The sequence below is a fragment of the Giraffa tippelskirchi genome, chromosome 3, assembly GCF_054371585.1.
Source record: "Giraffa tippelskirchi isolate mGirTip1 chromosome 3, T2T-mGirTip1v1.2.pri, whole genome shotgun sequence".
Taxonomy (NCBI): domain Eukaryota; kingdom Metazoa; phylum Chordata; class Mammalia; order Artiodactyla; family Giraffidae; genus Giraffa; species Giraffa tippelskirchi.
Window position 1 is genome coordinate 78325699 of NC_137277.1, and position 144179 is coordinate 78469877.

The 144179-nt window shown below is 36.8% G+C and overlaps 1 pseudogene; it reads right to left on the reverse strand.

The window, feature by feature from the left end:
- Window positions 1-19256: 19256 nt before the first annotated feature.
- LOC145540443 (heterogeneous nuclear ribonucleoprotein A3 pseudogene) lies at window positions 19257-115526 on the reverse strand (annotated as a pseudogene).
- Between the last annotated feature and the right edge of the window lie 28653 nt (window positions 115527-144179).

Genomic DNA, 144179 nt, shown 5'->3' on the forward strand with positions numbered 1-144179 from the left:
TATCTGACCTCTTCCCACTTCCCTATCCCCACTGGTAACCATGAATTTGTTCACCATATCTGTAAATTTGTTTATTTTTTGTTACATCTACTTGTTCATTTTTTAGATTCTACATATTAGTGATAACATACAGTATTTAAATTTATCTAACTTTTTTCACTAAGCATAATACCCTTCAGGTCCATCAATATTGGTACAAACGGCAAAATTTCATTCTTTTCTATGACTAATATGTACATGTGTGTTAGTCGCTTGGTCACATCTGACTCTTTGTGAGCCCATGGAGTGTATCCGGCCAGGCTCCTCTGTCCATGGAGTTTTCCAGGCAAGAATACTGGAGTGGGTAACTATTTCATTCTCCAGGGAATCTTTGTTACCCAAGGGTTGAACTGAAGTCTCCTGCATTGCAGGCAGATTCTTTACCATGTGAGCCACCAGGGAAGCCCTATATATGTGCCACTAAATATATGTATATGTATACATATATATAGTAGCAATAATTTACTCTTATAACAACTTTAAGTTTGGATTATTGATACTCTAATCTAGAAAAAGCAATACTAGACAAGCCTGAATCCAATCTGGTCTTTTACTGCTGTTTTTCAGTCATCCAGTCATGTCTGACTCTTTGTGACCCCATGGAATGCAGCATACCAGGCCTCCCTGTCCCTATCTCCCAGGATTTTGCCCCAAGTTTGCCATCCAGCCATCTCATCCTCTGATGTCCTCTTCTTCTGCCCTCAATCTTTCCCAGCATCAGGGACTTTTCCAATGAGTCGGCTTTTATTAGATTAATACAACTTAAATCTAAAGATATTCACTTCCTAAGGATATTCACTTCCTAAGGAACTGTGAGTAAAGATAAGATAAATGTGTTCAGGATGGGGAACACATGTAAACCCATGGCTGATTCATGTCAATGTATGGCAAAAACCACTACAATATTGTAAAGTAATTACCCCAACTAAAATAAATAAATTTATTAAAAACAAATAAATGTGATCTCATGGCTATGTTTATGTATATATGTAGAACTGTTGTGAGAAACATAATTTTTCTGACCATAATTTGCGGGTAAGAGAGAAAGAGTGAGTAAGCTCACAGTTATACTGTACTTGCATATGCCAGGCCCTGTTTTAAGCATTTTATATATAGCTATAATTATTTTGTCCTATAACAATCTTACGCCATTATAATCAAAAGGAAATTTTTCACTGATGTAGTAAGTCCCTCAAGGTCACACAGCTAGTAAGTGGACTGAACCCAAGAGAGCCTGGCACTGGAGTTTGAGTTTTGAACTAGTACTTGATCCTGTCTCTTACTAAACTTGAACAAAGAATGCCCAAATGCATTTTTTTTGCTCTGGATTGCTACTATCTATTATGAGTAATCATTAGTATTTCAAATCATGATTTTACTTCTGAAGCTAAGAGAATACTCTGACATATCCTCCATACAAATGGTAAGGAGTAGTGTAGACCACCTTGAGACCTTCTAATAAGCTGAATCACTTAGGCAGTTTTTGCATATACCAAATGACAAAGATAATTTCAAATATTTTTTAAATTAACATGAATTAGTTTTAGGGGGGAACTTGTTTGTTTAACTTATTACTTTGACATTAGGTAGACATAGCCATGTGAGTGATTGTTAAATCTAAACATGCCAATTTTAGCATTGTGTACAAAGAAGTGTGCTGTTTGGAAAAAATGCCTGGACATTTCCCCTCATAGTTATTATTCTTGATATAAGGCCATTAAAAAATCTAAAAAAGAAAAACTAAAAAAGGAAAAGAAATAATAATAAGAAACTTTGGGAGAGAATTCTCTTTCAAAGAAAGATGGCTAAATTAATCTAAAAATGTTGAGTACATTTGGCCAACTGTTTAATGAAATGGGGAGATGTAGGCTCTTCAGGAAAGGATTTCTTACAGTGGCACTGTGGAATTGGCCTGGCAGAAACAGAGAGACAATCCCTCTAGTCAATTCTTATTGAGTTTTGTAAAAATCACTCCATTATAAATACATTCTTTCTCTGATTTGGGGCTCTGCTGTGCATCTCCACCTTCTCTATTTTCAGCTTTGCTCATATTAAAAGATTCTATACTAAGGTAATGGAGAAGGAAATGGCAACCCACTCCAGTATTCTTGCCTGGAGAATCCCAGGGACAGAGGAGCCTAGCGGGCTGCCAGTTGCACAGAGTCGGACACGACTGAAGCAACTTAGCAGCAGCAGCACACTAAGGTATCTTTGGTGAGAACTTTTTGGAGAATATTTTAGTGGCACCATGAGATGCAGTAAAACAACCCAAGCCTAAGACTCCAGTGTGATATAATGAATATGACATGGAGTCTCTGAAATGATAATTTATACTCATAAGGCTATGAAATACCAATGATTCAAAAAAAAATCATGGAATAGTTATGGAAGATTTAGAATAGGGCATTTAAAATCATATTTTTAGGGGCAATGAAGTGAAAAATCAATATAGAAAGAACTAGCATTTTCATTTTTCACTAGAGTACTCAGGGCACATTGCCACAGAAATGAATCTACACGATTATTCACCACTCATAATATCCAGAGTTGTAAGCAGTTTCTCAGACATTTAAGAAAATTTCAGTTCCACAACAAAATTTTAGCCAATACAAAAGGCTGTGTGTCTTTTCACCAATAAGCGGACTAATTAGTTAAAAGCTAACAAACGTTTTGAATAAATAACCTACTGTTAATAGAAATCCCCATGTGCCAGAGATAAAGAACCTCAAGTCAGAGTGAGCAGGAACTGAAGCAAAATGCTAGGTGATATAAAAACAAAACAAAGCATAGGCTGTGGTGGAAGGATTGGGCAAAGGGGGAAATGAGGGTGAATTATTGGTCTTATGCCTGAGTGGAAAAAGAGTCCTGCTTGAAGTCTCTTTGGAATCAGAGAGTTAGAGCTGAAATACTAGGACAAAGCCAGGATTATGAAATGACTGCCTTGTCTGAAAACAATGCTCAGAAGCACTGTTTGCCTTGACAGAGGCTAGTAACTGAGTAGCTGCCCTTCTAGTGAGCATGGGCTCAGTGACTTGCAGAAACCGGAAGCTTACGCATGGACACTCTATTGTCTGGCACAAGCCTCATCACATTGTAAGTGAGCAATTATTTACTGAATGAATGAATGAACTATTTCTTCATGCAGGTAACACAGGTAGATACCTAATAAAACTGTATCTCCAATTTTCTTGAGCACCTACCATGGTCCAGGCATGTTTACATATGGGGATACAAAAAAGGAAGAACAAAATAAATACAATTCTTGTTCTCATGAAACTCACATTTTAGTTGTCAGAAAATCAACCACAAATAAACATACAAGGATAAATATAAACTATGTCATGTAATGGCAGGTGTTATGAAGAAAAATTAAGTGGAGGAAATGAAGAGCAAAGGAGCTGTTATTCTATATAGTATTATTAGTGATGGTTTCATTCATGAGGTAACATTTGAGCAGCCCTAAAAAAATTAGAGAGTGACCAAGCAGAAGTGTGGGAGAGGGCACCCCAGGCAGAGAGAACAGTGAAGGCAAATGCTCAGAGGCAAGGGTATATGAGATTGATTCAAGGAATAGCAAGCAGAGAGGTGAGAAATGAAAACAGGACAGGAGATTTGGCCTGAGAGGTTGTGGGAAGGGCTTACAAAGTGTTTTGTGAGCTCTGTTAAGGAGTTTGGTTTCAGTCACATGAGCTGGTTTAGAAGGATCAAGAGCAGATGTATGGCAAATACACTATAAGGAAGACACAGAAGAGTTGGAAGACCAATAAGAAAGGCTATGCAATATGGATATTGATGTAAATATCATAAATAAATCATTAGTTAGTTAGTTGGTTCAGTTGCTTAGTCCTGTCTGACTCTTTGAGACCACATAGCACACCAGGCTTCCCTGTCCATCACCAACTCCCGGAGCTCACTCAAACGCATGTCCACTGAGTCACTGATGTCATCCAAATGTCTCTTCCTCTGTAGTCCTCCTCTCGTGCCTTCAGTCTTTCCCAGCATCAGGGTCTTTTCTAAGGAGTCAGTTCTTCGCATCAGGTGGCCAAAGTATTGGAGTTTCAGCTTCAGTATCAGTCCTTCCAATGACTGATTTCCTTTAGGATGGACTGGTTGGATCTCCTTGCAGTCCAAGGGACTCTCAAGAGTCTTCTCCAAAACCACAGTTCAAAAATATCATTTCTTCAGAGCTCAGCTTTCTTTATAGTCCAACTCTCATATCCATTCATGACTACTGGAAAAACCATAGCTTTTACTAGACGACTTTTGTTGGCAAAGTAATGTCTCTGTTTTTTAATATACTGCCTAGGTTGGTTGTGGCTTTTCTTCCAAGGAACAAAATTCTTTTAATTTCATGGCTGTAGTCACCATCTTCAGTGATTTTGGAGCCCCCCAAAATAAAATCAGTCATGGTTTCCATCGTGTCCCCATCTATTTGCCATGAAGTGATGAGACCAGATGCCATGATCTTCATGTACTGAATGTTGAGTTTTAAGGAAGCTTTTTCATTCTCCTCTTTCACTTTCATCAAGAGGTTCTTCGTTTTCTGCCATAAGGGTGGTGTCATCTGCATATCTGAGGTTATTGATATTTCTCCCGGCAATCTTGATTCCAGCTTGTGCTTCATTCAGCCTGGCGTTTCTCATGATGTACTCTGCATTGAAGTTAAATAAGCAGGGTAACAATACACAGTGTTGATGTACTCCTTTTCCAATTTGGAACCAGTCTGTTGTTCCATGTCCAGTTCTAACTGTTGCTTCCTGACCTTCATACATATTTTTTAGGAGGCAGGTAAGGTGTCTGGTATTCCCATCTCTTTAAGAACATTCTACAGTTTCTTTTGATCCACACAGTCAAAGGCTTTGGCATAGTCAATATAGCAGAGATAGATGTTTTTCTGGACCTCTCTTGCTTTTTTCATGGTCCAACAGATGTTGGCAATTTGATCTTAGTTCCTTTGCCTTTTCTAAATCCAGCTTGAACATCTGGAAGTTCACAGTTCACATACTGTTGAAGCCTGGCCTGGAGAATTTTGAGCATTACTTTGCTAGCATGTGAGATGAGTGCAGATATACGATAGTTTCAGCAATCTTTGGTATTGCCTTTCTTTGGGATTGGAATGAAAACGACCTTTTCCAGTCCTGTGGCCACTGCTGAGTTTTCCAAATTTGCTGGCATACTGAGTGTAGCACATTCACAGCATCATATTTTAGGATTTTAAATAGCTCAAATGGAATTCCATCACCTCTGCTAGCTTTGTTCATACTGCTGCTTCCTAAGACCCACTTGACTTTGGACTCCAGGAGGTCTGCCTCTAGATGAGTGATTACACTATCATGGTTATCTGGGTCATTGAGATCCTTTTTGTATAGTTCTTCCATGTATTCTTGCCATGACTTCTTAATATGTTGTGCTTCTGTTAGGTCCATATTATTTCTGTCCTTTATTGTACCCATCTTTGCATGAAATTTTCCCTTGATACCTCTAATTTTCTTGAAGAGATCTCTAGTCTTTCCTATTCTATTGTTTTCTTCTATCTCTTTGCATTAATCACTAAAGAAGGCTTTGTTATCTCTCCTTGCCATTCTTTGGAACTCTGCATTCAAATGAGTATATCTTTCTTTTTCTCTTTTGCCTTTCGCTTTTCTTTTCTCAGATATTTGTAAGGCCTCCTCACACAACCATTTTGCCTTTTTGCATTTCTTTTTCTTGGGGATAGTCTTGATCACTGCCTCCTGTACAACGTCATGAGCCTCTGCCCATACTTCTTCGGGCACTCTCTATCAAATCTAATCCCTTGAATCTATTTGTCACTTCCACTGTACAATGGCGTACACTATATACACAGTGCACTTCATGGCAAATAGATGGGGAAACAGTGGAAACAGTGTCAGACTTTATTTTTTTGGGCTCCAAAATCACTGCAGATGGTTACTGCAGCCATGAAATTAAAAGAGGCTTACTACTTGGAAGGAAGGTTATGATCAACCTAGACAGCATATTAAAAAGCAGAGACATTGCTTTGCCAACAAAAGTCCATCTAGTCAAGGCTATGGTTTTTCTGGTAGTCATGTATGGATGTGAGAGTTGGACTATAAAGAAAGCTGAGTGCTGAAGAATTGGTGCTTTTGAACTGTGGTGTTGGAGAAGACTCTTGAGAGTCCCTTGGACTGCAAGGAGATCCAACCAGTCCATCCTAAAGGAAATCAGTCCTGGGTGTTCATTGGAAGGTCTGATGTTGAAGCTGAAACTCCAACACTTTGGCCACCTGGTGCGAAGAGCTGATTCACTTGAAAAGACCCTGATGCTGGGTAAGATTGAGGGCAGGAGGAGAAGGGGACAACAGAGGATGAGGGGGTTGGATGGCATCATGGGCTCAATGGACATGAGTTTGGGTGGGCTCCAGGAGGTGGTTATGGACAGGGAGGCCTGGCGTGCTGCAGCTCATGGGGTCGCAAAGAGTGGGACACAACTGAGCGACTGAACTGAACTGAATTGAAATGAACTGTACAATCGTTAAGTGATTTGATTTAGGTCATACCTGAATGGCCTAGTGGTTTTCCCTACTTTCTTCAATTTAATTTTGAATTTTGCCATAAGGTGTTCATGATCTGAGCCACAGTCAACTCCTGGTCTACTTTTGCTGACTGTAGAGAGCTTCTCCATCTTCAGCTGCAAAAAATATAACCAACCTGATTTTATATTGACCATCTGGTGATATTCATGTGTAGAGTCATCTCTTGTGTGGTTGGAAGAGGGTGTTTGCTATGACGAATGTGTTCTCTTGGCAAAACTCTTGTTAACCTTTGCCCTGCTTCATTCTGTACTCCAAGACCAAACTTGCCTGTTACTCCAGGTATCTCTTGACTTCCTAGTTTTGCATTCCAGTCCCCTATGATGAAAAGGATATCTCTTTTTGGTGTTAGTTCTAGAAGGTCTTGTAGGGCTTTATAGAACTGTTCAACTTCAGCTTCTTTGGCATTAGTGGTTGGGGCATAGACTTGGATTACTATGATTATTGCTCTGTTATTTTTTCTAATGTTAATCTGTCTATGAAAAGGCAATAAATCATTACCATATAAAATTTACCAGTATTAAAAAATAAGGCATGATGACTAAAGAGTTTATATTAGAAGTAGAAAGACAATTTAACATTAGAAAAAATAATACAGCAAAATATCATATTAACAGACTAAAGGGTTAAAGAGAACATCTCAATAGTTTCAATGAAGAAATTGGTAAAAGGTACTATATGTTAAATATAAACTCTTTACAAGCTAAGGATAGAAGAGATCTTAAGGTGATAAAGGACTACTACCAACCTCCCCTACAAATACTTAGTGACAAACATTTAGAAACATTTTGGTTGAAGTTAAGAGAAGAATATATGCTATCAGCCTATTTTCACTGTTTTACTGAAGAATCTGACTGATGCATTAAAAGTAGAAAAATTTTTTGTAAATAGAATAATGACAGGGAGGGAGGAAGCAAAGTGATTTTCATTTGTAAGTGATGGAATATACATCAAGTCCAAGAAAATATGCAGACAAATGTTGGAACTAAAAAGAGTATAAAAGGATCCTCAAATATAAAAAAATCAGCACATAAAAATAAATCTGTACATCAGCCATAATTAACAATGAAATCTTAGAGAAAACTGATACCACTCAAAAATTACAAGTACACAGAAATAAACTTCACAAAAGATGTATAAGTATATGAAAGAAACATAAAATGTTATTGAAGAAAATAATAAGGTAAACATTTGCTATGGTTGTGGTTGAAAATATTAAAACTAGACATATGTCAAATTTTCCCTTTGTTAGTCCCTAATTGTAATGAAATTAAAATAAAATTCTTAATAGCATGTTGCATAGAACCAGGCAAACTGAATTTGTTATCTATAAGAAGGGTTCACGTCAGAACAAAGAAGGGAATCTTATCCTGGCATAGCTTAGGATAGTTCTAATAATTGAAGCAAAATAGTTTAGATCTAATGCCAGGTGTTAACTTGGAATTCTGGAGAAATAACTCCAGAAATAATGAAGAGATGGAGCCAAAGCAAAAACAATGTCCAGCTGTGGATGTGCAAACACCCTCTTTCAACAACACGAGAGATGACTCGACACACGGACATCACCCTTATGATCATACAGTGGAAATGACAAATAGATTCAAGGGATTAGATCTGACAGACAGAATGCCTGAAGAACTATGGGACGGAGGTTCATGACATTGTACAGGAGGCAGTGATCAAGACTATCCCCAAGGAAAAGAAATGAAAAAGGCAAAAGGTTGTCTGAGGAGGCCTTACAAATAGCTGTGAAAGGAAGAGAAGTGAAAGGCAAAGGAGGAAAGGAAAGATATATCCATCTGAATGCAGAGTTCCAAAGAATAGCAGGGAGAGATAAGAAAGCCTTCCTCAGGGATCAATACAAAGAAATAGAGGAAAACAATAGAATGGGAAAGACTAGAGATCTCTTGAAAAAAGATTAGAGATACCAGGGTCTGCTTGCAATGCGGGAGACCTGGGTTCGATCCCTGGGTTGGGAAGATCCCCTGGTGGAGGGCACAGCAACCCACTCTAGTATTCTTGCCTGGAAAATCCCCGTGGACAGAGAAGCCTGGCAGGCTACAGTCCATGAGGTCACAAAGAGTCAGACACGACTGAGAACCTAAGCATAGCACACAGTACAGTATTTATTTCAAAAGCCAATTCATAAGCTGATTCATTTCTGGTAAATTAGCTATAGGAGATTTAAAAAAATGCAAAGAGTAATTTTCTGGAATTCATAATGACTTAAATAGAGACCCATTCATTAAAGCTTTCTTTTTTTTTTTTTTTTATTTTATTTATTTTTTTTTTTTTATAAATTTATTTATTTTACTTGGGGGCTAATTACTTTACAATATTGTAATAGTTTTTGCCATACATTGACAAGAATCAGCCATGGGTTTACATGTGTTCCCCTTCCCGAACCCCCCACCCACCTCCCTCCCCCTCCCATCCCTCTGGATCATCCCACTGCCCCGGCCCCGAGCCCTTGTCACATGCATCGAACATGGAATGGTGCTCTGTTTCACATATGACAATACACATGTCTCAATGCCATTCTCCCAGAACGGCCCACCCTCACCTTCTCCCTCAGAGTCCATAAAATTGTTCCATGCATCTGTGTCTCTCATTCTGTCCCGCATATAGGGTTATCGTTACCATCTTTCAGATTCCATATATATGCATTAGTATACTGTATTGTTGTTTTTCTTTCTGGCTTACTTCACTCTGTATAATGGGCTCCAGTTTCATCCATCTCAGTAGAACCGGTTCAAATGTATTTTTTTTAATGGCTGAGTAATATTCCATTGTGTATATGTACCACAGCTTCCTTATCCATTCATCTGCTGATGGACATCTAGGTTGCTTCCATGTCCTGGCTATTGTAAACAGTGCTGCGATGAACATTGGGGTACACGCGTCTCTTTCAATTCTGGTTTCCTCGGTGTATATGCCCAGCAGTGGGATTGCTGGGTCATATGGCAGTTCTATTCCCAGTTTTTTAAGGAATCTCCACACTGTTCTCCATAGTGGCTGTACTAGTTTGTATTCCCACCAACAGTGTAAGAGGGTTCCCTTTTCTCCACACCCTCTCCAGCATTTATTGCTTGTAGACTTTTGGATAGCAGCCATTCTGACTGGTGTGAAATGATACCTCATTGTGGTTTTGATTTGCATTTCTCTAATAATGAGTGATGTTGAGCATCTTTTCATGTGTTTGTTAGCCATCTGTATGTCTTCTTTGGAGAAATGTCTGTTTAGTTCTTTGGCCCATTTTTTGATTGGGTCATTTATTTTTCGGGAATTCAGCTGCAGAAGTTGCTTGTATATTTTTGAGATTAATTGTTTGTCTGTTGCTTCATTTGCTATTATTTTCTCCCATTCTGAAGGCTGTCTTTTCACCTTGTTTATAGTTTCCTTTGTTGTGCAAAAGCTTTTAATTTTAATTAGGTCCCATTTGTTTATTTTTGCTTTTATTTCCAATATTCTGGGAGGTGGGTCATGGAGGATCCTGCTGTGATTTATGTCGGAGAGTGTTTTGCCTATGTTTTCCTCTAGGAGTTTTATTGTTTCTGGTCTTACGTTTAGATCTTTAATCCATTTTGAGTTTATTTTTGTGTACGGTGTTAGGAAGTGTTCTAGTTTCATTCTTTTACAAGTGGTTGACCAGTTTTCCCAGCACCACTTGTTAAAGAGATTGTCTTTTCTCCATTGTATATTCTGGCCTCCTTTGTCGAAGATAAGGTGTCCATATGTGCGTGGGTTTATCTCTGGGCTTTCTATTTTGTTCCATTGATCTATATTTCTATCTTTGTGCCAGTACCATACTGTCTTGATGACTGTGGCTTTGTAGTAGAGTCTGAAGTCAGGCAGGTTGATTCCTCCAGTTCCATTCTTCTTCCTCAAGATTGCTTTGGCTATTCGAGGTTTCTTATATTTCCATACAAATTGTGAGATGATTTGTTCTAGTTCTGTGAAAAATACCATTGGTAGCTTGATAGGGATTGCATTGAATCTGTAGATTGCTTTGGGTAGAATACTCATTTTCACTATATTAATTCTTCCAATCCATGAACACGGTATATTTCTCCATCTGTTTGTGTCCTCTTTGATTTCTTTCATCATTAAAGCTTTCTAAACAAATTATGTGATATTGAAAGCTGTTAATCAAATAGCTTTTTTTTTTTTTTTTGGCCTGTGCAGTATGCAGTATCTTAGTTTCCCAACTAGGGATCAAACCTGTGTCCCCTGCAGTGAAAGTATGGAGTCTTAACCCTTGGACCACCAAGGAAGTCCCCAAATAGCTTTAACACTAGGACTTATATAAGGGAGGCACTTCTTGCAGGGAGCAGGCAGTGGTCCCAACACACATTAATATGCAGACTAAGCACAAGAGAAGGCATTAAAAATGAAGATCACCATAGGTCACCTGAGAGATCTCAGGCCTAGGTTCTAGAGGTGAACCTGGGGCTCTCTGTTGTTAACAAGACCCATGTCACTCTTTTGCAAGAGCCCTTTGACCACACTTTGGGAAAGGTAGGGCAGAAGAATCAGGGGATCTCCTTTCTGGCAAGTATCAGTGCCATCTTTCTCTTTCTCTTTTCTGTTCCCCAAACACAAAGATGTAGGTAGCTGAAATGGACACTGGGTGGGCAAAGAGAAATATCAACTACCTTTATACTTTTGATCTTAATATTCTTTAATGTACTTGGTTATTTATTTGAGGTTCTCTGCTATAGTATGCATAGTGATTTGATCCAAAAGACTTAATCTATCCTCTGGTCTTGAATTCCAAAACTGTAATTTTGGAATGTGGCCTAAGTCACAGTGGTGCAGTGAAGCTGAAATGAAAACATAAGTAAAATGATATGTAATGCAAATGTGAAATCATATCTTCATTACCAGATTTTATTTATTAAAGAGAGCTAAAATATTCTAAAGGTAAATGTCTATACTTTTTTGAATACGTGTGGTTTTATTTCAAAAGGGTACCATATAACTACAAGCTCTAAATAAGAATTTGAATTTGAATTCTCTACCTGAACAATGTATGCATAAATCTTTGATTTCTTAATAAACCAGATATAACCAGAAAGATCCACTTTTCCAGCCAAGAGTACAAATATGATAGCTTTCCTGTTTTTCTTAGTTAATTACTTGACTTCTCCTCTATCTTCAGCAGTGGCCCCAGAACTGGAAAAGGTCAGTTTTCATTCCAATCCCAAAGAAAGGCAATGCCAATGAATGATCAAACTAGCATACAGTTGCACTCATCTCACATGCTAGCAAAGTAATGCTCAAAATTCTCCAAATTAGGCTTCAACAGTACATGAACCAAGAACTTCCAGATGTTCAAGGTGGATTTGGAAAAGGCGGAGGCCCAGAGATCAAATTGTCAACATCTGTTGGATCATAGAAAAAGCAAGAGAATTCCAGAAATACATCTACTTCTACTTTACTGACTACGCCAAAGCCCTTGACTGTGTGGATCACAACAAACTGTGGAAAATTCTTAAAGTGAAGGGAATACCAGACCACCTTATCTGCCTCCTGAGAAATCTGTATGAAGGTCAAGAAACAACAGTTAGAACCAGATATGGAACAATGGACTGGTTCCAAATTGGGAAAGGAGTACGTCAAGGCTGGGTGTTGTCACCTTGCTTATTTAACTTCTATGCGGAGTACATCATGAGAAATGCTGGGCTGGATGAAGCACAAGCTGGAATCAAGATTTCCAGGAGAAATATCAATAACCTCAAATATGCAGATGACATCACCCTTATGGCAGGAAGCAAAGAGGAACTAAAGAGCCTCTTGATGAAAGTGAAAGAAGAGAGTGAAAAAGCTGGCTTAAAACTCAACATTCAAAAAACTAGATCATGGCATCTTGTCCCATCATTTCATGGCAAATAGATGAGGAAATGATGGAAACCGTGACGGACTTTATTTTCTTGGGTTCCAAAATCACTGCAGATGGTGATTGCAGCCACAAAATTAAAAGAAGTTTGCTCCTTGGAAGAAAGCTATGACAAACCTAGACGGTATATTGAAAAGCAGAGACATTACTTTGCCGACAAAGGTCTGTCTAGACACAGCTATGGTTTTTCCAGTAGTCGTGTATGAATGTGAGAGTTAGACCATAAAGAAAGCTGAGCACAGAAAAATTGATGCTTTTGAACTGTGTTGTTGGAGAAGACTCTTGAGAGTCCCTTGGACTGCAAGGAGATCCAACCAGTCCATCCTAAAGGAAATCAGTCCTGAATATTCATTGGAAGGACTGATGCTGAAGCTGAAACTCCAATACTTTGGCCACCTGATGGGAAGAAGTGACTCCTTGGAAAAGACCCTGATGCTGGGAAAGATTAAAGGCAGGAGGAGAAAGGGAAGACAGAGGATAAGATGGTTGGATGGCATCACTGACTCTATGGATATGAGTTTGAGCAAGCTCCGGGAGTTGGTGATGGACAGGGAAGCCTGGCATGCTGCAGTCCATGGGTCACAAAGAGTAGGACACAACTAAGCGACTGAAATGAACTCTCTATCTTAGCCATGGAAGGCAGAAGACCAGAAGCTCCCTCTAGGATATCATTGGGTCACTTGTCCAAGATTCCTGGGGTTCACTTAGTAAAATGCACAGTTGCTGGAGCTGTTTTCAAGCATGGTGAGCAGTGGGACATTCTGATCAGTTCCTTATAGGTCTCTGATTTATGAATGCCTTTGCCTCTGTTTTCAGTACCGTGTGCTGCTATTGTAATCGGCTCCTTTGCACCCAGCAAGGATTACTCTTTTCCATTCAGTCATGCTATCTGATTTGTACCCAGGTTATAGATTTGCCAATCACATTTGTGTGCAGAACACTTGCTGAGCACCTAATGATGAGGCAGTCCTTCTCTTAAGATTCTCTGTTATAAGCATGGCAAGATTCTTTGCAGTCATTTGCAGTGTTTTCTACCAATGACCCCAGTCAGAAACTCTCTAATCCTGAGAACAGAGCATAAACTAGATTGAAATCCTTGTCTTTCTAGTAGCTTTCTCTATTGCTAGGAAACTTTTCTTCTTTCTCCCTGTGATGTTCTCAATTTCAAGGGGGTTATGAGGAGCAGCAGCCTTCATCAAAGCAAAAAATAGATGCTTTATATTCTTTCCCAGGAGTAGTATGTATAAACTGGCATTTGTAAAATAACAGGGGCTGGTCCAAAGACTCTGAAAACAAAGAATAAATGCTCCAAAGTGACTTGTGTTTTCTGAATCCCACCTAAGCAAGGGTCAATGACTATCACAGAAATTTTAGTGTTTAAATCTTTTAAGTGGGATATGCATTCATTATTTCTTATATGTCCACTTTATGTTCCAGTTACCTTACATTCAACCAGCACACTCACGTATGGATACCCACTTAGCCTCTGCAAATATTTTCCTTCACATGTCTCCTCAAAATTGACTCAAACTTGCCTTTTTTTCTTTTTGTTTAAAAATGAAAGGTTTAGCCTACCAGGCACAAACATAACCTTTTCTAGTTGATTCATATATCAAGAGATGTTTACATTGCCACAAATTATGTACAGTTATATACTTTAAGTTTTATTATTAAAAATAATCTAGAGATAGAAGAAGAGCATTGAGCAAAATGTAAATACTTTGTTTATAGGTTTAAAGTAATTTTCTTTTAACAACAAATATTTGCCAGCCTGTAAACTATTCACATGTCCCTCTGAAAATGATATGCACCTAATAATGGTGATCATTGGAAGCATAATACCAATATTAAAGGTCATTTCCATTTAAGCTTTCTTCTAGACTATGATTATTTCAGGTATGAAACTGTGAATATGAGTTTCTTTGAAGTGAAAATATCAGTTAACTGGGAAACATGGACAGTGAAGCTATTTTGTATCTAAATGATGAGGCAGAGGCATGACCTCATTGGATTTCCATTTTCTCTTATGCATAAAGGGGATATAATGACTCTTGCTCATTTTGTGAGCAAGATATGAGAAAAATACATATTTATGATACATCATCGAATAGCTGAACTTCTAAAAATTGTGTGCAAATTGATTTTTTTCAGGTTGAATTAGAAACGCAATAGGAAAAATTTTTAGGAAATTTATAGTACATTCTTTTATGGATGGTATTGTTACTTTTTAACACCTCATATCTTTAGGTTAAAGTTTAATCCATTATTTTTCTCATAGTAATTTATATTTAACAATATAACAGTCCTCTGAAAATAATTTGAAAGAAAGCTATAACAGTTTGAGATTATACTCTTTAATTATAGGAAGGTGAACATTCTAATTAAATCCTTATAAATAATATTTGTAAATTATGTAAAAAATTTTGGTTAATTGGCCAACACAATAATAGCCCCTTTTCCCCCTCAAGTACATAGGTAAACAAATTTTAGGGCTTTTTTTTTTTTTTTTAATTCGGAAGGGCTATGCAGCATGTGGGATCTTAGTTCCCTGACCAGGAATTGAACTTGGGCCCTTGGCAGTGAAAGCGCTGAGTCCTAACCACTGGACTACTAGGGAATTCTCAACAAATTTCAGGTTTAAAAAGGATAAGTTTGGAAGTTTTTGAGCATTTGGAATACTGATAAAGTGTTAATAAAAGTGATAGGGGACAATTTGAAAAAAGTGTAGTGTATAGATTAGAATTCCAACTTGAAGGCAATGACAAAACATTCTAAGCAAGAAATTTGATAAAATATTAATAAGCAATAAAAATAACAATGCTTTACTATATGTAGGTTAGCAAATACAGTACTATCAAATTATATGTTTAATGGAAGGTTAGTTTGAAGGAAAATGGTACACATTCTCATCAGAGCACTGTAGAAATTTATTGCTTATAAATATATTTAATTGCAGTATACTTGCTGATTTAAGTCTTTTTTAGTCATATTCATTTCATAATCACTAAATCCACCTGCGAATCTGGAGGAAGACAAAGGAAGAAATATATGTACAACACTGGGTATATATTTATACTTAAATTATACTTAACTGAGCCTTAGTTTATGATTTTTTTCCATTTATGATGTTTACGTAGTTCACAATTGGTTCACTGAAGTTATATGACTGAATTTTTATCTACAGCTGGATAAATACACCATCTTGGCTTATTAGAATTACAAATCAAACAGTAAAGAACAATGGTGATTTATTATTAGAGCCAAGAGAAAAAGTTACTTAGTAACAAATGCATAAACTATCTGTTCCAGCATTCACCAGTCATGTGAGGCACGTTTTGTTCCATCTTTTATGCTAAGTCTTCTCAAAAACGAATGAGATAAGAAAAACACATTGAAAAACTTTTTATATCTATAGTCTTCTTAAAAATTTTCATTAAGTTTTTTGCAGTGTGAAAAAATCTTTATCCTTTTTAAAAATTTCAATGTGCCACCATTTTAACTGTATCCTTAAATATTCTACATCTCTATTTTTAATGACTTGTGGTATATTCCCTGTGAAAAAGATACCATTAGTTCAATTGCCTTTTTCCTCTATGTGGTTTAGAGTAGAAAGACTGTTTTGTCTTTTATAAACATACAAAATGACATTGTTTAGCTTTCTAGGTCTCTTAAGTGGTAATTTGGGGAGAAAATAGTTCTCCTACCATAGCTGTTGTACAAAACGAAAAAGGTGAAACAACTGCTTCTGTCCCAAAGGCACAGCTGTCCACACTCAAAGTGAATGTCATTCCAAGAATCAATTGTGTGTTGAGAAAGAAGCCACTCAAGGCACTAGACTGTATTTTCAAAAAGTAGAACAAAAGAATCTCTAGTTTATAGGTTATTTTATAGGAGGAAAAAAGTGTAGAGTCATTCTTTCCTCATTTTTTTTAGATGGCTGAAATCTCACTAATATATTGGCACATTGCTTTACTTTTGCTTCCAATTTTTTTTCCAGTGGAATACTGTTTCAACTTATACAAGGCAGCAGTCTTCATATGACCAAAATAATATTTACCCCCAAACATTAACATTTTAGCTCAAATGTCTAAAGTGGAAACAGCTAAGAATTTTATTGGCCATAACAAATGATACAAATTGAAAAAAAATTTTTTAACCATCCATCAAAATAAACATTTTTCCGATTTGGTAATATTATATAACATAATAATCAGAGTAACATTTTAATTTCCCCTTTTTGTTTAATTCAGGCAATGATTTTTATTTCTCCCTAATTTATTGATGGGGGGTTGTTCACATTGTGAGGCATGTTTCTTTTCAAAGAGTTGGACTATCATTCTAGGTCTCATCAGCCATGGGAGCTCAGCAAACATGTAAACAGTTTGGGACCAGCAGTACTTAGATTCTAGGCTGTTGGTTCATGTTAAAGTCAATCCATCTGCTGCCCATGGCTCCAGAGGCAGAACTAAGCTTCCTAAGAGTCTGGAAAGAGCCATGCACATATCAGACTCAAGCCAGATGGGTGGTGTCGTTTTTTTACAGAATGAAAGCAAGCAAAAATTGAGGCAGACATCAGGTCACATAAACTGGGTATATGGGGGAGAGATTACTAGGCAAAGTTTCATATTTTAGTTGGCATGCTGGGGGCCAGGACCTTACTCTAGGCATTCCAAATCCTATAATCTGAATGGCCATATTCATTGCAAAGCTCACCAGCGTTCTTAAACCACTACAGGACTTTGAAAGGACCTAGTGGATTGAAGGACTTTGTGGTAGTGTTAATGTAATAGATTGACACAGAGTAGGGACTGATATTATTTAAAATATTTTAACTACTTCAGATTTAGAAAAGGCAGAGGAACCAGAGGTCATATTGCCAACATCTGTCGGATCATCAAATAAGCAAGAGAATACCAGAAAAAATCAACTTCTACTTTATTGATGACACCAAAGCCTTTGACTGTGTAGATCACAACAAACTGGGGAAAATTCTTCAGGAGATGGGAATACCAGACCACCTTACTTGCCCCCTGAGAAATCTGTATGCAGGTCAAGAGCAGCATTTAGAACCGTATATGGAACAACGAGCTGATTCCAAATTGGGAAAGGAGTACGTCAAGGCTGTATATTGTCACCCTGCTTATTTAACTTCTATGCAGTGTACATCATGCAAAATGCCAGGCTGGATGAAGCATAAGCTGGAATCAAGATTTCCAAGAGAAATATCAATAACCTCAGAGATGCAGATGACACCACCCTTATGGCAGAAAGCGAGGAAGAACTCAGGAGGCTTTTGATGAAAGTGAAAGAGGAGAGTGAAAAAGCTTGCTTAAAACTCAGCATTCAGATAACTAACATCATGGCATCTGGTCCCACCACTTCATGGCAAATAGATGGGGAAACAATGGAAATAGTGAGAGACTTTATTTTTTGGGGGGCTCCAAAATCACTGCAGATGGTGACTGCAGCCATGAAATTAAAAGATGCTTGCTCCTTGGAAGAAAAGCTTTGAGCAACCTAGACAGCATACTAAAAAGCAGAGACATTACTTTGTTGACAAAGGTCCATCTAGTCAAATCTATGATTTTTCCAGTAGTCATGTATGAATGTGAGTTGGACTATAAAGAAAACTGAACGCCGAAGAACTGATGCTTTTGAACTGTGGTATTGAATAAGACTCTTGAGAGTCCCTTGGACTGCAAGGAGATCAAACCAGTCAATCCTAAAGGCAATCAGTCCTGAATATTCATTGGAAGGACTGATGCTAAAGCTGAAGCTCTAATACTTTGGCCACCTGATGGGAAGAACTGACTCCTTGGAAAAGACCCTGATGATAGGAAAGATTAAAGGCAGGAGGAGAAGGGGATGACAGAGGATAGGATGGTTGGATGTCATCACCAACTTGATGAATATGAGTTTGAGCAAGCTCCAGGAGTTGGTGATGGACAGGGAAGCCTGGTGTGCTGCAGTCCATGGGGTCGCAAAGAGTCAGACACGACTGAGCAACTAAACTGAAGTACTTCATCTTTTTTTTTAATTTTGAGATTTTTCATTTGAAGGTAAATCTTAATGCTATTAAATTCACAAATATGCTAATTTAAATACTCAATTCTGTTATCTTAAACACACATTGCAAACATAAAAGTATCTCTTCTCTCCATATGTCAGAGCCATTCATTTCATGGTTTGGAAATGGATTAGGTTTTGGAGATGGAATAGATTCCCCTTAAACTGCAGGTCAGCAGGTGTTTCTTTACAGTTAACTTTAGCGAAATTCATACAAAATAGTAATTAACAATGATCTTCTTTACTTGTTAACTCACAAGGAAACACCTTCAAAACTGCATTTGTTAAAGTTTCTGTAATAAAATGTAGAAAAAGTGAACTACACAAATATTGAAAAGTTAAAAATTCCTTAATTTTTTATTCTTGGTACCACTACCACAATTTACAGGGCAATATACCTGATGTAATGAAAAGAAAAAGAATAAGACAAAGCTACAACAGATAAAAGACCTCAGGAATGTACATCTAATTGACACTACATTGCGTTAATCAATAGCTGCACTTTTTGCAAACTGTGGCTGACGGTCCTGAACAAGAATGGTTTCCTGTTTAAGCTGCAGTAACTTTTCTGACTATGGATCATCATTCCTTCTGTGGCAGATATTTACAGTTCGTCTAATGCATTTGGGACAACTGTCTTAAAGTAACCTGCAGCTTTCCTGACAACTCCTCGGTCTCTCTCCTGCTAAGAACTGTAGCCCTTTTCTTCTGAGTTTTTAGAACCTTCTGCTACCATATCCACCACTTCCACCACCAGAACCATAACCACCACCATACGGACTGCTTGAGCTTCTTCCACCAAAACTACCCCCTTTCATGGGTCCATAATTTGATTGCTGTTGTCCACTATAATTTCCAAAATCATTATAGTTTCCACCACCACCATAGTTACCTCCAAAATTTCCTCCTTCATTGTAACCATCATATCCTTCACCACCACGACCATATCCACCACCTTGGTTCCATATCCTGGTCCACCACCACCGTAACCTCCTCTACTACTATAACCAGGACCACCACCATAGTTGTCACCATCACCTCCCAATACATTATATCCACCATCACCTCCTCCATAACTCCCTCTGCTGCCACCACCTCCACCACCATAGCCTCCTCTTCCACCAAAGTTTCCACCACGGCCAAAGTTACCTCCACCACCTCTAAAGTTTCCTCCACGACCCATAAAGTCACCAGATCCACCTCCACGACCTCTTTGTGATCCAGCAGATTTCATCTGTTTATAAAGGGCCTTTTTCACTTCACAGTTATGCCTATTAATAGTGTAGTACGTCTGAGCAACAATTTTATCAACTGTATCATGATCATCATAAGTCACAAAAGCAAATCCTCTTTTTCCCACTCTGCCTGTCTTCCATAACTTCTATGGTTTCAATCTTGCCATACTTTTCAAAGTAGTCTCTCAGATTATATTCTTCTGTACCTTCTTTAATACCACCAACAAAAATTTTCTTCACTGTTAGATGGGCACCAGGCTTTACACAATCTTCTCTAGAAACAGCTCTCTTTGGTTCCACTACACGCCCATCAAACTTGTGTGGTCGAGCACACATTGCTGTATCCACTTCTTCAACACAAGAGTAAGTCACAAAACCAAAGCCCCTGGAACGTTTTGTTTGGGGGTCTCTCATCACCACACAATCTGTAGGTGTGCCCCATTTCTCAAAATGTTTTCTTAAGCTATCATCTGTAGTTTCAAAGCTCAGACCACCAATAAACAGCTTTCTCAACTGCTCTGGTTCCTTGGAATCATGACCCTCCGTTTTGACACCAGACTCACCTCTTCTAACTCAAGTTCAATGTGAAGTACTTCAGAATTATTCCTATTAGTAGGAAAAAAAAAAAAGCTGAAATCTTAGCTGGCATCCTGGCCCCCAGCATGCCAACTAAAAAAAGCTCATCCGCTAACTTGAATAAAAGGATCTTGTCTTCTTTAAGTAGACTCTGTCGTTTTCAAATCAGTAAACATTCTGAAGATCCCAAGTTTTCCTCAGAGATCCCTCTTGATAGTTCAGTTCAGTCGCTCAGTCGTGTCCGACTCTCTGCGACTCCATGAATTGCAGCACGCCAGGCCTCCCTGTCCATCACCAACTCCTGGAGTCTACCCAAATCCATGTTCATCCAGTCGGTGATGCCATCTTGATAAGCCTTCTTTATTTTCTTTACTTAGCAGTGCAGAAAGATGCAAGACCCAAGATTACTGAACCTAATATCCAGAACCCAAATTTAAGGGGATTAGTGACAACTGACATGACCTAGGGGCTCAGTGGTATAGAATCTGCCTACAATGCAGGAGACAAGGGTTCAATCCCTGGGTGGGGAGGATCCTGAAGAAAGAGATAGCAACTCACTCCAGTATTGTTGCTTGGGAAATCTAACGGACAGAGGATCCTGACAGGCTACAGTCCACTGGGTCACAAAAGAGTTGGACACAACTTACTGACTAAATGACAACAAGAAAGAACTATATTTAATCTTGCAATAAACTATAATGGAAAATAAAAAGAAAAAATTGCTCTTATACTAGGAATTGCTCTTACATGAACACATAGAGATGCTTTAATTATTAACTTATTTAATCTGTCTGACAACAAAATAGGTGTAATCATTGTATACATGAGGAAACTGGGCATATTGGTTGAGTAACTTGTCCAGAGTCATCGAGTTACTACCTATGTCGATTTGATCCCTGGGTTGGGAAGATCCCCTGTAGGAGGCAATGGCAACCCACCCCAGTATTTTTGCCTGGAGAATCCCATGGACAGAACTACAGTCCGTGGGGTCGCAAAGAGTCAGGGACAACTGAAGTGACTTAACACGCATGCACAAAAGACAGTATTCCGTCATATTTTTAGCCAGCCACCACTACTCTTTACAAACAATATCAGTTCTGTCAGCACACCAGCCACCTCATTAAAACTTTGGAAGGAGATTAAAATGATTTTTTTTTTTACAGCTGAATCTGGCTCTAATGTGCTGTTATTTAGCACTTTGTAACGTTTTACAGATTCATGGCTTGGAAGACTGGCTGGTCCAGACTCTCAGTGTTTTACTAAATCATCTCAACAGCCTCTCAGTGAGTTTCCTGCTTCCTTCTTCTTATCCTTTGTTTCCTCCACATGATACACTAAATGACTGTTAACTTTGAGTGCATTTTAATTATTTTTTTCTTAATCTACGAATCCTAATTGATTCACTATTTTCACAGGCTATTCAGCACTCATGTAAGTTCCTGTATAATTCCTTGTACTTTCTTATTAGCAGGGAGTCAAGATGGCGCTGAATGCATTGGGTTAGAATTCCACTTCATCCAATTGCTTGATACGTGATTAAAGACAGATTTCTTCTTCAGCAGCATGATGATAGTAATACATCCTTTGAGGTTTGATGAGGATTCCTTGAGATTAAATGGGGTAGTCTGTCAAACTCCCAGCATGCAGTCAATTACTGAGTTACTGAGTAGGCCTTGAACATTTGATGGTTCTTTAACTTTCTTAGTTTTGAGCCATTTCTTCTGAAAATTCTAAATTTCCTTATGGTAAAAATGAACAATATTGGTAGGCGTATTATTCTTTTTTTCATGCACATGTTTTAAATATTAATGTCAAATTTATGGATAGTTTCTTTTATGGTTTTTTACTTTATATCTTTCAAAGTTCTTCTATACTCCAAGATTGCCAATATATTTTTTGAATGCTTTTGTAGCTTTATTTTAGATATATTGTGTTTTAATGACATATAGTTGATTTACAATGTTGTGTTAGTTTCTGATATTCAGCAAAGTGATTCAGTTATACGCATGAATTCTTTTTCATTTTCTTTTCCATTATGGTTTATTATAGGATATTGAATATAGTCCTTTGTGCAATATGATAGGAACTTATTGTTTATCCATTCTCTATATACAATATAATAACTTGCATCTAGTACTCCCAAACTCCCAATCAACTGTTGGCAACAGGTCTGTACTCAATAGACATTTATATTTTCAATCTACCTCAAATATATGTTGCTTTTTGTCTTGGCACCAAGTTAGGAATCTAATCATTTTTTTTTAATCTCCATTTGTTCAGCCCTGTTCTCAGTAGTTTGGAATGTCCCTTAACCATGTATTCTGTTCTCCTCCATTTCTATATGTATATTAAGGTATCAGTGTCATACAATTCTAATTGTTATATTTTTATAACATATTTTAAAATTTGATAGTGTAAATTCCTTCTTTTGATAAAAGTCTTTTTGGCAATTTTTGTATCTTTTCTGAGAACTAAACTGTCAAGTTTCATTTAAAAATGTTTTTAGGCTTTGAATTATTGCATTTATCTTGTAACCTATTTAGTGAAGAATAACTGCTTTTAGTAAATTTTATTTCCATTTAGAATCGGATATGTTCCTATAACTAATTATACCTTATTTTATATCTTATGGTAATATTTTTATTATGGATATTGCACATTTGTATTGGTTTTATTCCTAGATCAGTTCAGTTCAGTCACTCAGTCGTGTCTGACTCTTTGTGACCCCATGAACCATAGCACGCCAGGCCTCCCTGTCCATCACCAACTCCTGGAGTTTACCCAAATTCATCTTCACTGAGGTGGTGGTGCCATCCAATCATCTCATCCTCTGTCATCCCCTTCTCCTCCTGCCTTCAATCTTTCCCAACATCAGGGTCTTATCAAATGAGTCAGCTCTTCGCATCAGATGGCCAAAATATTGGAATTTCAGCTTCAACATCAGTCCTTCCAACGAACACCCAGGACTGATTTCCTTTAGGATGGACTGGTTGGATCTCCTTGCAGTCCAAGGGACTCTCAAGAGTCTTCTTCAACACCACAGTTCAAAAGCATCAATTCTTCGGCACTCAGCTTGCTTTATAGTCCAACTCTCGCATCCATATATGACTACTGGAAAAACCATAGGCTTGACTAGACAGACCTTTGTTGACAAAGTAATGTCTCTGCTTTTTAGTATGCTGTCTAGGTTGGTCATAACCTTCCTTCCAAGGAGTAAGTGTCTTTTAATTTCATGGCTTCAGTCACCATCTGCAGTGATTTTGGAGCCAAGAAAAATAAAGTCAGCCACTGTTTCCCCATCTATTTCCCATGAAGTGATGGGACCAGATGCCATGATCTTAGTTTTCTGAATGTTGAGCTTTAAGCCAACTTTTTCACTCTCCTCTTTCACTTTCATCAAGAGGCTCTTTAGTTCTTCGCTTTCTGCCATAAGGGTGGTGTCACCTGCATTTCTGAGGTTAGTGATATTTCTCCTGGCAATCTTGATTCCAGCCTGTGCTTCCTTCAGCCCAGCGTTTCTCATGATGTACTCTGCATGTAAGTTGGTTAAATAAGCAGGGTGACAATATACAGCCTTGAGGTACTCCTTTTCCTATTTGGAACCAGTCTGTTGTTCCATGTTCAGTTCTAACTGTTGCTTCCTGATCTGCATACAGGTTTCTCAAGAGGCAGGTCAGGTGGTCTGGTATCCCTGTCTCTTTCAGAATTTTCCACAGTTTATTATGATCCACACAGTCAAAGGCTTTGGCATAGTCAATAAAACAGAACTAGATGTTTTTCTGGAACTCTCTTGCTTTTTCAATGATCCAGTGGATGTTGGCAATTTGATTTCTGGTTCCTCTGCCTTTTCTAAAACCAGCTTAAACATCTGGAAATTCACGGTTCACGTATTAGGAATTTTCTGTCATTTTCAATTATGACTCACCCTTTTTTCTTTACACTTTCTAAACTTTCTATTGCTGTTGTTTTGATAGGTATGCCTCATCAAGTGAGAAAAATTTCTTCTTGTATTACATACTTGCCATATAAAAAATATAATAAATAGTCATTTTTAATAAATGGACTTTTTGCATTTATTAAAATTATTTTGTGTTTTTTCTGTTTAGTCCTTTAAAAAGTAAATTGCATTAAAACATTGTATAGTGTTTTATAGTGTTTGTTTGTTTATAGTGTTTGTTGTATAGTGTTTACCTTGCATTTCTGGTATCAAACAACTTTTAATATACTGCTATATTTAATCTATTAACTTTTTAAAGAAGTTTTGCAGCTATACTTAAAAGTAAATTTGGCCTATGGTTTTACTTTTTATGCCATGCTTGTCTAGTTTAGGTATCAAAGTTTAAAATTATCTTAGAAGGACACAGAAAGATTTCTCTATTTTTTCCCCAATGTTTTGGAAGTTTATCTCTAAAATTATCTGAGATTTCTAAAATCTATAAAAAACTATTCCTTGTATATCTTAAATTCTATTTTAACTAGGTATCTTGTATTTGTTAAATCTGGCAGCCATAGCTTAGAAGAAATCTGGCAACCATAACTTTATTTGCTAAATCTGGCAACCATAATAAACACTTCATAAATATGAGTGGCTCTATGATTTTACTGCTTTGAAATCAGAGTATTTTGCCTTCTGAGATTTCTTTTGACAGCTAAACTCTGGTAAATTTTAATGACTCTTCTCTTGGGTACAAAGTTCTTTATATATTCATTATTTATAAAGCTAATTTTGAGAATTGTCTGTGCTATTGAATTCTAAATAGCTATAATTATTTTCAGTTTACTTGATCTGTCCATTTATAAGCAAGATATTAAAATCTTTATGTGCATTTATTAATTTCTCTTATATTTCTTTCCATTTTGTTCTATATATTTTTTCTGTTAAGGTAAAGTTTAGAGCATATATTATTTTTATATTGTTCCTTTCACCACTATATAGAATCACTTTTTCCTTTTCATACTTTGTCTTAATTTTTATTATGTCTACTACTAACATTTTTACATCTGCTTTCTCTTTGTTTGTTAGCAATTTTTTCCATTATTTTTCTTTTCAATTATTTTTATATCATATTGCTTTAGATAAATCTTTTATAAATATGATGTATTTAGAAATATATTTTATTTTTACCAAATTTGAAAAATCTCTGACTCTCATTAAATAGCAGCACATATCTCATTTATATTATTCTTAACTGGTGTGTCTGGACTTTTCTTGCCATAATTTTTAAAAAGTTTCTATTTTTCAAAACTTCTTTATATATATATATGTTTTTTCCTACTATCCATTACATCAACATTTTCCTTCTAATATGAAAGTTTTTCATTAGCATAAACTTTTAGTTTCATACTCTTTTCCCCTTTAGAATTTTTCAGAGTTGTTCTATTGTCTTGTAATACCAAAGAGAAGTCTATTATCTTACTTGCATTCTTTTGTAGTTAAAATTTTTACTTTTGCCTCTTTACGTTTTAAAACTTTTCAAATTATCTTTTCTCTTTTGCATTTCCAGGTGGTTGTCCTTTTTATTTATCCTGCTTAGACTGAATGGTCTATTTTAAACAGAAAATGTCTATATTTCTTCAGTTTTGAACATCCCTTACTCCATTTTATTTTTGACTGTTTCATCCCATCAGTCCTTTCAGAAATTCACATTGGTTGAATGTTGGATGTTCTGGGTCTCTCCTCTGTGAATCCTCTCCCCACTCCGCCCCCCAGCCCATTCCCACCTAGCTGTATTGCAGGAGAAGCCATTGCTATGACAGCTCTCTAATTCACTTTTCAGGTGTACTCATTCTATCATTCTACCCATCAGTCTTTTTTTTTTTCAGTACCAATGACCGTATATCTTTTATTTTCAGAATTTATAATTTAGCCCGTTATGAGATAGCTTTTTATATCCCCCATAAAATATTTTTATTCCTTTAAATTATTTGTTGTTTCCTTTCATAATGATTTTCCTTCAAATGTTTTGTGATTTTTTTCATAGTATTCTTATCTGTATATTTGAGAAGACCTGTCCATGAAGGCTAATTTTGATTACCATTGCCTGCATTTAGAGATGTGTGTGTGTGTGTGTCCAGATTTATTGCTTTAGCTGTGGATTAATACTTTTCCTCTTATAGCCTAGCATAAGACAGGTAAGTGGAAGGCATCGCCACGACAAGCGTCTTTTCAGCTTCCTAACTGCCTCGGCTTCCTCTCTTGTGCTGGCTATCCATGTTCCTGAGTTTGAAGCAGCACCCCCTCTGGTTTGATTTTTCCTGACATCACTTGATTGATGTAGGCTAACCTTGATTCACCTTCTGGGACTTGGATGTGTTAACACCAGAAGAAAATCAGGGATTTTTTTCCTAACAAAAGGACCCAGGAGAATGCCTATTGGCTAAACAACCTATAAAGTGTTCCGTACAGAACTAATTTTGTTTATCCGAAAAATAAACTAATGTTTATTGCTAATATCACTAATGTTTGATATTTATTTTACTTTATTTTCCTAAATGCAAATAGTAATTTTTTAAGCTGGTAAAATGCACTTGGTTTAAAATTCAAGAGTTGCAAAAGTGTGTGCAGTGAAAAGCGTGTCCTTCCTAATTTATTCCTAATCACCTGGCCACCGAGTTCTCCCCAGATTAACTTCCTTACTAGTCTTTCAATGTCTCATTTCTGATCAGGTTAGATAAGAAAAATATTGGATATTTGTCATTCAATTACACAACTACAACTTTTCAACTCATTAGTTATGCAGGGTTTTTTTTTTCCTGTTTTAGGTACGTGAATTGCTAAATCACATGAGATATTTAGTATCTGCGGGACCAATACCTATGGACTCTGAACTACTGATTCCACAATGTTAATAAGGTGTACTTTCTTTGTTGATTATCAAACCAGTGGTATATTCCCTTACTATTATTTCTTCATGTGCACCAAAGAAATGGGTTAGTATTTCATAGACTAGCACAGAAGCACCCTTCTTTATCCAAAGTCCAATCTGGGCTCTCCCAGTTGTAAGGACAGGAGAAGGGTAACTGTTGCGATCCCACCAAACTCTCTGTCACCTCCCCTAGACTCTTTCCTGGCTGAGGTGGCCTCTTTGTACTTCTAGCTCTCTTGGGAGTCTAATTCCCAAGACGTTATCTGGCCAAGGATCTTCTCTGATTTAGATCTGCTCTTAAGACCGAAGGGCAACTAGGTTTGCCTCCAAAGAGGTTCCTTGTTCCCTTTGCAAAACCCTTTGAAAAAGTTTTCAAGTCTTTTTTAAAGATTGTGATCTACAATGAGAAGTATATTTCCTATCTTTCTCACATATACACATTTGAAACAACTTTTATCCCTATGCTCTGTGATACAATGTCCTATTTTTCCTTATTTTTCATTTAAAAAGTGCTATGATCCACACAAAAGGATATCATGATTCATTAATGTAAGGCTTCCTGAAATTCAAAAACTATAGTATAATGACAATCGGTACATTGTCAAAGGTGTTTGTTCAATAGCCATAAAAAGTAATGTCTACTGTTTCTTTCATTTGTTTTAATTCATACCTATACTTTTCTGAAATAATGTGATTGCAGTTGACAATCTGGTCACTGCTGGCGCACCAGCAGTTATATTAGTTACTAATTCTAAACCAAGTCCAGTCTTTACTTCTGCTGGCAAGAGCAGAAAGTTCCACCAAATCTCTCCCTCCTTCCTTTTATCTGCAGTCCAGTGATATTTTTTCATCATTTTCTTTACACTTGGATTTTGTTGTTTTTACTCACATTCATGTTCTCTCAAGACTACATAGGTTTTGCTTTTGCCCCAAATTGGGATCTCTTTTACATATCTGTAGATATTTCCCTCACCCCCTGACCCCACAACCATCTATGCTTAATAGAGCTGGATTGCAATATTATATTTTGCCTGTTGTTGCTGTTCAATTGCTCAGTCATGTCTGACTCTTGTGACCCCATGAACTGCAGCACTCCAGGCTTCTCTGTCCTTCCCTGTCTCCTGGAGTTTGCTTAAACTCATGTCCACTGAGTCAGTGACACCATCCAACCATCTCATCCTCTCTCCCCCGCTTCTCTTCCTGCCTTCAATCTTTCCCAGCATCAGAGTCTTTTCCAATGAATCAGCTCTTCACATTAGGTGACTAAAGTATTGGAGCTTTAGCATCAGTCTTTCCAATGAATATTCAGGGTTGATTTCCTTCAGGATGAACTGGTTTGATCTCCTTGCAGTCCAAGGGACTCTCAAGAGTCTTCTCCAATACAACACCACAGTTCAAAGGCATCAATTCTTTGATGCTCAGCATTCTTTATGGTCTAACTCTCACATCCATATATGACTGCAGACCTTTGTCGGCAAAGTGATGTCTCTGCTTTTTAATACATTGTCTAGGCTTGTCATAGCTTTTCTTCCAAGGAGCAAGTATCTTAATTTCATGACTTCAGTCACTGTCTGCAGTGATTTTAGAGCCCAAGAAAATAAATTTTGCCAGAATTTAACACATGATGAAACCATTCAGAAAGTTCCTTAAGTTATAGACTGATTTATTCTGTGAAATATTTTCTTTATAATTTTTGTAATTAAAAAATTTTTAAGTTCACCTATAGAACTGCAGCATGCATCTGTTTAAAAAATATTTAATTTTCAAGTCCAAACTTTTAAAATCAGGGCTTTCCAAAGTTATTAGCAATTGTAGTATATCTCTGTCCAGTGGAACAGATGTTGCCTGTATCTACAAATATTTCAAAAACAGATTGAAGGCATGCACTATGCAACTCCTTTTGGCACGATTCAGGTACATTTTGCCAGAAAATGTTTGAACAGATTTTAAATCTTTCTCCTCATTATCTTTGAGAAATATACAAACTCACACACATTTTTGCAAGGTGTCTGTTATGAGTTACATGCTGTGAAGAGTACCTCTTAACCAATATGTCTCTTAGCATCAAAATTTCTGACTGTATAATCATTGGAAAAATGAGAAAAATGTCATGTATATTGTAATTATTAATAACAGTATCACACAAGTGTATCTTAATAAAAAATGTTTACCCTAGTAGATGTATAAAATTAAACTCCTTGAGAAAAATTAAAAACATCTATATTCTAACACATTTCAAATAACCAATACTTTTTTCAAGAATCATAGCTGTGAACAATTCTTACTTTTCATGTCTTATCATCTAATTATATTTTGGAGTCCAGTTAAATTGTATCTCTTGACCTTCTCAATGCCTTCATCTTTATATCTCTCTTCAGATTGTTTATTCCACCTGGAATGCTTTTTTTTTCTTTTCTCATATCTCCATTTAGCATGTGTGGAGTTTGGGGAAGTTTCATGAAGGAAATGGCAACCCACTCCAGTATTATTGTGTGGGAAATTCCATGGACACAGGGCAGCCTGGTGGGCCACATTCCATGGGGTCACAAAGAGTTGGACACAACTGAGCGACTGACACTTTCATTGAAAAACAGGAACAAGGTCCATCTGAGGGCCTCAAAGGAGATCTGACTGGGAAGATGGACTGGAGCCAGACAACTGTAGAGATGTGTATACAAACTCCTAATTTTAGGAGTTTGCAATTAGCACTGGAGATTGGATAACAACAGAGGATTTTAATCAGGGAGATGAATGACAGGATTAGAACTACATTTTGTATAATCTAATCCAGATGTATTCAAAAAATGAAAAATATGTTTATAAGAGCAAAGCTTGAAGCATAGTGGCCAGTCAGGAGTTTATTACAATAGTTCAGGCATGAAGTGTTAAAATGAGGGTTGGTGAATTCCATCATGTTTCAGATTTGTGTCAATTATGGTCATTGCATCTAATTTAAAGCATTTCACTGTATATTTTCCATATGCTCACTCTCATGATGAAGGGATTTCTCTGTCCCACCAATCCTCCCCATTCCCAACCTTCCTCCACAATGCCTATTATGTAATCTACCTCTCCCACATCTCTACCATCTATTAGACAGTTGACCCCACTCCCTGACCCTCACTGAAAACTGGCTTCTCTATCTGGGTGCTCCCATTTTCTCATGCCAAGCTAGGGAGGTGGGTGTAGGCTCAAAATACTCACACCTCAATGCCACATCCAGACATCTTATGATTCTTCATCTCACTCCTCCTTGGAGGTTCATGACACTTTTCCAGCATACATTATGTTGTCATAAGCTCCCAGGTCACTAACTTTCATTCATTACACATTTGGCATCTGATGCATTGTTCTTTCTTACCCTATTCTTGTTGTTATCTGGGGGTAACTGCAGTGATAATTGGGTCTTTCAGAGGACAGCCTCACTTCTTGTTAGCCTATTTTCCCCCTACACCGATGATCACATTCACACCATTTCAGAGCACCACTTCCATACCCCAACTCAGACTTGATCAGGAAGTGCACCATTTCTGAAATATTCACAACTTGCTCTTGTATCACAAACTCTTATCCTTCTGGTTCTTCTCACCACTATTTCACAGCCTCATCAGAATCTACAATTTCTTGTTCCCTTTATTTTTATCCATGGTTCCCTCCTTTCCTCACTTTATTTGCTGTCCGTGCTCCATTTGTACCCATTTGTAACCAGATATGATAAGGGGTCCCCAGAAAGAGAGAACTAGGCATGGCTTTTTTGATATAAGAGAAGTCATTATTGCCCTAAGCCACTTTGTGATCTAAGTTTGGCCACAATACTTGCCCTTGAACAGATCTTAGAAGTTAACAATCTTAAGGGAACAAAAGAATGCAAAAACAAGTGATTGTTGTCAGGCAAGAGAAGTAACAACAGTAAAGATAACTATATTGGTTGTAAAGATTCCAGTTCTGTTTCACTGATAAAGATTAGCCTGAAATGCTCAATCACCAGATCAACTGGAACCTAAAGGATGCTGCTGCTGACCTTTACTGACTCTGATGACTTCAATCAACTAAAGCTTGGACTCTGTTGTCTGCTCAAGCCCCTTCATGAATATACACATACCCTTAGCTTAAAAATCCCCCAGTTTTGCTGTTCTGGGAAGCAGCGCTTACTCGCGCTGCAAATAATAAATCCGTTCTTCTCTGCTCCTTTGGCTTAGTTGTGTCTTTTGGCTTGACACCCACGAAGAATCAGTTTTCAGCAACACTTTCTTGCCATTTCTCTCAACTCTTGCCACTTTCCCTTCGCCTGTATCCACAGGCAAGACCAGAGTGTTACCCTATTTCATTGCCCACTTTCTCCATTCTCCCTCCTGGGCTACTAAGTACTGCTAGAGGAAATTTACACAAATAACAAGATGGATGGCCTGACAAATTGAAAGTTTCAGGAAGAACTGGGTCTTGAAATCTACCTGATATATTCTCTGAGTTTCTCTAATCATACTTTTTTTTAATTTCCACAGTACATTTTTTCAACATTTCCTTCTCCTCAAACCTTTGATCTCTCTGTCTCACTCTTCACTCAAAGCAGACAATTTAGAGAGAAAATAGACAATGTCAGCGGGAACATTCCTCAAACTCCTTCCCCCAAATTTGCAAATCTCCCAGCACCTGCCACATTCTCTTGCCTCCCTTCTCTCTAGTCACAATGGAGTAGAGGTTCCACGGCACTGTGTCTAGCATACATCAAGTGATCAACAAATATTTATTGAATTAATGAATTAATAACTGTCTAAAAGTATCATGCTAAAAAATGGAAGCCATATGTTGTACTTGGCAACTGATAATCTCTGCCAAAACAGCTTCATTAGAGTTGAGCAAGTTAGAAATGAAAGGGAAGTAAGGAAACAGAAGGCTAGATTTCTCTTTTGAGAAACTTAGTTATTAAACAGCTTAATTCATAAGAGCAATGATAAATAAATAACACATAGGAATAACCTCTCAAGATTCATGCAGAGCTCATAGAAAGAAAGTTAAGGATATTGACTGGAGAGTGTAAAGGAAGAGATGAACACATGGTGAGATGTACCGTATTTCTAGCTAGGAAAACAACATCATCAGATAGAATTATTTTCTTAATTTATAGTTTCAGTACAATGTAGCACAGATATTTCATTGAATTTTTGTTAATAATTTTTATTATAAAAATAGTTCATCTTTTTTCAGGAAAATCAAGTCTCTCATTCTCTTACTTTCTCTTATGTGTGTATACGTGTGTATAAACATATATTCATGTGTGAATACATACATACACACACATATATAATAATCCTTTCTCTTTTTTTTTAACACATATGGACTCTTTCTTTATGTACACGCAGCAACTATTTTATTTAGCTTAGCAGCACAACTTGGATATGTTTCTATGTCAATACATATGGATCTACCTTATACATTTTTAAACTTCTAAAATGGAAATTTATCACACAAACAAAAGAGTGCAGAAATCATTCCTCCTTCATGTCCCTTTCCAATCATAAGTCCCCAAAGGTAAATACTTGTGACTTTTTTTTTTTTTCTGTTTCTATTATATTCTTTTTTTTTTTTTTTAATTTTTTTATTTTTAATAAATATATTTATTTTAGTTGGGGGCTAATTACTTTACAATATTGTAATAGTTTTTGCCATACATTGACATGAATCAGCCATGGGTTTACATGTGTTCCCCTTCCTGGACCCCCCACCCACCTCCCTCCCCATTCCATCCCTCTGGGTCATCCCATTGCCCCGGCCCTGAGCCCTTGTCTCATGCATCGAACATGGAATGGTGTTCTGTTTCACATACGATAATATACATGTTTCAATGCTATTCTCCCAGAACGTCCCACCCTCACCTTCTCCCTCAGAGTCCATAAAATTGTTCCATGCATCTGTGTCTCTTATTCTGACTCGCATATAGGGTTATCGTTACCATCTTTCAAATTCCATATATATGCATTAGTATGACCCACCTCCCAGAATATTGGAAATAAAAGCAAAAATAAACAAATGGGACCTAATTAAAATTAAAAGCTTTTGCACAACAAAGGAAAATTACTCAGCCATTAAAAAAAATACATTTGAATCGGTTCTACTGAGATGGATGAAACTGGAGCCCATTATACAGAGTGAAGTAAGCCAGAAAGAAAAACAACAATACAGTATACTTGTGACTTTTTCAAAATTGCTTAATGTTACTCATCTTTGAACTTTATACAAATGGAATCAAGCAGTATATTATTATTGTGCCTGCTCTCTTACTCAACATTACATAAAGGGTCATTTCAGTAATTTGACATTTCATTGTTATATTACATTACATGAATGTAATACATTTGTCTGCTTCTCTTTTGATGAATATTTGGGTTGTTCCCAGACAAAGAATATTATGAATAGGGGCAGTGGGAACATTGTTGTACATGTTTGTTTGTGAACATGTGTACGTATTCCTGTCCGATGTATGCCTAGAATAAAGATGACATCACAAGTCAGTGGGGATAGGAATTATGATTTAATAACTGCTACTCATATCATTGTTACCTGTACCATGAAAGCTATCAAGTTAAACTGAGCTTTCGCCTCAGACTATAGGCCCACATAAATTACAGAAGTATGAAAGAGTTAAATGTAAACAATTAAAGTCTCTGTGAGAAAGAAAATTGTGTAGATTTTTAAAAGGGGGGAATGACTTATTGTGCATAAAAGCAACAGAATAAATCTGAAAAATACTTTGGAATTTTAAATTTAAGATAACACCATAAAAATTAAAATACGTTTGTTCTCTATGTCTGTGTCCTATGTATAAAATAGATAATTAATGAGAACCTACTGTATAGCTCAGGGAACTCTACTCAGGGTTCTGTGGTGACCTAAATGGGAAGGGAATCCAAAATAGAGGGGATATATGTATACATATAACTGATTCACTTTCCTGTTAGCGGAAACTAACACAACATTGTAACATTAAAATAAAAATTAATTAAAAATAAAAAATTAAGATACATAACAAAATGAGAAAAATATTAGTATGCATATGAAAAAGGGTTAATACTCCAAAATTAAAAAAATTACAAATAGAAAAGTGGGAAAAAACATCAACAGACATTTTGTTAAAGATAAAATGGCCACAGATAAAATAATATCCATATTTCCAATGATCAAATTCTCACATATTTAAATAAATATACATTTTCCATTAAACATAGCTATTATAAAATGTTTGTTAATGCCACAAACATGTGGGAAAAATAAATGCATGCTACAGCAATAAATGGACTAATATGCTGCCATTAAAATTATTTTTCAAGAAATAATTGGAGATAAAGATAATATTCTTGATATAATAAGGTGAAAACACTAGGATTTAACCTCTATTAAAATCAAATTGTGTTAAGAAAATGAAACAACTCAGACATATACATGCACAAAATGAAATAGTCAAAGGACTATATCAACATGTTAGAGTTAACTAAAATAATTTCTGGAGAAATTTTATTTCATTACACATTTCTGGAACTTTCAAATATTCTGTAGAGAACTAATATAATCTGAAAAAAAGCAATGAAGTGTAGTCAAAAGATCAAGAGGCACATAGTGTTGTGGAAGATTATTTGCAAAGAAGGAAAGATTTACACAGATTTACAGCTTAAAGGAAAGAATCAGTGGAGAAGAACCACTTGAAGATGAAAAGGACTAAAAATTGCTGAAGGAAGGTTTTGGAGGAGACTGATTGAGCTCTAGAGCACTGATGAGGAAATTAGGCCTAGATAAGAAAGTATGAGAGAGAAAAAAATATCCTTAGGAAGCAAGAATGAGAACCAGAACCTGAGGAAATTCACACTCAATGACCTTGATTTTTCCTTCTGTGTTTTCAGACAACCTTGCTGAGGGTGAGGAACTGAATAGTAGATGTACAGAGACTACTAGAGTTCTGTATATTTGCTGAAAACAATGAGAAGAGAAGTTGCTGAGGAAAATCAAAGAATTAACAACTTGTTCTAAAGGCCTATTTGAGGTTAGACATCTTAATTTTGTAATGGTGGCATAATTCTCTACAATTACATGCAGTTCTCCATCAAGAACACCTAGTTTTATACAATAGACTCATGAATATAATGTGAAAGAAGCAGACTCACATATACAGAGAACAAACTAGTGGTTACGACTGGGGAGAGAAGGGGAAGGGCCCAATAGGAATAGCTTATTTTATATGTAACAGTTTGTACCTATTAAGGATATTAAGAGGTATAAGCTAATATTTATAATATAAGTTACAGGGGTATATTTTACAACACAAGGAATATAGTCAGTATTTTTATAATAACTATAAACTATGATTTTTAAAAATTGTGAATCACTATATTGTATACCTGTAACTTACATAATGTATATTAACTACACTTCAATTAAAAAAAAAAGAGTATCTATTTTTAGGAATAGAGGCACTGGAAGTTTGAAATGTTGCCTAGTAGAGAATTTGCAGAGTGGACACAGTAAAGAGACAAAAAGGTTAAGAAATTGATGGTGCAGAGACTGAAGTCTGTGTTGGGCAGGAAAGGAATGAGCCCTGAAATGGAAGGTGGTGGGGGACAGAGCAGGTCACTGGAAGCATATTATTACCGCAGAAGGTGAAAGAACTGAGCATATATTTATTCTCTGCCTTTATTGAACACCCATGCCTTTGAATCTAGTTTTCGGCATTCACCACACTCTGCTTGTGTTTTAGTCAATTGTACTGGTATTTAACTTTTAGTGTTTTCAAGGTTCTTTCTATATATTCATGAGCCTAGTAGACCTCATCCCAGTGAACATTCTTAATTATAGTCAATTGTTCCAAATTGGCTTTCTTGAATTTAAATGCATTTGCCATTTCATTTTTCAAGATGAATTTGATAGAATGTCTTGTAGTGATTGAAGCAAGCTCATTCAGAATATGTGAATAATAAATTTACTGTGCTCTCGAAATAAGTAATAGATCAAAAAAATCTCTCGGGTTTAATATTTTACTGTTAAAGATTAAACAGTTCTTCTAAATAACTTAGCAACCCTTTCAAACTCAAATTGTTTAGCTCTATGTTTAAGGAAACTATTGAAATCATTTCAGTTCCCTTGGGTTCAGTTGTGCAATTTGGATTTAGCTGGTCTGCAGATTGTACTCATCTATGTTAATGTTTCTGTAATGAGAGTGATCCAACTGTGTCATAACCTTTTGGGTCTTAACCTCCTTCATTTACATAACCTTCTACTTCTCCTTTACACTTGCCTTGCCATTTTAGGATGAATGCATCAGTCTCTTTCTTCTTTCTCCCATGACCTGATTTTTGTTGCCAAAAAAATTCAATTAGTTTTTCTTACATATGAAAAAAACATGTTCACAATAGATTTCTCAATATTTGAAAGATGCTGAGTGTTATAACAAAGAGAAGTGAGAATGAAGTTAGAAGAATGTTAACACTATTTACCATGATTTTAAGAGAAAAACTGAGTAACTTACATTTACTCTCAAAAATGTTACATTTGAAAATAATAAAAAACATAAACAGACTGTTAAATATTATAAGTGACTTATATGTATATTCAGTCTCTTCAAATAGAATATATAATTATTTAGAATAGTGCTACTACCTAATATCTTATAATGTATGTGTTAAAAACATACATGCATTATGATCTCTTATATTTAAAATTATATCCATTTATATGCATTTTTATATATACACACATATTCACAAGCATTGATTTTTAATAAAATAGTATAACAGTTAGAATTGCAAATAAATGCTTTTATTAACCTTGGTTTATAGTCTTATTTCCTCCTATATTGTTCCATACACATACAATTTCAGCCACATCACACAACAAAATTTTCCAAGTTATTTTTGTGAATCTTTTGCCATCATGCCTTTTCTCTTATGCTATATATCCCCCAATACTCATTTCCCACAGTACATGGTAGATGGAGGAAAAGTGGAAGGAAGGGTATGGAGCCAAATATCTTTATTTTTTAAGTGGAGAGTTGGGGGGATGTTGCCTAAAATTAATAGAACAAGAGACAGAATTTCAAGGATATTAGTTACAATATCCAATGTTAGTTACAATATTGCAAGCAGTAGGAGTATTAAAGATAATGATCTAACTATAAACATTGAAAGAAAGAAGAAGAGAGTATAAATATGCTAAATCTCGAAATTCATAATGCTGAACCAATAGGATTGAGTTGTCAAGTCAATAAACTAAAGCTTATAGAAGCATATTATTTAGTTATTAAAACTGAAATTATTAAGAGTTCATTCTGAGGAATAGAAGTGGAACTGGTAGAAAAGTAGAGGGATACCGTTGTTTTCCATCATGCTTTTTTTTGGTAGTTTGAGTAGTTGTAATAAGAATGCATTACTTTGATTGCAATGCTTTATTTTAAAGGAGAGAAAATAGACGAAGCCAGAGGAAAGGACCTTGGCCAAATCTTGCTTTAAAGGCACAGATGTGAGAAAAGAAGTGAGAAAAGAAGATTAAGTGCATTTAAACCCTTAAGATGAATTACTCACAGTTATACAAATACATACTATTTTTTGACAGATTCAAACAACAGAAATCTTATCTTCACTGTAACTTTAGAATGGATTTGGTTACTGGTCTCCAATGATAGTAGAAATAGCTGTCAGATCATTCATTCTTTCACTTGGAAAGAAAAAACCATTCTGATGAAAATTTAAGACAAAAACCTGCCAACTAAAATTTCATAAAACATAAAACTGTAATATTGTATTAGTATGTTTATGTATATACTCTATTATACTTTACTATTATGTTAAAACAAAAAAATCAGCCATATCAATGTTCCTAAATATTTGAATGCTTGGTATTTAGCAGAATAGGCTAAATTGAAGAAAAAAATCTTATTTGTAAATATAGTGTAACATTTTTGAAAACTCAAAATAGAAATAAAATTATTCTTCTGAGTAGGATCCTAGTCTAAACTTAAATTACATGGATATAATATTTAGGATTAGAGCTTTACCTGTCATTTTATAATTTCTTATAATTATATTCAAGAGCAATTGTCCTGCTATTGTAAATTCTAATTTCTTTCTAGTTATTGGTTATTATATGTTTTCTGGGCTAGTTATATCACTAAAATACAGAAGAATAATGTTGATTTCATTAGCATTAATATTACTATATTTCTAACCTTGTCTATTTTCCATCTTTACATGTTTTCCTTTGAGTAAACATCTCTGTGGATTATTCTCAAGTGGGTTACTATTAACTTCAGCAAGTTATATTAGCTTAAATCATTTATTCTGCTAAAACATTATATTATATAACCAATTTCAGCAAATCTGTTAGTGATTTGAACTGATTTGTTCTTCAGAAACTATGTAGAATAATTATGCTTTGATCTTGTAAATTAGCCAAATGGAATATTGTTTATAATATAATTTAAATGAAAAGTGCCATTACATAAATAGTGCTTCTTGCCTTGTTGCTTCATGGGCTTCAGATAATGTGTTGTTCATGGGGAAAGAGCAGAACCAGATGCACTAAGGTTAACAGGGTAAGAGAGGCACAGTTTTCCTCACTGGTGTTTTCATTACGTAGAAAAGAACAAAAACCAAATCAGTCTATTTTCAACACAAATTTTAGAGTGTTATTTAAGAATTTATAAGGCTAAATTAGCTTCATGATGCTTACATTAGTGAAAAGCAGAAATGTTAGAACTGATTCCTCTGGGATCTGTCTTAGCAGCCTCACAGTTTCGGGATTCCGTTAATGTCAGTGACCACTGTACACATGCATGTTAACTGTCTATGTGACCCTGAGTCCCCATCCTCCAGCTTTCTGTTCCCTTGGATTGTTTCATCCTTGAAATTGTAAACTCTAACATTCCATTCTCTGAACAACCTCAGATGTTTTTCAATCCTTTCATTTATGTGTTCCTGCCAATCACGTCTTAACTTCATCAGAAGTTTGAATTCCTTGACTCTCCTTTCTTTCAACTAATCTTCAGTAAAAATTACAATTTACTGTGCACTTAAGTGCTTTACCATATTATCGCATTTAAACCACACACCAAGCCTATGAAATAGGAATTATTATTCCGTTTCACGCGAGGAAATTGAAGTTTAAGAGAAGTAAGAGGATAATGATTCAAATTCAGGTCTAGTTCCTCCACAACCCACTGTATAGACAGCTCTTATGTTTCCACTCCCTTTCATATTCAAACTTGGCCTTATAATACCTTACTTCAAACTTTCTCTCTCTTCACCCCCTTCTCCAATGCGCTCAGTTCCTTTATCTTCTACACTTGCCAGCTACTACCTTCCTTAAAATGATACAGTTTCATTAGCTGAGCCATCCACTGTCTCTGTTCCTATATTTGGGTTGTCAAGCCCTCCTGGAGAAATCACATGTCCAGGAGGACTGGTAACACTACTCATTCATTGTCTCTAGTCCCAACTGGGTCTTTAACACTTTAGTTATGTGTCTTTTGTCACCTCCCTTCTGTGTTTCAAATTTAATTTCCTTATACCTCCTGTACCATTATTTCCTGTTCATTGAGCTAAACTAAAAGGTTTGATTGTCAAATTGGCTCACATAAATGAGAGATCTTCTCCAGTATCAAGCTTTACTAAAATTTTCAAGAATACAAGCAATCAAGAGGCATAGGGGAGGCCTGGAGAGGTCTAAGACATCCTGCATAGCTCTCAAGGTCCATCATTCCTGCATTAGACATGCAGTATGTGGTCCAGAGTAATAGATGAGGTCTCTAATAAATGCTCAAGGGTTATTACTTTATAAAGTAGGAGCATTTCATTTACAAAATAGCTACACTATGGACCCCAAGTAGTCACTTAGCAGCGTAACATTTTCCAGAGAGCTATGCTCCATAAATCCATACAACCTAGGTCTGCTTTTCATGAACAGTCCTAAAATAAGAACAACTTGTTAAAAGAATTCCAAAGATAAGGGACCTCCTAGCAAATATCATCGATCTATTGACAAGGTGTTCTGCTATCAATATGTCCACAAGGATCACCTGACTTTTTTCCTTCCCCAGAAGTTTCCTCCATTCACAGCTACAAACACACACAGGCCAACTATTCTAACTTCTTCCACCACTTCATATTTCGTCAAGAATCCTCGTTTTTGTTTCATAAAATATGTAACATCTTTTAGGTAGGAAAGTCCTTTGACTTCCTATTTTCAATGATAAACATTATTTTATACCCTCCCACAGTCTTTCCTCCAGCCTCAGTGGAAAAAGTATCCTTTATGTTGTTCAATGACTTCTCTGATGGCTCAGATGGTAAAGAATCTGTCTGCAGGGCAAGAGACCCAGGTTTGATCCCTGAGTGGGGAAGATCTCCTAGAAAAGCGAATGGCAACTCACTCCAGTATTCTTGCCTGGAGAATTTTGTGTACAGAGGAGATTGATGGATCCATGAGTCACAAAGAGTCAGACGTGACAGAATGACTAACACACACACACACACACACGTTGTCCAAAGCCAAGTCTCTTCTCAATGACTTGTTTCTCCTTGCTTTCTTTTCAGAGATGCTGGATGTTTTATTAAACAATTTCAGTTTTTTAATTACATTCTTAACCAGCCAGCACCTCTTTTTAGCAGTAATTAATTTTTTTATAATATCACTTTTAAAGTGTTTGTTATGTGCCAGACACTGTACTAATATTAACTCATTTAGTATTCATAACAATCAAGCAAAGTATATCTGTAGTATTCTCAGTTTACATATAAGGAATATGAGTACCAGAGAGTTCAGTTCAGTTCAGTTCAGTCTCTCAGTCGTGTCCGACTCTCTGCGACCCCATGAATTGCAGCACGCCAGGCCTCTCTGTCCATCACCAACTCCCGGAGTCTACCCAAACCCATGTTCATCGAGTCGGTGATGCCATCCAACCATCTCATCCTCTGTCGTCCCCTTCTCCTCCTGCCCCCAATCCTACTCAGCATTAGGGTCTTTTCCAATGAGTCAGCCCTTCGCATGAGGCGCCCAAAGTATTGGAGCTTCAGCTTCAACATCAGACCTTCCAATGAACACCCAGGATTGATCTCTTTTAGGATGGATTGATTGGATCTCCTTGCAGTCCAAGGGACTCTCAAGAGTCTTCTCCAACTCCACAGTTCAAAAGCATCAATTCTGTGGCGCTCAGCTTTCTTCACCGTCCAACTCTCACATCCATACATGACCACTGGAAAAACCATAGCCTTGACTAGACGGACTTTTGTTGGCAAAGTAATGTCTCTGCTTTTAAACATGCTATCTAGGTTGGCCATAACCTTCCTTCCAAGGAGTAAGCGTCTTTTAATTTCATGGCTGCAGTCACCATCAGCAGTGATTCTGGAGCCCAAAAAAGTAAAGCAGAGTAACTTTCTTAAATTCACACATCTATGAAGGATTTGAATACAATTGAACAAATTTGAACACAACAATTTATACTGTGTTGGAAGTCTGTTTTAAAAATTATGAACACATTTTAGACTTACAGAAAAAGTGCAAAAATAAGTCAGAGGAAGAATTTATAGCTCTAATCCCTCTTTCCTCTAACGTTAACTATCTGATCTTGAAACAGAAAGTGAAAGTCCCTCAGACATGTCCTACTCTTTGTGACTCCATAGACTGGGCCTGTCAGGCTCCTCTGTCTATGGAATTCTCCAGGAAAGAATACTGGAGTGGGTAGCCGTTCCCTCCTCCAGGGTTTCTTCCCAAGCCAGGGATCCAGCCCAGGTGTCCTGCATTGCAGGCGGATTCTTTACCATTTAAGCCACTAGGTAGGACAATTATCAAGAATAGGAATGTAACTTTGGGACAGTATTATTAACTAAACTAAATTTTGTTTTTAAAAAAGTCATTAATTTTATTTACCAGTTTTTCCACTAATGTTCTTTTTCTGATCCAGAATCTCCCTTGAAGTTGGGAGTGATTTCTCTTCACTTGTCTCTGGCTTTAATATTTCCTGTTTTTTCTTGTCTATCGTGACTTTCATGAAATCTTACTTTTTGTCACTCTTACTACTTTTTCCTCATACTCCAGAGTCTCATTTATTCTGCACGCATCTTCTCAGTTTTTTGCTTCAGTTATTTTATTTTTTATTTTTATAGAAAATATATAACATACAATTTATCATCTAAACCGTTTTTAAGTGTACAGCTCAGTAGTGTTAAATATATTCACATTGTTGTGAAACAGATCTCCAGAGCTTTCTCATCTTTCAAAACTGAAAACTCTATGCCCATTAAACAGTTAAACAGTTCCCTCTTTACTGACCCCCTATGCAGTCCTGGGAACCACCATTCTACTTTCTATTTGTATAAATTCGACTAGATCCCTGATATAAGTGGAATCATATAGTATTTGTCTTCAAGATCATGGCACAATTCTTTCTGCTTCATATGACAAGGAGCATAATTCTGAACACACAGTTCATACTTCAAGGGTATTTAATTTGGGGGACTTTTATGAATTAAGTTGTGTTCCCCCTAAATTCATATGTTAAGTTCTACCCCCCAGTCTTTCAAAATGTGACCTTATTTGGAAGTAGGGTCATTGCAGAAGTAATTCTTTAAGATGAGGTTTTAGTGAAGTAGATGGACTTCTAATCCATTAAGACTGGTGTCCTTATAAAAAGGGGAAATTTGGGAATAGACAGCACATAATGAAAACACCATGTGAAGATAAAGGAAGATAATTCTTTGGATAATTCTGTGTCCCTTTGGAAGGTAATTCTTCCAAATGCCAAGAAATGCTAAAGATTGCCTGAAAACTACTAGGAGCTACGAGAGAGGCATGGATAGTTTCTCTCTCACTGTTTTCAAAGGAATCAGTCTTGCTAACACATTGATCTTGGACTTCTAGTCTCCAGACTGTGAGAAAATAAATTTCTGTTGTTTAAGCAACCCAGTTTATAGGACTTTGTTATGGCAGCCCTGCCAAACTAATACACAGCTATTGACTCTTGTTCGGTCAATAACTGATGCATAAAATTGTATACAAAATTGTGTGTGTTTGCATCTGTTGGCATATATTTATATATATACATTTTCTTTTTTGCACAGTTTCACAATTTCCTTCTCCAATAACCTACTTTTCATAATTGGTGGCAGAAGCATAATCAAGAAAGATGGCAAAAATGAGCCTCAAATCTGACATTCGTCTCATTTTAATTGTAACTTTTGGGTTCTCATGAGATCTTCAGCTCATGAATGCTTAGCATCTTATGACACAAGAGCATACAGCTTTGACTTTCCAGATTCATCTGAGCTTTAGTCAGCATCTTGAATTCAAGGGTATTTCTTGGATGTTTGCCCATAGCAAGCATTAAAAATGAGATTAAAAATCAGAAATAAATCAATTTTAAATAAAAACCAGGGAAAGGTGAGGTAAAGAAGAACAGATTATCACTTGGCAGCTGCTCTGTTAATAGATTTGAAAATGCAGAATGAGAGACAGCTTTGTGTCAGTTTCCTAGGTTTGCCTTGATAACTTACCTCAAACTGGGTGGCTTACAAGAACAGGAATTTAATCTCTCACAGTTCTGGAGTCTAGAAGTTTGAAATAGCTATGCTCCTTCTGAAGGTTAAGGCAGAAATCTTTCTTGCCTCTTGCAGTTTCTGGTGGCTCTAGGCTTTCCTTGACTTATGTCTGTATCACTTCAATTTCTGCCCCTGTCTTCTCATGACTTCTTTTGTGCCATCTCTTCTCTCCATGTGTCTCTCTTCTGTGTGTCCCTTATAAGGATAGTGGTCATTAGAATTGGGGCCCACTCTAAATCTTGGCTGCTCTCAACTCAATATCCTTAACTAATTCCATTTGCAAAATCCCCTTTTCCAAAGAAGTCACCTTCACTGGTTTTAGGGGTTAGGATGGGTACCTATCTTTTGGGGTGCCAAAAAGAGTCAATACAGACTCTAATATTACTGAAAATAAAAGAGAAATAAAATTAAACTAAATAGATTTTATCTCTGTAACTCCACTTAAGTGACAGGCAGGAATATGAATGAACTGCCAACCAACAAAAAGACCTAAAGATCTTTAAACCCTGGAAATGAAAACTGGAAACTCAGGGGATGCAGACTGAGTCCAGCTTCTTTTTTTTGAGGATAATAAATTCAATATTTCAAACACGGACTAAAATATTTTTGAGGGCAGGGGTGATACAATTGCTATCTTCTCATTTTTATGGGATGTCATATAGGAAAAGGATTAGATAATCTGTGAAGCTCTCTTGGGCAGATACAAAAGTTTTAGGAAGGCACATTTGAATCTAATTAAAACCAAACAGTTCCATTGGCAAAAGTGTGTACAAACAGAGTGAGTAATGATGGAAGTTGTGAGAGCTTTGTACAAAAGTGTCTAAAGGGCTGAGTTAGAATATTTTCAAGGCCCCACTGAAATCCACATTTTATGATTCTACAATTATCTTTCCTTACTCACAATTAAAAAATTATATATAGGTATTTTTCAAGTATAAGGACACTGGTTAACAGTGTTTTGTTTAATAATATTGCTCATAAGCTCCTGGTTGAAACAGCTGAGTACATAGAATAAGACTAAATATAAGCTGGAGGAGGGCTCCAGAGTATTTGCAAAGAAGATGCTATAATTATAGAACTCTGACTGACAAGGATTATAAGAGGCTATTAATATGTATATGTAGTTATATATATATATCTTCACTAACCATGACCATCTGTTAGGAGTTCAGGTAATGAGCCATTTCATTTTTCATTATAAAAGGCACCTTTAAGTCTGTTTTCCTTGATTTTTGTATCATAAAACTATTGTTCTTTCCTGAAAACCATTTGATAACAATGAGTAGGTGATAATTAGATTGACACTATTTTCCACATAACTTTGAAATTATTCTATGGGTCATGGGAATGAGTGCTTGGGAGGAAGAGAAAATATATTATAACAAGTAATAATTTCATATGTTTTTTTCTCTGTTTGCCAGCACTTTTTACAAATGGGGGCTTGAAGTTGGATAAGATTCAAATAATTTGTAATAACAAATAATGCCAGGTGCAGATAAGATTCAATTTCTTTTTAAAAATGTTGACGCCAACATTTGAAATAACCAAAATATGTTAAAGTTGGAAACAAATCAGAATAACTGGCTAAGGCAGATACTCCCAAGTAACTGATGAAGTTCCCTATAACCAGAGCTTTTTTGGCATGAGGTTAGAAAGATAATGTAACACAAACTCTGAAATGATTTTCATCACTTATGGCAACTGGGCAAGTAACTAGGAAGGGTTGAGGTCTAATGATTATGAAAAATGTTACAATTTTCAACATACTAAGGTCCACTGAACTTATGTCAAGTGTTATTTCAAATGCTCATTTTATGGTGTTTTATTTAGTCCTAACCTCAACCCAATGAGGGGACTATTTTTCCCATTTTTCAGATGAGAAAGTTGAGTTTCAGAAGCTTATTTAAGGTCCTATGGCTACTACATAGGTTAGCCTGGATTCCAACCCAATCAGCCTATCTTCTTGGGCTCCTCTCTTAGCAACCATTTCATTAAGAGCTCTGTCTTAATTATAGGATATCTCCTTACTCTGAAACTGCAGCGGACTAGTTTGTCTTGTGAACTTGATAATTCATACTTTTGTCTTATCTGTTGATAAAGAATTCATGTGAATGAGACAACAAAATATTTCATATAAAATATTCTTGACCTTTCTGAAAAGTTGAAAATGATAGAATAATATATTTATTCAACACTCATTAATTTGTACAACCAGTATTAATTGACTATTTGCTACATGTCAGATACTGTGAAATGTGCAGGGTAGCATTGCGGGGGTGGGGTGGGACTTGTCCACTACCCTCAAAATGTATATAGCCCTGTGTGGGTGCTAGACATTAAATAAATAAAGGTTTTACATTTTGCTAAATATTGAGGGGGTACAGTACTCATTTAGACTGAGATTTGATGGTTGAGAAATAACTAGCTATGAGGAGGGAAGGGAGGAAAGAGCAAGGACATTGTAAACAAAGAAAACAAGGTGGGCAAAGATCCTAAGGTGGGAAAGAGCTTGGGCTTGCTCAAGAACCTGAAATGTCAGTGAGTCCAGGAGACAGAAGACAAGGGGAGAGCTGGCCATAGGTGAGGTTTCGAGGGCAGAAGGCAGAAGGTACTGCAGGCTCTGGTGTGCTGAGTTATGTTCTAAGTGACATAAGAAGACACTGGCAAGTTTAAGAAATAGAAAGGACATGTTCCAATTCGTGTCTTAGAAAGTTCACTTTGGTTTCTATGTGGAAAATGGATTGGATTTCATATCCTGGGCTGAGATTGTCAAACTTAGGCATCTAAACCACTTTTCAGGAGAAATGAGGAAAAAAAGTCTGAAAATTTCTATGGGCTAATTTCCTTCTTGACTAATTCCAGAGGATTCCAGCTGTACTAGATTTTTGTTTTATTTTACCTGTCATAAAGCAATTTTGATGGCTATGTTATTTATTATAATGCATTTGGCTTGTGAATTTAACCTTTTCATGTTGCCATCTTTTATGTCTACAAATCAGAGATTTATTTCAATGATTGATTTTCCCTAAGATAAGGTATCATACTCAAAGTCATTCTGTACCTTTCCAAAAATATAGATACCATGTTAACACAACATCTGTTAGTTTATTGGTTCTTTCACATTTTATCCAGCAGTTTAGTGTCATGTCATTTATAAAATGTGTATAAACAGATTATGCTTGAGTTTTCATGAAATTTCAGTTGATTGAAATGATATTTTGAAACTGTCTTTCATCTAAGACATTCCAGTGCATTGCAGTCATTTAAATTAGTCTTTAAAATGCATACTGGGTCCGGGGCTTGGACAGTATTAATAATTGCTGCTGCTTCTGCTGCTAAGTCACTTCAGTCATGTCCGACTCTGTGCGACCCCATAGACGGCAGCCCACCAGGCTCCCCCGTCCCTGGGATTCTCCAGGCAAGAACACTGGAGTGGGTTGCCATTTCCTTCTCCAATGCAGGAAAGTGAAAAGTGAAAGTGAAGTCGCTCAGTCGTGTCCAACTCATCGCGACCCCATGGACTGCAGCCTACCAGGCTCCTCCGTCCATGGGATTTTCCAGGCAAGAGTACTGGAGTGGGGTGCCGTTGCCTTCTCCGATTTTATTAGACATGCCTAAAACAGGAAGCGTTTCCATATCTTGCTCTTATCATCATCTTTTATATTTCTTAGAGAAGAAGAGGGAATGAGAATGCTATAAAGCTTTTTCTCTTACTATCTTTTTTGTTTGTTTGTTTCTGCATCTAATATCTGTCTTCCTATCTAGGAAGACTGCATTGGGTGTAGTTATCAGTGGGATTGGTGTGCTGCTTCTGCTATGGAGGCTGAATGGGAAAATGTCTTTCTTTCCCCATCTCTCGGCGGACAGAACTAAACATTTTAGGACTTTGAATGAAGGTGTGGTGAGCCATGGCAATGAGTGTCCAAATGTTGTATGCACATTTGGTATGCAGTGTTAGCATCTTGGCCAGAAAATCCATGCCACCTAACTTCTAGAATCCCTCTGGGTCTCACACATTGTCCAGAACAACCTCCCTCCAATTTGCAGGATTTATCTTTTTCTAATAATTCCTTCTCACTCCTGACAGCTGGTTGGCTATGTTGCTTGCACCAAGAGCCTTACAATCATTAACCTACATCTGTGGGAAGGCAGCTAATACAGCATTGTAGAAATCTGACTGACCTGCTTTGTGTGGGTCATATATCTGATTCTAGACAGAACAAAGAATAACAATTCTACTCCTTTCTTCTCCAGTCCTTCAGTTACATGATCAAACAAAATAGACACATAAATATTTGTTACGAATCCATTTCTAAAATTTCAAAACATTCAGACAGTTTGAAATCATTGATAAAATAAAACTCTACTACTGAAGTTCAGATAGAGCTCTGGTCCATGTCACCAAACATGTATATTATTATATTTCTGTATTCTGAAGGAGCTGTTTTGTATGAGGATGATATTAAGACCATCTCCTGACAGGTGACTTTCACTTCTCAGTGTCCTCTCCATACTTGTGTATCTCTTAAACAGTCTTTCATTGTAAATAACAGCAACATCAAACTGTTCAAACTGCCACGATTTCTGGAAAATGAATTTTCTCCCCCCCCCCCCCGCTTTTTCCTTTGTCTTCTGGGAAACTGAAATACAATTTGGAAACAAGTAATGGCTCAGGACTCAATTTTCTGTTTCTAAAGGGAACTTGAAGCAACAAAATTTTAAGCTCAAGTTGAAGCTTTTAGGCTTTGATTTCAAAGGGAGTTCTGAAATTGTCATAATATCTGCTTTTGTAATGAAAACAGGCATTGAATTATACAAAGAAAGATTCCAGCATCTTACACCATCCTCAGACACCTTTACAACATCCTGTATCTTCTGTTCTGTGTTAGTTTTATTTTCTCAAGATCCCCTGTATGTTTTTCTTTTGTTTTGCTCTTATCATGGGGAAAATTTAGCATATTAGCTACTACATTATTTACCTCTAAGTTGGATGATGTAAATGGTTTTTAAAACAGCAGAGAACTGAAAAGGACTAGAGAACCAAAGTGCTAGTTTTCAGAAAGGATTTGAGCTTTTCTCCTTCCTGCACTGGAAGACTCCATTAATGTTCATTATTGTCGGTGCTTATTTTCTACATGGAGACAGAGACTAAATCTTCATCTACATAGAAAATTGTTTTGACTACAGGATCTGACTAGTTATTTGAGTTACCCAGACAAATGATCAGTTCATTTCAGTAAGTAGTTTGACCAATTTCATTCTCAGTTAATATAGTAAATTCATTTAAAATGATTAAATTGTTCATGTTGATATATTCTAGTTTATATATTTAATTAGAAAACATTTATGGCCTGCCAGTCACTGTGCTAGGCATTAACCTATATGATAACTGCTTTATCTTTTAGTAGTTTGATCACTTGTTCTATTATCTTCAAAGCTTAACTGAGATAATACTATGATATTATGAATTTTACATTCAAACTCTATTAATTAAAATTATGCTGGATTGATTGGAGTCATGCCCTAGGAGTTGTTAAATTTAAATAAAACTAATCTTATATTTGAAAAAATATATTTTTTGATCTTTAAAAGAGAAGTGTTTTTTTTTCTTTTTTTTTAAGTCCAGTTTAAGGAAATTTGGTCAAACATCTTGATAAGAATTATATGGGGGAAAGTCATCTTTCAAAATTGGGTTTCCATCAAAAGAATCATAAAAAGTGAAGTTAGCTCACAATAATTGCTTTTTTAAAATAATTTTCATATTTGCATCAGTCAGAGACCCCTCTAGAATAAGAAATCTTTAGTAAGTATAAAAGGCTAATATTTATAAGAATATATTATTTACTCAGTTCAGTTCAGTTCAGTCACTCAGTCATGTCCGACTCTTTGTGACCCCATGAATTGTAGCACGCCAGGCCTCTCTGTCCATCACCAACTCCCGGAGTCTACCCAAACCCATGTCCATCGAGTCAGTGATGCCATCCCCCATCTCATCCTCTGACGTCCCCTTCTCCTCCTGATCCCAATCCTACCCAGCATTAGGGTCTTTTCCAATGAGTCAACTCTTCACATGAAGTGGCCAAAGCATTGGAGTTTCAGCTTCAACATCAGTCCTTCCAATGAACACCCAGGATTGATCTCCTTTAGGATGGATTGATTGGATCTCCTTGCAGTCCAAGGGACTCTCAAGAGTCTTCTCCAATACCACAATTCAAAAGCATCAATTCTGTGGCGCTCAGCTTTCTTCACTGTCCAACTCTCACATCCATACATGACCACTGGAGAAACCATAGCCTTGACTAGATGGACTTTTGCTGGCAAAGTAATGTCTCTGCTTTTAAATATGCTATCTAGGTTGGCCATAACCTTCCTTCCAAGGAGTAAGCATCTTTTAATTTCATGGCTGCAATCACCATCAGCAGTGATTTTGGAGCCCCAAAAAATAAAGTCTAGCACTGTTTCCACTGTTTCCCCATCTATTTCCCATGAAGTGATGGGACCAGATGCCATGATCTGAGTTTTCTGAACGTTGAGCTTTAAGCCAACTTTTTCACTCTCCTCTTTCACTTTCATCAAGAGGCTCTTTAGTTCTTCTTCACTTTCTGCCATAAGGGTGGTGTCATCTGTGTATCTGAGGTTATTGATATTTCTCCCGGCAATCTTGATTCCAGCTTGCGTTTCTTCCAGCCCAGCGTTTCTCATGATGTACTCTGCATATAAGTTAAATAAGCAGGGTGACAATATACAGCCTTGATGTAGTCCTTTTCCTATTTGGAACCAGTCTGTTGTTCCATGTCCAGTTCTAACTATTGCTTCCTGACCTTTCTACAGGTTTCTCAAGAGACAGGTCAGATGGTCTGGTATTCCCATCTCTTTCAGAATTTTACAGTTTATCCTCAAATAATCTTTGCTCTTTATCTTTAATCGGGGGCCAAAGGCCATCTCATGAATCTGTTCTTAATCCTTGTGGTGAGAATTAATTACTCTCTCCATTGTCTTTCCACAGCATTTTTATACCCTTATTACAATGCTTAACATATTGGATCTTCAATATTTTTTAACTTGTCTTCCACTCTAGAGTGTTAATTCTGAGGTAGTGTTTTATTCACAGCTGTTAGCCCAGTCAGAGTGGGCAATCAACAAATGTTGTTGGATGAATGGGTACAACAGTGACCTAAGCAAATGTTTTATTGGTTTTCCACTCCCCAATTCTGTTTTTTGTTGTTGTTGTTATTTCCTAATGCTTATCTTTTCCTGTCTTCTCACTGCATTTATCACCTTTGCCAGTGTTCACTTAACTGCTTACTTACTGACACTTCCAAAAATTTCCATGGCTTTCTGGAATTCCTCTGTCTGCATTCCTTATTTTAAATGCTTCACACTAGCTCTTGTCCAAGACTAGAAGTCCCTTCATGAAGTCATACCACTTACTTTGGAATCTAAAATCTCCATCATCAAAGCATTCCCTGAAATAATGATAATTGAATTCAGTTTATCCTCTCAAGGGTGACACTGGCAACATTTTATGCTACTGAAATCCAACAAGATAGTCTCATGGAAGAATTAAGTATACCTATGGCTGATCATGTTGAGGTTTGACAGAAAACAGCAAAATTCCGTAAAGCAATTATCCTTCAATAAAAAATAAATTAATTTTTAAAAAGAATTAAGGTTTTGCACAAAAGAATATTTTAGGAAACCATTGCCTTGCTTAGTAGTAAGATGGAAGCATGGTCAAAGATCAGAGAATCTATCACTTAAATTAGTCCAAAGGCTCATTGTTTGGGGAAATTCTCAAAACATTTGCTTCAAGATTTTTGGACTTCACATGCCTGGCAGCCCTTGAGTCCTGGCACCTGTTAGGGAAATACCCACAGTCTATTGAACGGTTTTTGCCCTCTCGTATGGATCTACATGGCAAAGTCTAGAATGACAGTAACATGGCAACAATTTGGGTATTCTAGGAGCTCCATTGATTTAGGGGAGAAAACAAATTTATGCACAAGTTAGGTCATAAATTGATAACAATCAGACTGCTGCTGCTGCCACTGCTGTCACTTCAGTCCTGTCCAACTCTGTGCAACCCCATAGACAGCAGCCCACCAGGCTCCCCTGTCCCTGGGATTCTCCAGTCAAGAACACTGGAGTGGGTTGCCATTTCCTTCTCCAATGCAGGAAAGTGAAAAGTGAAAGTGAAGTTGCTCAGTCGTGTCCGACTCTTAGTGACCCCATGGACTGCAGCCCACCAGGCTCCTCCGTCCATGGGATTTTCCAGGCAAGAGTACTGGAGTGGGGTGCCATTGCCTTCTCCAAATAATCAGACTAACAATTAAAAATAATAGATATTTAAAGGACTGTATTTTAATTTTTTTCTTTTGTCCCTTTTCCTCCCTCCTTTTCCCCCTTTATTCCTACTCAGCTAAAGAGTGTGTAGTTGGTCTTTTCAGTTCATGGCCTAGCATCAACATTGTCCCAAAAGACCCTTCTCTTGTTTTGTTAGTATATGTCTTCTCATTGGCAATGACTTTAATATCTACAATATATGGTAAAATTTTGTATATATTTTAAATTTATCTAAAGTTAATATCACATCATAGATCCCATTTTGGTTTTCACTCTTCTGTACTATGTTTTCAAGATAATGTAATCTTTTTTCTTAGGGAACATCTTACGAAGCTTATTGCTTCTAATGCTGAATAATATTCCATAGTAGGCACCACCCTCTTATCCTGCCCATTCCCCCTCAGAGAGGGACAGCTAGATGCCCTCAACTCCCCCCTGCAAGATGCATACTCTGACATGTTCCCTAGTTGAGAATTTCTCTGGAGAAGAAATTCCAGTAGCGATATTGCTCGGGTGTAGGGTGTACTTTTCCTTAATAGTACTAAGAACGGCCATATTGTTCTCCAGAAAAGGTACACTACTCAATGAAGCACCAACCAGTTGAATCATGGTGGCTTCTGTTTCTGCACATACATCCTTGTCCACTTTCTAATTTTTTCCAATCTCTTAAGGTTTTAAGTGCAGTCTATTTTTGTTTTACTGTAATCGCATTACAAATGAAATTGACTATTTCTTCCTATAATTATTTAACATTTGTGTTTCCCCCTTTCCTAAACACCTATTTATCAAATTAGAGTTTCTCCTCCTGTTTTAATTTTCCGAAAGTATTTCCACCTAACCCTCACCATTTATTATTCCTTTGTTAGTTTTAGGTCTTGTAGAGTTCTCCTACAGTGTCATTGTCCCTTAGCTTTGTCTAGAAGAGGCCATGCAGCATGTGGGATCTTAGTTCCCTTACCAGGGATCAAACCCATGCCTCTTGCATTGGAAGCTCGAACCATCAGCGAATTCTCAGGGATAGTCTTTTAAACAAATGTTCTTATTTTGGTCCATTCAAACTCATAAGATATATGCTTTTACTCAAAGATTATGCTTCTTTTCTCTCCTTAAGACTATTAGTGTACTTGAATGTTGGTAACCTAGATACCAATTCTCCCTTCCCAGTTTTGCAGATTTTTTTAAAAAGTTAATATACTTATTAACTGATCTGTAATCTGTTATTTTGGTTTTCTAGTAGACATGTTGTATCCTTCTGAAAAAAATTAGCTAGATTTTATTTATTTATTTATTTTAATATTTATTATTTTAGGCTGCGCTGGGTCTTCTTGCTGCATGCGGGCTTTCTCTAGTTGTGGAGAGCTGGGGGGGGGGTACTCTCTAGTTATGGTTCAAGGCTGCTTGCAGTGACTTCTTTTATTGCACAGCACAGACTCTAGGGCTGTGGACTTCAGTAGTTGTGGCTCACAGGCTCCAGAATACAGGCTCAGTAGTTGTGGTACTGGGCTTAGTTGCCTCTTGGCATGTGAGATCTTCCCAGATCAGGGATCAAACTGGTATACCTTGCAGTCAGGGCAGATTTTTAATGACTGGACCACCAGGGAAGCTCTAGTTAGTTTTTAATTGTCATTGCACTATTTGTACACATTGTTTGTGGAGAAAAGACATTTTAATAATATTGTCATCTCTTACTCAAGAACAGAGTATCTTTTCACTTAGAATTTTATGACTTTCAATTGAGTTTTGCAATTTTCTTCAAGGGGTCTTCTAAGTTCTTTAATTCCTTTGCACTATAGAGTATTGGCTGTTACTGAGAATGGTGTATCTTCTTTTCACTGTTTGTAAAAAGTGCCATAGAATTTGTAAGTGTATCTTGCATTACTCTGACAAGGCATTTCTGGATGTGTGCTTGCGTGCTCAGTTGCTCAGTCATGTCTGACTCTTTATGACCACATGGACTGTGTAGTCCGCCAGGCTCCTCTATCCCATGGAATTTTCTAGGCAAGAATACTGGAGTCAGTTGCCATTTCCTACTCCAGGGGATCTTCTCAACCCAGGGATGGAACCTGAGTCTCCTAAGTCTCTTGCTTTGGCAGGTGGATACTTTACCAGTAGGCCACCTGGGAAGCCCCATATGGCTGGATGCTGCTTTTAAAATATAATCTGATTGTCTCTTTTTATTGGAGATTTCAATTTATAGTTATTATACTTGTTTCTTGGAATGACAAACCTAAACAGCGTATTAAAGAGCAGAGACATCACTTTATTGACAAAGGTCCATTGTTGGGAGCTACGATAGGCATTACTGACAAAATGGAGGCACGGCCCCAAACCCCTCTCCTCATCCCGCAGGCACGGTCCCGGGATGAAGGAGTTAGGTCTTGTGATTCTGACTTGTCCTTTCCTTCCTCCGGTTGAGTTGGCTGGAAAGAATGTTATAATCCATAAAGTTAGCTATTGACATTTGTTCAAGGATCTTTACAAAGAATGCTCCAGGATGAGCACATAGGCTGCAGCCTGAGATCGTGGGAAACATTGTTATCTGAAACCTGCCTGTAAGGGGAATGTTTATGGCAAAAGAAGTTTGCTGAGCTTAGGGGTTAGGTATAATTAAGAATAATTAGAAGCTAAAGGTTTAAGGTATGTTGTAGTGTTGGCATATTTTACTATAGCTTATGGAAACTAGGTATTTTAGAGACACTAATAGCTAAAAGCCTTTTTAGGAGATGATGAGCTTAAGTTACTAGGGGATAGCAGGATTTAAAGAGATAAGAAATAAACTGAGGAATGTAATATACAGCCCAGAGACAAATTTGAGTTACAATGTTATCACAAGGACACTTAACAAGAAACTCTGAAGGACAACAATGATTTATGGAGACAGTAACTATGGGTGAGGGGAAACTGAAGATGTCATACCTCTGACCTAATGCTTTTGTAAAAGTATAAAAGAAAACCTGATGCTTAAAATAAACATGTAGCCCAGTGCTTTGAGCGAGAGACTGCATCATTTTCGTTCGCCGACTCCGTTCATCCCTTCAGGGCGTTTCCCTGGCTGCCGGAGCTGGACTCCAGCAGTCCATGTAGTCAAAGCCATGGTATTTACAGTAGTCATATACAGATGTGAGAGTTGGGCCATAATGTGAGTCACGTATGGATGTGAGAGCTGAGCATCAGTGAATTGATGCTTTCGAATTGTGGCACTGGAGAACTCTTGAGAGTCCCTTGGACAGCAAGGAAATCAAATCAGTCAATCCTAAAGGAAATCAGTGCTGAATATTCATTAGAAGGACTGATGCTGAAGCTGAAGCTCCAATACTTCGGCCACCTGATGGGAAGAGCTGACTAACTGGAAAAGACCCTGATGCTAGTTAAGATTGAGGACAGGAGGAGAAGGGGGCAACAGAGGATGAGATGGTTGGATGGCATCACTGACTCAATGGACATGAATTGGAGCAAACTCTGGAAGACAGTGAAGGACAGAAAATCCTGGTGTGTTGCGGTCCATAGGGTTGCAAAGAGTCAGACATGAATGAGCAACTGAACAACATCAACAGCAACAAATACTTGTTTCTATATTGAAACTTTAAAAATTCTCTTATATTTTCTCTTTACTGTAAATTTGTTTTTCATTCTTTCTTGTTTTGCATTAGATAAGCCAAATTTTTCATTGATTAAAATGCAATATACAATTTTTTCCTTGTTTTCCATTGCCACTAACATTCTAAGGCACATGTAAGGTTAACTTTTCTTGTCAATTTTATGAATGTATCAATATCTATATTTTTTTTCATGCAAGATAAATATTTTATACTTCTTCCCCTCTCCACTCCTTTGATTTGCTACTGTGTTGATAGAATATACTTTCTAGATGTTCAGTTTTGTGTTGAAATGGATTTCCTTTTTCTCTTTTTCTGACTTCTACTTTTTTTTTGTTTTGGCCTACCTTTTTTTTTTTTTTTTTTTTTTAATTTTGGTCCTTGCTATCTTATACCACAGTAAAGTTACTGAGTTATCTGTTCACCAATTATTTTCATATTTCTATTAGTACTCTATATTTTACTGTCGACTCCCTCAAAGAGTGTTTTTAGAGGAACATTGTTACAGAAAACCTCTGATGCCTTGAATGCATGAGAATGTCTTAATTTCACTTTTACATTTAAATGACAGTCTAGGAAGATATCATGTTCTAAAATCAGAGTTCTTTTTCTTCCGTATTTTGAAATTACTCCTCCATTGTCTTATTTCCAAAGGTTTTGTTGGGGAGTCAGATGTCAGTCTGATTAACATTCTTCTCTTGATGAGTGATCTGCTCTTTATCTTTGGAAGCTTTTAGTATTCTTTGTCTTTGATAATCTTGAATTTTACTATAATGAGTCAGGTACAGGATACTTGTTATCTATTATTTTTGTCATCCTAAGAATATCCATTCAATCTGTTTTAATCTTTATTTTTTCCCCGCTTCCATGAAAACTCCTATTCGCTAGATATTAGAACTTTCTGTTTCTGATGGAATTTTTCAACCACATCTTCCAGGAGCTAACAATTTTGATATTTGTCAATACAAATTCTTGTGTCTATGGCTTTCATTGTGCTTTCCTTCTTCAAGTTTATGTATTATTTAACTTTAAAATAAAAGCTACATGTATATAAAATTAAGTGGGATTTAATAACACTATAGATTATGTTATGAAAAACAGTAGTCTCTGAGACTTCTTCCTTCCTTACTAGAAACCACTACATTCAATTCTTAAATTATTATTTGATATCTATCTCTATAATTCTAAATAAAATGTGTCAGTTCTTGTTTTTTGAGTTTTAGGTATTGTCTACTGACATGACAATTTAGAATATAAAAATTTAGTGCTTTTACCCTTCTGTCCCATAACTCTTCTCTCTTTAATACATTTTCTATCCACATCCCATCAATATGGTTGTATAATAATTTTGGTTATAAAACATGCATTATTTACATTATTGCATCCTTAAAACTGGACCATGTAATATACTATGATTACTTTTGCTGCATAACAACTGCATTTTCTATGAGATTAATAGTTGCATTTATTTTATTTACTTAATTTTCCATGTCCTATTAATAATGTACCTCTAAGCTGTAACCGGGTGTGTAAGTGTCACTCTGTATGTTCAAATATAGTAGATACTTTGTTAATATGATCATTATAAGCCTTTCCTGGGCTGACCAGGTCTTTCTCTAGACCTGCTGTATGGTAATCAGTTTGAACAGCTATTTCCTCCTAGGACCTTAGCTTATACCTAGGTGGGTAAGACAGGGTCCCCTCCAAAATAATTACTTCCTCTCTTGGATTCCAGGTTTTAAATGTGAAGAGTGAGCAATGGGGTCCATTTGACTTCAGGACTTAGCTAGGTTATAATGACTGTGTGCATTTTCTATTGAGTATAATTATGTAAAGGGAAAAGTATGATAGCATTTGGGCACTATATTAGAGCTCACGGGAGAAACAGAATTTGGCAATAAGGAGTTCATGATCTGAGCCACAGTCAGCTCCTGGTCTTGTTTTTGCTGACTGTATAAAGCTTATCCATCTTTGGCTGCAAAGAATATAATCAATCTGATTTCAGTGTTGGCCATCTGGTGATGTCCATGTGTAGAGTCTTCTCTTGTGTTGTTGGAAGAAGATGTTTGCTATGACCAATGTGTTCTCTTGGCAGAACTCTATTAGCCTTTGCCCTGCTTCATTCTGTACTCCGAGGCCATTCTGTTACTCCAGGTATTTCTTGACTTCCTACTTTTGCATTCCAGTTCCCTAATATTGCCAAATTCAGGCTGAAACTGAAGAAAGTGGGGAGAACCACTAGACCATTCAGGTATGACCTAAGTCAAATCCCTTATGACTATACAGTGGAAGTGAGAAATAGATTCAAGGGACTAGATCTGATAGACAGATTGCCTGATGAACTATGGACAGAGGTTCGTGACATTGTACAGGAGGCAGGAATCAAGACCTTCCCCAAGAAAAAGAAATGCAAAAAAAGCAAAATGGCTGTCTGAGGAGGCCTTATAAATAGCTGTGAAAAGACAGGAAGCGAAAAGCAAAGGAGAAAAGGAAAGATATACCCATTTGGATGCAGAGTTCCAAAGAATAGCAAGCAGAGATAAGAAAGCCTTCCTCAGCAATCAGTGCAAAGAAATAGAGGAAAACAACAGAATGGGAAAGACTAGAGATCTCTTCAAGAAAGTCAGAGATACCAAGGGAACATTTCATGAAAAGATGGGCTCAATAAAGGACAGAAATGGTATGGACCTAACAGAAGCAGAAAATATTAAGAAGAGGTGGCAAGAATACACAAAAGAACTATACAAAAAAGATGTTCACGACCTAGATAATCACGATGGTGTGATCATTCACATAGAGCCAGACATCCTGGAATGTGAAGTCAAGTGTGCCTTAGGAAGCATCACTACGAACAAAGCTAGTGGAGGTGATGGGATTCCAGTTGAGCTATTTCAAATCCTGAAAGATGATGCAGTGAAAGTGCTGCACTCGATATGCCAGCAAATTTGGAAAACTCAGCAGTGGCCACAGGACTGGAAAAAGTCAGTTTTCATTCCAATCCCAAAGAAAGGCAATGCCAAAGAATGCTCAAACTACCTCGCAAATTGCACTCATCTCACACGCTAGTAAAGAAATGCTCAAAATTCTCCAAGCCAGGCTTCAGCAATATGTGAACCAAGAACTTCCAGATGTTCAAGCTGGTTTTAGAAAAGGCATAGAAACCAGAGATCAAATTTCCAACCTCCATTGGATCATCGAAAAAGCAAGAGAGTTCCAGAAAAACATCTAGTTCTGCTTTATTGACTATGTCAAAGTCTTTGACTGTGTACATCACAATAAACTGTGGAAAATTCTGAAAAAGATGGGAATATCAGACCACCTGACCTGCCTCTTGAGAAACCTGTATGCATGTCAGGAAGCAACAGTTAGAACTGGACATGGAACAACAGACTGGTTCCAAATAGGAAAAAGAGTCCGTCAAGGCTGTATATTGTCACCCTGTTATGGAGAAGGCAATGGCAACCCACTCCAGTACTCTTGCCTGGAAAATCCCATGGACAGGGGAGCCTGGTAGGCTGCAGTTCATGAGGTCGCGAAGAGTCGGACCCGACTGAGCGGCTTCACTTTTACTTTTCACTTTCATGCATTGGAGAAGGAAATGGCAACCCACTTCAGTGTTCTTGCCTGGAGAAACCCAGGGACAGCAGAGCCTGGTGGGCTGCAGTCTATGGGGTCGCACAGAGTTGGACACGACTGAAGCGACTTAGCAGCAGCAGCTTATTTAACTTATATGCAGAGTACACCATGAGAAATGCTGGGCTAGAGGACGCACACGCTGGAATCAAGATTGCCAGGAGAAATTTCAATAAGTTCAGATATGCAGATGACACCACCCTTATGGCAGAAAGTGTAAATGAACCAAAGAGCCTCTTGATGAAAGTGAAAGAGGAGAGTGAAAATGTTGGCTTAAAGCTCAACGTTCAGAAAACTAAGATCATGGCATCTGTTCCCATCACTTCAAGGCAAATAGATGGTGAAACAATGGAAACAATGACAGACTTTATTTTTTGGGGCTCCAAAATCACTGCAGATGGTGATTGCAGCCATGAAATTAAAAGACGCTTACTCCTTGGAAGGAAAGTTATGACCAACCTAGACAGCATATTAAAAAGCAGAGATATCACTTTGTCAACAAATGTCCATCTAGTCAAGGCTATGATTTTTGCAGTGGTCATGTATGGATGTGAGTGTTGAACCATAAAGAAAGCTGAGCACTGAAGAATTGATGCTTTTGAACTGTGGTGTTAGAGAAGACTCTTGAGAGTCCCTTGGACTGCAAGGAAATCCAACTAGTCCATCTTAAAGGTGATCAGTCCTGGGTGTTCATTGGAAGGACTGATGTTGAAGCTGGAACTCCAATACTTTGGCCACGTGATGCGAAGAGGTGACTCATTTGAAAAGACCCTGATGCTGGAAAAGATTGAGGGCAGGAGGAGAAAGGGACGACAGAGGATGAGATGGTTGGATGGCATCACGGACTCAATGGACATGGGTTTGGGTGGACTCCGGGAGTTGGTGATGGACAGGGAGGCCTGGCATGCTGCAGTTCATGGGGTCGCAAAGAGTTGGACACGACCAAGCGACTGAACTGAACTGAGAGAAACAGAACCAATAAGAGGTATACCTATATATCCATATCTATTCATCTATCCATCTACCTATCTTTCTATGTATCTAGAAAGGGGTGTATATAATCTCTTGGCTCATGTGATTCAGGAGGCTGAGAAGTACCATGATGTGTCTGCTACTAGCTGGAGACCCAGGAAAGCCAGTGGTCATCACAAGGCTTGAGAGCCAGAGAGTTGATGGTATAGATGCCAGTTTGAGTCAGAAGGCCTGACAACTAGAAGTGTCAATGTCAGGAGGAAATTGATGTCCCAGCTCAAGCATTCAGGCAGAGAGAGAATCTGACTTCTTTAGCATTTTTATTCTTTCAGGCCCTCAATGGATTTACGAGGCTCAGTGCTGGAGAAGACTCTTAAGAGTTCCTTGGACAGCAAGGAAATCAAACCAGTCAATCATAAAGGAAATCAACCCTGACTATTCATTGGAAGGACTGATGTTGAAGCTGAAGCTCCAATACTTTGGTCACCTGATGTGAAGAGCTGACTAACTGGAAAAGACCCCAATGCTGGGAAAGACTGAAAGCAAGATGAGAAGGGGGCAATGGAGGATGAGATGGTTAGATGGCATCACTGATCCAATGGACTTGAGTTTGAGCAAACTCCAGGAGATAGAGGAAGACAGTGGCGCGCTGCAGTCTATGGGGTCTCAAAGAGTCATACATGACTTAGCAACTGAAGAACAACCAACTACTTTGGGAAAGGTCATTTACTTTACTTGGTTTCCTGGCTGCACTAGTGGTAAAGAACATACCTGCCAATGCAGGAGACATAAGAGATGTAGGTTCAAATCCTGGGTCAGGAACATTCCCTGGAGAAAGACATGGCAACCCATTCCGGTGTTCTTGCCTGGAAAATCCCATGGACAGAGGAGCTCGGTGGGCTACATTCCATAGGGTCACAAGGAGTGGGACACGACTGAAGTGACTGAGCACAGCACATTTACTTTACTAAGGCCTCCAGTCCACATGCTAATTTCTCCAGAAACACTCTCATAGACAAACCCAGAAACAAGAGTTAATCAGCTATCTGGGCATCCCTTAGCCCAGTCAACATATAGTAATAACCATCACAGGTATGAAAGCCCTCAACAATCCTTATTTCTCTACTTTGCTTGCTTTCAACATGGACCTGAGATGGTCTTTGGATCAGCATTGAAAACCACTAAGTGGGCTCACCTACTTTTAAGGCTTTCACTAATTTCTATAAATTGGCAATTCTTGAATCTCTATCTTTAGACTGGCCCTATTTCTTAAATTTAAGACTCACATCCAGCAAGCTACCTACCAATAATATGTTCTTAGACTAACATCTTCCCACCGGAGCTATCCCTTTTTATTTTCCATGGCAACAGGCCATGGAACATGCCTACTGTCACATGTGACTTGTGAAAGGCAGCCTATATTAGCAGTTAAAAATATGAATTCATGAGCCAGATTTCCTGGGTGGAGTTCTAATATTAACACTTAATAGCTCTGTGACCAGGAAGTTACCTGCCCTCTCATTCACAGACAGGGATAAATAGCAGTAGGGTTATGGAAGAGTCGACGAATTAATAAGTGCTTATAACTGAACCTAGAAATGAACAATCAAATAAGCAAACACATGCTAGAATCTTGAAAGCAGTTGTTTGTGTGTTCTTCAGCTTTAAACTGCCACTGATCAATTATATAACCTAGCTATTAATTAACCAACTAATTAATTAACCAATAATTGTCAATTTTGTCTTCTATTTATTTTTTAAAGAACTTTCTACACTACAAACTCCCTAAAGACAATGACTGTGACTATTTGCTAGTGAGGTTACTTCTGGTTCTTTGAATACTCACTACTAGGCATACATAGCGAGTGTTCAGTATAATTTTGTTGAATGATTTAATGAATTGCACATACCACTTTCATTATAATCTTTCTGTAAATATATATTCCCCACTAGATTGAGTTTCTTGAATACTAGTACCTTTCTATATCAAAGTACCTGGGGTATATAAATATTTGTTACATGAATGAATGAATGAAGCATTTGAATAGGAGAAAGGTTCAAGCCTAGTAAGGTAGGTTTCATAGTGACACTGTCATTCCGAAACACTTTTGCTGTTGACGTTAATAAGGCAGAACTTAATGTTATGTTGGTTTTACTTGGTGCAGTTTTTGAAAAAATAACAAGTATTTTACTCAGACAGACCATTGAGTGTAAATAAGACATCTCAGTAAAGTAAAGTTTTACTAGAGTAAAACCAATTACCCTGACAACTAGTGGTACTTCTTGTTTGCTAGGCATTTAACTCCCAGAACTGAGGATGCATTTTCAGATGGTAACACTTCTGAATCCTTCCATATAACCTGAAGAACTCTTCTCCAAAAATAACATGTTATAGTGTTCTTGACCAAAAGGATCCACAATTATAATATTTATACTGCTATGTTAACTTATAAAATTAAAGTACTAATGAGGAATATAATAAGACTGTAACTTTCTAGATGAATATTGTATTACTAAATGTAATAGATAAGTATCTTTTCTCAGTAATGTACATGCTTGAGTACATCTAAATATTGTTATAACTCATATTGAGTAACTAGTAATTGCAGCATCTATAAGGTGAAAAAACCTTTTTATCTAAATCTTAACTCTATGCTGTACAACGAGCAAAGCACATATATCACAATGCATTTTTTTCCAATGAAACAACAATTGATCTACTTTAAATCAAAAACTCTCTGATCTACTTTACAGAGAGTAGCACAATAAATAGAGCAATGTAGCGGATATGAATGGTAACAGTCATATGGAGATAATGCAGATAACAGATACACTAATTTACTTCCTGTTATCTGACACATAAAATCATTATAGGTTAGTAGTCACAGGAAACTATTTTATTTGTATTTTCCTTTCTAAAAAAAAGTTATATTTAGCATTGCTGAGGATAAGCACTCCAACACGCAACTAAGTACTTCTCAAATCTTTTAATTTTACACAAATATTTCAGGTGACATACAAATGATAAAGCTGGTTACCTCCTTTTGCTATGTTCATTACAGTTTTATGAAATGGGCTGCTATTTTTATACTGCAGCATTTCCATACCATTTGCAATGCCATAATTTAAGTCACTTTAAATTGTTCAAGAAATTGTTATTCCTCTGTAGGAAATGATGTTCCAGGGGAAAAAAGCCATCTTTAAACAAATTTTTTAAAAAATGCTACTTCATTTAATAAATGTGTTTATTGCTTACTCATTGCCAGGAAATCAGCTTGGAGATAAACAATGGACTAACATCAGTTGAACACACACACACATCACACATGGGAGTGTCCCTTCTTTTGGTGCCATAGAAGAGTTTCAATGGCAGTGGGAAGAGAAAAGGGTGAAAATTTCTAGTTATGAGAAGAGAAACACTTCAGGAAGAAACAACCAGGTGAAGAATGGTAATGAATGGACACTTACCAGGTAGAGATGATGAGAAACTAGGACATTTGTGGAAAAAGTTCCACTGGGAAAAGCACAGAGGCAGGAACTGTGAGATTGTAATAGTGAAGAACAAATCTGACTCCATAATGCATCTGTTTCTTTTACTTTAACCTTTGTATTCTCTTGCTTTAGCTACAGGTAAAGAATATTGCTTATAGTCTGAAATATTCAAGATAGCTCATTCTCAAGGCTCTGACCTTTAAAGGCATAACACTTTCCCATTCACATAGAGATAAAAAAAATTGAAGAACAGAGAAAAACATTTGTCTTGCTGGAGGTTTACAGGAACATCTGTGACCCAACCTGACCTGTAGTTAGAACAAAAGCTTCGGACACCAAAAAGTTTACAACAACCAACCTCACCTTTCCCCTTTTAATATAAAAGAAGTCTGGATTCTAATTCAAGTAAGAAGGTTCTTTGGGACCCTGGTCCACCATCTTCCCTTTCTGCTAGTTTTATGAATAAAGTTGCTATTCCTTGTGCCAACACCTCATCTCTTGATGTGGGGAGCATTCTAGGATGTCTGGCTCTAGGTGAGTGATCACAACATCATGATTATTTGGGTCATGAAGATCTTTTTTGTACAGTTCTTCTGTGTATTCTTGCCACCTCTTAATATCTTCTGCTTCGGTTAGGTCCATACCATTTCTGTCCTTTATTGAGCCCATCTTTGCATGCAATGTCCCCTTGGTATCTCTAATTTTCTTGAAGAGATCTCTAGTCTTTCCCATTCTGTTCTTTTCCTCTATTTCTTTGCATTGATCACGAAAGAAGTCTTTCTTATCTCTCCTTGCTGTTCTTTGGAACTCTGCATTCAAATTGGTATATATTCCTTTTCTCTTTTGCCTTTGGCTTCTCTTCTTTTCACAGCTATTTGTAAGGCCTCCTCAGACAACCTTTTTGCATTTCTTTTTCTTGGGGATGGTCTTGATCCCTGCCTCCTGTGCAATGTCACAAACCTCCATCTATAGTTCTTCAGGCACTCTATCAGATCTAATCCCTTGAATCTATTTGTCACTTCCACTGTATAATCATTAGGCATTTGATTTAGGTCGTACCTGAACGGTCTAGTGGTTTTCCCCACTTTCTTCAATTTAAGTCTGAATTTGGCAATAAGGAGCCAAATCATGTGGTTCATGATATGAGGCACAGTCAGCTCCCAGTCTTGTTTTTGCTGACTGTATAGAGCTTTTCCATCTTTGGCTGCAAAGAATATAATCAATCTGATTTCAGCATTGACCATCTGGTGATGTCCATGTTTAAAGTTGTTTCTTGTGTTGTTGGAAGAGGATGTTTGTTATGACCAGTGCATTCTCTTGGAAAGACTCTATTAGCCTTTGCCTTGTTTCATTCTGTACTCCAAGGCCAAATTTGCCTGTTACTCCAGGCACTCCAAGCTGGAATCAAGATTGCTGGGAGAAATATCAATAACCTCAGATATGCAGATGACACCATCCTTAAGTGAAGAAGAACTAAAGAACCTCTTGCTAAAAGTGAAAGAAAAGAGTGAAAAAGCTGGCTTAAAGCTCAACATTCAAAAAACGAAGATCAAGGCATCTGGTCCCACCACTTCATGGTAAATAGATGGGGAAACAATGGAAACAGTGAGAGACTTTATTTTTTTCGGCTCCAAAATTGCTACAGATGGTGACTGCAGCCATGAAATTAAAGGATGATTACTCATTGGAAGAAAAGCTATGACCAACCTAGACAGCATATTAAAAAGCAGAGACATTACTTTGCTAACAAACGTCTGTCTAGTCAAAGCTATGGTTTTTCCAGTAGATATGTATGGATGTGAGAGTTGAAGAAAGCTATAAAGAAAGCTGAGCGCTGAAGAACTGATGCTTTTGAACTGTGTTGTTGGAGAAAACTCTTGAGAGTCCCTTCGGCTGGAAGGAGATCCAAACAGTCCATCCTAAAGGAAATCATTCCTGAATATTCATTGGAAGGACTGATGCTGAAGGTGAAACTCCAATATTTTTGGCCACCTGATGCAAATAATTGACTCATTTGAAAAGACCTTGATGCTGGGGAAGATTGAAGGTGGGAAGAGAAGGGGACAACAGAGGATGAAATGGTTGGATGGCATCACCAACTCAATGGACATGAGTTTGAGTAAACTCCGAGTGTTGGTGATGGACAGGAAGGCCTGGAGTGCTGCAGTCCCTGGGGTCACAGAGTCGAACATGACTGAGAGACTGAACTGAATGAAAGAAGCAGGTGCCAGTGAATATACAGAAAAAAAAAAAGTATTATGTGGTGAGCAGTCTGAACTTGGACTCAGCAACAAAATCCTAGATCAGTTGGAGTGGACAAGGACTGGATGTAGGGGAAAGCAGTGGGCAGTGAGCCAGATTCATATCGCTGACAGACCAGTGTAAGGAGTTTGCAACTGAATGTTAAGCAAGGGGGAGCTGCTGTAGGTTAGCATATGTTTGAGTTCAAATATTTATTCCATGCTTCTGCATTTTACTAAGTTTTTTAAGAGAATTTTTTAGGGCAGTTTTAGATTCACAGGAAAATTGAGAAAAAGGTATACATATATTCCATATTTCCTCTTGCCTGTATATATGCATAGCCTCCCTCATTATCAACATTCCTCATCAGAATGGCACATTTGTTACAACTGATGAAAATATCTTGACACATCATTATTACCTCAAGTCTGTACTTTATACTATAGTTCACTCTTGGTGTTGTACATTCTATTGGTTTAAACAAATGTATAATGATATGTATCCACCATTATAGTATCTTACAGAGTATTTTCACTACTATAAAATCTTCTGTGTTCCAGTTCTTCCTCCTCAGCTTTAGCAACCACTGATGGTTTTACTGTTCCATAGTCTTGCCTTTTCCAGAATGTCATATAGCTGGAATTACACAGTATATAGCCTTTTCAGATTAGCTTCTTGCACTTAGTAGTATGCATTTAAGGTCCCTCCATGTCTTTCATGACTTGATAACTTCCTTTGAGTGCTGAGTAATGCTCCATTGTCAGGATGTCCCACAGTTTATTTATACATTCACCTACTGAAGGAAATCTTAGTTGTTTTCAAGTTTTGCCAAATATGAATATAGCTGCTATAAATATCCATGTGCAGGTTGTATGTGTGCACAAATTTTCAACTCCTTTGGGTCAATACCAGAAAATGTGGTAGCTGGATCATATGGCAAGAGTATGCTTAGTTTTGTAAGAAACTGATAAACTGTCTTCCAAAATGACTATACCATTTTGCATTTCCACCAACAGTACATGACAGTTTGACTGGCTCCACATCTTCACCAGCATTTGGTGGTGTAAATGTTCCAGATTTTGGCCATTCTAGTAGGTGTGTAGTGCTATCTAGTTTTGATTTGCATTTCTCGATGACATTTGATGAGGAACATCTTTTCACATGTTTATTTGCCTTCTGTACTTCTCTTTTGATGAAGTGTCTGTTAAAGTTTTTGGCCCATATTTTAATTGGATCATTTGCTTTCTTATTGTTGAGTTTTAAGAGTTCTTTGTGTATTTTGAATAACAATCCTTTACCAGACAGGTTTTTTGCAAATATTTTCTCTTAGTCTGTGGCTTGTCTACTCACTTTCTTGACAGAGTCATTCATAGAACAGAAATTTTTATTTTAATGAAATCCAACTTATCAATTGTTTCTTTTATAGGTCATGTTTTTGGTGTTATATCTAAAAAGGCATTGCCATACCTAAGGTTATATAGTCTTTTTCCTATGTTATCTTCTAGGAATTTTATAGCTTTACATTTTACCCTTAATCATGAAAGATATTGTTCTACAGGCTTTGTTTTTATTGTTGTTGTTGTACTCTCTTTATTTGGTTTTGGTATAGATATGTTAGATACGATTCATAAAATTAATTAGAAAATGTTTCCTCTTCTATTTTTTGAAAATAATTGTGTAGAATTGGTGTTATTTCTTTAAATGCTTGGTAGAATTTGGTAGAATTTCTCAGTATAGTTTTCTGGATGTTAGGATTTCTTTTGGGGGGATTATAAAACTATAAATTCAGTTTCCTTAACAGTGACATGGCTCTTCAGACAATCTGCTGTATATTGAATACATTATTGTTCTAGGTTTTAAAAGAATTGGTCAGTTTTATCTAAGCTGTCAAATATATGTATGTAGACTTGTTCGTAGTATTTTCTTCTTATTTTTTTGATATCTGGGGGGGGTCCATAGTGATATTCTCTATTTCATTCCAGATGTTGATAATTTCAGTCTTCTTTCTCTCTTTCCCTTTGTCTCTCTCTTTTGTCAGTCTTGCTAGAGATTTATCTGTTTTATCAATCTTTTCAAAAAGCCTGCTCTTTATTTTTCTACTGTTTTTCTGTTTGCACAGAAGGCTTTTTAAATTATTTTTAATCATTTCACACTAATTCAATAATTCAAAATGTACAAACAAGAATAATACCATGAACACCTAAATATCCATCATCTAGATTTAACTGGGCTTCCTGGTGGCTCAGATGGTAAAGAAATTGCTCTCCTGCAACGTGGGAGACCTGGTTTCAACCCCTGGGTTGGGAAGATCCCCTGGAGGAGGGCATGGCAACTCATTCTAGTATTCTTGCTGGGAGAATCCCCATGGATGGAGGAGCATGGTGTGCTATAGTCCATGTGGTTGCAAACAGTCAGACACGACTGAGCAACTAAGCACACAGATTTAACTAATGTCAGTGTTTGGCTAGATTTGCTCATCTTCTATCAATGCATTTAATCAAATGTTCAGGTAAAGCTTTATTCTACTCTAATCAAATTCACTCCTTCCTTCTTTAGAAATAAGCAATTTCCTTAAGATATATATTGTTCCTACCCATGTTTTCAACAATTTTACAATTGTGTAATTTAATAACTTGTGTTAAATGTTTACAAAAAATGTGTTAGCTTCTGTATTTTACAACTTTGTATCAAAAGACTTCTCCATGTATTTTTGATAGAGACACATAAAGAAAAACACTTGTATACCATAAGAAAAACTCTACTAAAATGATATAAAAGAGCAACTGGTACTTGGCCTTCATTTTGTAGATACAGAAGGGTAGGATGGGGAGCAATGTGAATGTGAAAGCATGTGCTTTCTCTAAGAGGGAGCCTCTGAGTTTCAGCCTGCTATTTCCTACAGTATGGGAGGAATACAAGCATTTTTCTTTCATTTTTGGGAAAGTATCTGAAAACTCTTTCTTGAAGAAACTTAAACCTTTGAAAAACTTTACTTAAAAATCATTTTTCTGAATTGTAGTTATGCTCAGGAATTTATTGCCAAATCATAACTTTACTGCTCAGTAGTATTCCTTGGTATAAACATACAACAATTTGTTTATTTATTTTCCTATTGATGGATGTCAAAGTTGTTTTTAAGTTTTAAATATTATAAATAATATCTTAATAATTATCCTTACTTCTCTTTATATGCATAAGTGAGAATTTCTATGTACTGAGAGACTTCTTTATCCTTAGAATTGTTGGACTAATGTATGTTTTCACATTTATTAGATATTTTTAAATTGCTCCCCAAAGTGGTTTTAACTGATTTATATTTCCAAAGAAGTATAGCTGAATTCACTCTCTTCCTTAATCTTTGACAAAACTTGGTATTGGAAAGTTTCTTAAAAGCTGCCAATTACATGGTTATTAAATGGCATTATATTGTATTAATGTGCACTTCATTGATTACTGGCAAAACTGCGCATCTTTTTGTGTATTTACAGGCCATTCAGTCATTGCTGTAGATGAACTAATTTGGAAGAGCTTTATATGGATTCTAGGCACTTAACTTTATAAAAAAATCACATTGTAATATCTTACCCCATATTGCAGTTTGTCTTACAATACATTTACATAACTTTTACTAAAATTTGAATACAGCTAAATAAATGTACAAATGGCATCTGGTCCCATCACTTCATGGCAAATAGATGGGGAAACAATGGAGACAGTGACAGACTTTATTCTTTTGGGCTAAAATCACTGCAGATGGTGACTGTAGCCATGAAATTAAAAGATGCTTGCTCCTTTGGAAGAAAAGTTATGACCAACCTAGAGAGCATATTAAAAAACAGAGACATTACTTTGCCAACAAAACTCCGTCTAGTCAAAGCTATGGTTTTTCCAGTAGTCATGTATAGATGTGAGAGTTGGACTATATAGAAAGCTGAGTGCTGAAGAATTGATGCTTTTGAACTGTGTAGTTGGAGAAGACTCTTGAGAGTCCCTTGGACTGCAAGGAGATCCAACCAGTCCATCCTAAAGGAAATCATTCCTGAATATTCATTGGAAGGACTGACGCTGAAGCTGAAGCTCCAATAATTTGGCCACTTGGTGTGAAGAACTGACTCATTTGAAAAGACCCTGTTGCTGGGAAAGATTGAAGGCGGGAGGAGAAGGGGACGACAAAGGATGAGATGGTTGGATGGCATCACTGACTCAATGGGCATGAGTTTGAGTAAGCTCTGGGAGTTGGTGATGGAGAGGGAAGCCTGGCGTGATGCAGTCCATGGGGTCACAGAGTCAGACATGACTGAGTGACTGAACTGAACTGAAATGTTCAAATATTTTCTGTTATGGTTATGATCTTCCTGTCTTGTTTTAGAAATCCTGTCTTATTTTGATATCTTCTAAAAGTATTAGCTTTCATTGCAAAAAAATTTAGTTTTAACATACTAGTAATCTATTTTTGATATGTGATGAGGTGAATACCTATCTTTTTCTATTATTGATGGTCAGTATTTAATTTAGTCATGTGCCAGATACCTTCTGCAAATGTGTGGGCCTTTCTGGGCTTCCAATCTTGCTCATTACATTATCCTTGTCCTGATAAGTAATATATGTTCTTTTCTTTATTATTCTTTTTTCCATAGATCTTGATGTCTGGCAAAGCAAATTTTTTCATTTGATCCAAATTTTTTGGTCAATTCTTGAAAGTTCATATGAATTTTAGACTCAATTTATCTGGTTGTGCATAGAATCCTGTGTGATTATTTAATTGCATTACATTTCTATATGAGTTAGTGGAGAATTAACTTAATTTCAATATAGAGTCACCCCATAAGTGAACTTAGTCATCTTGACATTTAGTCAGATCTTCTTTTATGTCCTTCAGTAACAGGCACAATTTTCTCAACAAAAGTCTTACTTATCTTTTGCTAGGTCTCTTTGGATTGTTGTTACTATTATATTTTCTAATTAGCTTCTACTTGTGTACTGAAAAGCTATTAATTGTTGAAAGTCAGTCTTGCATCAAAGAACATTTTTGTTCTCTTATTAATAAAAGTTTATGAATATCTTTTGATTTTTTGCTACATTCATTTATATTGCCTGAACACAAAGTTTTTGCCTCTTTTATTATTATTATTTTCACACTCTTTCCCCTTTGTCTTGTCTTATTGTAAGAACCTCCAGTACAATATGTATTCCACTTGACCTTACAGTAATAATTATCTCCCTGTTTACTTTGATAAGGCTGCTTCTAAAATTTTACTACTTACTACTGGAGTTTACCATAGATTTTCTGCTAAATATACTTTATAAGTTTAGGGCAATTTCCTTCTATTTCTTGTTTACAAAGATTTTATTTTTAAAATCATAATTGAATATCTATTATATCAAATCCTTCTTTCCTGCATCTTATGAAATGCTAAACACAATTTTTCTCTTCAATCCGTTAATGCAGTTAATTACATTGATAAATCTTCTGATAGTTAACCATTCTTTCATGCCAGCACTTTGTTTTGTTTTAAACACACAGTTGGAAATTAGAGTGCTTTTAACTCAAGATTATGTGCATTTCATGTGTTCTACAAGAGATATAATCATTTTCGCAGGCTCAGAACTTCACTTTTTGATTGCTATAATTAGCCAAGATTATAAAACAGTGAAAGTTACATCAGTGATTTAAATGAAAGTGGTTTTATTTAAATCAATATAATTTAATGAAAAACACATATTTTAATCTTAGTTTAGGTTAAATGTTTCCCCTATTGCTAATATTTGGTTTTAAAATTACTCAGTTAGGCTGTTTTTGCATGAGAAATTACATTAAATACAGATGCACATAGGAAATATTTACATATCATTTACTGTCATTTTACCATCTATCTTGTCTGCTAAAACACAGGATTAATATTAAGTAATGAATGTCCTGATGTACTTTAAGAGGATAACCAAAAAGACCTACTGTATAGCATAGGAACTCTGCTCAACATTATGTGGCAGTCTGGATGGGAGGTGAGTTTGTGGGAGAATGTGAGAATGCATACATACATATGTGTGGCTGAGGCCCTCTGATGTTCACCTGAAACTATCACAACATTGTTAATTGGCTATACTCCAATATAGAATAAAAAGTTAAAAGAAAGAAGAAGTGATGAATGTCATGTAAAACCTCTAGCTTAAAATGGTAGATATTCCATTTTACATTTATTTTACAGTATCAAAAGTTATTTAAGTTATTTGAAAGCAATCATTATTACTATCAGTGTGACTCGCTGGCCTATGATTAAAATGGATAGGAAAAAGGATGCCTGGAACCATAACTGATTTAAACTTTCATTCTTGTTTATTTATATGAGTAATGACTACTGAATCTGACCCAAGAAATGGAAATCATAGATGTATTAAAGGAAATTAGTAAATAGTTTTGCAGTCTGGAAAATAAAGCATCATGAGGTAAAATTATCCATATTCTGATTATTATTAGGCTTCTGTCAAGAGTAGTGAATTCTGAATTGATAAAATACCATTTATTTTCTATAGATGTCTCTGATATTTAATTGGTTACTTATAAATTTTCATTAATATGATAAATAATTCTCACTCAATTTCAAAACAATTTTAAGAAATATTAATAATGAATAAAGCACATTCTATGCATTTTGATTTAAAGAATAAGTAGAGAATGTTTTATGTACTTAAAGCGTAGGTTAATGTGAAGCACACTGAAATTCTCTGTCCTGTGAATTAAGGATCTTGGGCTTGTCTCCTGTAGGATAGCTGTCTAATTTTATATTGCTTAAGCTTTGGATAAGATAAAATTTATTTTTAACATCTGAAAAGATAAATAAGTATGATCAACATGATAAAGTCTAGAACAGTGCTATCAAGTAGAATTTTCTGCAGTGATGGAAATATTCTACATCTTCCCTGTGCAATACAAGAGCTACCTACAACATGAAAATATTGAGCATTAGAAACGTGGCTAGTAAAATAAAGGACTGAGTTTTACGTTTTGTTTAATTTTAATTAATTTAAACCTTATGTACAAATATAGCATGTGGCTAGGGGTTTGCATTTTGGACAGTGGATAGGTTTTTCAAATTTGTCATTAAAACTATAATCTGTTTTTATAATTTCAATGAAACTCTTATTTCTATAAAATGGGTATATCAAACTTGAAATTCATATACTGTCTATTATTAAAATTTACCAAGTAAACTTTTCACATATGTGAATTAACTTTATCTTTTACATAGCATGGAGTCCAAAATTAGAAAGATTCTGAGCAGAGCAAATGAAGATTTTTATCCTATGTAGAAAGAGCTGAGAAAATAGTAATGTATTTTTGGATATGGTTCTATTAGTTTCCATGCCAACAAAATTTTGATTATTGTGATATTTGATGGTAATTAAAATAATAAAACAAATATGGAACAACCGTGCTAAAAGAATTTTTATTTTCTGATAATATGAAAAATCCCCAACTAGTACTGCTTGTTGGTAACTTCTTTTAAGTAAATTTTTCACCAGGCTAAGATATTACAGAACTTAAAAGACCAGAAAAATAACTTAATATTTAAAACATATTAATTTCTTTTTAATTTGGACTCTTCGCTGAGCTCCATATTTTCAAGGGAATTAAACTGTCCTGTAAAATTACACAGCTATGTATTACATTAACATTTTAAGAGCTAGAAATAATGAGAAATCACATTTTTACACTGTACATGACCACAGTTATAAAATCTTTTATGTAAATCTCTTCATTACTTAGTATTTAAATTATAAATTAAAAATTGATAAAAAAAAATGTTGCATATACTCTATATGGAGGGTAAAAGAGAATAAGAAATAATTTTCTCAGACCCCAACTCAAAAGTTAGATTCCATATTTTAGTCTTTCAAAAATATTTCTATAAATATTTTTACCCCAGAATAAGAAATAGTATTTAACTATATAATTTATTACATTTAGCAGTTTTTTGGCAACTGAATTTCCGACATTGTTTAGACTTTCTCTAATATTTCTAACATGTATATGTATGTAGACATATATACACATAATTACATATATAGTTAAGACCAACATAGTCTCCCTTTATTAATATTGCTTAAATGACATCATTAATCATTTCACATACACACACACATGCACATATGCCCATGGCTAAAATATTTTGGAATGCCAAAATATAATTTTCAAAAATTTACAGAGCATGATTCACACAAATATAAAATGAACACATGTCAAAAATATTTTAACCCATTAAAGAGTAAACCACCAGAATGGTATGCTGATTAAGAAGAGAATTTTATGAACATCAATTTACATTATCAGTAAGAAAAGGAACTCTGAAGTAACTGAAATAAGTTATTAGAGACAAAACTGATTAATGTCCTATAGGGCAATAAAATATAATCTTTGTGGCTACCTTTTCTACCATAAAGAAGTGATTTGCATCTCTCTTGGACAAAAATATACAATTTTGTATGGAACTTAGGAAGTTGAGTCTCAATTAATAGTAAATAGTGAGTGCAACACAAGTGCATTCCCTATACAATTAAATAATCCTTGGATGTGTCATTGAAAGGACATGCAGCCATTCTTTTTCTTATTCTCAAGTTTTGGATACTTTTTTTTTTTTAACAGAAAGGATGTATTACATTTTAGAGTTTTTTATAAGAATGTTTTTTTAAGTAGAACTCTTTATTATAATAAAAGATGATAGATTATTTCTTTGGAAGCTCTTGGGATATACATAATTTCATTTTGTAATTTGAGACAAGTTTTTACCAAAGCTGATGACTTTGGAAAAGAGAATTCTGTGTATTTCAGTATCATAAAAGAAATGATTTCTTTTATGATATTTCAGTATCATTAAAGAGAAGAATTTGGGAATCTTTTCATTTGTAAGTGTTGATAAAACTAGCTGCCAAGTCTTTATACATGACCATGTAGACCATAATCCTTCCTGTTTTCTGCCAGTGATGAAAGTACCATTGTAGAGACCACTTTACTGCCATGCATCAGACTAAGACTCTCTAAAAAACCAGAAGGACTATTTGGCAAGTTTCAATTTCGTGGGGGCAAAACAAACCTGGAAAGTAATCATAATATTAGAAGAACCAACCTCTTTCTCTGCCTTTCTCCCTCCCTCATTTTTCTCGTCTCTCTTTTTTCCTTCTTCCTTCCTTCCTTTACCTCTTCCTCCCTCCTTCTCTGAAAGCTCCCACTACAGAACTTTCTGGTACTGTGGGCAAAGAGTACAAGTATCTAACTGCCTTGCACCTCCTCTTTTCCCCAGTAATCCCAGGGAAAGGGCCAATGTGATAATTGAAAAAACAACAACAAACCCTGAAGAAACCTGAGTATTAATTTTCCATTGCTGCTGTAACAAGTTACCACAAACGTAAGTAGCTTAAAACAACACAAACTTAATTATCTACAGTGCTACAAATCAGAAATCTCATACAGGTCTCACTGGGGTAAAATCGAGGTGCTGGCAGAGCCACGTTTCTTCCTGCATACTCTTGGAGAATTTGATCCCTTGCCTTTTTCCAGCTTCTAGAGAACTCGCACATTGCTTGGCTTGAGGCACCTTCCTCTGTCTTCAAAGCATTCTTTGAGTCATTTTCCTAGTCTCATCTTCCTCTGACCACAGCTGTGAAAATGAAAACAGCTTTTTGCCCCTTTCCTGTTTGCCCATTTCTGTTCGCCTCTAACCTTACAAGAACCTAATTATAGGAATTAGGTCATTGAGCAATTGAAACTAACTCCTGACTTCTGTTTTCCTGAATGCACGCCATGCCTTACCTAACCTGTCAGTTTTTTCCTAGTTAAAAAGAAGTATGGAAAGAAGAATTAAATCATTAAAAAATGACTAGATTTCTGCTCCCAACAGCTCTCTAAGGAATCCTGTAAGCAGATCACTTGGGAAAAACAACATATGAATAGTAAACCAATCTGCATACAATGGAGAATGACTCAGATCCCAACATCCTGCCTCAATGACTCACTGGGATTTGCCACCCTCCTCTCTATTTTTCCCTTTAAAACTGTCATGGCTGAGCAGAATCTTTGGAGTTGCTCTCTGGACATGAGCCCACCTTCTCTAGGTTGCTGGCTTTTCTGATTAAAATGCCTTTCCTTTCTACTGACACTTGCCTCTTGAATTACTGACTTTTGAGCAGTAGACAACCAAACCTGAGTTCCATAATAGGAGCTTTTTTACTTGTAAGCACACATGCAATTAAATTGAAGTCACCTGGTTAACCTAGGATAAGTTCCCCATCTCAAGATTCTGAACTTAATCAGATCTTCACAGTGACGTTTGCTATGCAAAGTAACATATTCAGAGATTCCTGGTACACGGATACCTTTGAGGGGCTGTTATTCTGCCAACCATGATTTACATCCATACTGGAAAATTTGAAGGCTATTATCTCTGGACCCTAAACTTAGGAACTTTCTTCTAGAGCTATGCAGAGGGACTCAACAAAGAGGTTTATGTTATCTTTCTTGTGAAAGTGTGGGACGTCTGGGAAATAATTTGGGAAAACCGGAACAGCTCATAATTTGGTGAGAGTAGGGCAGTGTCTTTGAGGAGGGGCCACAAGAAGCAAGTCAGCAAGCAGATGAAAAACACAATGGCAGTTGTTTCTCCAAGAAGAAAATGAACAGGCTGAGTTTCTGAACTGGGATGCTGAAGCAAAAGAAAACCCCCAGGAAGGGTTTTTCCCCTGTACACAGGACGGTGGCACAAAGTTCTCTCACATATTATTCCACAGAGGCAATGCAATGCCATTTAAAGTAATGAGGGATATATCTGTAATACTAGATATTAAAACATGTTGTAAACTTGAAAGAGTGAAAACAAGACATGGAAGGAGGTGAGAATAGACAGAAGGCTGACAAGAGTTTAGCATAAGAAAAGTGGTATTTTTTTTTTTAATGTGCTATCACTATTAAGATTTGGGGCTATTTCAGTTTTCTACCTTTATAATCATTTCTTTTTTCTACATTTTCAAGAATAGATCTGAATTATTATAAGGTAACATATATAGCATATTTTATAAAGTACAAAATCATATGGCAATCATACCTACACAAATACACAAATATACACACACGAATGTTGCACCTCAGACTTTGATTAAATTAAAGAATTTAAGTATAGTTTTCTTTCATCTCACTTGTCAAATTTAAAGAATATTGAAGTATGTATAACATAAAAAAGGCAAGAAACAAAGTCTCCCATGGCTCAGAAGATTGGATTGTGGAAAGATTACTTTACCATATACTGCCCAACATTTTAGGTTTCTGTTTTTCATCAAAGCTGATTTGGCAGAGAAACACGTTTTCAGTTTTACTCATGTGAAAAGAAAATCTTCGCTTTAGTATTCATTATGCACGATGTATGCAAAATGCAATGAGCCAACTGACTCACACTTTGGTGTCATGCAAATAAAACCTAAACACAAGAACGTGTAACATCTAGTAAAATGTGCATAAAACCACAAAGGCTAAAATAAGAAAATAAAGAGCTAAGAAATGCAATTAACACATTTACTGAGGGCAACTAGTGAGATTTGGAGATGAGCCATATAAATATAAACTTGTGCTTTTGGCTAGGAATGTCACGTTTATAGGCAAGTATAAGCTCACATTTGCTTAGCAGTTTTTGTACTTGATTAAAAAATGAAAGTGAAAGGTTCTATGCAAATAGGTGGAAGGTAGGTGTGTATGTTTTTCAAAATGTGATTGATTCAAAAATAGTGCAGCATACACTTCATGATTTTTTTATGTTTCAAATAGTGTTTAGGTTCTTTCCTTACATTTGAGAAAATGTTATTCAATTATTCAACATTTAATAATATAGATAAGAATCATGCTTTATTCATAAAAATATAGAGAGTGATTGTTTTTTCCCCCAGAATAGTAATGGTTGAATATGTGTATATGATATACAGGATTATTTATGGATTGATCATTTTTGTCACTTGGATAGATAGGCATCTTTCAATCAATGGCAGTGTGTAGGCTTACAAAGTCAATTTGACTATTTTGTCTAACTGATAAACTAGAGTTGATTATTAAATCTGTAGACTTCAGATATTTAGGCTGTTAATGCTAGCAGACTATCAGGTAGTCAATTATTCCAAGCAATTACATTGTTTTGGGTTGCTGAGACATAGTAAAAACTAGTATGACAATGAAGATTATATTTAGGAGCTCAGACTCAGGTGTGGTAGAATAGTGAGAACATGGAAAATTCTAGGGTAGCAAGAAAGCACTGGTTTTCTGAAGGATAAGAAAGTTGCTAGAAGGAAAAGGATGGAAGATAATTTTTTCTAAAGTCAATCCCATATCCAAAAAGTCTATTTCAGAAGTCAATCTATTTCAGCAGGTCTTAAATGTTTTGGATTTGTGTCACTACTAGAGTGATTATCACATGATCATGTTCACAGTGTAACAACATCTCCTAATCTGTCAATGCAGCCATAGTCATCTCAGGATTCAAGAGGTTGACCTTTTGCACTGAGTCTCTGCTTGAGAATAACTGATAATTGCAGATAAATGCTTTCTTAAAAATCCAAGTGACAAAAACCTATAATTTGCTATGGAACTCTCTATGTTACTCTGAAGCCAGTTTGAAAACACACCAAACAACTTTTATTTCTTCCCCTCCTCTCAATAAGTCCTAACCTGCTCCAGAGCAAAGTATGGGACCTTCTTTGCTCTGTATCCCATCTGACAGATATCTCAGTGACCATATGCATCCTTAGTTGTAACCAAAATACATTTTACACGTTGCTGAAAATTTGGCAGCATGCTCAGAAAACATTTGTGGTATATGCCCCAGCATGCCAGTGGAGGGCAACTGATTCATTTGATCATTTCAGTCACATAAGAGGCAAACAAAAATGTTTGACAAATAAGACCTAAGCTGTAATTTTTAAAAACAGAAAAGAAGAAAGAAGGAAAGAAATAATTTAAAAAAACTAAAGTGAACAGGTAACCACTACTAGTTGACAGAAGATTGAGGAGGAAAAGGCATTTGTGGGGGCAATACTGAAACACGATTTTGAATTTGAAATGTTCACGTGGAGCTCTCCATCCCCCAATTTCTTTTAATTGACACTGGAACATATCCAAGTGTTTGTTGTTGATGTGTATTTATATAGTAGAAGGGAGCAATCTGTGAACTATGAGAGGATCATGACAGCTGGTAATATATTTCTAGCTTATTAATATTTTCCAAGTATATCCTTGAAAATTATTTGTTTAGGAGGAATTGAGATAAAATTCCCTATTTAGAGCTTTTTAGTTAGTGTGAGTTTGAGTTCTAGTTCTACAAGGGACTAGATATGTACCCTTGGGCTTGATACTTTGAATCTAGGCCTTAGCTTTCATTTTCATAGGATGTGGTTAATTAAGACCTATCTTACAGGGATACTTAGAAGATTAAGTAAAATCATATATGGTAAGGACTCAGTACAGTACTTGCAAATAATAAGCACTCAGTAAATGTTGTTGTTCAGCTGCTCAGTCATGTCCGACTCTGTGACCCTACAGACTGCAGCACGCCAGGCTTCCCTATCCTTCACCTCACGGAGTTTGCTCAAACTCATATTCGTTAGCCAGTGATGCCATCCACCCATCTCCTCCTCTGTCGTCCCCTTCTCTTCCTGCCCTCAATCTTTCCCAGCATCAGGGTATTTTCCAGTGAGTCAGCTCTTTGCATCAGGTGGTCAAAGTATTGGAGCTTCAGCTTCAGCATCAGTCCTTCTGATGAATATTCAATAAATGTAATTTGCTATTATTATCCAGTCTAGTTTGACCATATCCAGATATTTAAATGCTCGGGGGGTAAAGAAAATACAAATTTCATTCTGATATAATATTATGACCAAATTCAGGATGTCACAGGTCCTAACAAGCTTAAATTAGCAGAGTAACGGTGAGCAGTTATTAGCACACAGTCTGAGAAAGAAACATATGTGAACAAAAATTATTCTGTATAAAAGACATCTATCATGTAATCTAAGATTTATGAGAGTCCAGGCAAATAAATTTTATTTAGCTTTAGTTCTTTTAGTTCTTCCCTGAAATGTTTCTATATGTCATAAGTAGTGAGGCCATGCCATGGGTGTCTTAAGTTTGTGATACAAAATATAGAATACCAGAATAATTATTGCTTTCATTGCTAGTTGTTTTAGGAATCCATTTGGCAGGTATCTAACTGTTTCCTGCATCCAGAAGTATTCAGAAAGGAGTTCTACCTTTCATTCATGAAAAAGTATAGGAACACAGATTATTCCTGAAGAACAGGGTTCTTTTGCTGAGACATTGAAATATAGGATAAAGACTTGGTATATTTGAGAAAACAAAGTAGGACAACCTGTTTGTGATGGGCTAAGCATCACATAATGGGGATCCAGAAAGCCACTGTAAGGAGCAACACAATGGAGATTCATCAAGGTCACTGGACATTCCAGCAGGTGTCAGACTGGCCCAAGGATGAGCTCCATTTAGACTCTAGTTGTGATCGAGTTCCCTCAGGTCACTGAGTGCTACCTTGGGTCTCCTTTTACTTATTCATTTTCTACTTACAGGCTATAGAAAAACATCAACTTCAAGCTGGCCTTTCATTTTCTGGGGAAGACTGAAACTTACAAAATAAACTGCCACAGTCTCCCATGGTCAGTGAGGACACCTTTCAAAGGATAATTTCTGTTTAGTTAAATAGCTCCCTGCTGTGCTTGTAAACAATTGTGATGTGCTTGTAAAGCTTCTGAAACATCATAAAGTTGTTATTTTTAAAGCAGCTCATGTAAAAAAAAAACTGGAAGGTATATTTCTTCTTCATTTTAAAAATAAAAGTATAATTTAAAATAACAAGATTAATGTATTTCTGATTAATTTACATAAAGGAATTCAGAGCCATGTAAAGTTTAAGGACTTTTAAAGACCTTTTAACAATTCTGAGAGGTTCTTTCAAGGTAAAGTCCATTTTGCCCTATAAATTAGTCAAACCTTAACTCTCATGACAAAGAGGTGAAGATCTATTGTAACACAACCAACTATGTAATTCCCAGGTCTAGCTCCTTGCCCTCCAATAAAAGAATAATGATTCATCCAAATAAGCTATTCTTTTAAATCTCAACATGACTTTACGGTGTTTCTTCTTACCTCCCAACATTAGGAATCACTACAATACACTTTCCAAGTTGGATATTTAAGTTTAAATTCTAAAATTTATTAAAAACACACAGATTCTTTCTGATGTTCTATCCTGCCCTAAATGAGAAGTTATTTTTTAAAACATTGTTAACCTAAAATGAACCTAAAGCTAATTTTCAAACGCAAAAATGTATGAAAAATCTTGCATATTCTAGTTCCTAGACTCTAGAAACAAATCTTTCCCTTTGGTTTTAACAATAATAATTTCTTTCATTTTTATAATAGCTGTCAGTAATTTTTGGTAGTTCGATTCACAGAAATTAAATTTTTAGGGTTAGAAAGTTTCCTTAAGAAAACACTAGAAGATCCTTCCCCTGTTATAAGTGAGGTTTCAGGCAGTGAGGGCAGTGTCTGGATCTCAACTTGACCCATGTTTCAGTCATTTATGTTTTGTTCAATTTCCAAAAATGTGGTGAATCCTTCAGCATGAAAAACATAATAAAAATTATATTCTACTGAAAATTATGCACTCCAATTAGAAACTGAACTATATTTATGGAAAACTAGGTCCCTAGGCAAGAGAAAGGGAAAAGAGCCTGAGCTCTGCTGAGCTATATTCTTGCTGTCTTACCAACAGTGTTGGTCAGCCAAGCTGTTTTGAATACTGTCATTTGACTTTCCTTCATGACATCCACAGTAGGTTCTACATGGACCAAACCACAGGCAGAATGTTGACTCATCTGATATAAGGATAATTTTCTCAAGCAGGTAGAGTAGTTACTGCATGTCATAAATTAGCAAACAATGTATTAAGCAAGTACAAAATCTACAGTTACGTAAGAAGTCCAGGTTTAGGTAATTAAAAATGACTTGAGTTGAGCTGCCAGGAAGAAATTAAACATTTCTGGGTCTAGATGAGACTTCTAATTCAGCTGTATAGTTACATATGGTCTTAGGTTGGGGCTCTGAGACTTGAATTTGAGGTGCAGGTAGTTTATTTGGGAAGTGATTCTAGGAAGCATCAGTCCAGAAGTGGTTAAGTGAGACAGGGAAAGAATGATGTGCTTCAAGCAGGTGGCTGATGTGGGCAATGTAACTCAATTCCACTGGAAATTTCTGGGGGATGACATAAAATAAACCTCAGAGCTGTCATATCTGGGGATGCGGATGATGGAGTTTGTTTGTCATTACTTGTGAGCTTCTCCCATAGATATTAGCTCTTTGGCACTTCTGATCTTCCCTCCTCTTGGCTGTGACTAGAGAAAATTCTAATGGATGTAGGTGGCACATACTCACTTGTACTACACACATGTATGTGTGGCAGTGTCTAACTGATTGCTTAACACCTCTAGACAAGCAATAGTGCAATAGGGAAGTCTGAATTTACCAGGTTCAACCCATAGCAACTAAAAAGATATGATAGCAAGATATTCTCAGAATGTGAAGATAAAGTGATCATGAGAATGATATTATGGAAAATCATAGTGGGCGGTAATAGATTCCTCCAATCTACTTACTTGGGTGTAGCTTTAGGTGAAGTCTAACTATAAAGTCATGGCTAAGCTTGCTGATGCAGATTAAATTGTATTATCATAACTAAAGAAGCATCAGTTCAGTTCAGTTCACATGGAATCAGTTAGATTGAAGTATTTAGCAAAAAAGTATTGAAGAATAGTGGGGAAGGGGAAGCAGTTGGCAGTGCTCCCATAACACTCTCTTGACTGAAGCTAGAACTCCTGCCACTAATGATGCAAGTCATACCACTAGCTCCTCTTGCTCTGGTCCATGCTCACCAAATAACCTTCTGAGTTTAATCTGACTTCCCAAATAGACTGAACTCCAAAGAGAAGAGGTACTAGGCAAAGGATATGGATGCCTGACAATTTTGTTTTTCATTACAAATAAGTAAATTTTTAAGCACTAATATGAACCTGACCGTAGGGATTGATATTATGATATTGTTCATGACAAAGTCAAGTTTCTGGGCATGTATTATGGTGACTTTTCCAATATATCGTGAGACCTCCTGGAAACGCTTCTTTGGGTCAGCATTTCTCTGGTATAACCTCTATAACTCTCAGCAATGGAGACCTGCATTTTGGGAGCCAAACCATTCTTCAGCAGAACAGTGATGTCCCTATTGAATTTCTATAAACCTTTTTCATTTGTAGAAAATAAAATTTCAATAGTTGTCACTGTAACAAGGTGACAGTTTAGAATAGAGTAGAATGTGAGTTCAGTTTAAGTCTATATCAATTGAGAAGGCATTCAATTACTTATGTGTTCCTTGGAACTCTTCATCCATCAAAGGCTTTTTAAGTTTCCAGGTCTAAAATGTTTGAAAATATCACACATTCTGTATATGTTTAGAGATTTAGAATGTAATGGACAAAGGAGCCTGACGGGCTACTCTCCATAGGGTCGCTAGAGTCAGACACAACTTAATACGTATATTAGCCTTTGGAGATTTGTAATGTCTTAAGGGTACCTCTAAATTTAACACAATATTTTCTCTCTTCTCCATCCCCTTCCTACTTCTTTTGACCAAACATTTATTAATATCCCTTAGAACGCATTTGTTGTTCTAGGTAGATTATCATTACCATCAGTCTCTTAACCTATTTTACATTTTAAAAGTAATTCAATATTATTAAAGTTTGCAATTGGGAAAATTAATCTGGTTTTGCACAGTTATAAAGGGTGAACGCATTATGATTATTTACCTTGCCCTGCAATAATATTTAAATCAATTTCTGCTTATCTCCTTTTTACATGAGGTTTGTCCTCTTAATAACATTCAGTTTACCAAATATGGCAAAAATGCATTTTCATTTTTCACATAGCTAGAAAATCTTTGCTGTATCTGTGCAAATAATTTTCTTCCTGCATCTCCTAGTGTACATCTATTTACATTGCTCTGTCAATATGCTTGAGTTGCAAATGTAAACATTGAAGTGTTCTGAAATTCCCTCTAACAGAGAGGTTTCCACTACTGATATTCATTTCTCATTGTATGTTTTGCTGTGTGAACAATTCCTTTCTTTGTTCATACGTTAAGGCTTTGCCAGAGGCAGACATTTATGGCATTAATATACAGAATGTTGTGTGTATCTCTTTCATTATCTGGAAAGAAAGCAGATAAAAACAACATTGAACTCTAAAGGCATAAGCAAATATTGAATACTAAAGATTCCAAGAAGTGAGTGTTAGCTGATGTTTTCAAGTTCAATATACAGCCATCTAACACTAGGGATAGGGTGTTTGTGTCTGTGTTGGCATGCATGCATGTACATATGTGCCTATCAGAGAGAAAAAAGGTTTTCATGATAGTCTTGTTTCAAATAGTACCCTTCTTTTTGACTCTAAAGAGAGATAGAAAGACAGTTTTTAAATATATTTACGGTAACACACAGTAAAATTTTGAAATATCACAGCAAGTCCATCACTACTGATACAAGAGTATTTAAATGAATAAGTTTACACTCAACGGAAAAAATAATAATGAAAAGAGAAAAACACTGGGCTACATATAACTATTTTCTTGTGAAAATCCTAAATGAAGTTTGGGGGTATCCAGAGGAAGCAAAAGAAACCAAAAGAAGCACTACTGTTATCAGACTCTCCCAGAGGTTATATGATCCAGTGGTTCAGGCACTTTCACTAATGAGGCTCAGGCTTAATCTTAGCTTTAAAAGGAACTTGTGGAATTAGTAATAACTCTCCCTAATGTCCATAACACTCTCTTTCTTCATTTAGCTTTTTTTTTTTTATTATTAGGCTTGTCTATAATGAACACTTACATGGATCACATAATTTCTATTTAGCCACATCTCTGAGCAACTCAAAACTGTGAATGTTTCCAACCTCTATTATTGATCCCATTTATTAAAATAAAGGAGGGAGCAGCCAGGAAACATCATTCCCATTTTATAGACAAGAGAATAGAAACTGGTTTTTCAAGTTCATAGAGAGGACCTGGAGTGAATAGGTAGATAAATATGTAAATTTTATAACTTGATTAGGCAAAACTCACACTTGCACTTGCAAATCCTAGAAGCTAGAAATTAAATCACTGATGTGTTTTTGGAGGTGAGAGGTCAGGGTTGTAAAGAGAAACAAAAAGGGAACATGAGGAATTAGTCCCTTCTCATATGGTAGCACTGTCATGCACAGAGGTAGTTCCACATCTTGAACTGTGAATTCTAGGAATGAAGTAGAGCCCAGAGGGATTGAGTCAATGAGTGGAGTTAACCCAATAAGGATGCTGGATTAACTTGGCAGTTTATTTCTCACACACTCCTCCTGAGACAAGAACAGCCTTTCCCTCCTGGTCATGACAGGATAAGACACTAGAAACTCAGTGGGAGGCACATGGATGCTTTTCTGCTTCTCTGCACCACATGAAAGCCATGAAGGGAAAAGAAGGACTTAGTTACTGCCGCATTAAGAAAATAAAGTGCCAAGTGAAACCCCAAATCTCATTTTTACAGCCACCAAGAATTTACAGTTCAGAATTGATGCTGGGAAGCAAGCTGCGAACATATAAAATTCAGGGCCCACATCCCAGGACAGCACCACCGATACTTCTCAGCCCCCTGCTGCACTTGGCACAGTGAGAGACATTTGAAATCAGAAGAGTCCACATTTCAGTTTTTAAAAGCAGCTTGGTTGAAGTATAACTGATTTACAATAAAAGGCAAATATTTAAAGTGTACAACTGATGAGTTTCAACAAATGTATACATCCCTGAAACCATTGGCATGATTAAGAGAGTGACATTATTTATCACCTTCAAAAGTATCCTCACTTTAGGAGTTCTGGTCCAGAGAATTCTCTCTGATCTCTGTAGTGCATCCCTCGGTGGTGAAACAGTCCAAACAAGGTGGCCAGAAAGCCACCAGCCTTGCTGGGAAAGGCTTAGTTCAAATGTACTCAGTCTCTCACTTTCCTGTGAATTTCTCGGAGTCATGGCAGAGAACATCACACTGGCCCTCTCTGTCAGTCTGCTCCTGCACTGGTTTTCTATTGCTGCTGTAACAAATTACCACAACCTTGGTGACTTAAACAACGTGAATTTATTATTTCACTGTTCTGGAGGTTAAAGTTCGGAAATCAGTCGCACTGGACTGAAATCAAGTTGTCAGCTGGGCTTCATTCCTCTCTGGGGGAGGGAAAATCCATTTCCTCATCTTTCTCAGCTACTAGAGCCTGCCTGCAATCACTGGCAGGCGAGTCAGAAGAGGCAGGTTGAGTCCTTCTCATATCACAATATTCCACCCTCCTCTTCCGTCATCACATCTCCTTCTGACTCTAGCTTCTGTTTCTCCGTGCCTCTTTTAAAGACCCATGTGATTACAGGGGCCTACCCAGAAAATCCAGCATAATCTCCTTATCTGAAGGACATTTGATCAGTAACTCTATTTCCATCTGCATCTTAATTCCCCCACGCCATGTACCCTAACATGTTCATAAATCCTGGGATTAGGATGGGGACATCTTTGGAGATCTTTATTCTTCCTAACATAGTATTATAGCCACACATCTCCCCATCCACTGTCATGTTGTCTCCGTATAGCCTTCGATGTTTATATTATGTGAAGGTTAATTCATACCTTGGTTTACTTTTGCTTCTTTATGTTTAATAAGTATTTTCACACATATTACCTCTCTTGATTCTTAAAAAGCATGAAAAATCCCCATTTTACAGATGAAAAGTGAGGCAAAAAGGGGTTAAATGACTCTCCATATTGTATATGAATTGGTGGCAGAGGTGATATTTAAGTCCAGTTTGGCTGTCCCTAGATTCGATGTTACTTTTGCTATGTAATTCTACCATTCATATAGCCACACACATAATACTCTATATAAATACATAGAGACATACTTATTTTTACATATTTTAAGTGCATATATACCTTCATGGTAATCTACCTGCCATGCAGGAGACCCAGGTTCGATCCCTGGGGTTGGGAAGATTCCCTGGAGAAGGGCATGGCAACCCACTCCAGTATTCTTGCCTGGAGAATTACATGGACAGAGGAGCCTGGTGGGCTACAGTCCATGGGGTCGAAAAGAATTGGACACTGAATGACTAACACTTTCACTTTCATACCTTCCTGATTTCTCTCTTCATTGATCAGTAGGGAAGTGATACTTCTTAGAGTCATTGATAAAACTAAAGAGAGAAGATATATAGGACCAGCCCCACCAGAAAAGAGTAAAAACTATTAACTGCATGGCTGAAACTGCCGTATCCCCCCTCATCCTTCCTAAAGTGTTTGATTTAGCTAAAGGAATGCTTAAAAATTAGGATTTGAGAGTCTTTAGGTTTGGCTCATAATCTCTAGGACTCACCAATCTCTAGTGTTTTATACCAAGCTGGAATCATGGCTTTTGTTACCTGCTTGGGCTATATAGGCATATAACTTTGTATCCCTGAAATAAGTCAGCAAGGAAAAATGAAAAACCCATGAATATTTGAGACATTAATTCTTTCTTAATGCACACAGACATCCAAACTCACTGGTAAGGAACTGTGCATTTGATTATGCTTCTTTTCTTCAGGCAAATCAGAAGCCAGTTAGCAGAAAGAATAAATAGAGAAAAATCACCATTGGTTTGTTTTGGAGGGAGACAGGCATGTAACTGAAAATTCCTTCTTTAAATGCTGAAATATACAATCTATTCTTCCATGAACAGCAGATTCTCAGACACAATGATCTTTAACATCAAACTACATTGAACTATTCTCTACTTCATTTTTTTTCCTCCTGCTAACTTAAATTCAAAATAATGCTCTATTGCTCCTAGCTCACCTTCTAGAACTGTAGGTCAGACTTCGTGGACAGAGGAGGTTTCTTTCACCTTATCATCCTGTTGATGAGGTCAAGGTCAGCCATGGATCAAGCTTGACATAACATTAGGACAGAGGATTTTGCTGCTTAGAATGAAAGTACAGTATTTGTTCCTTCCTGTGCATATCTTTTATAATGTAAATGATTCCAGAACTGATGGAGAAATGTGTAATATGGAAAAGAATAAATGACACTACATAGAGTAATCTGCATATAATTCTTTTGAAAATAATATATACAATTTAGTAACAAAATGAAGAGAAGTCTGCCAAAAGAGACTTGAAATTGATTCACAAAACACTTTCACCAAGAGTTCAACATCAGCTAGATTCAGTTCACTTCAGTTGCTCAGTCGTGTCCGACTCTTTGTGACCCCATGGACTGCAGCATGCCAGGCATCCCTGTCTATCACCAACTCCCGCAGCTTACTCAAACTCATGTCCATTGAGTCGGTAATGCCATCTAACCATCTCATCCTTCTCTGTCGTCCCCTTCTCCTCCCTCCTTCAATCTTTCCCAGCATCAAGGTCTTTGCAAGTGAGTCAGTTCTTCGCATCAGGTGGCCAAAGTATTGGAGTTTAAGCTTCAGCATCAGTCCTTCCAATGAATATTCAGGACTGATTTCCTTTAGGATTGACTGGTTGGTTCTCCTTGCAGTCAGCTAGATTAGCAGCAATTAATTTGTGATTTAAAAAAATAAGTATAAAATTTGTCCACAGAAAATGGGTACTCTACCAAAGAGCAATAGCAGAAAATTAGATGCTGAGTGACTTTGTACAAAGCTTTACTTCTGATTTTTGTAACTAACATCTGCCGCAGATAATTTATCTTAGTTTGGGCTATTTTACTCTATAGAGTCATTTGTGTGTGTGTGTTTTGATTCAAAATAAGAAACACATTTTAGAAATAGTGATAGTAAGGAAACAGGAGGGAATGGGGCAGAACACAACCTTTAAAAGAATGACATAGCCCAAGGACATGACATAAACTGATTAAAACCAAATAGGTCCAAGATGACAGACAAGTTGACTTCCACCAGACCTTGAACCTCAGTATACACTCATTGTAACATATTAGCATGCTAAATGACAGTCATAGATGCCATGACAGTTCCAAAGAAAGAAAAGAAAAAAGTGAAGTCACTCAGTCATGTTCAACTCTTTGAGACCCCATGGACTGTAGCTCCTCCATCTATGGGATTTTCCAGGCAAGAATACTGAAGTGGGTTGCCATTTCCTTCTTCAGGACATCGTCCTGATCCAGGGGTTGAACCTGGGTCTCCCGCATTGTAAGCAGTTGCTTTACCATCTGAGCTACCAGGAAGTAGTTCAGATCCAAGGCTGACCAAAAAAGGCAGTAGCTCAATTCCTAGAAATCCTCATTTCTTCTCCAAAATAGCTGGTATAGTCTTCCCAACTGTTAGCCTATGAAATTACCCATCCCATTAAAAATTGATAATTGCATATCCTGGTGCTGCTCTCACCTTCTGGGATGGCCCACACTCTGTCTGTGGAGCGTTCCTCTCTAACACATGTCCTACCTGTCACTTTGTCTCTCACTGAATTCTTTCTGTGATGAGACATTAAGAACCTGAGCTTCATTAAGTCCTAAGACCAGGTGTGATTCCATTTAAAAGATCATTGGTCCAAGTTCCAATCTGAGTTACATGGTTTCAGTAATAGTTACAGAGAGTGGATTATTTTTTAAAAGCAATGCATTCCAAAATTGTTCAGAAAGGATAACTCATTTAAACAATGTGATGCTTATTTCCAGGCAAGTTCAAATAAAATCTAATGAAAAATTTCAGAAAGCATTAGAAATTAGGAACAATATTTAGGAAAATAACTTGATTATATTATAAAGTCATTTAAAATTCCTTCTTAAAATAATGTCTGTCTTATAGGTTTTGACACATCTTCTCCCAGTTTCCCACTAAAAAGAGATGAAAACTCAATAATACTGAAAACCAAAGCTGTCTGACATGCTGTTAGTGTAACTTGGGGATAAGATCTACTAAGCATGAGATTAATGGCTTGTCTATATTTGCCTTGTGTGACCCAGCAGACTCACTTGCTTGCAAAAAAAAGAAAAGTGACAGGGAGTTGGTATTTTATTTCTTCCCTATTCTCTGGCCTTTAGCTCAGGAATTGAGAATTTGAACCAAGTACAAAACTGAATAATAGTCCCCTCACTTTAAGTACCATGAAAGTAGGAAATAGATCTGTTTGTGCTGACATTTCATAATCCAAATCAACTATAGTGTTAGGAATGTATAGACTGAACAATTTTTGAATGAATGAACAGAACTAGTAAACTAAAATCTAATGATTGGAGGAACACTGATGAAAATTAAAATCAAGCAAAGAAAAGTTCTTGGGCTAAAGTAAGATTTACAGATGTGTATTGAAAGCTATAGGCTAGTTTGAACCCATATCAAGAGACTCACACCTACAGATATTTGGAATTTCTTTTACTCTTGGAATTTCTTCTAATTCTAGGAGTAAAAAATATTTACAAGCATTTCAAACATCCTGTTTACAACTTTCCTAAATAAAGGAGGCAGACACTGCTGAGGAGCACCCTAGGACTAGCCCTGCTATGGAAAGGTATCTAAACTTGTCAGGCACAGAAATGGGACATTCACTCTGAGAGCTGTCCTATACTCACATGATGGCAGTTTGGTCACAGAGAGACTTCTGGCCTATAAATGAAAGGACTGCGTATGTGCTCAGCTAAGTACTTAACTCATTGTGTCATTTCTTGGACTTCAGCTTTTTTTTCCCACATGGAAGAGGTTGGATTCTTAAAGGTGTCAATTAGTAACCTGTGAGGTGAATCCAGGCTGCACGCATGTCTTATTTGGAAAGGAATGCAAAATTGCCTTAATTTGTAGAAGAAGAAGATTTGGTTATGTACAGAGAAAATCCAGATAAATCTATAAGCAAACTATTGGAACTAATAAGAGAGTGTAGTAAGATGGTATGAGACAAGGTCCATTTACAAAAATAAATAGAATTTTTAAATTCTAGCATTGGTCAATTTAAGATTAAAAACAACAAAAAAACCAGCATTTAAAAAAATCCCTATCAAACTCTTAAGAATAAATTTAACAAAAAGTTTACAAGACTTGTGCACTGAAAATCTGAAAATTGCTACATGTTAGTTAGAGAAATTAAAAAAGATCTAAATAAATGAAGAGATATATTTTATTCATAGATTGGGAAAGCTCAGTATTTTTAGACATTAATTATCCCCAAATTTATTCAAGTCTTAGCAGATTGTTTTACAGAAGACAAGCTCATTCTAAAATTCATATTTAAATTCAAAAGAACTAGAAGAGTAAAGAAAATTTTGAAGAGAGAAAATAGTTGGACGACAACTAAATTTTGAGATAAACTATGAAGCCACAAGAGCTTCCCTGATGGCTCAGCTGGTAAAGAATTTGCCTGTAATGTAGGAGACACGGGTTCAATTCTTGGGTAGGAAGATCCCCTGGAGAAGGGAATGACTACTCACTCCAGAATTCTTGCCTGGAGAATCCCATGGACAGAGGAGCCTGGCAGGTTACAGTCCATGGGGTTGCAAAGAATCAGACACCATTAAGCAACCAAGCAAACACACACATGAAACCACAAACATTAAATCTGCATAGTATTAGCATAGAAAGGAAGCCACTGGGCTTCCCTGGTGGCTCAGATGGTAAAGAATCCGCGTGCAATGCAGGAGACTCCAGTTCAATTCCTGGGTTGAGAAGATCTGCTGATGAAGGGATAGGCTATCCACTCCACTACTATTGAGCTTTCTTGATGGCTCAGATGGTAAAAAATCTGTCCGCAATGCAGGAGACCTGGGTTTGATCCCTGAATTGAGAAGACCCCCAGGAGAAGGGAATAGCTACACATTCTAGTATTCTGGCCTGGAGAATTATGAACAAAGGAGCCTGGCAGGCTACCATCCATGGGGTCACAAAGAGTCAGACAAGACTGAATGACTTTCACACATACGCACGACAAATCAGTGGTGACTCAGTGGTAAAGAATCTGCCTGCAGTGCAGGAGACACTGGCTGGATCCCTGGGTCACGGAGATTCCCTCGAAATGACAATCCTCTCCAGTGTTCTTACCTGAAAAATCTTAATCCATGGGGCCACAAAAGAGTCAGACATGACTGGGTAACTAAACAACGACAAAGACAAATCAGCAGGCAGAATAGGGAGCTCAGAAACAGATTTATACACATACGGCAAACTGAGTTTCATTAAAAGCACTGAAAAAATTAAGCAAGAAAGGAAGATATCTTCAACAAATGTTTCTAGAAAAACTGGATGCTCTGTAGAAAAACAAAAACAAAACTTGGACACCTATTCCTAATACCATACATAAAAGTTGACTCAAAGTAGCTCATAGACCTAAATGTCAAGTCTAAAAGAATAGCTTCTGGAAGAAAAAGTAAGAGAACATCTTCCTCACTATAAAATAGGCAAATATTTCTTAGGGTACAGAAATTATCAACTATGAAAGAACAGATAAATAGGACTTTTATCACAATTAAAGAAAAAAAAAACAACTTCTCATTCAAAAATATTCTTAAGAAAATGTAAAGGCAAGTCACAGATTGGGGAATATATTCACAACACATGTATCTGACAAATGACTTTCATCCAAAATACAAAGTGAATTGCTAAAAATAGAATTTAAAAGGATCAACAATGAAATACACTTCACAAAAGGCATATGATTGACTAATAAGCAAAAGGAGCCCAACATCATTACTATTTGGAATAATGTAATTAAGCTTTGAAGAGGGTAGCACTTCACACCCATAGAATGGCTTAGAGTAAAAAGACTGATCATATTAAGTACTGATAACAATTTGGATGGGGGCGTCTCAGGTGGCTCAGTGGTAAAGAATCCACCTGCCAATGCAGGAGACTCATGAGACTCTGGTTTGATCCCTGGGTCAGGAAGACCCCTTGGAGGAGAAAATGGCAACCCATTCCAATATTCTTGTTGGGATAATCCCATGGATAGAAGAGCCTTGTGGGCTATAGTCCATGAGGTTGCAAAGAGTTGGACATGACTGAACACACAAAAAAAAACAGTTTGGATCAACTAGAACACTAATGCATTGACAATGGCACCCCACTCCAGTCCTCTTGCCTGGAAAATCCCATGGACGGAGGAGCCTGGTGGGCTATAGTCCATGGGGTCGCTAAGAGTCGGACACAACTGAGCGACTTCACTTTCACTTTTCCCTTTCATGCACTGGAGAAGGAAATGGCAACCCACTCCAGTGTTCTTGCCTGGAGAATCCCAGGGACAGGGGAGCCTGGTGGGCTGCCGTCTATGGGGTCGCACAGAGTCGGACATGACTGAAGTGACTTAGCAGCAGCAGCAGCAATGCATTAACACTGACAGTGTAAAATAATACTACTGGTTTTGGCAACTGAGATTTTAAAAATATAGTTAAACGTGTATTTTGCTATGACTCAGAGGTTATAGCCAAGAAAAGGAAAATCAAGTCTACAAAGAGTTGTACAAGAATGTTCATAATAACTTTGTGCCTAATAACAAAAAACTAAAACATTTCAGATGTTCATCAGATAGAAAATGAATAACTAAACTGTAGAATAGCCACATAACGGAATTTGCTTAGAAATTAAAAGAAGAAATTTGATATTGTCAACTACAAATTGGTACTTTCCAAGAGCATTTGCCAGCTACTGAACAACAACAAGGGTGTTTGCCATCTGCCTCTGTGGAGATTGAACCCTGTGTGACTGCAGCTGCTGACCTTCAACACGCCCTGAGGGGAATTTAGCGTGGAGAGTGAGACACTCTGTGCCCCAGGGAAATTGGTGAAACAGGTCTGTAGATCAATATTTTCAGGAACAGATTTCATGACCCCAATCCTTGCATCTCATCATATCTAGAAAATCACTAAATCCCTTCATGGTGACATCAGCTCATCTTGACTAGCAGAAAATCTTTTGTAAAGGAAACACTTGATTGCATTGAACTCCCCTGTCACCAAAATCTTATATATTGACCTTCTCCCACTGTCTCTTTGGAGAAGTCTCTCAGAGTTATCTGAGTTGCTATCTCCACGCTGCCCCAAGTAAAACTTAACTTGCAGCTTTCACGTTGTGCATCTTTTTAGTCAACATAATATTTTATGTACAATAATATGGACATATCTCTAAAACATTATGCTGAACAAAAGAAACCGGATGGGGTATAAACTTATGATTCCTTGTATTTCAGTTCAAGAACATTAATACTACTCTAGGGCAAGGATTGGCAAGCTTTTTCGGTAAAGGTTCAGATAATAAAGATTTTGGGCTTTGTGGTGACAAATTTTTAGTATCTATGTTCATTTGTTTTGTCCTGAAAGCAAACAGAGAAGTTTCTGGACAAAGGCAGACTAACTAGTATTGCTTTCAGCAATCTTTGTATAAATTTCCTACGCTTTGTTCTCTCCCTTCAGTGAAATGTGATAAAAGCCAGAAGTTCAGGGCTACAGTATAAATAGGAAATTTTGTACCACAGGAGAGGAACCCCAGAAAATCTGGGACTTTATCTGGGCAATGCTGTGCGGCTGCCCTTCACTCCTCCTGAAAAAGGACCTATATCTTTTCTCTCTAATGTAAATAAATCTTCACTGGGGAAGAAAAAGAAGAAGGTCCCTATTATACATTATTTTGAAATGAAAACAAATGGCTCCTAGTTTTGTCCCCTTTTAAATGTAAATTCATACCCTTCAAATGTAAAGTTACAAATGTTTCCAGGAGACAAATGAAAGCATTCTATCTTTATGACTTGTCAATTTTTACAGCTCAGGAGGCTGGGTCTCTGCAGGAACACTATAAAACCCAGAAAAGACTGACTTTCCAGTGAGGGCAATAATATCTCAGTCTCAAGTACTCAACCTTGCCCTTGTGATTTGAAAGCAGTAGTTTGCTTAAGAATGGGTGTGACTTCATTTCATTAAAACCTTACTTACCCAAATAAGTTGTAGGCCAGGTTTAACTGATCTGAGCTGTGGTTTGCCAACCCCTGTCCTAGCATGAAAGCAAGCTTTGCAATGGTTTCCTCAGATGTCCTGCTTGACTGATGAGGAAGTCATGTGAACTTTCAAGAGTGGGGGAAATACTCTTAATTTTTATCTGGGCAGTGGTTAAAGCGGCCCCATGGACTATAGCCTGCCAGGCTCTTCTGTCTAGAGATTTTTCCACGGCAAGGATACTCGAGTGAGTTGCCACTTCCTACTCCAGGGTATCTTCCTGACCCGGGGATCTTCCAAGTCCAGGGATCAAACCCGCATATCTTGCATCTCCTGCATTGGCAACTGGATTCTTTACTGCTAGTGTCACCTGGGAAGCCCCAGACGGGTGTATGAAAGTGAAAGTGAAGTTGCTCAGTTGTGTCCAACTCTGCGACCCCATGGACTGTAGCCTACCAGGGTCCTCTGTCCATGGGATTTTCCAGGCATGAGTACTGGAGTGGGTTGCCATTTCCTCCTCCAGGGGATCTTCCCGACCCAGGGATCAAACCCTGGTCTCCCACATCGCAGGCAGATGTTTTACTGCCTGAGCCACCAGGGAAGCCCAGATGGGTGTATATGTTTGTCAAAACTCATCGAAATGTGTTGCTCAGATCTGTGCATTTTACTTTTGCAAAATTTACCTGTTTAAAAAGAATCACTACAGATTCTTGCAGCCAATAAAAAGATAATAATGAAATACCATGAACAATTTTATGCTCCTTAATTAAACAAAATAGAAGAAATGGACCAATTCCATGAAAATCACAAGCTGCCAAAATTCAACTAAGACAAAACAATCTGAATAGTCATATAAACATTAAAGAAATTGAATTCATAATTTAAAAGCTCCTGAAGAAGATATCTTCAGGACAAATTGGTTTCATTGCAGAATTCTATTAGATATTTAAAGAAGAATTAACATGAGTTCAGCACAACCTCTTTCAGAATACAGAAAAGTATTCTCAACTTGTTTTATGAGGCCAGTGTTAATTAACCTCATACCAAATCAGAGGAAGACAGTATAAAACAAAACAAAGCAAATCTATAGACCAGTATATCTTAGACACAAAATCCTTAACAAAATATTAACAAACATGTAATTCTACCTCTTACAAACACCTCCATTTAAAAAAATATATGTTTTCTTTTCTTTTTTTAAGACCTCTGTGGAAGTAGATAGGTGTGTTGCAGTGTGCACATGTGAATATGGATGTGTGTGTTTTCTGTAAGAATTCAAATTAGAAATCTAATAGGGCTTCCCTAATGGCTCAGTTGGTAAAGAATCTGCCTGCAATGCAGATTGTGTTCCATCCTTGGGTCAGGAAGATCCCTTGGAGAGGGCAATGGCAACCCACTCCAGTACTCTTGCATGGTGAATCCCATGGACAGAGGAGCCGGGCAGGCTACAGTTCATGGGATGGCAAAGAGTTGGACACGACTGTGTGACTAACTTTCACTTTTCACTTTCTACAATGGGCTCAAATATTTAGATCTAGATATAAAGTAAAAGAGAGTAATCTGAGGGCTTCCTCGATGGCTCAGTGGTAAAAAAAGAATCTGCTTGCTAATGGAGGGGACATTGGTTCGATCCCTGATCTGGAAAGAGCTCACATACCGTGGAGCGACTAAACCTGTGTGCCACAACTACTGAGCCCATGTTCTACAACTACTGAAGCCTGTGTGCCCTTGAGTCTTAAGAGTTGTGTGCTCCGCAGCAAGAGAAGCCACCACAATAAATCTGAGCATCACAACTAGAGAATAGCCCCCGCTTGCTGCAGCTAGAGAAAAGCCCATGCAGCAATAAAGACCTAGCACAACCATAAAATAAATAAATAAAATACAATTGTAAAAAATAATCTACAGAAAGAAATGCATTGTTATTTTTCCTAAGTAATTTTACTCATTTTTTAATCTTGAAAAAATCATTTCAAATGTCAGTAATTCTTGGAATTCTATAATTCCAAGAAACATTATTCTCATAGATAATTCCCCTCAATATCTTTCTGTGTATGCATGTATGTGTGACAATGTGTTAGACATTTGACAATTATAACTTTAACGAATGAGCACCAAACCAGGCTTAAACAGGTCACAAAATAGATTAACCATTGACATATTGAAAAAAATAATATAATTTCCCAACATGAACTATTGCGGTCAAGTCATAAAGAATTACCCTTTTAAAATGCACCTTAAAAACACCAGCTTACTATTATGACAAATTAGCTGTTTTCCATAGATAGATACTATTGTGAAAATAGAAATGAAAAGTACATCAGTGGCCATTATTATACTAATAGTCCAGTATTAATATAATGTCCAAGAATCAGCTATAATTACAGTAAAAACCCCATGGCTTAGATCTGCCATGGCTTTCTTAAATAATCAATCTGAAAAGCTGAAATAGTGAGTCTAGGGACATCTTCACCAAGTGAAAAATTACATTTTCATTAACAATAACACATCGGTTTCTATTTTAAATGGACGTTAATGAATAAAATATGTATTTAATGTTATAGCATAGATTCCCAGATATCTCTTTTTCCTGGTTAATATGTTACATAGTTTGAAACAATTCCAGTTTCCACATTTTAAAAATTATAGATGTGACCTTTACTCCTTGAATAAAGGAAAGTGCAGAGACAAAGAGGAAAATAACTCTCTTTCTTTTGTGGATCCTAAGGAAGTACACACCCACCCCCCCCACACACACACATTTGGGGTATGAGTGCTAGTGTTTATTTCCATTCATCCACAGTAGAGGGGAACAAAGGGAAAAAGCTGGCTTAAGAGACAAAGACTCTGAGTTGACACACACCTCCTCTACCTTTTCTTTCTACTCTGAATTCTTATTTATTCTACTCTAGGAAAACTACCCATAGTCTAGTTAATAAAAAATGATATTAACATAAGTTAATGTTCTTCTAGGTTCCTCCCTGTAGCACAGGGCATAACATCTAGAAACTGTTCTACAGATTCCCTTGCCAGCAGGAAGTTGATAGTTACAAACTATCAATGAAAGACATTTGCATTAAATTTGTAAGGAGAAGAAAAGTGTTTTCTAGTCCCCTTTGAAGCTTGCAGGAAAGAGGAAAGATGTGGGAGGAAACCAGCTTTTTTTTTTTCAACAAGTTGACCTGGATATTGCATATACATCACTTCTACTCATCTCCCAATGCCCAACATCATATGACTACTTTCATATTCAAGGGCATAATTTCTAGTGGTAATGCTATTCGCTAAGCTAAAACTCAGGAGTTTTATTACAAAAGTGAAAATGATAAATGGCTACTAGGGGACAATTAGCAGAGTCTGACACACAGGAAATTTGAATTTAGCCCTAGTTGAAACCAAAGCTTCTTTTGTTTGTTCCACTGTACTTTGTGACTTCTCCATATTCTAGGTTATAAGAGATATAAAAATTTTTAGCAGAGATGCAACATGATCAGATTTACATTTTTTTTTTGAAAGTGAGAATTTTAAATTATTTATTAGATATTATATTCAATTTAAAGGTTTTGACCATCCATAATCATCATGATACAGTATGTGTGTATATATGTAAAAAAATACCCATCAACATGCTTTAAGAGGAATAACTGTGCTTTGTAATCTATGCAACATGAAATATGATATGATTTTCTATAAAAAACCAATAATCAGATTTACATTTTTGAACGAACACTTAGAAATCACAAAAAGGGAAGGAAATGTTAGAAAATAGTTGTATAAGTTAAAGCAATAAATGATTGTTTAAAGCAGCTGTTCTCAACCTTTTTGGTTTTAGGACCTCTTTATACTCTTAAAAACCCCAGAGCATCTCAAAGAACTTACATTTATATGGATTCTATCTGTTGATCTCTACCATACCAGAAACAAAAAGTGAGGAAATTTTAAAGCATAGGAGAGAACACCTGTTGTATTAGTCATCAGAGTAATGATGTCATCATCTGTCATGTAGCTTGCAGAAAATTCTGCTGAATGTTTGGGAGATAGTGAGAGTGAAATAGGCAATTAACATCTTAATATTATTATGAAATTATTTTTGACCTCCTGGAGATCTTGAAAGAGTATTGGGGTCCCACAGGGATCCCTGGATTATACTTAGAGAACCACTGGCTTAAATAAGTTCTTATCAGCAGAGTTGTCAAGGAGGAATAAGTTTAAAGACCTCAGAGGAGTAGAAATGACAGGATTTAGTGACTTGCTTTAATAAGATATAATTTACAAACACAGCTTCCCTTCAATATTAGTTGTTACCGTGTTGAAGCTAACCTTTAAGGAACACTATGCTAAGTGCTTTAAATACTTAATTTTATTTAATCCTTAAACTAAACCCTGTGATATGGTGCCATTACATTTTTTATAGCCAATATGTATAATGAATAATGTATAATTGTGGTGTGCATGCTAAATTGCTTCAGTCATTTCTGACTCTGTGCAACCCTGTAGACTGCAGTCCGCCAGACTCCTCTGTCCATGGGATTCTGCAGGCAAGAACACTGGAGTGGGTTGCTGTGCCTTCTCCAGGTGACCTTCCGGATCCAGGGATCGAACCCATGTCTCTTATGTCTCCTGCATTGGCAGGCAGGTTGTTTACCACTAGCACCACCTGGGAAATCCCAGTTGTGGTGGTGAGCAGGATATAATTTCCTAGCTACCGAGAACCAAAGTTCTTTTAAGGCAAGTGGAGTTGTGAATAACAGCTTCTGGCCAATGCTTTTCAAAAATTATCCCATGCCTCCAGAGAAATTTTCTTCACAGCAAGCCTGTAAGATTCTGATCTCTGCTGCTTCTTCAGAGAATTGATTTCTGTACTTTTCTTTGTTCAGGTTCTGACTCTGTTCCCATTCTGGTTATTCACCATTGCTTACTGCTCAACTTTTGTTCCATCTGTTCTCCTGACTCTATCTTTAACCTGGATTCCATTCTTATTGCTCAGCTAAGCTTAGCTTCTCAGCACCTGTTCCAACTTTCCTCCTGTTTGTAACCACCCCGTTCTGGTATGTAAACTGATTTTCCTATATCCCAATGACAGTCAGGACCTACTACTCTCACATATTCTGAATTTGTTTTTCTGGTTGCTATTTGCAAAATAACACCACAACCATCCTTTGCTCACCGCCTTTCTGGAGTTAAAAGCTTTCCTTTATGGCATCAGTCTTTTTGTATCTGACAGTAGATATAGGGTATTACAGGAGAAATGTAACAAGACCAAGAGGCACGTGCTCCATAGAAGAAAAAAATTGTTTCTTTGATCTATAGGAAATGCCAATAGAGTATTTGAGGCTTTTGTTTGCTTGTTTGCAGAGTACATTAACCATAATTACATGCTATAACTGTGAAGCGTATTATGAAGATCAGATTGTGCTGAGTGCTTAAATTGATGGTGTTAGTTGGAGACAGGGTTCCAGAAGCTCTGTCCTTATATAGAAATTTAAGAAAAGCAGCCATATCTTTAGATTGCTACAGAAGAGAGGTTATTTACAATACTTGCATTTATTTTCTTTTTCTCCCAATAGAAAATGTGCAGGGCTCTTGAAAAAAAAAAGTAACCAAAATATCGTTACAACAAATAAAAAGATGAACAACAGATAGATGAAAATAAATCCAACTAGTATTCACATTTCTCTGGTTATAATCTTGTAAGTGATTACTTTTTTTTTTTTTTGCTTTACATAATTTGTTTGTTTGAACCAAGATACAGATAATTCATATATTGAGATTGTTTGATGTGTTTCGTAAGTGTCTTTAGATCTATAGGGTATAAAAAACAGGTGGTTTTCCTACAGATTTCCCACTTTCTGAATTGTGACCGTTGCATTCCTGTGACGTCCAGGTATTCTGTGGCACTGTTAGATCAAAATGTATTATCAGATTACTCCAGAGGTTGTGGTTTGTATGTCCTCAGGAGTTATAAACAACCTACTGCAAATAATTTTACAATTTTAGCTATTGATGGTCATTTCCCAGGTTGATTAATAAATTAGGAGTTCAAAATAGTTATATTCTAGTTTTAAAAACCTTATTTATAACACTTCCATAAAGAGAAGTTTTCCAACATAAAGTAATTACTTACACTGAGGTAAAGTTAAGGAAAGGCAGGAGAAATGCATAATTGCCTCCTCTTCATCCATTTTTGTCAGTGGAAGACTATTCAAGATGTCCCCTGAACCCTTTTGCTAGATGTTAGTAGTCATTGATAGCTTTTTTACTTCCTGGTATATCAAGAAGTTCAGGCTACCTTGGCTTTTCCTACCCTGGACCTAGAGGCATTTATTTCTCCAAGGATCCTTGCTCCTTTTAGAAATAATTTATATTAGTGATCACAATGTGGACAGTAGGGATGCTCAGAGCTACTGAACTGGTCACTGTCTCTAGCTTTTTTCAGTGTACAGAATTAGGAAGTATGTTTTTGTTTGTTGGTTTTTGAGAAATATTGGCAAACTAGAAAAAGAAGAGCATTTTAAACCTAAAGTAAACAAAAGAAAAGAAGTTCTAAGAATTAGAGTGGAAATCAACAAAACTGAAAAATAAATAGAGAAAATCAATAAAACCAAAATATAGTTCTCTGGAAAAAAATCAAATAACATTGACAAGCCTCTAGCCAGACTAAGCAAAAAGGGAGAGGACACAAATTACTAATATCAGAAATGGAAGTGTTGGCATCACTACAGATCCCATGGATAATAAAAGGAAAATCAGGGAATATTCTGGACAACTCTATGTCCACAAATTTGATAACCTAGATGAAATAGACCAATTCCTTGAAAGACTCCAACTGCCAAAATTCACAAAAGAAGAAATAGACCCTCTGAATAAGCCTATATCTATTAAAGAAATTGAATCATTAATTAATAATCTTCCAAAAAAGAAAACATCAGGCCCAGATGGGTTTCTGGTAAATTTCACAAAACATTTAAGGAATAAATTATGCCAGTTCTCTACAATCTCTTTCAGAAGATAGAAGCAGAGGGAATATTTCACAACTCATGAGACCAGAATTACCCAGATACCAAATCCAGACAAAGACATTACAATAAGCAAAATGACAGGCTATCACCCCTTAGAACACAAATGCTAAAATTCTCAATGAAATACTAGCAAATGGAATTCCCCAAAATATAAGAGTGATTATACATCATGCTGCTGCTGCTGCGGCTAAGTCACTTCAGTCGTGTCCGACTCTGTGCGACCCCATAGACTGCAGCCCACCAGGCTCCCCCGTCCCTGGGATTCTCCAGGCAAGAACACTGGAGTGGGTTGCCATTTCCTTCTCCAATGCAGGAAAGTGAAAAGTGAAAGTGAAGTTGCTCAGTCGTGTCCGACTCTTCCTCACCCCATGGACTGTGGCCTACCAGGCTGCTCCGTCCATGGGATTTTCCTGGCAAGAGTACTGGAGTGGGGTGCCATTGCCTTCTCCGTATACATCATGACCAAGTGGGATTTACCCTAGATGTACAAGGCTGATTCAACATTTGCAAATCAACTAACATAACCCATCACATCATGAGACAAAGAAGAAAATCACATAATCATACTAATAGTTGAAGAAAAAGCACTTAACAAAATCCAATATCCTTTAATGATAATTTAGAAATCGAGGAGAAATTTCTCAATCCAATAGACTGTCTTCAGAAACCCCACATCTAACATTATACTTAATAGTGAGAGGCTAGAAGCTTTCCCACTAGATCATGTACAAGGCAAGGATGACTCCTCTTACCACTTTTTATCAACAATGTATTGGATGTTCTAGCTAAAGTAATAAGTAAGAAAATGTATACAGGTTGGGAAGGAAGACATAAAAGTTGTCTTTGTTCACTGATGACATAATCATCTATATAGAAAATCTGAAAGATTCAACAAAAACTCTTAGAACTAATAAACAAGGTTGTAGAATAAAAGGTTTATATACAAAAGTCAATTGCTTCCTTAACAATATATAGCGGCAATAAACATGTGGAACTGGAAATAAAAAACACAATACCGTTTACATTTAGCACCCAAGAAGAATAAATACTTTGGTATATAGCTAACAAAATATGTTTAGGACCTATTTAAGGAAAACTGCAAAACTGATAAATGAAATCAAAGAACCAGAAAAATGGAGAAACATAACACATTCATGGATAGGAAAACTCAATATTGATAAGATGTCAGGTCTTCCCAACTTGATCTATAGATTCAGCAAAATTCAAATCAAAATCTCACTAAGTTAATCTGTAGGTATCAACAAACAAATATTAAAGTTTGTATGGAGAGGTGAAAGACCCAAAATAGCCAGCACAATATTGAAAAAGAAAAATAAAACTGGGGGACTGATAATACCCAGTTTCAAGAGTCACTATAAATCTATAGTAACCAAGAGTATGGCAAAAGAATAGACAGACAGATCAATGGGACAGGATAGAGACCGGAAATAGACCCACATAAACGTGGCCATCTGATCTTGGACAAAGGAGTAAAGGCAATACAATGGAGCACAAATAGATTTTCAATAAATGGTGCTGACACAACTGAAAATTCATTTGCCAAAAATAAATCTAGATAGTCCTTACACTCACTACAAATTAACTCAAAATGGATCATAGACCAAATATAAAATACAGAAATACAAAACTCCCAGAAAATAAAATAGGAGAAAAACTAGATGACCTTGACTGTGACAATCACTTTTTAGACACAACTTTAAAGGCATAATCCATGAAAGAAATAATTGATAAGCTAGACTTCACTAAAATTAAAAAAAAAAAATTTGCTCTGCAAAAGGCAATATCAAGAGAATGAGGGAAAAAAAAACAAAACACAGGCTGGGAGACAGTACATCTGAAAAAAGAACTGTTATTTAAAATATACAAAGAATGGTTAAAAGTCAATAATAATAATAAAAAGGACTTGATTTTAAAACGGACCAAAGACCTTAACAGACACCTAACTGAAGAAATACAGATGTGAAAAAAAAAGAAAGAAATACAGATGGGAAACAGCATCTACACACCTATTAAAAATGGCCAAAATCTGTAATACTGACAACAACAAATGCTGGTGAGGATGTGGAGTCATAGGAACTTTCATTCACTGCTGGTTGAAATAGAGAATGGTACAGACACTCTGGAAGAGAGTTGGACAGTTTCTTACAAAACTAAATATACTCTTATTATATGATCCAGCAATAGTGCTCCCTGTATTTACCCAAAGAAGTTGAAAAGTTCAGTTCAGTTCAGTAGCTCAGTCATGTCTGACTATTTGTGACCCTATGGACTGCAGCATGCCAGGCCTCCCTGTCCATCGCCATCTCCCAGAGTTTACCCAAACTCATGCCCATTGAGTCTGTGATGCTATCCAGCCATCTCATCCTCTGTCGCCCCCTTCTCCTCCTGCCCCCAATCCTTCCCAGAATCAGGGTCTTTTCCAATGAGTCAACTCTTCGCATGAGGTGGCCAAAGTATTGGAGTTTCAGCTTCAACATCAGTCCTTCCAATGGACATCCAGGACTGATCTCCTTTAAGATGGACTGGTTGGATCTCCTTGCAGTCCAAGGGACTCTCAAGAGTCTTCTCCAACACCACAGTTCAAAAGCATCAATTCTTCAGTGCTCAGCTTTCTTTATAGTCCAACTCTCATATCCATACATGACTACTGGAAAAACCATAGCCTTGACTAGACAGACCTTTGTTGGCAAAGCAATGTCTCTGCTTTTTAATATGCTATCTTGATTGGTCATAACTTTCCTTCCAAGGAGTAAGTGTCTTTTAATTTAATGGCTGCAGGCACCATCTGCAGTGATTTTGGAGCCCCCCAAAATAAAGTCTGTCACTATTTCCATTGTTTCCCCATCTATTTTGCCATGAAGTGATGGGACTGGTTGCCATGATCTTAGTTTTCTGACTGTTGAGTTTTAAGCCAACTTTTTCACTCTCCTCTTTCACTTTCATCAAGAGGATTTTTAGTTCTTCTTCGCTTTCTGCCATAAAGGTGGTGTCATCTGCGTATCTGAGATTATTGGTATTTCTCCCAATCTTGATTCCAGGTTGTGTTTCATCAAGTCTGGCATTTCGCATGATGTACTCTGCATAGAAGTTAAATAAGCAGCGTGATAATATACAGTCTTGACGTACTCCTGTCCCAATTTGGAACTGGTCTGTTGTTCCATGTCCAGTTCTAACTGTTGCTTTTTGACCTTCATACAGATTTTTCAGGAGGCAGGTCAGGTGGTCTGGTATTCCCATCTCTTGAAGAATTTTCCACAGTTTGTTGTGATCCATACAGCACATAAGTTGAAAACACGTCCACATAAAGACCTGCACATAGATATTTATAACAGTTTTATTTATAATGGCCAAAACTTGTAAGCAATCAAGATACCCTTCAGTAGGTTAATGTTAAATAAACAGTGGTGTATCCAAATGATAAAATATTTTTCAGTGTTTAAAAGAAATGAGCTAACAAGTCATCAAAAGATATGAAAGAATATTAAATGCATATTACTATGTGAAATAAACTATTGTGAGAAGAGCTGCATAACATAAAATTCCAGCTATTTGATCTTCTGGAAACAGCAAAATTAGGGAGATAGTAAAAAGATTGTAGCTGCCAGGTGTGGAATTTGGAGGAATGTATAGGTAGAGAGTGAAGAATTTTTAGAGCCATAAAAGTCATATCTGTATGATATTATAATGATGAAAATATGTCAGTATATATTTGTCCAAACTCATAGAATGGATGGGGGCTTCCCAGGTGGCGCTAATGGTAAAGAACTCACCTGCCAATGCAGGAGACATGAGAGACGTGGGTTCGATCACTGGGTTGGGAGATCCCCTGGGGAAGCGAATGGCAACCCATTCCAATATTCTTGCCTAGGGAATCTCACGGACAGAGGAGTCTGGTGGGCTACAGTCCATAGGGTCACAAAGAGTCAAACACAACTGAAGCAACTTAGCATACGCAGAATGGATAGCACCAGGAGTAAACCCTAAGTATAACCTATGGATTTTGGGTGATTATGATCTATCAATGTGGGTTTATCAACTATAGCAAATATTCTACTCTGATGAGTGATACTGATAACAGGGGAGGCTGCACATATGTGGAGGCAAGGTGTATAGGGGAAAATATCTGTATTTTCCTCTCAATTTTGCTATAAACCTGTAGTTGTTCTAGAAACCTAAAGTCCTTTAAATATGTATACATATATATATATATACATACATACATACATACACACACATATACACACATATAAAACATTTATCCTGAGTTCATATTGGAGCTTCTTATTCAAATTGAGAGCTAATTAAATATTTACTGAAAGTTACTTATTATCTCTTCTCTCCTGCTGAAAATCTTGGTTCTGTTCTTAGTGACATAAGTATAATTATTCATTTGCTTTATTCTGTACTTCATACAAAGCTTTCTTAGAATAATACCAGCAGTATCAATAATATAAGTCATGAAAAGAGTTTAAGACATGTTTGCAATTCTTTTTTTCTTAACCCACTAAGAAACTATTATTGCATTGTTATGTCATTCTAAATTGCTTCTGTATCATTACACTAACTAATAAACATACCTTTAGTTTTATTGACTTCATTTAACATTTAAAATATTTATATATTTTAAATGTTAAATTGATAACACAAACTGTATTCAAGTAATCAAACTTCTATTTCTGATCTTTCCATCCTTATTTCTTCATTTCCACTTGTCCTGTCTACCTTTTCTCCCCTTCCATCCCCTTTATATACACATATTGTTCTAAATTGAGACACTTTAAAGTGTAAAAAGGGATTGTATTAATAACTACACCTTGGAAATAGGTGCTGCTGCTGCTGCTAAGTTGCTTCGGTCGTGTCCGACTCTGTGCAACCCCATAGACGGCAGCCCACCAGGCTCCACCGTCCCTGGGATTCTCCAGGCAAGAACACTGGAGTGGGCTGCCATTTCCTTCTCCAATGCATGAAAGGGAAAAGTGAAAGTGAAGTCACTCAGTCGTGTCTGACTCTTAGCAACCCCATGGGCTGTAGCCTACCAGGCTCCTCCGTCCATGGGATTTTCCAGGCAAGAGTACTGGAGTGGGGTGCCATTGCTTTCTCTGGAAATAGGTGCAAATTGGGACTATTTTGGGCAAATGTGGGATATGTATCTTGAAGACATCATTCAAAAATTTTTAACTTTTCACTTTAAAGAATACAGGCTAATGCATATTCATTAAATAGAACTATATCAAATTCCCAATATTTGACTACTTTTTAAATAAAAATGGTAATTTCATATGTTTGGTTTATAAGCATAAATATTAGTGTCCCTCCTCTGCTAGATACATGATGGCATACTATACTCTTCCTCACATGGTTTTTTTACTTAAATATAAAATACTCTATAGTAGTTGAAAAATATAATCTTCATTCCTTTTACAGGTGCAGCATATGTATTGCATAGATGCATCATAGTTTATGTGGCCAGTCCTTGTTGATTGAAAGTTAATTTTGTTTCTATATTTTTGGTTTTAAAATTAGTGCTGTAATCAATAGCTTTGTCCATAACAGCTATCCATGTTTTTGCCAGTGTTGAAGATTCCTAGAAGGGAATTGCTGAATCAGTCAATAATGTATATGTGATTTTACAAGAGGTTGCCAAATTTTTCTCTACAGAGATTGTACTTTCTGCTTTAGCAAAGTGTGAGAGGTCTACCTCACACACCTTTAGAGCACCTCTCAGTTCAGTTCAGTTCAGTTACTCAGTCCTGTCTGACTCTTTCAACCCCATGGGCTGCAGCATGCCAGGCTTCCCTGTCCAACACCAACTCCCAGAGCTTGCTCAAACTCATGTCCATTGAGTCGGTGATGCCTTCCAATCATCTCATCCTCTGTTGTCCCCTTCTCTTCCTGCCTTCAATCTTTCCCAGCATCAGGGTCTTTTCAAATGCATCAGTTCTTTGCATCAGGTGGCCAAAATATTGGAGTTTCAGCTTCAACATCAGTCCTTCCAATGAATATTCAGGATTGATTTCTTTTAGGATGGACAGGTTGGATCTCTTTGCAGTCCAAGGAACTCTCAAGAGACTTCTCCAACACCACAGTTCAAAAGCATCAATTCTTTGGCACTCAGCTTTCTTTATAGTCCAACTCTCACATTCATACATGACTGTTGGAAAAACCATAGCTTTGACTAGACGGACCTTTGTTGCAACCTTTTTCTATATCTAACGAATTGCTTATCAGGGCTGCCAAGATCTTTTTGGACTGCTCCCCAGCACAAGTGACCTGACTAAAGATGTGTGTATGAGATTTATCTTGATATGCAGTGTAATTGAGCACAAACTTTTTGGTTGGTACAGTGATTTTTGAACTGGATTCCCCACTCCAACTTTCCCCCAAATCATTTGCTAAGTTTCTGATCAAATGTTGCCACTACCATGAAGTCTCCTCTACCTCTCTTCCCTGTTCCTATAGCACTTGCAGATACTTTGACTATAAGCTTTATCATACTGTACTTAACCATTAGCAAGCCAGCCTTCTCTCATTAAATGAATTTCTTGAGGTCAGAGACCAACTATTTTTCAGGTTTCCGTTGCTACTGCTAAGCTAAGTTGTTTTTTTTTTTTTAAGCACAAATAAAAGATTTATTTTTGAAAGGGTAGGGTAGATAGGGTATAGTTAACTGACAGAAGTCTTTTGACAGTTTTAGTGAAAAGTTTTTGATCTAGAGAGAAATGGGGATCTGTTGAAACTTTTTACTTGTATGTACATGTTTATGCATATATGTTTTTGTCAGATTGAAAGAACAAATTACCCTTAAGATAGTATTTATTTTTATGGCTGAATAAAACATTCTTTTCATTTTCCTTATTTCTACTGTTCTCACCCACGGTTACACTTTTGTTTTTATTATATTAATTTACACAGTATGTTATGAAACACAGGATCTTTTCAAGGTTTTGTTCCGTGTGAGTTGTGCATATTAACTGCTCACGTCGATACAAACACTCTCATCTAAATTGAATTACATTACAAATAAATATCGTATATTTAAGGTGAGCAATACATATATACAAACACATATATACACACATCCTCAACCTACAATAGAAAAGCAAAGAATTCTAAATTCTTTAAGATTGTTAGTGACGCTATTTTGATGGTATAGCAGGAGTAGCTGAGAAAGGAATGCTCCCTGACTTTTTCACTTACTGGCCCCTTGCTGGTAGGCAGGGACATACTATTAGTTCTAATGCAGTGAAATATGAGCAAATATGGTATGCTATTTTGAATAAGGAAAAAGTATGTACAGTTTCTAATTCTCTCTTCTCCCTCCATGGAAACTGAGGAGGCTCTATGATGTACTTGTAGCTCTGCCATATATCTGCATCCCTGGATGACTGTGGAGCAGAGACCCTTGCTGATGCTGGAATTGTGCTCCCTGCAACAGAAACAGAGTCTTAACCACTGGACCCTCAGAGAAGTTCCCTTGTTGTCATTTGTACTGAACAGAAACCAGTACACTTGGTATGTTAAGAAATGAGCTAACTTATAGAAGAAAATATTTAGAAGATTAGTGAGGTAGCATTTTTAAAGTTATTTTTGAAATATAAGTTCATAGTGGTAAGGTAATAGAACTTGAAATAAGTCTTGAATGTTTATTTTGAACTAAGGAAGTGGAATAGATGATGGGGGCAGAAATTAATAGGCAACACTAGATAAGAGTATATTGATAGTAAGTGATGATCCAGGGAAATGTTAGTATGTCCATTTCTTGACCATTTCTTACATGATTGACACTGTTAGGCTCTGGTCTATAAAGAGAAACAAGGTAGACAATTTTATCCTTGCTGTAAGTGAACTTTTAGTCTGGAGCGAGGGATGGACAATTAAAAGCAAATAAGTTAAACGAATCATTACAGAGTTTTGAAAGTGTGTGAAGGATATAGAGGGGGTGCTGTGAGAAGAAATAATGGTGATGATGTAGAAGAGTGGGGTGAGATTGAAGCAAGGTGGTGAGGAAGAAAACTTCTCTAAGCAGGTGATATTTAAACTGAGACCTGGAGGGTGAAAAGGAGCCAGGCTTCAAAGCGCAGAAACGAGAACATTCACAGCAAGGGAATAGCACGTTCACAGTCCCCAAGCAGGGAGATGGAGGGTGGCTGCTGCACATCTGGCAGAGGGTAAATGACAGGAAGTCATGTTGCCGAGGTGGACAGGGCCAGGCTTTGCAAACCAGGGTAAGAAATCTCGCTTTGATTCTGACTATAACACCAAACATTTTTCATTATTTTCTAAGTGAAATGGGATGTGACATGATCTGAATTATGTTTTAAAAGAATATTTATTTCTTATGTGGGGGAATGGATTAGAGGACAGTATGGGGGGTGGTCCTGGGGGAGCAGTGAGCAGGCTCCAGCTGGAGGCCAGGGCAGGGGTTGTGGGAGTGGGTGTGGACTAGAGTGGATGGGTTTGGAACACATTTGTTGGAGAGAACCATTAGAACTTGCGGATGAACAGGATGTGGGGAATGAGAAGAAGCATAATCCCCAGCTTTCTGGCATCAACAGCTGGGTGGGTAGTAATGACGTTTATTGAGATGAGAAAGAGGAGGAGAAGCAGGTTTGAAGGCAAACCAAGAGTTTCACTTTGAATGTGTGAAGTGTGAGATAGCTTTGAGATGCTATGTTAACCAGACAGTTGATATAGGAGTCTGAAGTCAGAAGAGATTTGAGCCAGAGACACAAACTTGGAAACTATCCCCACGTGGGTAGTATACAAGCCATGAGAACAGATGAAGTGGCCTAGGGAGAGAGAGGTAAGAAATGGAAGAGTCGGCAAGGAATAATATTTGTGTGTGTACTTAGTTGCTCAGTCCTGTACAACTCTTTGAGACCCCATGGACTTTATATAGCTGCCAGGATCCTCTGTCCATGGGGATTCTCCAGGCAAGAATACTGGAAGGTGTTGCCACTCCCTTCTCCAGGGGGTCTTCCCAACCCAGGGATTGAACCTAGTTCTCCTACATTGCAGGCAGATTCTTTATGGTCTGAGCCACCAGAGAAAAAAAAAACCAAGAATACTGGAGTGGGTAGCCTATCCCTTCTCCAGGGGAACTTCCTGACTCAGGAATCGAACCAGGGTCTCCTGCATTGCAGGCAGATTCTTTACCAGCTGAGCTATCAGAGAAGCCCTTTTGTGTTCCCTTTTGTGTCCCCAAAGATGCCTGTTACATAAAGAAGACATCTGAATCCATATATTAAGTAATAATTTATGAAGAAGTTTGATTATATTAACAAAATACTAGTACTGGCAAATGAACAAACCAAAATGTGAGAGGGAAGTGTATCTTTTAAATGCAATCAATGCTGGGACGGTAGAAACCTCTAAAAAGTCAAAAGCTTTTTGGTTTTACTTTAACAAGACTGATTGAAATATGTTTTCTATTTTAAAGTGAGTGGTATGAGGAAGGCAGTCTTCACTGCTTTTTGGTTAAGTTTGAAATCTATAATACTGCAGAATCCATTTCATCCCATGAATAAAAATGACTAAGATGGAGGAAAAATCTCAGTGTGTGACCAGATACACCTGACACAATAAGGCACATTCAAGGCAGGAGCCCAGTGATGGAAAATTTATAGTACTAAGGATCAGCATTCTATTGCTATGATAGTTTATGCCTACCTGTATAGTCAGATTAAAGGTAACTTTAGAACAATAGATAGGCCTTTCCAATTGCAGACTCAAGGTTGCAATTTTATAGACATAGAGGTTCTCAAATCTCTAGGGGGAAATGTAGAAAAATAAAAACTTACTGGAGTAAAGCAATGTGCATCCTACATTATTATGGCAACAAATCGATAATGGTATTACAATAAAATCTGGTGTAATCACATTTTCCTTCTTTGGTATTGCAGCATTAATCTCTGTCTCATGGGGGATGGGATGAATCACAGGATATATAATAGCATACAGAATATTTTGCCTGTTACAGCCAAGGTGGTGAGACTGGTAATTATTGAAAGTTTCATACTTAACACTTGCTTGTTGCTTTTTCAGCTCCTTGAACAGCTGAAGTATTCATACCTCAGAGGCCTCAAACCCATACCAGTGTTACTTATATCATACATTCTAAAATTTTTCCTTCATCCTCTCCTTGTACTTTGCTACTGGCTGAAAGGCTTGGAGCATCCAGGCATGGCTCTGACATTGAAATAAACAAGCCAACAAAAAGTGATACTGCCTGAGTACCAGACGGAGGAATCACAAATGGGCTGGAGGCAACTCTCTTGTCACCTCAGTAAATGTATGGGAGAAGCACATACAGCAGGTTTCCCTAGTTTTATTTCTTCTATAATCAAGAAAGAACTCATGAATTTACAGAGGACTAAAAGGCAAATGACTCTTTTCAAAAATCCAAATCCAACTTAAGTTTTATTTTAATATCTTCTGACTGCCTTGAGATAAATTCAGTAGTGCTTGTTATGCTATTTAAACTTATTATTCTGTATACAGTCTATAACATGGATTTCCAATTTTCTCTTGAAAAATTGTTGATTGTAATTTGCAGAAATAATAGCTCTAAATATGCAAGGATCTTTATGAGTTAACACTTTACCAGCAACAAATATCTCTAAAAGGTACATATAATGTTTTATCACTGCATGCGTAATTTTTTATTATGAGTATATTATGGCCTTGTGTTCAAAAACCCATACTGTGAAAATAAGGTTGTGTAATCATAAAAGTAAACTCTCACATTGTAATCAGCACAAACATTCACTAAGCAAAACATGGGAAGTATTTTTCAAATGAATATTCCAGCTGAAAACTGGAGCTCTAGAACTAGAGATACTCTGGTAAGCATTCAAGCTGTAGTCAATCTTATTAACCAGTTCTTTTGTGATTCAAGGAAAGAATAGAATATCTCTAATATCTGGAGAGAACCCAAATCACTAAATGATACTACATAGCCACATGAACAACAGTATCTGATTTCTAGAAGCAATGGAAGGAAACCCAGGCGAGCAGTTAGTATAACATCCATTTTAAGCCTTCTGTGAACAATTTCCGTAATCTTTCCTGAACCTGCTTCTACAGTATTCATTAGTATTCTTTTGCGGTCAGGCATCTGGTGCCTCTGTGATAGATATTAAATATCTTAAGGGAGGCAGAGCTCACTAGTATGCAGTAAGCAGATGCAGTGGCTCACATATGCCAAAGCCTTGTTGAGAAGTCTGCAGGCGAGGCCTCAAGAATGATGGGTCATAGCTGTTTGAGGATAGACTCTTGGTGAAGTTAAGGCCCAATGTCAGTCTTTAATCCCCACTCAAACACATGGGCAACATAATCCTTAAAATGACAAGGTTAGATTCCCAAGTACTTTTCCTTCCAAATAGGAGTCTGAAATTGTCAATGCCTTGCACATGTCATATGCTTAGGCTGCACAATATCGAGGTAAGTATATTGGGTAACTGCAGATAATACTTGGATGAGGAAACAATATTCATCTATCCACTTAACACAGAGATTTGTTATTCAGTTATTGAGCATCTGACATGGCACTGTTTCATTCCCAAATTACCACACGTTTAATCCCTTTTCTGAAACTTCTGGTTTCTGAACTTTGGGGAGGGAACTATAGCTTCAGTGGTGTTCAAATACTTGTCATCAGATGTAACTCAGAAGAAAAAAACTGTGTTTTATAGCCTTAGGAAAGCTTTGAAAATTCTAGGATAAGGAATCTTCATTCCTGGCTTATTGGGAAAAATGTTAGTAGTTTATCTGAAGATGGAAAAGCAAGGTTCTCTCACATTTCTTTTAATTTCTTGTAGGATGTTCTTGGTGAGATGCACAGTTTCATGAGTGTTTGCTATCTAGAGTCCCTACTCTTGAGTTACTTACATGTAAAAAGTTAATATTCAGAAGAGTGATAAAGCTTCAAAGCATTGTCCTGCTTGAGACATAACTTGGCATTCTTGGAGTAATCAATTCTTTTAAAGTATGCTAATAAAGCAATACACTTTGTATATTAATAAGGCATACGTATATATTATTAACAATTCATATATTATACATAATTCATTGTATATTACACAAAGCAATTGAAGAGCTTTAGCTTACATATGAGGATGTTTCCTTAGTGAATGGGTTAGAAAAAATGTTTTTTCCAACACATATTTTGTCTCAATCAGCTGTAATATATCATAAGGAATTAATTACTGATAGTAGACAAAATAGGGCTTCCCTGGTGGCTCAGACAGTAAACAATCTGTCTGTAGTGTAGAAGAACAGGATTCAATCTCCTGGTTGGGAAGATCCTTTGGAGAAGGGAATGACAACCCACTCCAGTATTTCTGCCTGGAGAATTCCATGGACAGAGGAGCCTGGCAGGCAACAGTCCATGCAGTTGCAAAGAGTCGGGCATGACTGAAGTGACTAAGACTCATACACACACACACACGCACAGTTGACAAAATACCAAAATATGTGGAAGACTTGTCTGTATAATAAATTTGAGTTGATTCAAGGTTATCTCTTTATTAACATTCTAGAATTTGTCTTGGCTTGTGCTTTCTTGAGTGTGAGAGAAAGAGATTAAAGGAACTGAACAGAGAATGTGACATGCATGTGACTTTCATTCTCATTTAAGTCATGAGGTTAAGTCTTGAAAATTGCTGATTTAAACAAAATGAGAAATAGTTTAATTAGGGTAGGTATGTAATTTGTCAAACAAACTGGGACGTTTCTGAGAATAAAAGGGGGAGCTATTTTTAATTATTCTTGGTCATAAATGGCTAAGTATTAGAGCTATGAAGTTAGGGAAAAAATAAGATTCAATCTCAATTCTTCCACTTATTACCTATGTGATATTGGAAAAGTTATTCTCTCAGCCTGTTTCTGTCAAGAAAATAGGCTTACAAATTGCTACCTCATGAAGGCACTGTGTCAGTGAGATTGCAGGCATGAGACAGAAACCTCACAAATATTTAAACAAAGTTTATTAACCTTACAAGAGGTTGGAGGTAACAGAAGATTGGCTAGCAAGAAGTAAAGAGAACTCTACGGAATACAGCAATAACAGTTCCTAAGGAGCAGTTGCTACTTGAAGGCTGAGATACAGCACCCAGGGTAGAACAATGGAATGTGTGGGCTGCACAGTGGCCTGAGAAGATACCAGGGGAAGTCATCCTGAGGGAGATGCTTCCACCATCGTGCTTGGCTGTGAAGATGAGTCTCAGGGGTTTGGGGGGGAAGATTCTGGCCACTGGTCCTGTGAGCTGCTGCATGTGGCAGGAGTCAGATGCCAGAAGTGTGCTCACTGAAGGAGCATGGCAAGGCGAGCACACTAGACGCAGGAAGAGAAACATCATTTCTTCTCTCAGTGTCCCCCAACTCCATTTAATGCTTAATCTTGTGCCACTTTGCAAAGGAAAAATATTTAAAGGGTTCAGCTCTATTTTTTTCAGAACAGGGAATGAAGGGGAGATTTTGAGTTGAGAAGGCAATGAACTGGTAAAAAACACAATCACATTGAGAATCACATGATTGGAATTGCTAAATATGTTAACATTGAACATGTTTAGAATGGTGTCTGGAATATGATAAGTGATCAATATATGTTAAATAATTAATATACTTTCTATGTATCACATTCTAGTTTTTTATTTATTTCTATACACTGGGGGCTTCCCTGGTGGCTCAGATGGTAAAGAATCTACCTGCAATGCAGGGGACCCAGGTTCAATACCTGGGTTGGGAAGATCTCCTGGAGAAGGGAATGGCAACCTACTGCAGTATTCTTGCCTGGAGAATTCCAGACATTGGAGCCTGGTGGGCTCCAGTACATAGGATTGCAAAGAGTCAGACATGACTGAGCGACTAACATATGAAGCAATGGATAATGTTCCCAGAAAGATGAGAAAGTATCTATTTTCTGTAGAGCTTAAAATAAAAAGAAGAAAGAACAATTATTTATTTACCTCATATAGGTTAGGGAGAATCCTGACCTGGAATTAATTTTTGAAACAAAAGTGCAAGCCCCTAAAATAGCTGTGAGACTATTCTGGGATTCTAGTAAGGGAAATTCCAAACTTATAATTTTCAGTGTTTAAATGAAACGTATTTCCTCATTAATATAGACACTTTTCTACTGAAGTTTCATCACCTTCCTTTTGTATCAAATGGAACTGTGTTGTCATCTCATTAATCCTCAAAGTTCTTGGGAGGCAAACGTATAGAATTATCCATCCCATTTTATATTGCCTTTACTTCTTATAGTTGGCTGAATATCATGCTATTCAATGGCACCCCACTCCAGTACTCTTGCCTGGAGAATCCCATGGATGGAGGAGCCTGGTAGGCTGCAGTCCATGGGGTCGCTAAGAGTCGGACACGACTGAGCGACTTCACTTTCACTTTTCACTTTCATGCATTGGAGAAGGAAATGGCAACCCACTCCAGTGTTCTTGCCTGGAGAATCCCAGGGATGGGGGAGCCTGGTGGGCTGCTGTCTATGGGGTCGCACAGAGCCGGACACGACTGAAGGGACTTAACAGCAGCAGCAGCATGCTATCCAAACCAAGTTCCTTACCTTTTATTTTGTTATTTCTAGGGACAGACTAACGTTATGTGATCCAGAATCATAATATTTTCTCAATTTGTTACATGACTTTTTATGCCATTTTATGTATGTTTTTCACACCCATCATAGTATGTTTCATTCTCTCAGATCTGTGGTTTAAAGCTTAAACATTAGGATTTTAGATTTGTTGTGTCTGTCACATCTACACCTGTATGCCTTACTATTTTCTAAATCCAATCTTCATTTGCTGTATTAGTTTACCCCCACATAATGTTTATTTGTTTAGGTTATAATGATTAACCTAAATCAAATCCTTTATGATTATACAGTGGAAGTAACAAAGAGATTCAAGGGATTAGATTGGATAGAATGCCTGAAGAACTATGCACAGAGGTTTGTGACATTGTACAGGAGGCAGTGATCAAGACCATCCATCATTACCAAAAAGAAATGCAAAAAGATAAAATAGTTGTCTGAGGAGGCCTTTCAAATAACTGTGAAAAGAAGAGAAGCAAAAGGCAAAGGAGAAAAGGAAAGATATACCCATCCGAATTCAGAGTTCCAAAGAATAGCAAGGAGAGATAAGAAAGCCTTCCTCAGTGATCAATGCAAAGAAATGGAGGAAAATAATAGAATGGGAAAGACTAGATATCTTCAAGAAAATTAGAGATACCAAGGGAACATTTCATGCCAAGATGGGCACAATGAAGGACAGAAATAGTATGAATCTAACAGAAGCAGAAGATATTAAGAAGAGGTGGCAAGAATACACAGAAGAACTATGAAAAAAGAACTTCATGACCCAGATAACCACAATGGTGTGATCACTCATCTAGAACCAGATAAACGGGAATGTGAAGTCAAGTGTGCCTTGGGAAGCATCACTATGAACAAAACTAGAGTAGGTGATAGAATTTCAGTTGAGTTATTTCAAATCCTAAAAGATGATGCTGTGAAAGTGCTGCACTCAATATGCCAGAAAATTTGGAAAACGCAGCAATGGCTGCAGGCCTGGTAAAGATCAGTTTTCATTCCAATCCCAGAGAAAGGTAATGCCAAAGAATGCTCAAACTACCGCACAATTGCACTCATCTCACACGCTAGTAAAGTAATGCTCAAAATTCTCCAAGGCAGGCTTCAACAGTACATGAACTGTGAACTTCCAGATGTTCAAGCTGGTTTTAGAAAAGACAGAGGAGCCAGAGTTCAAATTGTCAACATCTGCTGGATCATCAAAAAAGCAAGAGCGTTCCAGAAAAACATCTAGCTCTGCTTTATTGACTATGCCAAAGCCTTTGACTGTGTAGATCACAATAAACTCTGGAAAATTATGAAAGAGATGGGAATACCAGACCACCTGACCTACCTCCTGAGAAATCTGTATGCAGGTCAGGAAGCAATAGTTAGAATAGGACATGGAACAACAGACTGGTTCCAAATCGGGAAAGGAGTACGTCAAGGCTGTATATTGTCACCCTGCTTATTTAACTTATAAGCAGAGTACATCATAAGAAATGCTGGATTGGATGAAGCTCAAGCTGGAATCAGGATTGTCGGGAGAAATATCAATAACCTCAGATATACAGATGACACCACACTTATGGCAGAAAGTGAAGAAAAACTTAAGAGCTTCTTGATGAAGGTGAAAGAAGAGAGTAAAAATGTTGGCTTAAAACTCAAAAGTCAGAAAACTAAGATCATAGCATCCAGTCCCATCACTTCATGGCAAATAGATGGCGAAACAATGGAAGCAATGAGAGACTTTACTTTTTGGGGCTCCAAAATCACTGCAGATGATGACTGAAGCCATGAAATTAAAAGACACTTGCTCCTTGGAAGAAAAGTTGTGACTAAGCTAGACAGTGTATTAAAAACAGAGACATTACGTTGCCAGCGAAGGTCTGTCTAGTCAAAACTATGGTTTTTACGGTAGTCATGTATGGATGTGAGATTTGGACTATAAAGAACGCTGAATGCTGAAGAATTGATGCTTTTGAACTGTGTTGTTGGAAAAGACTCTTGAGAGTCCCTTGGACTGCAAGGAGATCCAATCAGTCCATCCTAAAGGAAATCAGTCCTGAATATTCACTGGAAGGACTGATGCTGAAGCTGAAACTCCAATCCTTTGGCCACCTGATGCGAAGAACTGACTCATTTGAAAAGATCCTGATGCTGGGAAAGTTTGAGGGCAGGTGGAGAAGGGGATGACAGAGGATGAGATGGTTGGATGACATCACTGACTCAATGGACATGAGTTTGAGCAAGCTCCGGGAGTTGTTGATGGACAGGGAAGCCTGGCATGCTGCAGTCCATGGGGTCGCAAAGAGTTCGACATGACTGAGTGACTGAACTGAACTTAACTTATAATGTTTATTTAATGTTTCTCTTTCAGAATTAGTCTTTTATGTAAAGTTACGACTTGATCTCTCATTAAATTTGATTTGCAGCACCCACACTTTTTCCTTTTAATGATTTCTTGTTTTCCCTATTTTTTACTTCTTTAAGTCTATATAATGACTACTTTAGATAATAAATGTCAATAGCTTATTCTTCTTTCCAGAAAATTTATTTTCTTGGATAGAATCATTATATAATGCAAAGTTTAAGAGCTTCTGTTTGTTGTATTTCTTGAACCATGAGGATGATCTTTAAATCTTTTCTCCTTCATTAGCTCAATTCTTTTTTTAATATACTTTTTATTTTTGTTTTATGCATTTCTATCATGTCAGTGAAGAAATTAAAAATTGAAATTAAATGTATACAGCTAATATCTGAGGGCCGATGAGATATCAACTAGATTTACTGTTTCCCTAAATTATACTGCTTCATTGTATTTCTGTCTTGAGTGAAATCTCTATTAAATATAATCTTATTTGGAAATAGTTAACTTGAAAAAGAATTTGGTATTCTATATTTTATTTTGTCATGACTCTTTTACTTATTGTTATTCTAAAAATGTTCTGAGGGGAAAGTAATAGTTCGTGATAAATATCAGAACCGATTCTAGGTCTGGACATTGGAACTCAGCAGTATATAATTTAAAACCTTTCTAAATAATTTCCAGTCATTATTTTTTTCAAAGCAAGCTTATCTCAACTGCTTTTCTGGACTGTAAGGAATTCTCTTCAGACAGCTTTAGACACAGCAATATTTGTGTATTTATTCTCTTTGAATCAACTATCCTGTTTCCGCTTCTTTTGGCTCTTGCTTTTCTCCAAAAACCTTTCACGCTCTCTGGCTACCTCTCCAATTTCCAATTATGCTTACGATTTAGCTCAGTCTTTCTGTTTCTTTAAAACCTTCTCTGATTTCCTAGTTGACTGTCTCCTAGACTTTCATATAGCTTGCTGTTATTGTTTGTTTTAGTTATTTTATAAATGAACATTTACTGCCTTAATCTCTCACATATCATTTCAGGATAGATTCCCCAAAATGAAAATTAGTAAGTCCAGAACACTTATTTATTGTGGTTCATGATAAGTGGTCAATAGCCCTGTGTTGATTCAATAGAACAAATGTTTATTGAATTTGTTTTGGTTTGGGGGAAAGAAGACCCGAAGCTTAAGCAAGAGTTCCTTGTGGAACTCTCCACCTAGTAATGAGAAATATGCAAATAAGTATGTAAAAAAGCAGAGCTCAGTCTGGACCCAATGTTCTGGAGAAGAGGGAAATTCAGCAGTGCAAATCAGGGAAGATTTGGTAGATAGCCTAATATTTGGGTTGAATCCTAACCTAATAGCACAAGAAATAAATTCCAGGAAGAGGTAAAGGGAGTGAAGATATTTGCTATCTCAAGAACAACACCTCATTTGTAACAAAGAATGAATCTTACTTGGAATCATAAGTTAAAGGCTTTAGCTTTTATAAGATTGAAATCTAAAGACCGTGGCATTCAGCACACTTTCCTAGAACTGGGAAGCCCTTGTGTCCTCATCTGAAGACATCTTGATCCTAAATGTGTGTAAATCCTGTCAAGATTCTTATACCTACGTGGTATCATAACAGTAGAAATAAGCTAATGCAGAGTAAGCTAAAATTTCTTTCTCTAAGCAATTACAATAAAATCTCTTTTCCAAGATTTTGTAAGGCTTAACACTAGAAAGTAAAATGTATTTTAGTGTCAAAATATTTTCAGAGATCTGCTAAGGTTAAAAAGATCTTCAAAGCTTCTAATCTTGAGTAAAATTGGAGGAAGGTTTTATTTTTTCCTTAACAAACACTGGGCTTTCTTTGTGGCTCAGATGGTAAAGAATCTATCAGCAATGAGGGAGACCTGAGTTCAATCCCTGGGTTGGGAAGATCCCCTGGAGGAGGGCATGACAGCCCACTCCAGTACTCTTGCCTGGAGAACCCCCCTGGACAGAGGAGCCTGGAGGGCTACAGTCCTTGGGATCTCAAAGAGTCAGACATGACTGAGCAACTAAGCACATTACTAATAAATATTAGAGCTCTTGGTACTGTGATATAAGCTCTTAATAAATGCCATGACTGCAAGTGAAAATTGAGGCATAGTATCCCTAAACAACTTTCCAAATTGGCACTCTTGCTGCAGAATTTGTAAGTGGAGTTCTTCATGTAAATGCTAGATTAGACTGAATGATGAATTTAAAACAAGTGGGTGCACTCACTGTGGCCCAAATTAAGCCTGTTCTAAAGTTGCTATAGCAACATTATCTGTACCAAATGTCCTGCTCTAAAAAATAACTGGAAACATTTCCTGTTATTTAGGGAGAAAAATAAAATCACTATTAATTTTTAAAATGTTTTACTATGCAAAATACATTATTCTCATGCATTTTTCAAATCAGCAAAATTCATGAATGGATATAGATAATTTTATATAATCATAACAGCAACATCAAGAAGAATAAGAATAAAATTAGTTTGTAGGTTTAACATGATATACTTAGGAGTTAAATAAAATATTTGAATAAAGATACTTTTATTCTTTATTTCTTGAATAACACTTAATATCAGAGGCCATAAACAGTTCCTTTGGGCTTTCTATATATGAATAACATACTTATTGGATCATGAGAAAACTTCAATATTTGGAAAAAGTTAAGGAACAGCTGAAGTTTTCAGGTTATTGATAGGATAGAAAATAAATAAATTCAAATGAAAACCTAAAAAATACATAACAATTCAAGAAGTAGAGATGTTTGAAATGTTTGTGAGGGGAATTCAAAGGGGCATATATTTAGAATTTGACCCCAATAGCTACCTGATATAATGAAACTCTAGACTGAGGTACATTTCTTTCTGAAAATAATTTTAAATCACATAAATCAATAGATTGTTCTCATAAGATATTGTTAAGAAATACTACAACATTTAGGAAAAGCAAAGACTCACATAAACTGGAAAGAAAATAACCCGTGCAAACAACATACAATTTGTTGGCTAATAACCTATGAGAACATACTCTATGTAGTTTTGTTTAACATTTCAATACTACTGTTTTTTTCTTGAGTTTAAGGCACTTTCTCTCAATGTAATTGTAATTCTAAAGTGCCATTTCATGCTTCATTATCTCTGAGTGGGAGTTATAGTTTGCAGTTGGCCCTCAGCTTCCTTTGTGAATCATGGATTGTATAGCTAAGTATATTTTTCTAAGCATTTGAGTGAGGTGAAAAATATCTTTTCCTATATATTAATTAAGCTTTCTTATTTAACAACACTAGACTTCAAAATGAGTGGCATATTCTTGGAAACAAGATAAAAATATATAAGGTACAACTTTTGGAGAATGCTTAAATCAACTTATTTGCAAAGTAAAAATGTTTTCTTTCTTCAGTTCTTGTCCCCACCCTTGTACCTAATTCCCACTGCTCTTTCTACCAGGTATCCACCATGTTATTACAGTATAGCTAAAAGCAAACATTAATAAAGAGTAAGAGTCCAAGTTACTGGGTTTTAGGGCTATGTATGTGTTTTTATCAGCCCCCAAAGAACTTAAATTTGGCATTAAAACTGGGAAAAACTAAGATTGAATTAAACTTTCCCACCAAACGGTTATGTTGTGAATGTTCAATATCAATTCCATTATAATTATAATTAAGCTTTCCTTCTCATTCACTTCTTAAATTCAGCTTCTTTCTAGTTCTATGTGTTCACCTTGTCTAGAATGTTCTCCTTTATTTTTTTTTTCCTGTGTCTAATCATTCACAATTTCTCTAAGAAATCTTTCTTGACTGAAGCCAACATTTATCATCTTTTATATCTACTGTCACTTGCTTCAGTTGAAATATTAGTCAGATAGTGTATTTAAGAGCTTGAGTTCTGAAGCCAAGTTCAACTCAAGTTCAAACCCTGGCATAGGTGTTTAGTAAAGCAAGTTAATTGAACAAAGTAATTATGAGGGCCAGCTGTGGGCCAGATGCTGCTATAGGTGCTGAGGTACAGTAGTGAGTAAGACAGACAAGAAACCTATTCCTCTCAAGCTCACACTCTAATAGTGAAAGACGAGGGTAGACATGGACAGACAACTAAAAACAGTACAGATATGATAAGGTCTGCAAAGGAAGTGAGCAAATTCACATGATACAGAGTAACAGGGTGGGGGGGGGAGGGCTCATACTTCAGTTGGGGTAGGGGTCAGGAAAAGTCCTGATGAGGGGATGACATTTGAATTGGAATCTGAAGACTGAGAAGACATCAGCTGCACAAGATCAGGGGGTAAAAGTACATGCCAGTCAGAGGGAAAAGCAAGTACCAGTGTCCTGAGTAGCAAAGAATATTCGATGACGAGCAAGGGCAGTGCATCCAGAATATAGAATGTGGGAGTAGGGAGCAAGAGCTGTGCTTGATAAAACTGAAGACTATTAAAAGGGTTTGAGTTTTATTCTAAAACTGAGATCAAAACAGATGACTTGGTTTAGCTGTCACACAGATTTGTAGAAAATTGAATCGAATCTAAATATTCAAAATTTATGAAATGTTCCATAAAATCTCAATATATCATGCATGTACATACATGCACTGTACATGAATTATTAAAAAACAATTGTGTTGACTCAAAACTTTCATCTACTCTAGTTGAATATAAATATCCCGGGTGATGATTAGAGCAGGAAAGCAGTTTCCTTTGATGCCACACCAAGCCACAGAGGGACCAGGAGAGTAAGCTTCTACTTTTTCCACATCTATAGTTTCCTTCACATGATGGTATTGACTAGACAATAGATATGAAACATAGATTTTTGAGCCTGGAACAACATAGAGATGTCAGGGTGGCTGGTATTCTAGATTTAGGCATCATAAGCATATAGATGTTTCCAAATGAGGGAAATGAGATCACCTAAGGAGACAGTACACATAGATTGAATAGGACCACGAAGGGAGCCCTGGGTCATGCCAACATTGGAAAGTAAGTTCAGGTAAAGGAACAGGTGTCATCAAAAGAGACTGATTAGGATCATCAAGTGGCATAAAAAAGTCAGAAGAGAAAAAAACTACTTAAAAAAGGAGGACATGATAAACTGTGCGCTGTAGTATAATGAAAACAGGGGCACTTCTGCTGGATTTAGCAACATGAAGGTACTTGGAGACCTTGACAAAACAAATTTAACAGAAAGGTGTAGCTAAGTAAGTTGGAGTAAGTGAAGGAATATTCGAGAAGTGAGGAGGTGGAGATGTGGGATACCGTCAACTTGGAGAAGTTTTTCTGTGATATTGGCTGTGAGGCTGCAAAGAGAAATAGGGTGGTGGCTAGAAGAAGATAAGGGATTCAAGGATTGTTTCAAAGGTTAATGTTAGTGGATTAGTTACCTGTACTAGTTAAAAGTTTTGTATCTGTTTTTCTCACCTGCCAAAGAAGTAAAAGTAACAATAAACTTCCATTGGTTGCTGTGAGAATTAACAGGTTTTGCAAGTGAAAGACTAGCAACTATACTTGGTGCTTCATATAGTCTCAGTAAATGGTCATGGTTATTATCATACAGAGTTCCTTTCACTTAGCACATTTACTCAAATCACTTTCCCTTTTCACTCTTCACTGCCCTATGTTTAAGTAGTCATCTTTATGTGATACGCTATGGACTTAGAGTTAAGAGAAGAAATTAAACAGTAAATTGTTACTAGAATTAAATAATTCAATGATGGATACTAAACTCTGTTCTGTGTTACGGTTATTTATGTGTATAAATATGACACAGTCCAGTCCTTCTCCTTTATTAGTGTTTGCAGAGGTCAGAAGTCCCCAAGACTATCCTTACTTCTCACACTAATGGGAAGTTCAGGGTCCCCAAGACCTTTCTCAAGTTGAATAATTTACTAGCAGAATTCACTGAACTCAGGTAGCAGTTAAACTCATGATTCCAGTTTATTAATGCAATAAAACCAAAGGATATTGATTAAAATTAGCAGAGGGAAGCGCTGTGTAGAACTGAGTCCAGGAGCCGCTAAGGCTTGGGCTTCAGTTGTCTTTTCCCCATAGAGTCAGGTACCTATTTCTCCCAGCAACAGTGTGTGAAAATATACGTGAAATACTGCCAACAAGGGAAGCTCATCTGAATCTTGGTGTCTGCAGTTTTTACTGAGGCCTGGTCATCACTCATGTAGCTAATCTTAGTCTCCATTCCCTCCAGAGGTTAAGCTGAAACCATGTGGCCCAGGGCCCCTCATCATATATCAAACCGTTAGCATAGATTATCAGGTTTGGCCCAAGGCCCCAAGTAAATAAAAACACTCTAATCAAGTGGGATAGTCCAAGGGTTTAGAGGTTACTTCTCAGGAGCCAAAGGCAAAGGCCAGACTTCTCTTACTCACAATTTATAAACTAACTGAGGAGATAAAATATAAAGCCATAACATTTAAATAACCAAATTATGATTTAATTCATAGTTCAAGTCAATAAAGAGTGTCATAATGCTCAGACATGTTTACATAATCAATAGTTTGTTCAAATAGTGCTTACTATTTAGGCTTCCCCCATGGCTCAGCAAGTAAAGAACCTGCCTGCAATTCAGGAGACTTGCAGGAGATGTGGGTTCAATCCCTGGGTCAGGAAGATCCCCTGGAGAAGGAAATGGCAACACACTCCAGGATTCTAGCCTGGGAAATCCCATGGACAGAGGAGCCTGGTGGGTTTCAGTCCACAGAGTGCAAAGAGTCAGACACAACTAAGTGACTAAACCACTACTACATAGTTATTCAGAGAAAATATCTGAAAAATTTGACTTTGAGGTGAGTGACAAGAGAAAGTTTTGTAGAAAAAAGTCCTGATACTGAGCAGGGCCCCATGGGACTCCTGGGCACAAAGACTTTCTGTGTCCCCCATTTCTTTGAATACAGGAAACAGCCTTCCTTCAGTCTCCATGACCTTCGCTGAGTCCCAGTGGGCAGATTCAGGCAGTTGTTAATTAGGGAAAGGAGGGGATGCAAGACCAGGGAGAAACAGACAAGAGCAGCCCTGGGGCAAGGTCCTACAGACAATGTCTCTGAGCTATTTTGCAGATACTGAAAACTCCTCCAGGTAGGAGAACTGTTATGCCGTCCACAAGCATGCAGACCCCAGACCATTTGAACCTGACGGTTGATAATGCAGACTCCTACTTACCTCACCACCAACCCATCAGAAGAATGAAAGCCTGTCACTGTCTTGATCCTTGTCACCTACCCCTGACCACCAGTCCTGTCTATAAAACCTCTTCCTATTCCCCAGGAAAGGAGGCACAGCTCTTGAAGCATGAGCCTGCTGTGTTCCTTCTTTGCCTGGCAAAGAAATAAAGCCACTAGTTCTTTCTCCTGTATAACTCTGTCTCTGTGTTTCTGTTTGGCATCAGTGCACAGAGAGCCAAGATTTTGGTATCAGTCCTATTTAAATTGGACCTTGAGGGATAACTTCAATTTGGACTGTGAAAGAAAAGGGAAAACACTTCCAGGAGGGTGAATAGAGGAAGGCAAAACATGGAGGCTGCTCTCTGAGAAGAAGATAAGGATAAGGGAATAAAGTGAAGTAAGACTGGAAAGGTCGTATACCATCTTTCCAGGGCTACTGTAACAAATTACCTCAAACTAGGTAGCTTAAAGGGCTTCTCTTGTAGCAATTCGCTTGCAATGCAGGATGCCTGGGTTCAATCCCTGGGTCAGGAAGATTCCCTGGAGAAGGGAATGACTACCTACTGCAGTATTCTTGCCTGGAGAATTTCATGGACAGAGGAGCCTGATGGGTTACAGTCCCTGGGGTCACAAAGAGTCGGACATGACTGAGCAACTAACACAACAGGTAGCTTAAAACAACAGAAATTTATTCTCTAACAGTTCTAGAAGCCGTAAGTCCAAAGTCGAGAAGTCAGGAACAAAATCAAGGAGTTCCTGGTAGTGACCCTGAAGGAGAAGCCATCCATTGTCTCTTCCTAGTTTCGCGGAATGCCAGCAGTTTTTGGCATTCTTTTTCTTGTAGATGCATCACTGATATATCTATCCCATCATCACATGTGCTTCTCCTTTTATGGGTTCATCTCATCTACGTGTTTCTATTTTCTTTTCTTATAAGGTCATTAGTCATTTGGTTGGAGTCTATTTTGATATGGTAAGATTTACGACCTCATTTTAACTAACTAAATCTGCAAATACCTTACTTCCAAATAAGGTCTCAATCTGAGGTTCTATGCAAACAGGAATTTGGGAGGAATCCATTCTATCCAGTGTAGGTAGCTTGGAAAAAAACATTGTGTAAGGCACTTTGTAGCTTACCAAAAATGTTATAAAGGCATGAGCAATACTTGAATATTTTTTAAACACAATTCACTCAGCAAGTTCTTTCACACCTTTTTAATTTCTTTTTCCCAAACACTAGAATACTTCTTTCACTGCCAAATACGATAGTCCTCAAGAGTAGAATATGTGTGTGGTGAAAGTGGAATAAGGGTGACCTCTATCTAATTTCAGAGACTTGAACAATTTGGTTAAAGCAAGGGCAGCTACAATTCATGGGGCAACATCCTTGGCTTGGAAGTGTTGGTGCCAAATCTTTAGGAGAAGAAGAAAAGGGGTGAGGTGGAAAGGGCATGTGAAAAACTTCATCTATACTATCTGAATGTTTTATTATTTTATTTTCCTTCTATTTTCATTGATAAAAACAGCTTTTCTCAAAGTTTGGTTTGCTGAATTACTGCATCATGAGCATCTGTGGTCTTTGCTAAAAGGATAAACTCCTGGATCCTATTTCAGACCCACTGAATGAACATGTCTGTAGGGAATTCCTGCATCCCCCCACAGACATTCTGGACAATCTCTCCAAGTGGTTCTTAAACATAGTAACATTTAAGAAACCACTTTTTCTATGATCCAATGGTTGTTGGCAATTTGGTCTCTGGTTCCTCTGCCTTTTCTAAACCCAGCTTGTACATCTGGAAGTTCTCAGTTAATGTACTGTTGAAGCCTATCTTAAAGGATAGCATTTCCTTGCTAGCATGTGAAACGAATGCAATTGCATGGTAGTTAGAACATTCTTTGGTGTTGCCTTTCTTTGGGATTGGAATGAAAATTGACCTTTTCCTGTCCAGTGACCAGTGATGAGTTTTTCAAATTTGCTGGCATGTTGAGTGCAGCACTTTAACAGCATCATCTTTTAGGATTCAAAATAGCTCAGGTGGAATTCCATCATCTCCACTAGCTTTGTTCATAGTAATGCTTCATAAGGTCCACTTGACTTCACTCTGCAAGATGTCTGATTCTAGGTGTGTGACCACACCTTTGTGGTTATCCAGCTCATTAAGATTTTTTTTGTATAGTTTTCTCTGTATTCTTGCCACCTCTTCTTAATCTCTTCTGCTTCTGTTAGGTCCATACCATTTCTGTCCTTTATTGTGCCCATCTTTGTATGCAGTGTTGCCTTGGTATCTCTAATTTTCTTGAAGAGATCTCTAGTCTTTTCATTCTATTGTTTTTCTCTATTTCTTTGTGTTTTTCACTTAAGAAGTCTTTCTTATGTCTCCTTGATATTCTCTGAAACTTGGATTCAGTTGAGTATAACTTTCCCTTTCTCCTTACTTTTCTTTTTTTTTTTTTCTCAGCTATTTTTAAGGCCTCCTCAGACAAACACTTTGCCTTCTTGCATTTCTTGGGGATGATTTTGGTCACCACCTCCTGTACAATGTTACGAACCTCTGTCCATAGTTCTTCAGGCACACTGTCTAACACATCTAATCTCTTGAATCTATTTGCCACTTCTACTGTATAATCATAAGGAATTTGATTTAGGTTATACTTGAATGGTCTAGTGGTTTTGCCTACTTTCTTCAATGTGAGCCTGAATTTTACAATAAGGAGCCGATGATCTGAGCAACAGTCAGCTGCAGGTGTTGTTTTTGCTGACTGTATAGAGCTTCTCCATTTTTTGCTGCAAAGAATATAGTCAATCTGATTTCAGTATTGACCATGTGGTGATGTCCCTGTATATAGTCATCTCTTGTGTTGTTTGAAAAGGGTGCTTGCTATGACCAGTGTGTTCTCTTGGCAAAACTCTGTTATCCTTTGCTCTTCTTCATTTTATACTCCAAGACCAAACTTGACTGTTACTCCAGGTATCTCTTGACTTCCTACTTTTGTATTCCAGTCCCCTATGATGAAAATGACAGCTTTTTTTGTGCAAGTTCTAGAAGGTCTTGTAGGTCATCATAGAATCATTCAACTTCAGCTCCTTTGGCATTAGCAGTTGGGACATAGACTTGGATTACTGTGATGTTGAATGGTTTGCCTTGGAAATGAACAGAGATTATTCTGTCATTTTTGAGATCGCACCCAAATACTGCACTTCAAACTCTTTTGTGGACTATCAGGGCTACTCCATGTTTTCTAAGGGATTCCTGCCAACAGTAGTAGATATAATGGTTATCTGAATTCACCCATTCCTGTCCATTTTAGTTCACTGACTCCTAGAATGTCAATGTTCTCTCTTGCCATCTCTTGCTTGACTATGTCCAATTTACCTTAATTCATGGACCTAATATTCCAGGTACCTATGCAATACTGTTGTTTATAGCATTGGGGTTTACTTTTACCACCAGACATTTTCTTTCTGGAGCTATTTCTTCACTCTTCCCCAGTAGCATATTGGACACCTACCAACCTGGGGGGCTTATCTTCCAGTGTCATATATTTTTGCATTTTCATACTGTTCATGGGGTTCTTGAGGCAAGAACACTGAAGTGGTTTGCCATTCCATTCTTCAGTGGACCACATTTTGTCAGAACTCTCCACCATGACTCATCATCCTGAGTGGCCCTGCATGACATGGCTCATAACTTCATTGAGTTACACAAGGCTGTGATCCATGTGATCATTTCTGTTAATTTTCTGTGATTGTGGTTTTTCTGTGGAAAATTCTCAAAGAGATGGCAATACCAGACCACCGTACCTGTGTCCTTAGAAACCCGTGTGAAGGTCAAGAAGCAACAGTTAGAACTGGACATGGATCAGTGGACTGGTTCAAAATTGGGAAAGGAGGAGGACAAGGCTTTATATTGTCATCCTGTTTATTTAACTTATATGCAGAGTACATCATGTGAAATGCCAGGCTGGATGAATCACAAACTGGAATCAAGATTGCCAGGAGAAATATCAATAACTTCAGATATGCAGATGATACCACTCTAATGGCACAAAGTGAAGAGGAACCAGAGTCTCTTGATGAAGGTGAAAGCAGACAGTGAAAAAGCTGGCTTAAACTCAACATTCAGAAAACTAAGATTGTGGCATCAGGTCCAATCACTTCTTGGCAAATAGATGGGAAAAATGTAGAAACAGTGACAGACTTCATTTTTTGGGGTTCCAAAATCACTGTGGATGCTAACTGCAGCCATGAAATTAAAAGATATTTGCCCCTTGGAAGAAAAGCTATGACAAACCTAGACAGTGGTACTAAAAAACAGACACATAACTTTGCAAACAAAGGTCTGTTTAGACACAGCTATGGTTTTTCCAGTAGTCATGTACAGTTATGAGAGTTGGACCATACAGAAGGCTAAGCAACAAAGAACTGATGCTTTTGAACTGTGGTGCGGGAGAAAAATCTTGAGAGTCCTTTGAACAACAAGTAGATCAAACCAGTCAATCCTAAAAGAAATCAACCCTAATATTCACTGGAAGAACTGATGTTGAAGCTGAAGCTTCAATACTTTGGCCACCAGGTGTGAAGAGCTAACTCATTGGAAAAGACCCTGATGCTGGGAAAGATTGAACGTAAAAGGAGAAGGGGACACCAGAGGATGAGATGGTTGGATGGCATCACTGATTCAATGGACATGAGTTGGAGCAAATTCTGGGAAATAGTGAAGGACAGGGGACCCTGGTGTGCTGCAGTTCATGGGATCACCAAGAGTTGGACACGACTTTGGGAATGAACAAAACAACAAAGAACCACTACATTACAGTTTGGTTTGGACTTAAGGTGCACAAAATTTTAGGAAGATTAAAGGCATACTATTTCATGAATCAGTTTTATTAGCACAATGAAGATTATGATTTTGGAGTGTGTGAGTTTCTTAGCTCCAAATCATCAGAGTCCAAGTCAAGCCTTGGCAGAATCCCATGTGAGGCTGAAAGTAGGCATAGAATCTCTAGTTGTCTGGACAGAGGAGAACTAGGATGTGGTTGAGGCAATGAGAAAAAAAAAAAGAACTAGCAATGCCAAAGGAAACCTCTGCCTAAACAACAGCTTTATATAAAGGCAGATATGTGCCTGAAAGGAATCACTTTTCCGCTGTATATTAATCAGGCTTCTGTGGGCTAATAATTTTGCATTTTAGAAGAATTTGGACTATATATATATATATATATATATGTATTCTAAATGTATTTCAAATATATATATATATCCTGGATGGCTCAGATGGTAAATAATCTGCCTGCAATTCAGGAGACCAAGGTTCAATTCCTGGGTCGGGAAGATGCCCTGGAGAAGGGAATGCAACCCACTTCAATATTCTTGTCTGGAGAATCCCCTGGACAGAGGAGCCTGGTGGACTTTAGTCCATAGGGTCACACAGAGTTAGATACGACTGAGTGACTAACACACACCCACACCCACACACATATACACACTCCTCAAAATCTAATATTGAACTGTGAAGAAAGAGCATAGCATTCATGTTGTTTGCACCATCCTATAATACCTTTGTTAAGATAAATTCTTGAACTAATTTGTAGTCCTTTTAAGAAAGTGTAACTTACTTGTACCTACTTAGGATTTTAAAATAGTGAAAACATTTTTTTGAATCAATATATGAAATTCATTATTTGAAGAAGATGTTGGTGTTGCTTTCAGGTACATGGTAAGAGTGGTTTCCTTAGGTTGGAAGGAGAATTATTGTCATTTTCAGAATATTGGTGGCCAGTGGAGAGAAGGACTGGAGTATCTGAACTTCAGGAAGTTTTAGAAAAACCCAAAGAATTCTCTTCCTGAATCTCAGGAAGAATAATGATAACTGACTTGGAAAGATAAAATGGGTTGTGTAAGATAATATATTCAGTTTCATAATTTGTTAGATAATTGATCAAGTTCTGGAACTGCAGTGAATTTTTTTCCTATTCAGTTGAATTTTTATGCCATTCTACTAGGAGAATTGAGTGCAAAACAAATAAGAAAGGCAACTTTGAAGAGTCTCATCTTCATCATAAATTTATTACACTTACCTAATAAAAACTTCTTCTAATTCAACTGAGGATTTCAAAGATTTTTTGCTTCTCAGGGCAAAGAAAAGAGAAAAACTTGGTATGTATGTAAAATCATAGTGTTTTACTTATTAGAGAACTTATTATATTGGCATTTGATTAGTCTTAATTTCTAATTTCTACCATAGGGTAAAAAAAAGGTAAACTAAGACTGTATTTAAAAGACATAATCATAATCAATAAAAGTCATAATCAATACTTCTTCAGCATTATAAAGCTCATCAGTAAAACCATGAATGTTTCTTCTTCACATTTTATGATCCCTTTCCATTCTGCTTTTGAACATTAATATGCCAAGAAAACTGAAGTTTTCACTAATGAAATCTGGTCAAGTAGAATCAGCACCAGATGAAGAGTTTACATTCACAATGAGGGCTTCACTTTCATAGGAAAGTAACATATGCAGAAAAGCCCACAAGTTGTGGAGTCACTAGGATGAAGGGTGGGTTCAAATTCTGAATCCTCCACTTGCCTGGGGGAATGACCCTGGGCAAATAACTTCTCTAAGCTTCAGAGTCTTTATCTACACAATGTAGCATTATTAGTAAAATTTAGCAAAGTAGTTCAGCATCTGCAAATCAATCAATGTGACATACCTACCACACTAACAAGATGAAGGACAAAAATCAAATGATCATCTCAATAGATGTAGAAAAGGCATTTGACAAAGTTCCATAAGTATTTATGATAAAAATTCTCACCTAAGTGGGTACAGAGGGAACATATCTCAACATAATAAAGGCCTATTTATTATAGGCCTTTATTTATTATAGGCCTCTGTATAGAGAACAAACTCACAGTCAACATCATACTCATTGGTTATAAGATCAGGACAAGACAAGAATGCCTACTGTCACTTTTATTCAACATAAGTATTGGAAGACCTGGACACAGTAATTGGGCAAGAAAAAGAAATAAAAGGAATCCAAATCAGAAAGGAAGAAATAAGACTGTCATTATTTATAGATGATATAATGTTACACTTTTTGTTGTTGTTGTTCACTTGCCAAGTCATGTCTGATACTTCGCAACCCCATGGACTGCAGCACACCAGGCTTCCCTGTCCCTCAACATCTCCCTGAGTTTACCCAAGTTCATGTCCGTTGAACTGGTGATGCCAAACAACCATCTCATCTTCTGTTGCCTGCTTCTCCTCCTGCCTTCAATCTTTCCTTGTAAATCTTTCTTTGTAAATATTATATTTACAAAACCCTAAAGATGCCATCAAAAACCTTTTAGAACTAATCAATAAAATCAGTAAAGTTGCAGGATACAAAGCCATTATACAAAAATCTGTTGCATTTCTATATACTAAAAATGAACTATCAAAAAGAGAAATTAAGAAAATAACTGTATTCACAATTGCATAGCAAAGGCATAAAATACTTATGAATAAATTCAATCATGGAGGCAAAAGTGCTGTACCCTGAAAGCTATAATACACTGATGAAAGAAACTGAAGGAAACACAAATAAATGGAAAGATATTTTATGCTCACAGATGAAAATATTACTAAAATGTCCATACTACCCAAAGCAAACTACAGATTCAATGAAACCCTTATCAAAATTCCAAAGGCACTTTCACAGAAACAGAACAAACAATCATAAAATTTGTATGGAACTACAAAAGACCTCAGATAGCCAAAGCAATCTTGAGAAAGAACAACAATATGATGCTGGAAGCATCATGAGCCCTTATTTCCAACTATGTTACAAAATTATGGTAATTAAAACAGTAGGGTATTAGAATAAAAACAGATATAGATGAATGGAACAGAGTAGAAAACCCAGGAAAAAAACCTACACATGTATGGTCAATTTATGATGAAGGAGTTGATATGTCAGTGTGGTTTTGATTTGTACTTCCTTGATGATTAGTGATGCTGAACACCTTTTCAGTACCTTTTTGCCATTTGTATAACTTCTTTGAAAAATTAAAACATAAAACTCCTAGAAGAAAACATAGGTGATAAACTCCCTGATACTGGTATTGGTAATGATTTTTTTTTTAATTTGACACAAAAGCAAAAATAAACAAGTGAGATTACATGAAACTAAACAGTTTCTGTACAACAAAGAAAACCTCAATAAAATGAGAAGGTAACCTACAAAAATATTTGTAGAAAATATCTGCAAATCATGTATCTGAGAGATGATATCTGCAAATCATATCTGATGAGGAGTTAATATCCAAAATATATAAAGAATTCACACAACCCAGTAAGAGAAAGTGAGCAATACAATTATGAAATAGACAAAGTATCTGAATAAATTTTTCAAAGAAGATATACAAATGGCCAACATGTACTGAAAAGGTGCTCAACATCACTAATCATCAAGGAAGTGCAAATCAAAAGCACACTGCCATATCAGCTCATACCTGCTAGAATGGTTATCAAAAAGACAAGACATAGTGTTGATGAGGATGTGGAGAAAAGGCAACATTTGTGCACTGTTGGTGGGAATGTAAATTGGTGCAACCACTATGAAAAACAATATAGAGGTTCCTCAAAACATTAAAAATTGACAGTGAAATAAGTCATATATTGTGCTAAGTTGCTTCAGTCTTATCTGACTCTTTGTGACCCTATGGACTATAGACTGCCAGACTTCTCTATCCATGGGATTTTCCAGGCATGAATACTGGAGTGGGTTGCTATAACCCTCCTCATAGTTAATAATACTGTATTATATACTTGAAAGTTGCTAAGAGAGCAGATCTTAAAAATTCTTACCATGAGAAAATATTTACAACTAGTTATGGTGACAAATCTTGACTAGTCTTATTGCAGTGATCATTTTGTAAACTATACAAATACCAAATCTTTTATTGCCCACCTGAAATTAAGATAATGTTATATGTCAATTATACCTCAATAATAATATAAAAAAACTTAAAGTAGTCTCTGAAATACGTCTACTTATATAATAGGCACTTAATAAATATTAACTCCTTCCTCTCTTTCCAATTCTTGAGCACCTCGCTCAAACTGAAATACCAACTCTCATGGGCATTACAAACACCTGAAGACTACAAACTGACCAGAATTTGTTGGTGCTTACACTAAGAGTCATATATGACTGAGCAACTTCACTTTCACTATTCACTTTCATGCATTGGAGAAGGAAATGGCAGCCCACTCCAGTGTTCTTGCCTGGAGAATTCCAGGGATGGGGGAGCCTGGTGGGCTGCCGTCTATGGGGTCGCACAGAGTCGGACACGACTGAAACGACTTAGCAGCAACACTAAGGATAATGAGGAGCCTACAGTGATACTTCTCAACAAATCAGCAGCAACAACAAAATGATAGGAAAGGAAATCATCATCTGATCATTTGTGATTAAACACACAGATGGAAAAAAGTACCCAGTATTTACTGAGGATAAGTATGGTCTTGAACATTTTACTTATTCATTTAATTCCTGTATAAACCTTATGAAATGAAATCAATAATCCTTTATAGAAAGGGAAATTGAAGTTTGGAAAGCAGATGTAACTTTCCTAAGGCCACATATAGTATACAGCAGTAAAGGAACAACACACTGATATTTGATATAACTTTGTCTAACTCAGTGACTCACTCTGGTGAATATCAATAAGTTGTTATTCATGTCAAAGAATGGCAAGATTAGACTCTCTGACTCATGAATCATCCTCCAATCTATGGCAAGCACAGAAATCTAAAGGGATATAGACATTATAAGAGAGTAGTAAAAACATTAAGTTTATTTGTGGGTTTGAATTCTGGCTCTGCCAGTTATTATTATTGATGTGTCATTGGGAAAATTATTAAACTTCTAAAGCTTCACTTCTTCCTCCAAAAATGGAGCTAATAATTGTCCTGCTTCATAGAGTTGTTTAAGGATTATCTGAAATAATGGCTGTAAAATACTTAATATGGTTCCTGCCATGTAATTATGAATTTATTTTTAGTTGTAATAAGACACTGTAGTTGTGAAGTGTTTCACAAAGTTTGAATTAATAACATCTTGCATCAGAATCCCTCAAGATCTTATTAAATAAGAACGTTTCTGGGCCTCATGAGTCAGAGTACCTGGACAGTGGGAATTTGCTTTTTAACAAGTGGCCCAGACAGAGTTGAAATTAGTTACTGGTGCTATCCATCATTCATTCACTCCTCTCCTAGTAACCACAGATGGATTTCCAGTTGAGGGATTATACTTGCCCTTCATTCTACTTTTATTTCTCAAGTAGAGTATCTAATCTGTCACTGGCGCCTGATTGATATTCCCCTGGCTACAAAATAGTCCCAGTATGTCCCAATCAGAATTGATGCGATGTATTTGGGCTTTTCCTGGAATACTAGGTCAAAGATCTCTCTTGTTGGATATGGACCTGAAAGGATGTAGCTCTGGAAATGCTGGCAGCCACTTTGTGACCATAATGTAAGGTGGCTGTCTGAGAGTAGAGCCAGAGGGAGCAGAAACAAAAGATGGAGACAGAAGTCTCATGTCAATTGTGTCATTTGAGCCTCTTGGTCTAGCTACACCTAAAGCCAGACTGACTCCTATACTTTTCAGTTGTGGAACAAACAGAACCTCTTTTCTCATTACATCATTATGTGCTATGTGTGTTTTTGTTACTTGTCACTAAAGGCTATAATATATCAGATAATGCACTTGCAATTCTTTTGCCAAATGCACACTAGCTAGGTCTTAATTCCACCTCTTGCATTCCATACATTGGATTAGACTACATGTGGCCCTTCAGGATTCTTTTTGTCTAAGGTTGAGACAAGATAAGCAGCCTCCTAGATTTCTCTCCTCTAAATTGACACCTGGATATTGGCCTTCTAGGGCATGCAAAATATGTCCAAGAGTACTTTATCTAACTTTGATGCTTCGGCTAAAACTTGGTTCTACTAGCCAGAAGTTTCAAATCGAAATATCTAAAGGGGCCAGGAAGAAAAAAAAATGATTAACTAAAACAAGCTGGGAATCCAAGGAAAACATCAAGGCTAACCTGATATTAAATGTTCAGCCGCACTGCAAACAAGACTATGGGGAACAGAGAAACTACAGAGTTCTTGTGCTCTTGCCTCTTTTGAAGGGAGCATCTGCTACTCAGCTCCAGCCAAAAGTTGCCATGGGAGAAATGCAGACCCAGGATAACCAGAGCAGTCAGGCATCCTGAATTTTATATGAAGTCTCCTGAATTTTAAGCATTAACAACTGGTTCAGTTTTTTGAAACAGGCTGACACAGTGAGGACCAAACTCTGTGTACACTTGGGCACCTTGTCATCTCCATGGTAGACCTCCCAAGGGGTGACAGAGGGGAGAGTTACTGGGGAGACTATCACAGACGAGGATTGTTCCAGGCCCCTGCACAGATACCTGAAGGAGAAGAACAAGAAAAGAGACATAACAAAAATGACAAACAGAAGAGAAATATCTTCACTTTATCCATGGACTAGCTTGGTGACTGAGGGCTCATTATGAGTGTTTTATGCTCTTAACTCATATAAGATCTTCCTCCTCTCAGGGTACAGGAAGCCTCTGTTTTGTTTTGGTATTTATTTATTTCTCTCTCTCCCTTTTTATAGTGAAAGAGAAATATTTATTCTTATTAGCCCTTCAATTCTAAATCACCATTACTAGTAAAAAATGATTTAATACAAATTTTAGAGTATGCATTGATTATAATACAGTTCCCAATTAGAAAAAAAAAATTAATATGAAAAGGAAGTGCTGCTTGGAGTTGAGGAGATGAATGATTGATTTTGTCTTGTTTTGTTGTGTTTTTTCTTCCAGTTTTTATTGAGATATGATTGACATAGAGCACTGAATAAAGTGTACAGCATAATGATTTGACTTATATACATCATGAGATGATGATCACAATAAGTTTAGTGAGCATCCATCATCTCAAAGAGATGGAAAATAAAAGAGCAAGAAGAAAATTCTTTCCTTGTGATAAGGATTTTTAGGATTTACTTTCTTAACAACTGTCATATGTAACATACAGAGTTAATTATATTAACATGTTATACATTACATTCCTAGTACTTATTTACCTTATGTTGGAAGTTTCTACCTTTTGACAACAGGAAACCTTTATGTTTTTCCCAGAGATTAGGTTGTGTTGCTAACAGTCTCCATGCACCCATTTTCTTACTTTTCTCTTTTTAAAGCTGGTAGTATCTCTGGTTGCTTTCTCTTCAGGTTGTGATCAGCCAGACATCTGGCCCCAAGCAAATACTGAATTAACCTTATAATCCCAAGGAGGAACATTGACTGACAGTCCTTTTGATTCATAAATTATGTTTTGTTTATATATGCTTTCAACATGGGCTCATCTAAACTGTATTCATCTTGTATCCAACACATATTCATTCACCTTTAGATTTATTAAATATCTGAACAGGGTACAGAGGATCACTAATACAAATTTTAGAAGTTGTCTTTCTAATTCAGTCCTTTGAAATTGGGAGGCCTGTGACAATCTGCAATATATGGCCTTCCTTTCAACATTTGCAGGTAGGAGCTTGCTAAAATGAACCTCCAAGACAGCCAAGAAAGGAAAAGGAAGACTAAGACAGCATAAAACCTTTGGGATATGAAGTGGTGGTTCTCTCTTTTGCATTCATAGTAACAAAGAAGTCTAGAGATCTAACTCATGAATGACTGGCCCCCGATAGTCCATGCCCACCCTGCCTCCTATCTCAGTCTTCACCATATACACAACAGTATTCAAGGTCCTGAATTATTGCCCTAGTTTCTAATATGTGAACTATTGTTCTTATTCCATTTATCCCAGGGAATCAGGAGAACTGCGGAACTTCTAGAGAGCCATTGTTTAGATGATCAGAGAAGGTACTTATTCCAGGAGTAAATACTTGCTATTTTTTTGTCTGGATAATGAGGTATTTAGGGGAAAAAAAATCTCAACATAAACTGAAGGCATAAGGAAGATAGGACTGGAACCATAACCAGAGTTTATTAGATTGCTGGTGAAATGTACATGAAATCAATAATCCCTGAGTAGGACATCTTTCAGACTAATAAACAGAAGCTTTAATTCTGTACCACAAGGTGGATAGTTTTGTCTTACTAACGATAACCAGTTTATCTGAAAGAGTGTCGTAGACATTAGTAATACACCAATATCTGATTCTTCTCTCATTCCTAGTACAAGAGAGGCTGTAATTCCCAATGTCTTACTGTAATTCCCAGTTAGGTGAGGTCATGTGACTAGCTCTGAAATGAAGACAGAAGATGTATATGTACTTACTTCTCTTAAAAGAAGATCAAACATACCAACTTGTACAGGTCTGGTTGATGGAAATGCCATCAGCCTGGAGTGTTGAGTGACCCTATGGAGGAGAGGCCATGCTCTCATATGGGCTCAAAAATGAATATGTAAGATAAGCAGAGAATAAGCTTTAGCTGTGTTAAGGCCATGGGATTTCAGAGTAAATTTTCATTGCAGCATAGCATAGTCTACCCTGACTAACAAAAAAGGATGCTGAGAAGGCAAGGAGGTTGCCTTGTTTCTGGAGCTAGGGGAAAGAAATTAGAAGCAGGGAAGCAGCTAGTGGTAAGCTGTTCTATCTTCCTTCTGTCTTCCTGCCTTCTAATCCTTATTCTCCACACATACACAATGTACCCATTCTGTCAATTTTCAGTTCCATATTCACACAGATGCCAACTTTATAAAATGAAAATAACTGGAAAAACATGTAAAGTACACATCTTAGTGTTGTGCATAATTTAAACATTTAAAAATTTTATACATTCAAATGCATTCATGAAAGGAAACATTAGCATGAAAGGCAGATGAGTAGTTGGTTTTCTGTTCTTCTGGTTTTACTATTCTCTTCTCTTCCAAAGATATCCCGAGCCATGGGAACTTTTTCTACACTCAAAATCACTGAATTAAACTCATTCACTCACTCAGCCTTTGACACATACCTTCTTCTTGGCACATGTCATATCTGTATCTACCCTGATAGGAGCTCCTAGGTTAGACAAAAAGCAAATCTGTAATCCTTGATGTGAAGTGTGCCTCATGTATCTCTGCGGAGAGCAGGCACCAGTAGAAGTAAGCATGTATGTTGTAGTGGTATTGGGATGTCAAGAAAAGATTTACTGAGAAGGACATGGTGACTTTTAATCTTTAAAAGAATATTTGGGATTGTTAAAGTGGGTGGTTGGCAAAGGGTAAGATAGGAGAAAGAGAACCACATTAGCCAAGAGACAATGGAGTCATAATCTTGAACAGTTTAGCAAGGGGGATGGAGAAAGAGCCTAATATTTTGTGGCAGAGATATTAGGAGGTGGATACTAATTTGGATTTGAGGAATGAAGAAGAGAGGAGTCTAGACTTTGGGTCAGTGAGCTTTTTTCTATAATGGGCTAGCTGGTAAATATTTTAGACTCTGTGAGTCACATACAGATTCTGTTGTATAGTCTTTGCTTTTTATAATCTTTTAAAAATGTGAAAGCCATTGTTAGTTTGAGGCATGGATTTGGCTCACAGGCCAGTTTGTGCCAACTCATGTTCTAGATTAAAATATCTCCCTTGGGTTAGATAAGACAAGTTTCAGGCTGCGAAGAAAACTGAAAAGTACTGGCTGATACTGTTAATTAGTTCACTGTTTTATCACAAATAGAAAAGTTGTATTTTAATTAATATTTGGCATATTAACCAAATTGCCCTTTATTATAAAATCTGTTTTTATAGCATGTTGCTGTAGAAAATAACTTTTTGATTCATTGTCCCTGTGGTATTTTCATTCTAAATGTTATATGCCTTGTACATGCTTTTGTGTTGTATTTGTCTGTTTTTGGTTATAGTGTCCTAAATATTTGGTATTAAGAATAGCGATTTTTTATTACAAAGCTACATCGCATTATGTAGTAGATGCTTTTTGACTTGATATATAGCAAGTGTTCAGTACATGTTATGTGAGTCAATTAATGGTAATGGTAAAGTATCTATTGAAAAGCGTTTGTTCACTTAGAAAATAATCACCAGGTTCTAGAAGGATAGGCATTAGCTCCTCTCTAAATGCTTGATAGAATTCACCTGTGAAGCCATCTGAAGCACTAATGCCTATCCTTCTAAAACTCTTTCAAAAAATTGCAGAGGAAGGAATACTTCCAAACTCATTCTCCAAGGCCACCATCGCCCTGATACCACAACCAGACAAAGACAACATGAAAAAAGAAAACTAAAGTTCAATATCACTGATGAACATAGATGCAAAAATCCTCAACAGAATTTTAGCAAACAGAATTCAACACCACATTAAAAAGCTCATACACCAACATCAAGTTGTGTTTATTCTAGGGATGCAAGAATTCTTCAATATACACAAATCAATCAATGTGATACACCATATTAACAAATTGAAAAATAAAAACCATCTCAATAGATGCAGAAAAAGCCTTTAACAAAATTCAGCACCCATTTATGATTAAAACTTAAAAATGGGCATGGAAGGAACCTGCCTCAACATAGTAAAGGCCATATATGATAAGCCTACAGCAAACATTATTCTCAATGGTGAAAACTGAAAGGCATTCCCCCTAAGATCAGGAAAAAGACAAGGGTGTCCACTTTCACCACTACTATTCAACATAGTTTTGGAAGTCCTAGCTAGAGCAATCAGAGAAGAAAAAAGAAATATAGGAATCCAGAACAGAAGAGATAAAGTTCTCACTGTTTGAAGATGACATGATACTATACATAGAAAATCCTAAAGATACTATCAGAAAATTACTAGAGTTAATCAGTGAATTTAGCAAAGTCACAGGATACAAAGTAAACATACAAAAATCACATGCATTCCTATATACTAACAATGAAAAATCAGAAAAAGAAATTAAGGAATCAATCCCATTCACGATTGCAACAAAATGAATAAAGTATCTAGGAATAAACTTACCTAAGGAGACAAAAGAACTGTATACAGAAAATTATAAGACACTGATGAAAGAAATCAAAGATGACATAAACAGCTGGAGAGATATTCCATGTTCCTAGGTAGGAAGAATCAATATTGTGAAAATGTCTATACTACCAAATATAATCTACATATTCAATGCAATCCCTATAAAATTACCAATGGCATTTTTCATAGAGTTAGAACAAAAAATTTCACAATCCGTATGGAAACGCAAAGACCCTGAATAGCCAAAGCAGTCTTGAGAAAGAAAAATGGAGCTTTAGGGGTCAATCTTCCTGACTGACTTCAGATTATAGCACAAAGCTACAGTCATCAAGACAGTATGGTACTGGCACAAAAATAGAAATACAGACAAATAGAATAAGATAGAAAGCTCAGAAACAAACCCATGTACCTATGGGTAACTTATTTTTGACAAAGGAAGCATGAATATAGAATGGGGAAAAGACAGCCTCTTCAATAAGTGGTGCTGGGAAAACTGGACAGCTACATGTAAAGAATGAAATTAGAACACCTCCTAACACCATACACAAAGATAAACTCAAAATGGATTAAAGACCTAAATGTAAGATCAGAAATTATAAAACTCTTAGAGGGAAACATAGGCAGAGCACTCAATGACATAAATCAAAGCAAGATCCTCTATGACCCACCTCCTAGAGTAATGGAAATAAAAACAAAAGTAAACAAGTGGGACCTGATTAAATTTAAAAGCTTTTGCATAGCAAAGGAAACTAGAAGCAAAGTGAAAAGACAACCCTCAGAATGGGAGAAAATAATAGCAAATGAAACAACTGACAAAGGATTAATTTCCAAAATATACAAGCAGCTCATGTAACTCAATATCAGAAAAACAAACAACCCAATCAAAAAGTGGGAAAAAGACCTAAACACACATTTCTCCAAAGAAGACATACAGATAGCTAACAAACACCTGAAAAGATGCTCAACATTGCTTATTATTAGAGAAATGCAAATCAAAACTACAATGAGATATCACTTCACACCATCAGAATGGTCATCGTCAAAAAGTCTACAATCAATAAGTGTTGGAGAGGGTGTGAAGAAAAAGAAACACTCTTGCACTGTTGGTGGGAATGTAAATTGATACAACCACTATGGAAGACGGTATGGAGATTCCTTAAAAAACTAGGAATGAAATACCATATGACCCAGCAATCCTACTCCTAGGAATATACCCTGAGGAAACCAAAATTGAAAAAGACACATGTATCCCATTGCTCATTGCAGCATTGTTTACAATATCTAGAACATGGAAGCAATCTAGATGTCCATCAAGAGATGAATGGATAAAGAAGTGTGGTACATATACACAATGCAATATTACTCAGCCATAAAAATAAATTCATTTGAGTCAGTTCTGATGACGTGGATATACCTAGAACCTATTATACAGAGTGAGGTGAGTCAGAAAAAGAAAGATAAATATCATATTCCAACACATATATATGGAATCTAGAAAAATGGTACTGAAGAATTTATTTACAGGTCAGCAATGGAGAAATAGACACAGAGAATAGACGTACAGACATGGGGAGAGGGGAGGAGAGGTTGAGATGTATGGAAAGAGTAACATGGAAACTTACATTACCATATGTAAAAGAGATAGCCAATGGGAATTTGCCGTATGTCTCAGGAAACTCAAACAGGGGCTTTGTATCAATCTAGAAGGGTGGGGTGGGGAGGGAGATTGGAGGAGTTTCAAGAGGGAGGGGATATACATATACCTATGTCTTATTCATGTTGAAGTGTGACAGAAAACAACAAAATTCTGTAAATCAGTTACCCTTCAATTAAAAAATTAATTA